This window comes from Bos javanicus, chromosome 11 (assembly GCF_032452875.1).
Source record: "Bos javanicus breed banteng chromosome 11, ARS-OSU_banteng_1.0, whole genome shotgun sequence".
NCBI lineage: Eukaryota > Metazoa > Chordata > Mammalia > Artiodactyla > Bovidae > Bos > Bos javanicus.
The window spans coordinates 5,654,780-5,798,958 of NC_083878.1; the positions used below are offsets into that span (position 1 = coordinate 5,654,780).

Here is a 144,179-nt window from a genome sequence, read left to right on the forward strand (position 1 = left end):
AAGATAGGACACTGAAGATGAACTCCCCAGGTCGGTAGGTGCCCAGTATGCTACTGGAGATCAGTGGAGAAATAACTCTAGAAAGAATGAAGAGACAGAGCCAAAGTAAAAACAACACCCGGTTGTGGATGTGACTGGTGACGGAAGTCAAGTCCAATGCTCTAATGAGCAATATTGTGTAAGTACGTGGAATGTTAGGTCCACGGATCAAGGCCAATTGCAGTAGCGACCAGCTGAGAAGAGAATCCCACATCCAAGGCCAGGAATGGCGGCCGAGTGGAGATACCACACGACCAAGGTCATAAGTGGAATCAAGAGGACATACGCCAGGTCCGAGGTCAGGGACAGAGGCTGGGCTTTGCTGGAGTAGACGTGAAGGGATACCGCAAGTCCAAGGTAAGAAAAACCGCACTAAGGCAGTAGAGGCTGAGAGAGGGCTTCAGAGGGCAGACAGACTGAACCCACAATCACAGCAAAGTAGCCAACCTGATCACATGGACCACAGCCTTGTATAACTCAATGAACCTAAGAGCCATGCCCTATAAGGCCACCAAGACGGACGGGTCATGCTGCAGAGTTCTGACGAAGAGTGGACCACTGCAGATGCTACGCTACGCTCTGCTAAGTCACGTCAGTCATGTCCGACTCTGTGTGACCCCATAGACGGCAGCCCACCAGGCTTCCCCGTCCCTGGGATTCTCCAGGCAAGAACACCGGACTGGGTTGCCATTTCCTTCTCCAATGCGTGAAAGCGAAAAGAGAAAGCGAAGTCGCCCAGTTGTGTCTGACTCTTAGCGACCACGTGGACTGCAGCCCACCAGGCTCCTCCGTCCATGGGATTTTCCAGGCAAGAGTACTGGAGTGGGGTGCCATTGCCTTCTCCTGGACCACTGCAGAAGGGGATGGGAAGCCACTTCAGTATTCTTTCCTTGAGAACCCCATGAACAGTATGAAAAGGAGAACACCAGACTGGGTTGCATTTCCTTCTCGAATGCGTGAAAGTGAAAAGAGAAAGTGAAGTCGCCCAGTTGTGTCCGACTCTTAGCGACCCCATGGACTGCAGCCCACCAGGCTCCTCCGTCCATGGGATTTTCCAAGGAAGAGTACTGGAGTGGGGTGCCATTGCCTTCTCCTGGACCACTGCAGAAGGGGATGGGAAACCACTTCAGTATTCTTTCCTTGAGAACCCCATGAACAGTACGAAAAGGAAAAAGATAGGACGCTGAAAGATGAACTCGCAGATCAGCAGGTGCCCAATATGCTCCTGGAGATCAATGCAGAACTAACTCCAGAAAGAATAAAGAGACGGAGCCAAAGCAAAAACATCAGTTGTGGATGTGACTGGTGATGGAACGAAATTCCAGTGCTGTAAAGAGCAATACTGCATAGGAACCTGGAATTTTATGTACACGAATCAAGGCAAATTGGAGCAGCGAGAGGCCGACAGGAGATACGCCATGTCAAGATCTGAGGGGCGGCCAAGAGGAGATACGCCATGTCCACGGTCAGGAGGGGTGGCCAAGAGGAGGTATGCCACGTCCAAGTTCAGGAGCGGAGCCCGAGAGGAGATATGCCACGTCCAAGGTGAGGAGCAGAGGCCGTGAGGAGATACCTCACATCCAAAGTGAGGAGCAGAACGGTGTTTTGCTCGAATGAGAGATACCCCATGTCCAACGTAACAGAAACCCAAGTAAGAAGGTAAGAGCTCAGAGAGGGCATCAGAGCACAGACAGACTGAAACCACGGTCACAGCAAAGTCAGCCAATCTGACCACACGGACCACAGCCTTGTCTAACGCGATGACTAAGCCATGCCATCTAGAGCCACCCAAAACAGACAGGTTGTGGTGGAGAGGTCTCACAAGATGTGTCCACTGGAGAGGTATATGGAAACTCTTCAGTATTCTTGCCTTGAGACCCCAGGAACAGCATGAAAAGGAAAAAGATAGGACACTGAAAGATGAACTCCCAGGTCAGTAGGTGCCCAATATGCTACTGGAGATCAGTGGAGAACTAACTCAGAAAGAATGAAAGACGAAGCCAAAGCAAAAACAACACCCGGCTGTGGATGTGACTGGTGATGGAAGTAAAGTTCAGTGCTGTAAAGAGCAATTCTGCATAGGTACCTGGCATGTTAGGATGACAATCAAGGCAAACTGAACAGTGAGCAGCCAAGATGAGATACCCCACATCCAAGGTCAGAGCTGCGGCTGAGAGGAATACCCCACCTCCAACGTAAAGAAACCCACGTACGATGGTAGGAGCTGAGAGGGGGCATCAGAGGGCAGACAGACTGAAACCACAATCACAGCAAAGTAGCAATCGGATCACATGGACCACAGCCTTGTCTAACTCAATGAAACTAGAACATGCCGTGTAGGGCCACCCAAGAGGACGGTCACGGTGGAGAAGTCTCACAAAATGTGTCCATGGAGAAGGGAATGGCAACCACTTCCGTATTCCGGCCTTGAGAACCCCATGAAGAGTATGAAAAGGACAAAAGATAGGACACTGAAGATGAACTCCCCAGGTCGGTAGGTGCCCAGTATGCTACTGGAGATCAGTGGAGAAATAACTCTAGAAAGAATGAAGAGACAGAGCCAAAGTAAAAACAACACCCGGTTGTGGATGTGACTGGTGACGGAAGTCAAGTCCAATGCTCTAATGAGCAATATTGTGTAAGTACGTGGAATGTTAGGTCCACGGATCAAGGCCAATTGCAGTAGCGACCAGCTGAGAAGAGAATCCCACATCCAAGGCCAGGAATGGCGGCCGAGTGGAGATACCACACGACCAAGGTCATAAGTGGAATCAAGAGGACATACGCCAGGTCCGAGGTCAGGGACAGAGGCTGGGCTTTGCTGGAGTAGACGTGAAGGGATACCGCAAGTCCAAGGTAAGAAAAACCGCACTAAGGCAGTAGAGGCTGAGAGAGGGCTTCAGAGGGCAGACAGACTGAACCCACAATCACAGCAAAGTAGCCAACCTGATCACATGGACCACAGCCTTGTATAACTCAATGAACCTAAGAGCCATGCCCTATAAGGCCACCAAGATGGACGGGTCATGCTGCAGAGTTCTGACGAAGAGTGGACCACTGCAGATGCTACGCTACGCTCTGCTAAGTCACGTCAGTCATGTCCGACTCTGTGTGACCCCATAGACGGCAGCCCACCAGGCTTCCCCGTCCCTGGGATTCTCCAGGCAAGAACACCGGACTGGGTTGCCATTTCCTTCTCCAATGCGTGAAAGCGAAAAGAGAAAGCGAAGTCGCCCAGTTGTGTCTGACTCTTAGCAACCACGTGGACTGCAGCCCACCAGGCTCCTCCGTCCATGGGATTTTCCAGGCAAGAGTACTGGAGTGGGGTGCCATTGCCTTCTCCTGGACCACTGCAGAAGGGGATGGGAAGCCACTTCAGTATTCCTTCCTTGAGAACCCCATGAACAGTATGAAAAGGAGAACACCAGACTGGGTTGCATTTCCTTCTCGAATGCGTGAAAGTGAAAAGAGAAAGTGAAGTCGCCCAGTTGTGTCTGACTCTTAGCGACCCCATGGACTGCAGCCCACCAGGCTCCTCTGTCCATGGGATTTTCCAAGGAAGAGTACTGGAGTGGGGTGCCATTGCCTTCTCCTGGACCACTGCAGAAGGGGATGGGAAACCACTTCAGTATTCTTTCCTTGAGAACCCCATGAACAGTATGAAAAGGAAAAAGATAGGACACTGAAAGATGAACTCGCAGATCAGCAGGTGCCCAATATGCTCCTGGAGATCAATGCAGAACTAACTCCAGAAAGAATGAAGAGACGGAGCCAAAGCAAAAACAACATCAGTTGTGGATGTGACTGGTGATGGAAGGAAAATCCAATGCTGTAAAGAGCAATATTGTATAGGTACCTGGAGTGTTAGGTCCAGGAATCAAGGCAAATTGGAGCAGCAAGAGGCCAACAGGAGATACACCATGTCCACGGTCAGGATTGGCGGCCAAGAGGAGATACGCCATGTCCACAGTCAGGAGGGGTGGTCAAGTGGAGGTATGTCATGTCCAACATCAGGAGCGGCGCCCGAGAGGAGATATGCCATGTCCAAGGTGAGGAGCAGCGCCCGTGAGGAGAAACCTCACGTCCAAAGTAAGGAGCAGGACGGCGCTTTGCTCGAGCAGCCGTGAAGAGATACCCCACGTCCAATGTAAGAGAAACCCAAGTAAGACGGTAAGTGCGGGGAGCTGCCCGTGAGAACGGGGTCCTTTATCTAAAGGACACAGCCCTGGGAGCTGCCTCAGTCCTTGAGGGTTTGCTTGCAAACATAGGTCTCTGTCCCGCCACCCCAGAGATTAGGCGAGTATTAACTGCAGACACCTGGAGTTCTGGACAAACTTCTCATGCACAAGGAAATGTTATCTGGTGTAAGAAATAATAACAGGGTGCCATTCCCATGCTCTCAAGATTTCTTGTGACTTTTCGTAAGATGTATAGGTCAGCCAAGAAAAATGTTAACTGTCTTGTTTTTCTCTTGCTCTCCTGTATAAATATAAGATTCTGTATAAAGTCGTGGTCAGACCGCTTCCCTTTGTGGAGACGTGTCTGACCCTCTCGATCCCATCTTTGCTGTAGTATTCTTTCTCAGCCACGTCGTGCACGTTCTCGGGACCTGATCGACTTTGCCGGCTGGCACGGGCAGGTGGCGCCCAAACAGGGACTCGAGAATCAGAGTGCAACCATGGCCGCTGCCCGTCAGGATTGAGGTAAGTAACGAGGAATTCCTAATTATTTGAAGTAAGGGGCAAGGAGTGTTATTGTTGAGAGTAATAAATCATGGGACAAGGCAGTAGCTGCCAGTTATTTGTACATATGTTGAAAACTATGTTAAAAGGCAGGGGAATTCATGTAAATAAGTTACAGCTAGAAAAGTTTTTCCTTTTTGTAGAAGAAGTTTGTCCTTGGTTCCCAGAGGAAGGAACAGTTAGTCTGGAAACTTGGAAAAAAGTAGGAAAACAATTGCAGACATATTATTCCTTACATGGTCCCAATCGTATCCCTGTGGATGCTTTTTCTTTGCGGACTCTCATAAGAGACTGTCTGGATCCTGAACATGAGGGACATAAGATTCAAACGGCCCTCCCGGATTCCACAGAACCCGAAGTTGCAGAGCCTTCCGCCCCTCCGCCCTAGCCACTTTATGCCGTGCCTGAGGGAACAGCTTGTAAGGCTGGAAGGAATGATGATGTGTTAAGCTCTGATGAACAGGAAGAGTTAAACGAACAAGCGGCTCAGTACCATAGACAGGATATGCCTTGGGAGATGATGGTTAGCGTGCAACCCCCCTCAGGAAAAGGGGAATTAAAGCATTCAGGGCTTTCCGAAGAACAGCTGGAAAATTTAATTCAGAAAATTGTTATAGCAGTAAAAAAGGATGCACAGGGAGATTCCCACTCCAGCCAGCCTGTGGCTCCAGCATATCCTCCCTCAGTTCTTGCTGGGCTCGACCCACCTCCGCCTTTCGTAGAACCACGAGAGCTTATATCTATCCCTGCTTCTTTGCCTGGTGAAAACATAAAAATTAAAAGTGAGATATTATTATCTCCTCTTCAAGAAGCAATTAAGTGAGCTAATGATGAAGGAGAACATATTCCCGGGTTTTCAAGAATCTATCCAGTATTTGAAAATGCTCAACAGCAGAGGTATTATGAACCTCTACCCTTTAAGCAACTAAAAGAGTTAAAAATGGCTTGTGCACAATACGGCCCGACTGCGACATTTACTCAGGCTATTATAGAGGCTTTAAGAAATCAAAATCTGCCACCTAATGATTGGAAACAGGTTGCTCGGGCTTGTTTATCTGGAGGAGATTATTTACTATGGAAATCTGAGTTTTCTGAGCAGTGTGGGATCACAGCTGATATCAATCAGCGACAGGGACTGAACACCACTTATGAAATGATGGTGGGAGAGGGGGATTATCGAGACACTAATAATCAACTTAATTATTTGCCTGGAGCCTACCCTCAGATTAGTGCTGTGGCTCTACGAGCATGGGAAAAACTTCCAAATTCTGATAAAAAGACTGAAGATTTATCTAAAATTCGTCAGGGGCCAGATGAACCATATCAGGATTTTGTTGCCCGCCTGCTTGAGGCAATTAGTAAAATGATAGGGGATGAGCAGGCGGGAATGGTGTTGGCTAAACAGCTTGCTTATGAAAATGCCAATTCGGCTTGTCAAGCTGCCCTGAGACCTTACAGAAAAAAGGGAGGCTTATCCGATTATGTACGGATTTGTGCCGATATCGGCCCTTCGTACATTCAAGGCATAACTTTGGCCGTGGCATTACAAGAAAAGACAGTCAAAGAAGTACTGTATCAACAATTATTGCCTTAGCGGGTTTTAGTGGACGGCTTGATAATCATTATCCCTCGGATAAAATTTTGCAATTTGCTCACTATCACCAATTTCTCTTTGCAAAAATCGTTGTTTCTCAGCCCCTTGCCGACGCCCTAACTGTATTTACTGATGGCTCTTCTAATGGAATAGCTAGTTTGATGATACAGGACAATACTGCCACCTGGCATACTAATTATAAGTCTGCTCAAGAAGTAGAACTATTTGCCGTTTTTCAGGCTCTATTACAAATCTCTGCTCCATTTAATTTATATTCCGACAGTCAATATATCATAAGAGCCTTCGACACTATTGAGACTGTTCCATTTATCGGTACCCTGAATTCTACTATCCAAACTCTTTTTCGTGATATACAATATTTAATTTGCTCCAGAGTTAATAAATGCTATTTCGGTCATATTCGTGCTCACTCTGGACTTCCTGGACCTTTAGCACGAGGCAATGCTTTGGCTGACGAAGCTACACGTATGATGTTTCCTTCATTGGAACAAATGGCAAAAACTTCCCACAGCTTACACCATCAAAACAGCAACAGCTTAAGACTTCAATTTGGCATTACTCGAGAAGCTGCCAGACAGATTGTTAAGCAATGTCAAACATGTCCTCAATTTTTTAGCATCCCCCATTATGGAGTTAATCCCCGAGGATTGTTGACAAATGACATATGGCAAATGGATATTACCCATATTCCTGAATTTGGTAAACAAAAATTTGTTCATGTTACTATTGACACCTTCTCCGGCTTTTTACATGCCTCTCTACAATCCGGAGAAGCTAGCAAACACTGTATAGCTCATTGTTTTAAATGTTTTGCTGTTATGGGAACCCCTAAGACCATAAAAACAGACAATGGTCCAGGATACACTGGAAAAATTTTTCAACTATTTTGTATGCAATTGTCTATCTCACATAAAACGGGTATCCCTTATAATCCTCAAGGTCAAAGAATCATTGAACGGGCACATCAAACTCTCAAACATCAATTGCAAAAACTAAAGAAGGGGGAATTGTATCTCAATACCCCCTCCAACTCTCTAAACCATGCTTTATTTGTTCTAAATTTTTTACAATTGGATATACGTGGCCGTTCAGCAGCACAGCGATTTTGGAACTTTGATGCGCAAACAATAAGACCTAAAGTCTTTTGGAAAGACCCACTTGTGGGAAAATGGTATGGACCAGATCCTATAATAATTTGGGGACGAGGGCATGTTTGTGTTTTCCCACAGGATGCTGAAGCGCCACGCTGGCTGCCGGAAAGGTTGGTACGCACGGCGGAGACGATCTCTAGTAAACCAGATGAGGAGATTGAAGATTCAAGAGCATGATGAATTACCATCTCGGCAACAACTCCAGGCATTAATGCGAGAGGCACAGAATCATGTTGCTGTGCAGGGCGATCCGATATTGCCTTTAAGCTTCCTGATAACCTTATTAATTATATTAAATCAGATTAACACTGCACATTCTGAAGAATATTCAAATGCTTACTGGACTTATTTTCCCGACCCTCCCCTTCTCCAACTGGTGGGCTGGGAGGGTCGGTCCATTCCCATATACACTAATGATACTGTGGCTTTGGGGGGGTTTTTCAGATAAACATATTATTCCTAATCAAGTTAATTTCTCTTATCATGGCATGTTTGATCGTTTACCTATCTGTCTAGATATTTTAATTCAACAGGATGCCTTTTTGTTGCAGAGTCAGGATATGCTGATTATGACAATGGTTGGAGCCTATATATTCCTGGAGTAACGAAAGAATCTGGAATTCCTCAACGTCGTAATTGAACTGGTCCTTTAGATATCCCTTTCTGCGACTTTGGAACAAGGGGAAGAGTCACTGCTGCGCCATGGAAACTGTGTCGAAATGAGACTGCCACGGTCTATAACATATTTGGGACAAATGAGTCATTGTGGGACTGGTCTCCAGATTCGAACAGAAACCCCGGAGCACAAGATAATAGAAAGTTTGCATCCCATATTTGGAACTTGGGCGGCTCTAAAGTGTTCCAAACAGAAATCTGGAAACTAGCTGCCGCTCTTGCATGTGAGGGTTCCTACCTTCAGGTGGGATCGAAAGTGAGACACGGTTATTTATGGAATCTCACCATGAGATACCCTCGAGCATGTGTACCTCACCCTTATGCTTTATTAGTAGGATCTATAAATATACAACTTGGGTCACGAAATTATAATGTAACTTGTAACAATTGTACTTTGACTAACTGCATCAGGGGAATTACTAATCAAACTAGGGTTCTAGTCTTACGGCAGCCTGCCTTTGTTATGATTCCTGTAAAAATTAATGGGTCTTGCTATGATGAAAAAGGACTTGAGCTTTGGAGAGAAGTAGAGGGTGCTTTAATGTGTTATTGCAGGGGAATAGGGTTAATAATTCTGGGATTTATAGCTTTGGTAACCCTTATCGCCTCCTCGATTACTGCAGCCCTGTCCCTGGCACAATCAGTGCAAACTGCAACTTTTGTTAATAATCTGACACAGAATGTATCCGTTACCCTAGAGACTCAAAAAACAATATTGACAAAAAGCTAGAGGACCAATTAAATGCCCTTTATGATGTTGTAAAATTTTTAGGTAAAGAGGTACAAAGTACAAAGTTAAAATTACGGATACAATGTCATGCTGATTTTCGATGGATCTGTGTTACCCAAAAAAAATATAATGGTAGTATAACTGCTTGGGATAAGGTGAAAGCTTATTTAGAAGGTATTTGGCATACATGAAAATATTTCCTTAGATTTACTGTATCTACATCAAGAAATAATGAATATTGAGAATGCACCTAGACCTGATTTGGATGTTGCAAAAAGAGCTGAGTCTTTTGTTAAAGAACTTTTTCGACATGTACCTACCATCAATAGTATTTGGTACTTGGGAGCAGCCATAGGAGGACTATTCTTAATAATTTTAACTGTTTTATTTCTTGCACCTTGTTTAATTAAAAAGCTGATTGATGATCTATGGATGATAAAGGCTTCCATCTATGGAAATTGTCTGCAGTTAAAGGAACATAAGCATGCGCCTATAGAAAAAGAAAGGGGGAGATGCGGGGAGCTGCCCGTGAGAACGGGGTCCTTTATCTAAAGGATACAGCTCTGGGAGCTGCCTCAGTCCTTGAGGGTTTGCTTGTAAACATAACTCTCTGTCCTGCCACCCCAGAGATTAGGCGAGTATTAACTGCAGACACCTGGAGTTCTGGACAAACTTCTCATGCACAAGGAAATGTTATCTGGTGTAAGAAATAATAACAGGGTGCCATTCCCATGCTCTCAAGATTTCTTGTGACTTTTCGTAAGATGTATAGGTCAACCAAGAAAAAAATCTTAACTGTCTTGTTTTTCTCTTGCTCTCCTGTATAAATATAAGATGCTGAATAAAGTCGTGGTCAGACCGTTTCCCTTTGTGGAGACGTGTCTGACCCTCTCGACCCCATCTTTGCTGTAGTATTTTTTCTCAGCCGCGTCGTGCACATTCTCAGGACCTGATCGACTTTGCCGGCTGGCTCCAGCAGGTAAGAGCTCAGAGAGGGCATCAGAGGACAGACAGACTGAAACCACAGTCACAGCAAAGTAGCCTAACTGATCACATGGACCACAGCCTTGTCTAACGCAATGAAACTAAGCCATGCCATCTAGAGCCACCCAAAATGGACAGGTTGTGGTGGAGAGGTCTCACAAGATGTGTCCACTGGAGAAGTATATGGCAAACTTCGTCAGTATTCTTGCCTTGAGACCCCAGGAACAGTATGAAAAGAAAAAAGTTAGGACACTGAAAGATGAACTCCCCAAGTCGGTAGGTGCCGAATATGCTACTGGAGATCAGTGGAGAACTAACTCCAGAAAGATTGAAGAGACAAAGCCAAAGCAAAAACAACACCCAGCTGTGGATGTGACTGGTGATGGAAGTAAAGTTCAATGCTGTAAAGAGCAATATTGCATAGGTACCTGGAATGTTAGGTCCACGAATCAAGGCAAATTGGAGCAGCGAGCGGCCGAGAGGAGATACCCCATGTCCAAGGTAAGAGAAACCGAAGTAAGATGGCAGGAGCTGGGAGAGGGCATCAGAGAGCAGACAGACTGACAGACAGACTGAAAGCACAATCACAGCAAAGTAGCCAATCTGATCACTTGGACCACAGCCTTGTCTAAGTCATGAATGTAAGCCATGCCGTGTAGGGCCACCCAAGACGGACAGGTCATGGTGGAGAGGTTTCACAAAATGTGTCCACCAGAGAAGGGAAAGGCAAACCACTTCAGTATTCTTGCCTCGAGAACTCCATGAGCAGTATGAAAAGGAGAAAAGATAGGACACTGAAAGAGGAACTCCCCAGGTGGGTAGGTGCCCAATATGCTACGGGACATCAGTGCAAAACGCAGTACTTGGATACAATCTCAAAAATGATACAATGATCTCTGTTCATTTCTAAGGCAAACCATTCAATATCACAGTAATCCAAGTCTATACCCCGACCAGTAACGCTGAAGAAGCTGAAATTGAATGGTTCTATGAAGACCTACAAGACCTCTTAGAACTAACATCCAAAAAAGATATGCTTTTCATTATAGGGGACTGGAATGCAAGAGTAGGAAGTCAAGAAACACCTGGAGTAACAGGCAAATTTGGCCTTGGAGTACAGAATGAAGCAGGGCAAAGGCTAATAGAGTTTTGCCAAGAGAAGGCACTGGTCATAGCAAACACCCTCTTCCAACAACACAAGAGAAGACTCTACACATGGACATCACCAAGTTGCTTCCCCTGCCCTGCCTGGCCTTGCCTGCAGAAACACCAGTACAATGAAGGCCCTGCCCCATGCTTTCCCTTCACTCCTGTGTCTGCCTCCTTGACTCTGCTGCTTCCCCAGGCCAGAGTGTCTCTCATTTCCAGCAAAACTGTGAGTAACAATGAAGTTTTCTTTCAATGGCACTGACCCTCTCTGTGTTGTCACTCAGTCACTGTTACAAATTAAGACCCAGGCACAAATCAGAGCTACTGCTCCCAACATGGCCAAGTACAATGGCAGCACTTTCATTTCATTATTTTATTCTGCTGAAATATCCTAATATTCTAATAGGCAATTTCTGTTGTTCAGTTGCTTAGTTGTGTCTGACTGCTTGCGACCCCATGGGCTGCAGCATGCCAGACTTCCCTGTCTTTTACCATCTCCTGGAGCTTGTTCAAACCCACGTCCATTGAGTCAGTGGTGCCATCCAACCATCTCGTCCTCTGTCTCCCCCTTTTCTTCCTGCCCTCAACCTTTCCCAACATCAGGCTCTTTTCTAATGAGTTGGCTCTTGGCATCTGGTGGCCAAAGTACTGTCTTTTTGATACATACTTAAGATTCACTACTAAAAGCTACTTTATAGGATTCAGCAAATTTTGGTACTTGTTTTTTTTTTTTTTTTTTTTTTCAGCATTAAGTTGAGCAGTAAAAGTCCAGGTAAGGAACTGTAACGGTAAAAAGACCTTCTTCGAGGACACAGAAGTCAATGGCTTAGAATTAGGCATTTAGGCCTAGTGGAGAGGAGGTGATATCTGGCAACATTCAGGGTTCAATCTCACCTGTGTGGCTGGTACAGATGTCCCTACCATTCAAATCTGGCTCAGATGATAAAGAATCCACCTGCCAACGCAGGAGACATGGGTTCAATCCCTACGTCGGGAAGAGCCCCTGTAGAAGAGAATGGCAACCCACTCCAGTATCCTTGCCTGGAGAATTCCATGGACAGAGAAGCCTGGCAGGCTACCATCCATGGGGTCGCAAAGAGTTGGACACGACTGAGCGACTCACACTTTCCTTGGGAATTAGGTGCTGATGAACCACAGAATCAGAACAGGGCCTTTCAGGACGGATGGTGTGCTAAGCACTGAGAGCTTCTTCCTGCAAGCTGCCACTGCTACCCACGTTAAAATGGGAGAAGGGAAACCTCCCTAGCTGACTCCAGGCACAGCTGCGTAAAATGAAACCTGCGCTTCACACAGAAAGAAACCACCCTCATTGATTTTCCTCCTAATGAACCATGTTCATTCTTCTCCATATTTTTTAGATTTCTTTATTATTTCAAAGACAGCATCTAAATTTTAAACAGTAATTTAAGTGGTGGGAGAAAATATAAAGACAGACAAGAAGGAGAAGAAACAAATGAATATTTTTTAAAAAGCAGGTCATAGATCCGAATGCCTTTATGTAATACAGCTAGGTCAGGCAATGGAGTATTTTCATTGTATCAATGGCCAACTTTCAAATAATTTTATGACAAAATGGTAATATCATGGTTCACAGCAATTTTACCATCTATAAATTTGTTCTTTGATGACTGAAAAGCCTTGTCCTAAGACTTGACATATGTTAAGAGTTGAGTTACAACTTACTAAATGTTTTCTTGGCATTTTCTTGGTTTGGGTGAGAGAAGCAGTTTAAACAAAGACATCTAATGGGATCACCCTTCAAAATTTGGCATGTGAATTGGTTAGAACCTATGGTGGTTGCATGGATAAACCTTGAAACTTTAAATTTTTTTTTAATTTGGAACTTTAAAAAAATATTCTTTCAGTTCAGATGACAGGGATACACAGGGAACAAGATAACCCACCCCCCACCCCAGCAAAATCGCCTGGACTTTCAGAATACTGTCAGGGTATCAGCTGCATTTCAAAGACACAGGCAGGGATGGAATTATGAATCAAGTCACTCAGAAGAGTGACTGGAAAAATATCTAACAGAGTGTACTGTGCTTCCAGTGTTAAATTTAAGGAAGAAAAATTAACCCCCAAACTTTTATCACTCTAAGCAGATTCTGTTTTTATTCTGATGTAACTAGAGCATTAGGACCAGAAAGTTTTCAGTGAAGTTAAACTGGAATGCTCTGACTTTGAACAAGGAATTACATTATTTTCTGAGATATCCTTAGACATAACATCTCTATCATAGTAAAAAAAAAAAAAAAAGAGGAAGGAGGAACAGGGAGGCATATGAACCGCTGTTTTAACTAGACTTGTAGCAAACCAGAGTTGGGATTCCTTGAAGTTTGTAAGAGGAAGCTTTCTTCCTAATACAACTTGGGATATTGTTTCTTTCATTCGACTTCATGATAAATAATGTACTCCAAGTGCTCAGGAAGCACCCACCTCCTTCTGTTTTGAATGATGTGGAGGTGTGAGGCTACACAGAGCATGAAGTGACTGCAGTCCATTCCCTTTGGTGTCAAAAAACAAAAACAAACAAACAAAAAAAGCTTTTGACTTAGAAAATGAACTTACGTTTGCCAGGAGAATGGATAATTACGGAGTTAGGGATGGACATGGACACACTGCTCTATTTAAAATGGATAACCAACAAAGACCTACTGTGGGGAATTCTGCTCAATGTTATGTACCAGCCTGGATGGAGCAGGGTTTGGGGGAGAACGGATACATGTATATGTCTGGCTGAGCCCCTTCAATTTTCACCTGAAACTATCACAACATTGTTAATCTGCTCTATCCCAATACAAAATTAAAAGTTCAAAGTTAAAAATAAAGAAAAAATTTCCGCTGCTCTGGGCTGCATCATCACTGCTGACCAGGCTTTTATACGAGAACACTCAGAACAACAATACGGCTCAGAAAGGGGCAGACCGAATGAGGAAGACGTTAACAATGATTCTGGTTAAAGAACTGTGCGAGTTACAACATTTCAAGAGTGAGGCTGAGAAAGCAATAGTATCCAACTGGTACGAGAAAACTCTATACTCTGAGCACAGAAACTTAACTTCAGGACATTTCCTGGAGAAAGGATCACACTGTGGTTATCTGGACACCCCCACACAGAACAGCAATGATAAGGCTTTAAGGTAGAAAAGGATTTTCAAGAAGAGAAAGACCACAGTCAAGGTACACTCACAGTCAAGAACTGCTTCTAACAGAGGTTTCTGGTATACCGCAGTTCTGCTTTCTTTCAGGTGATCAGCTTAGGCTGTAATGCCTGAAAATGGTGACCACTACCGTCAGTGCAGGGGCTGCCCAGGGGGTGCTAGTGGTCAAGAATTCACGTGCCAGTGCAGGAGATGCCTGGGGCAGCAAGATCCCCTGGGGAAGGAAATGGCAACCCACTCCAGTATTCTTGCCTAGAAAATTCCCTGGACAGAGGAGCCTGGCGGGCTACATACAGTCCATGGCATTGCAAAGAGTCAGACATGACTGAGAGATTGGGCACACACATTGTCAACGCATGAATCAATAACAGATTTTAGAAATCACTTGGCCAAATTGCCTTTAAACCATGTTTAAGATGAGATTTGAGATACACAGTATGTAAGGCACTGGAAACAGGGATTAGAAAATACCTTCAAATTTTCTCTTTGTGATTAAGTTAAGTATTTGCTCACTCCATAATGAAACTGAGTTTTAGCCACTGAAACCTCCTACAACTAAAAACAAATATGACTACGAAGTCTTTCTAATAAAAATGCTTGATGGACTGATGAACCAATCACCACTGGTCATCATTAACTGCATTTTTTAAAACTCAAAAATCACATATCTTGAATGAATAATAAAGCAAAACTCAAAGCTGTGATAACTCTCTAGTGTGGTTTTCATCATCTCTTCATTAAAAACATCCACCTCACAGACCAAGAAGCCACCTAAACATACCAGCTGTCGGGCCAGTGACAATGAGTCAGCACATCGTGTTCAAACGGTTATTCCAACTAACATCATCAATATGCACCAGGGGGTTGGAAGTTATACACGGTATTTGAATAGATAACAACTAGTCTGATCATAGTAAAACTTAAAAAAAAAAAATTTTTAGGCTGGGTTTGGAAAAAAAAAAACTTGCTAAATATTTACACCCCATACCCACCTCCCTCTCTTTGTATATTGTCCTGGTGTGCTTTTTTGGGATAAACAGATACGGAATTCATGGCAGCTTTTTAACGTCTTTCAGTGGATGGACAGTGAGCTCAAATTTACTGATGGGTCTAACATCTAACGCCAATCTGAGTAGAAACACAACATTTTCTAAATGCTTCACACCCACTGGATTAATAAGACATTGTGTTTCCAAGGGGTTCTCTGCACTAATTTGGTTGTATTCTTAACATCCCAATATGGGTGGAATTCTAGCTCCCTTTATTCATCCTGTGTTGTGTGGGTGTGCATGGGGGTGTGTATGCACGCACAAATACATATCCTCAAATCAACTACGCTGTTTTCAGGTTTTTCTACATCCAAGGTACACCTTCTTATATTCTGATATTCATTTAGTTAAAATGTGCAATTTACCACGTTGGAACTACTGCAGGACACAAAAACACAGCTCTATTTGGTTCTATACTACTTCCTGGATAAGGACTAAATTCACCCCCCACAATGGACAACGGTTTGATTCTTCCATTTCACACAAAGCCTAATAAGCATGTTTTCAGCTAGTCCGGACTCTGAGAAATATGCTTCCAGATAACAAGACAGTTTCCTTCTTACTACCCACCCACGCAAGCAAGCTGTTCCCGTCTGGAGGAGCAAGACACTTCACTGGGAAGGCAATCTTCTTTCTGGCAAAACCTAAACCACTCATCAATCATCTTTAGTGTACTGAGCACTGGAAGCATCTGTTCCAGAGAGATTTTTTTAGGTTGTTTTCCAACCATGGGATCCATTCAGATTTCAGGCTGACCTTGTACGGAGTCAGATTCCATCTAGAACAGACTTAACTTCTGAGTAGGAGACAACGTCTGCCAAGTGTTCCATTCTGGAACCCTATCAACAAGCATTTTACAAAGCATGATGGATGGATGTTAACTTGTCCGTCCCTGGCACGCCTCATAAAAACTCAAGGCCTTCCAGAAGCCTCGACAGAAATCAACTATTTCTCTCCTTGCTATTAATGAGCTCTTGCCGACTATTCATCTTACGCGTGATGATGACTAATATTCGCCCAATGGCAAGCAGGCGCTCTTTGAGTGAGATCATGCCCAGTGTGGCCAGTTGAGCCTTCTGTGCCAATGGCAACACCGCCAGCATCCACCAGGACCACGCAGGACCACTAGGGTTACTCTGCAAAAGAAAGGAAGACAGAATCAGCAGCTCAAGTAGAAGCCTATTCTCAATGTGGTCTTCTGTCTCATCAACACGACCAAGAATTAAATGCTGCCTTCTCTAAGGTCCACTGCAATGGCACCCCACTCCAGTACTCTTGCCTGGAAAATCCCATGGACGGAGGAGCCTGGTAGGCTGTAGTCCATGGGGTCGCTGAGGGTCGGACACGACTGAGCGACTTCACTTTCGCTTTTCACTTTCATGCATTGGAGAAGGAAATGGCAACCCACTCCAGTGTTCTTGCCTGGAGAATCCCAGGGACGGGGGAGCCTGGTGGGCTGCCGTCTCTGGGGTCACACAGAGTCGGACACGACTGAAGCGACTTAGCAGCAGCAGCAGCAGCACCATTCATTCAGCCCTAAAACACAAAGCTTACTTTTTAAAAAGCTTTTTATAATTTATTTCAGTCCGTGCTGGGTCTTTGCTGGTGCGTGGGCTTTCCTCTAACTGCAGAGATTGGGGGCTACTCTCCAGTTGCAGTGCACAGGTCTCTCATTGCTGTGGCTTTTCTTGTTGCAGAGCAGGGGCTCTAGTGTGCACAGGCTTCAGCACTCGCAGTTTCCAGGCTTTACAGCACAGGCTCAGTACTTGTGGCGCACAGGCTTAGCTGCTCTGTGGCATGTGGGGTCTTCCCGGATTGGGGATCAAACCTGTGTCTCCTGCACCGGCAGGCAGAGTCTCTACCACAGAGCTACCAGGGAAGCCAAGACAAAGCTTACTTGTATGTTACACACTTAAATGGGGGAAATTCACATAAGGAAGAACCTGCCAAGAGACGCATCTTCCACGGAAAACTCTTCATGAATTAGTTGTTCTTAGTCTCTTAAAGCTCTAGTTCATGATTCTCCTGGTGGTTCAGTGACTAAGACTCCAAGCTCCCAATACAGGGGGCCTGGGTTCAATCCCTGGTCAGGGAACTGGATCCACATGCCACAACTAATAAGACCAAACACAGCCAAATTAATAATAATAAAGCTCTAGTTCAAAGTCTATGACCCATTAGAAGAAGCGATCGTAATTTTTATCTCTACTTTCCAATGTTCTGTTATTGTTTTCTAAACATGCTCTACAAAGCAAAATGTTTATAAAGAAACAGTATAGGTACAAATTTGACTGTTACAATTCTTATAATAAAGTCAATGAGACAAATATACATATATATGAAATAGCTATATATATGAGTTACTGTTAAATACATACATGTGCGTGGCATTGTGGTTTAGTTGCTAAGTCGTGTCTGACTCTTGTGACCTCATGGACTGTAACCCACCAGACTCCTCTGTTCATGGACTTTTCCAGATAAGAATACTAGAATGGTTAGCCATTTCCTTCTCAGGGGATCTTCCTGATCCAGGGATCAACCCCAGGTCTCCTGCATTGTAGGTGTATTCTTTTACCAACTGAGCCACCTGGGAACCCCATTTAATGAATTACTATTAAATATATATATGAATTATTATGCCACCTGATAGCCTTTGTTTCATAAGCAAACAGGCACTACTGGATTGAGCTCTGAGCAAAAGGTAACCACAGAGTTGTTTTCAATATTCCTGGAACTGAAACCAAGATACCCAGGTCTCCCTCCTTCTCCTCCATCCCCATTCCAGAAGCAAGCAGAATCCAAACTGGGAACCAGGGAGGGTGGCTCCGGGCTCACCTTAGCTCAGGGTGAGAGATGAAGAATGGCACCAAGGTCAAAGGGCATGGCGCCACCCACGTCACCGTGCAGAAGGCACCCACCTCCCCTCCAAGGGAAGACGGCAGAAGTGTCGGACAAAACGACCTTCTCTATGGTTCATACCCTCTTTTCCTCCTCACTTTACTGAGTAGGGAGACACCGAGTAGCAGGCTTAATGGGAAAGCCTCAGCATAAAGGGGCTTCCCTGGTCGCTCGGACGGTAAAGAATCCGCCTGCAGTGGAAGAGACCCAGGTTCGATCCCTGGGTTGGGAAGATTCCCCTAGAGAAGGGAATGGTTACCCACTCCAGTATTCCTGCCTAGAGAATCCCATGGACAGAGGAGCCTGGCGGGCTACAGTCCATGGGGATGCAAGGAGCTGGACACAACTGAGTAACTAACACTTTTACTTTCAGCATAAAAATACCTCCCACATAGGACCTAAAATCCTCTGCAGTGGGAAGACAGGCGGTCTCCCAAAGGTGTTCACCTTTAGGTTCCCAAAGCCCATGACTATGCAGCTTACACGGCGGCAGGGACCCTGCAGATGCGAGCGAGACAGGGACCTGGAAAGGTGCAGAGATGATGCTGGATTGTTCCTGGCAGGTTCAACCTCATCACAAAGGTCCTTCCAGCAAAGAGCTGCTCTGGGCTGTGGTCAGAGGTGGGTGTGAATTATGGAATAAGGGTCAGAGGTCAACACTGCTAGCCTGGAAGATGGAGGAAGGGGCCAGAGCCAAGGAACACCAGTAGCCTTTCAAGCCCAGAGAAGGGGAGGAAATGGATTCCCCTTTAGAGCCTCCAGCAAGGAATCAAGTCTTGCCAACACTGTGATCACAGCCTGGTGAGACCTGAGAGGGATTTCTAATCCCCAAACTGTACAATAATAAATTTCTGCTGTTTTTAAGCCATGACAATCATGCAATGTGTTACAATTAGAGAAAAATTTGGGTTAATAGCAAAAACACCTAGAAAAAAGGATAATTCATACTGTCATCAAGCTAGCCTAATCACCTTGCTTTCTGAATCTGAGCTACAAAATAGAGGAGGAGCAGAGATTATAATAGAGCGGAGGGTGAGGAATGCCTGAGGGTGACTTTTGACCCAAAGCATTTTCCTGGGTTTGGAAAGACAGAACTCACATGAGAGTAAAAGACACAAGCCACCAAGAGACACAAAAAGAAAGGAAAATTGATGAAAACAATATAAAAGACACTTCACCTGACCCTAAACCTGCCAAGACCTGGCCCTGTCCCCTCCCGTCTCTAGGACACTTGAGTGGGCACAGCAGGAGGAAATATACACTCTCAGTCACAAGCCCGCACCATCCCCTCCTGGGTGCTGCTGCTAAGTCACTTCAGTCATGTCCAACTCTGTGCAACCCCATAAACAGCAGCCCACCAGGCTCCGCCGTCCCTGGGATTCTCCAGGCAGGAACACTGGAGTGGGTTGCCATTTCCTTCTCCAATGCATGAAAGTGAACAGTGAAAGTGAAGTCGCTCAGTGGTGTCCGACCCTCAGCAACCCCATGGACAGCAGCCTACCAGGCTCTTCCATCCATGGGACTTTCCAGGCAAGAGTACTGGAGTAGGTTGCCATTGCCTTCTCCGCCCCTCCTGGCTCCGTGGTCCAAACATGGGGGAGACGAGCCATTTGCACTTAGCAATGCTTCACAGACCTGAAACCTGTTCATCACTGAAATACAACGGAATATTACTCATCCGTAAGAGGAACAAAACTGGGTCCTTTGGAGTGATGTGGATGAACCTAGAGTCTGTCATACAGAGTGAAGTAAGTCAGAAAGAGAAAAACAAATACTGTATATTAACACATGTACATGGAGTCTAGAAAGATGATACTGATGGACCTATTCGTAGGGCAGAAATAGAGGAGCAGACGTAGGGAACAGAATTGTGGACACAGAGGGGGGAGGAGAGGGAGGGACGAATGAGACAGTAGCATTGAAATATACCCACTACTATGTGTAAAAACAGGTAGCTGGTGGGAATGTGCTATATAACACAGGCGCTCAGCTCAGTGATCTGGGATGACCTAGAGGGGTGGGATGCTGGGGGAGAGGAAGGAGGCTGAAGAGGGAGGAGATGTATGTACACATGCGGCTGATTCACTCTGTTGTACAGCAGAAATTAACACAACATTATAAAGCAACTATACTCCAATAAAAACAAAACCCTATGGTAAACCAAAATGGAAAAGAACACTAATAAAAGAATGCATACACAGGTATAACTGAATTCCTTTGCTGTATAACAAATTAACAACACTATAAATCAACTATACTTCAATAAAAATAAATAATAAAAGAAAAAAAAAAGAGCATCACTGAAGCACTCCTGGGAGCAGAGAGAAAGCCCATGAAGATGGGACAGAGGACTAGGAAAGCTTCTAAATTAATGACAGAGAATTTTCTCATTTATTCAATGCCTGTTCATTAGAGGTAAGGCAGGATTAGGTACAAAAAACGGGGTCTATCCTGCTGATGGGACGACAATTACCAAATCTTCTGATGTTGGTGAGAGAAGTACAAAAGAGACAGCCAATCAGAATAAACTGATTTCTGACAGAAAACAAATTACCTTCACGTAGTATTTATCAGAAAGCATTTATCATTTTTGCTCCACAAGGCACATGCTACTCTACCAGGTGTCTCTCTGGGCTGTTGATAAATGAGATGGTTCATAAACGGCCATAACAGAGTAGGCAGCAGAGCAGGTACTGCCAAGCTTCGCTGGAGTGTGATGTGTCTCGACACATGACGGCAGGAATATCAGCACTATGAAATATCGGCACAGCATACCTGAGGCTCAGGTTCTCTGTCTGGCATCGATCCAAAATGGCTTAAAATCTGCTCTTTTGTGGGATCCTAAAGTGACACAAACCAGGACACAGACTGCTGATAAACTACAGCACACAGAGTTCCTCGCACTCTGGGCCTTTCACCTGGTCAAGGAAGAGAGACAGCCTTTTCAGCGATTCATTATCACACTTGTGTGTCCATTACACAGTGAGCAAGGCCACGTCTGCTGAGCAGATCCCTGGCATTTAGCACTTCAGTAGTTCATTAGCATTTCAATAAACGGACAGGTGGCGCTACTGGTAAAGAATCTGCCTGCCAACGCAGGAGATGTGGGTTCCATCCCGGGGTCAGCAAGATCCCCTGGAGAGGGAAATGGCAACCCACTCCACTACTCTTGCCTGGGAAATCCCATGGACAGAGGGGCCTGGCGGGCTGCAGTCCACAGGGTGCAAAGATCGGACAGGACGGAGCGCGCACACACGGGTACACAAGCTCAACGCAGAAATCTGCACTGTTACACAGTGGTGCCCAATCTATCCCATGTCCATCGGTAACACCCAGATGGTTCTCTTACTATCTTAATATAAAAACGCATCTGATATTATTAGGAATCATTTTTAACAGCTACATGCAATCCTACATTTAAAATATACCATAATTTATTCAACAATTCACATAAGATGTATTCTATTAATAAGATAACACAAATAATATTAAGTAATTATGCAAAGTGTTTTTTTCCATATGTGCGTGAGAAGGGGCTGTCATTGCCTCAGGATAGATTCCCAGAAGCAGAATTACAAGTCAAAGAGTTGTTGTTTAGTTGCTTAGTCGTGTCCGACTCTTTGTGACCCATGGATTATAGCCCACCAGGCTCCTCAGTCTATGGGATTTTCCAGGCAAGAATGCTGGAGTGGGTTGCCATTTCCTTCTCCAGGGGATCTTCCCAATCCAGAAATGGAACCCTTGTCTTCTGCACTGGTAGGCGGATTCTTTACCCCTGAGCCACCAGGGAAGTTCAAGTCAAAGAGTTTTAGCAGTTTAAAACCTGTACTCCACGCCACCAAACTGTACTTCAAAAGACATGCTGTACAGCAACAGTGCACTCACGGCCTGAGCCTGATGCCAGGGAGATCCTACGGCTTCAGGAGGACACACCCTGCTGCCTGGGCCCCCTCACTGCCCAGCAAGGCTCCATCCTACGTAGGAACACTGAGCAGAAACAGCTCCAGGGGGCCCAGGTTTGTTCTGGCTTCATCCCTGCCTCTCATGTGGGAATGCTAGCCAGTTGCTCAGTCGCCTTAGGGTAGAACTTCCTCGTCTGTCAAATGGGAGTAAACCACTAAGGTCCTTTCTGACTGCAAGACTATAGCATTTATGAAAAGTGGGGTAGACTCTGGAATTAGATTATAACACACAACCATTCTTAATTTGATTAAAAAGCAAAGATATCATTTTGCCAACGAAGATCCGTATTGTCAAAGTTGTGGTTTTTCCAGTAGTCATGTACAGACGTGAGGTGGATCATAAAGAAGGCTGAGCGCCAAAGAATTGATGCTTTCGAACTGTGGAGTTGGAGAAGACTCTTGAAAGTCCCCTGGACAGCAAGATCCAACAAGTCAACCCTAAAGGAAATCAACCCTGAATACTGTTTGGAAGGACTAATGCTAAAGCTTAAGTTCCAATACTTTGGCCACCTGATGTGAAGAGCCAACTCATCGAAAAAGACCCTGATGCTGGGAAAGACTGAAGGCAGGAGGAGAAGGGGATGACAGACGATGAGACGGTTGGATGGCATCACTGATTCAATGCACATGAACTTGGACGAATTTCAGGAGATGGTGAGGGACACAGAAGACTGGCGTGCTGCAGTCCAAGGGGTTGCAAAGAGTCGGACATGACTTAGCGACTAAATAACAATAGAAGAGGAACCCTGAGAGCCACCACACTCAGTCATCATCTTCCAACCAGTTCCCTGTGCCCCAGACCTTGCCGTTTACCTGGTTGCATTCTGCCCTCTGGCCCGTGAGGCGCGCTGCCCAAAGGTGAGCAGAAAGAGCGGCTGGAGAGGGGACGGAGCTGGCACTGCAGGGGTGACTACTCACCCTTTTATCTTCCAAGTATTCAATGTCTGCCTGTTGTAGCCGTCTCTGTGATGGTGGCTCAAAACCCGGAAGCGGCTGATCCCTACAGCATCAATGATGGAGCCGCCATAGGAGAATGTCCTGATGTCCTTGATTGCCAGCGTGCAGTCGTACTCCGGGATCCTGGCGGGACAAGTGAGAGAGACAGCTGAGAATCGGCAGCTGTGATGTTCAAGGGGAAGGACTGGGAGCCAAGACTAGAATGAAAGGTGGAGTCACAACACAGATGTCCCCAGGCTTATACTTCGATGTGTAACAGGAGCCACTAGAGATTACCAACATCATCTTAAATTGTTCTCCAAGAAAAATGATGCATTTAATTATAAGCCCCCTCCTCTTTTTAATCTTTTGGCTGCACCACACAGCATGTTCACAATTAACAGTGTTAGTCGCTCAGTCCTGTCCAACTCTTTGTGACCCCATGGACTGGACCGCCAGGCTCCTCTGTCCATGGGATTTTCCAGGCAAGAGTACTGGAGTGAGCAGCTGTTCCCCTGTCAAGTGGAATCTTGCCAACCAGGGATCAAAACCAGATCTCCATGTTGCAGGCAGATTATTTACGATTTGAGCCACCAGGGAAGCCCTGCCACTCAGCATGTGGGATCTTGTTTCCCCAACCAGGAATCAAACCCATATCCCCTGCATTGGAAGCGTGAACTCTTACCCTGCGTGCTCAGCAGATAAACACATGCCACTCCGTCTGGTGCCCATTTCCAGGCATCTTCGTATCATAAGCCAATAGCAGGGCTCAAAGACGTGGAGTTGGCAGGGCACGGTGGGGAAGGCCATGGCGCACACAAAGATGGGCACATCTCTGGTCAGACTGCAGGGTAAGAGGAATGTTAATTAGATGTGGGAGCTGTCAGATACGGAAGGGTATGACAACCGTAGTTCTCTTAATGACAAAACCCACGGGTTTGCCTAAGCCTTAGGCGGGAAAAGAAAGTCAACAGTCACAGCGTGAGAAAGCGCTCAGCAAGCCCTCTTATTTAATCTGATGAGAGAATGTGCTTAAGATCACTATGAACACATTCTCATGACCTTGAGGGCACAGTGCTAAGTGACGTAAGTCTGAGAAAGACAGAAACTATATGACCTCATTTGTATATGCATCTAAAAACAAACAAAACCAAGTTCATAGACAGAGGACAGACAGGGTTACCAGCAGAGAGAGAGAGTGTGTGTGTGTGTGTGCGTGTGCGTATGTGTGTGCATCTGCTTGTGTGTGTATCCGTGTGTGCAATGGGTGGAGGGGGTCAAAAAGCACAAAGCTCTAGTTATAAAATAAGTCCTGGAGATGCAACGCACAGCATGGTGACCATAGTTAATAATCCTGTATTGCATATTTAAAAGTTGTTAAGAGAATAAATCTTAAAAAGCTCTTATCACAATAAAAGTATTGTAACTGTCTGGAGACAGATGTCAACTTAGATCTACTACGGTGATCATTTCCCCATATACACAAATATCAACTCACTCCGTTGTACACCTGAAACTAGTATAATGTTAAACGTCGGTTACATCACAAGAAAAATAAATAAGAAAAAATTCTGATGAAAGCAAAAATGACAGATGTCTACTAATAAATAAAAAAGACTAGAAGAATGATAAGATCTCAATCCTTACAGGTCACTACAACACAAAACTTTAATCACTTTAAAAGAAAAAAGAACTGTCAAGCCTATTTTGAGGGGAAAAAAGCCCGTTTTCAAACATCTTTTGTTTTTAATGAACTGTGCCTTTTCACTTCTGAAAAACTCAGTATTGCTTATTTAGATATAAAAAGCAGCCATATAATTGTCAAAACACACTTTTGGAATATTTCTTACAACCTTCTTCAATTAAATTCCATAAACGCTTTGCAATTAATTTTTTTTTTTTTGAGGCCAATTTCTCTGCCAAAGAGGGGGAAAAAAAAACTGAGATAGAGCTGTGAGGTTAGCCAGATTTTCTTCTTGTAACCTCTACTCAGCACGAAGTACCTAGAACACGAGGACTTACTGTGACAGCTCCACCATTTCTTCATCATAGATTCTCTGTCAGACAGCTCATCTGAGAAATACCGAAATATTAATTCTTCGGCAAGAGCAGTCGTATTAAAATTGCTGCTTGCCAACAACTGTAACAAAACAAAGTTAAATAATACTGCTTGGTATTTAATTCTTTTTAAGAATTTGTTTTTGTTTTTTTTTTGACGTGGACTATTTTTAAAGTCTTTATTAAATTTGTAAAAATATTGTTTCTGTTTTACGTTTTGGTTTTTTGTCTGCAAGGCATGTCAGATCTTAGCTCCCCAACCAAGGATGGAACCCACACACTCTGGAGGGGAAGGTTAAGTCTTAACCACTGCACCACCAAAGGAAGTCCCTATGGCAATCAGTTCTTTTTTTTTTTTTTTTTTTTGGTAATCAGTTCTTAAGGAAAAAGAGCTCTCTTTTGTGGGAGCTGGGGTCCTAGAAGACAAAAGGGACTGAGGTGAGAGAGATGGAAGGTCGGCCCTGTGAGGGAGGGGCGGGCTGTCCCTCCCGCAGGAAAGCAGCTCAGGAGACAGGGTTCGCCTGGAGGAAGGAAGAGGCAATCCCATCTTGCTGGTGTCTACACTCTCCATGGAGAATCAGGTCAAGGAGGGGAGACGGAGTGAGTAGCAGGTGGTGGAAGACAAGAAAGTATCAAAGAATCACCTTGGAGAGTGAAAAGCTGAAGCTACCAGAGAGGCATGGTAAAAATGCTAATGGCGTTTCAAGTCTCAGATTTAAGATTATGAATTTCAACTGAAATTTAATCTTCCCTGCTTTGTGGGCTGACTCTAGCTTTGCTCTCTACTTACACAGACACAGACAAAAGCAAAAAGAGCTGACTTTGTCAGGACTGAAAATGGGAGCTAAGGGACCAAGGAATTAAAAGCTGCATGTGAAGGGAGAGGAGGTGGAGGCCAAATTTTAAAAGTGCCTGGATTTGTCATTTCCAGAGAAATACTTACTTCTCAAAGTTTTTCTTTGCACAAGGGACAATGAGGGGTGTGATCCTGGCAGCGCTCGAGGCATTTCAGGCAAAACGTGCGTCCACAGGGCGTAGTCACAGGTTCAAAGAGCAACCTGCAGAAACATCTGGGTTTTCAGCAAGACAGGTCCACAGTAGACTTTCAAAGAATCTATTCATTTTATAAGAACTCTAGAAACCACTTATACCCATTTTCTGTTTTCATCTTCCTTATCCAATTTTTATAAAATAAAGCAATTGTTATTGAAGGTGAAGGTGAAGTCGCTCAGTCGTGTCCGACTCTTTGCAACCCAGTGGACTGTAGCCTACCAGGTTCCTCCATCCATGGGATTCTCCAGGCAGGAATACTGGAGTGGGTTGCCATTTCCTTCTCCAGGGGATCTTCCTGACCCAGGGATAGAACCCAGGTCTCCCTCATTGGAGGCAGATGCTTTAACCTCTGAGCCACCAGGGAAGCACATATTGTTAAGGTTTATGTAATTTCTCTGACAAAAGGAGTTCAGTTCAGTTCAGTCACTCAGTCGTGTCCGACTCTTTGCAACTCCATGAACCGCAGCATGCCAGGCCTCCCTGTCCATCACCAACTCCCGGAGTCACCCAAACCCATGTCCATTGAATCAGTGATGCCATCTAACCATCTCATCCTCTGTCGTCCCCTTCTCCTCCTGCCCTCAATCTTTCCCAGCATCAGGGTCTTTTCCAATGAGTCAGCTCTTCGCATCAGGTGGCCAAAGTACTGGAGTTTCAGCTTTAGCATCAGTCCTTCCAATGAACACCCAGGGCTGATCTCCTTTAGGATGGACTAGTTGGATCTCCTTGCAGTCCAAGGGACTCTCAAGAGTCTTCTCCAACACCACAGTTCAAAAGCATCAATTCTTCGATGCTCAGCTTTCTTTATAGTCCAACGCTCACATCCATACATGACCACTGGAAAAACCATAGCCTTGACTAGACAGACCTTTGTGGACAAAGTAATGTCTCTGCTTTTCAATATGTTGTCTAGGTTGGTCATAACTTTCCTTCCAAGGAGTAAGCGTCTTTTAATTTCTGGAGTAATTTCAAGGAGTAAGCATCTTTTAATTTCTGACAACAGGAGACACAGAGGTAAAGAGCAGACTTTTGGACTCAGTGGGAGAAGGAAAGCGTAGGATGATCTGAGAGAACAGCATTGAAATATACACATTATTGATGTAAAACAGATAACTAGTGGGAATTTGACACATGAAGCAGGACAACCTGGAAGAATGAGGTGGGGAGGGAGTGGGGAGGGGGTTTCAGGATGGAGGGGACACCGGTATACTTATGGCCAACTCATACAGATGGATGGCAAAAACCATCACAATATTGCAATTATCCTCCAATTAAAACAAATAATTTTTTTTAAAGCCCATTATGTTTAGGATACAAAATCAGAAAGGCTGGATTTTTCACAGTGGCGTAGATGCTATGTCACCATATCTCATACAAAGGGCACACTTGAAGTCAGCCACCTCTATGGGGAGCTATTCACTTTCTCCTGTGTTAGAGTTCACATTTCTTTGGGGTAAGGAGTCGGTCTCTGAAAAAATTTAAATGCTATAATTAACACTTGCACATCTGGGTAAGAGAAAGCAATGAAGTGTATTTCCTCTGGCTAAAGTGTGTTACAGGCTTCTCTGGTGGCTCAGATGGTAAAGAATATGCCCCAATGTGGGAGATTCAGGTTCAATCCTTGGGTCAGGAAGATCTGCTAGAGAAGGGAAGAGCTACCCACTATAGTATTCTTGCCTGGATAATTCCCTGGACAGAGGAGCCCGGTGGGCTACAGTCCACTGGGTCACAAAGAGTTGGACACGACTGAAGCGACTGAGCACGCATGCAGGGACACATTTAAATGAGTTTTAAATGTCCTTGACAGTTCCGGGACCCCCAGGGAAGCCAAGATTCCTGATGCTGGATGGAGTCCCTTACAGAAAACAGTGTGGTGTTCGCGTATAACCTAAGCACACCCTCCCACACAGGCACAGCCCAGAGGTATCTCAGGGTCTGTTCCAGTCCACCACAGCAATAAATTGAGTCATACAAACTGTTTTTGGTTTCTCCGTGCATATAAAACTTATATTTGGGCTTCCCTGGTGGCTCAGTGTTAAAGAATCTACCTGTCAATGCAGGAGACATGAGTTTGATCACTGACTTGGGAAGATATCCCACATGCCAAGGAAAAACTAAGCCTGTGCACCGCAACTACTGAGCCTGTGCTCTAGAGCCTGGGAGCTGCAACCACTGAAGCCTGAGCACCCTAGAGCCCGCTCTGCCAGAAGAGAAGCCACTGCAGGAGTCTGAGCACTGCAACTGGAGCAGCCCTCACTCTCTACCACTAGAGGGAGCCCTCGAGCAGCAACAAGGACCCAGCACAGCCAGAAATTACTAAATTCAAAAAAAAACCTTATGTTTACGCTATATTGTATTCCACTAAGTGTGCAGTAGCATTATGCCTAAAAAAACAATGCACATATATTAATTAAAAATAGTGTTAGTCGCTCAGTCGTGTCTGACTCTTTGTGACCCCATGGACAGTAGCCCGCCAGGCTCCTCTGTCCATGGGATGCCCCAGGCAAGAATACTGGAGTGGGGTGCCATTCCCTTCTCAAGGGGATCTTCCGAATCCAGGGATCGAACCTTGGTCTCCCACATTACAGGCAGATTCTTTACCATCTGAGCCACCAGGGAAGCCCTAATTAAAAATAACTTATTGCTAAACAGGCTAACCATTTCCTGACAACACAGGTTTGCCACAAACCTTCAATCTGTCAAAAATAGTAATAATGATAATCTGCAAAGCACAATAAATGAGGCATACCTATACCTTAAATCATCTCCAGATTACTAATAATACTTATAGCAATACATGTAAATGTTATGTAAATAGTTGTTACACAGGGTAAAAGCAACTTTGGCTTTTTGGCACTTTCTGAAAATTTTTTTCCCAAATATTTTTGATCTGTGGTTGGCTGAATTCACATGTACTGAAGCCTGACTGTATACAGGCATTATTTATCTATAAGTCATGAATAAAAGTTAAAGTTATACCTAAATTTCTGTGCTTTTTTTGGCTGTGAAGTCTTTATAGAAGTAACCACTGAAACTGGCCTATAATCTGAAAGGTGATATATTCATTATTCATCTTAAACTGCCTGTATAAAAATTTTTTAAGTGTATTAAGCATCAGCCAACAGTCTATAAGTCTACAGTCACATACTCCAAGATAAACAGCCTACTGACCTTTCTTGGGAATTTTTCCAGGGGCATTCACATCGTGTGCATCCTCTGAGTCATTCGGAAACTGTCTCTTTAAACCAGTGCTGGGCTCCATTGGAAGGATGCCGTCTAACACCTCCTGATCCTCTTCACAGTGTAAGCTCAGTATGAAATGTAAAACTGAGGAACTGTTATTTCTAAACACATCAGGTTTCTCAGATGGATTCTGATAAAGTAGGAAAAAAGAATCCTGAATGTTAAAGACAACATAGCATAAGAAAAAAAGTTCATGCAATAGCCTTTCTTGGGCATCTTTGGAAAAAAAGAAGGCTTACACTCTTCCTTCATAATGGGTTTCATCTATTAACTGCTGAGATGAACTGTACAGTTTTCATGGTAAAATATAAGGATAATTTCTCCCTGAGGGAGCAACTGAATACCAGTATTCATATATTCAAATTATCCCTGTGCTTTCTTTTCTCTAAGACAAAATAATTTCAAGTCTCCTGAGGTTTTGGAATGTTCTAGAAGTTTCTTTCAATCTTCAGTGATTTTCTTTTTAAATATTTTATTTATCTACTCAGCTGCGCCACTCTTAGTTGCATCATATGGAATCTTTAGTTGCAGGATGTGGGACCTAGTTCCCTGACCAGGGATCAAATCCAGGCTCCCTGCATTGCAGGCAGAGTCTTAGCCACTGGACCACTAGGGAAGTCCCATCAATCTTCAGTGATTTTCAGTACTTCCACCAACACCCTTGGAAAGTTTTAACTCTCAAGAGGAGAAGCCAGAACTGGTCTTGAGAAGTACTAGCTAATGGAATGTCAACATCTGAATAACTTATAAATGTCCAAAACTACATTAAGCTTACTAGAGATAACAGTGACTTCCCTGGGGGTTCAGTGGTTAAGAAGCCACCTCTCAATGCAGGTCACGTGGTTCCATTCCTGGTCAGAACTAAGATCCCACATCCCCTGGAGCAGCAAAGCCCAAGAGCCACAACTGGAGAGTCTGTGTGCTGCAACAAGAGACCCTGTGTGCTGCAACTGAGACCTTACGCAGCTCAATTAAAAAAAAAAAGAGAGATAATGTTGACAAATACACGCACTTCCTACCTTAGACCTTCCTGCACTGCCACCTTCCTCCACAGGACCCTGGCTGTTCATATGGCTCTGAAATTGAGCCTTTAATCTCATGTTCAACAGTATACTTTGGGTGGAAGAGGTTAAATTCTAAGGCATGTTTTCTGAAGCAGGGAAAAACACCTCACACAGTACCTACAAAATTACCAAGAGGAAAAAAGCATTTTTTAAAACACTTTTGAAAAATACATAACAAACCTAAAAGATTCAGAGGAAATGTAAAAACAAGAACTCATGGTCACTGGAAATGCTAAGGCTGTGTAACTACCATTTACGAGCTTTTTTTTAACAGGGTAGATCTTTACACCAAGTGTGACTTGATGACCTCTAATAAGATTAGGCTAAAGATCTGCATAAAAGAGTAGATATTTCTGCATCTCATTGGTGAAGCTTTGCTGAAAATTTCAAGTCAACCTATGTAGCTGAATTGATATATTGTACATATGTCTTTTATGTGGCTCCTGCACCAACTCTAACATTTGAATTACAAACTCTAGGATAAATCACCTTGCATCCCCAGCGTCATACATTAACCTTGTCTCACTGATACATGTCATTAGTTCAGCAGAGGTGAGATATATGTGCCCTGCCTCGTGAAATGTGCTGCATTATCCATGGATGAAGGTTATCAAATGCATGAACTCATCATTATCATTGTGCATTTTAAATCACACTGTCATGAATATTCAGAGTTACATTTCTCGCTTATTTTACACAAAGGAGCTACTCAGCATGAACACAAAGGCAGAAAGTAAGACTCAAAGAAGCAAGTCATTGAAAGGGAATCACACCTTCTGGGCTTCTTTCTTCACTGAGTTACATTCAAGATTTAGAGCAAGGCAGTAGAGAAACTCCCTCAACGTCTCCTTACTTCTTCCCAGTCCAGAGAGCGCCTCGGCTTTCACATGATGCCCCTGGATGCATCCAAAGACAAACATTTGAAAAAAACAGTGTGATGATACACTTGTGTACAAACAGCCCTGAAAAAAAATCACTGCAACAGTTTTACTTTCATATTAAATAGAATAAACACAAGCCCACAGAGGATGGCTTCAGATTGACCACTTTATAAATCGGGCAAACGGGAATGTCCCACAAGTATGATCCATGATCAGAACACCAGAGTCCACACTTCGAGTCTGATCCCAAAGCAGATCCAAGGGACCGGCTAAGAGAGAACTGGGCGCCCAGCACCTTTAACTCGCTCAGTGATCAGCGGTCACTACCATGTTCCCGTCTTCAAGGCACATATGGGCTTGTGGGAGCAGACACACATGACAGAAATAACTATAATGAAGTGTCAGCATACAGAGTGCCACAACGAAAATGAACAAAACACAACATGGATCGGTATTTCCCAACAGCATTTGGTTTTTGCTTTATGGAGGCAATATTTTCTCAAACCACCGTATGTATTATGCTTTGTTTGACTAGTTCACGTGTTACATTTCCACTGGAGTCAGTTGTTCCCATCATTTAATCTTTCTCTTCTGCGCTGTTCAATTTTTTTCTTGTTGGTCCTCAGTTGTTTGCTCATATTTAAGAAAAATGAACTGCTTCCAGCAGGTTTCCTCTGACACTGAGTCAGTTAGAGCCTTGGATGACTGGATGGATGGATGACTGGATACTGGATAGATGGATGGATGGATGACTAGATAGATGGATGGATGAATGGATGGATGGATGGATGGATGGATGGATGACTGGGTGGATGACCATATAGATGGGTCAATGGATGACTGGGCAGATGGATGACTGGGTAGATTAATGACTGGGTGGATGACTGGACAGATGGACAGGTGGATGACTGGATAGACGGGTGGATGAATGGATGACTGGATAGATGGATGGATGGATGGGTGACTGGGTGGATGACTGGATAGATGGACAGGTGGATAACTAGATAGATGGATAGATGGATGGATGGATGAATGGATGAGTGGATGGATGGATGGATCGATGGACAGACGAATGGATGGATGAATGAATGACCAGATAAATGGATGACTGGATGGGTGGATGACTGATGGATGGATGACTGGATGGGTGGATGACTGGATAGATGGGTGGATGAATGGATGACTGGATGGATGACTGGCTGGATGAATGAATGACTGGATGGTTGGATAGATGAATAAATGACTGAATGGATGGATGACTGGGTGGATAAAATAAAGGAAAAAGGGAGAACAGGCTACATATTATCTATTAACCTGGGTTACTGTTTCTTCGGTGTTTCTAAAACAAAGATAATTAGAAAGTAATTCAGCAGGAGGAAAAATATCTTAATTATTAAATAGAGAATGCTATAGGTATTCATCTTATCATAAGTTCTTTAAAACTTTAAAATATCTTAAGGGATTTAAAATTCAAAGATTCATGAAAAAAGCTATACCTTTTATTCTTTGGCTTATAAATCTTCTCAAGGACAACTTAAGCTATCATTGTTAGGTCAGCCAACCTCATTTTGTATCACAGAGAGATATTGGAACTTTCCAGCCAAGACACAGAGATTAAAATTATTCCAGAATACATACAAAACTCACCCTTTTACTAAGATTGCTTATATTCACCATGTATATTAGGGCTCAACTGCTAGACATGATTATTATATGATCTTCCTATTTAAACTGTAATCTTAAACATATCTTTTAATTCACAAATTTATAACGTTCTTTTATTTTGTTTACATATTTGTTCAGTGCATAAGGCATATTATTCAGTTAATAATCTACTAAGTTGGAGAAGACTCCTGAGAGTCCCTTGGACTGCAAGGAGATCCAACCAGTCCATTCTGAAGGAGATCAGCCCTGCGTGTTCTTTGGAGGGAATGATGCTAAAGCTGAAGCTCCAGGACTTTGGCCACCTCATGCGAAAAGTTGACTCACTGGAAAAGACTCTGACGCTGGGAGGGATTGGGGGCAGGAGGAGAAGGGGACGACAGAGGATGAGATGGCTGGATGGCATCACCGACTTGATGGACATGGGTGTGAGTGAACTCCGGGAGTTGGTGATGGCCAGGGAGGCCTGGCGTGCTGAGATTCATGGGGTCGCAAAGAGTTGGACACAACTGAGCGACTGAACTGAACTGAAGAGTAATCTAAATTAGTGTTTCTTATCTAGATCCAGTTGGAAACTTGATCTTTTGAACTGTGCTGGATTATTATGAAGTGGTTGCTACATTTATACTACCTATAAACTGAGAGAAATGTACACTGTCTATAGCTGCCTGATCACAATAGTCTTATTTAATAATTTATTAAGAACATTCCATAAATTTACATTTATTATCTCCAAAGCCGACCCATACAAATACCTTAGACAAGAGAGATTCATTCTGACAAACTTCACCAGCAACCTGCAGAGCCTGTTCATAGTTCTTCATGGATAAATACAACTCTGCTCAGAGCAGCAATAATGAATTATCACCAGGAGCTGAAAGACATCAGGGATGGAAATAAACATGACTGCATTTTAAAAAATCATCTTTAAGTGATTAAAAATATTCAATTAGAAAACGAACATAAAGGTAACACTACTTTGTTGGTGGGAATGTAAACTAGAGAATGTGAACAGCCACTATGGAGAACGGTATGGAGATTCCTTAACAAACCAGGAAGAAAACTACCGTGAAAGTGAAAGTCACTCAGTCGTGTCTGACTCTTTGTTACTCCATGGACTATAGAGCCCACGGAATTCTCCAGGCCAGAATACTGGAGTGGGTAGCCTTTCCCTTCTCCAGGGGATCTTCCCAACCCAGGGATAGAACTCAGGTCTCCCGCATTGCAGGTGGATTCTTACCAGCTGAGCCACAAGGAAAGCCCAAGAATAATGGAGTGGGTAGCCTATCCCTTCTCCAGAGGAGCTTCCAAACCCAGGGATCAAACCGGGGTCTCCTGTGTTGCAGGTGGATTCTTTACCAACCGAGCTATCACAGACAATAAGAAAACTACAGTTCATAAAGACATGTGTAGGACCCTGGTGGTCCAGTGCCTAAGACTCCAAGCTCCCAATGCAGGGGGCCCAGGTTTGATCCCTGGCCTGGGAACCAGATCACGCGCCACAACTTAAAGAAAAAAAAAAAGATCCCACAGCCTGCAAGGAAGATCGAAGATCCCACATGCTACAACTGAGACCCAGCACAAATAAATTTTTTAAAAAAGACACAAGTATCCCAATGTTCACTGCAGCACTATTTACAATAGCCAGGACATGGAAGCAACCTAGCTGTCCACTGACAGATGAATGGATAAAGAAGTTGTGGTACATATATACAACGGAATATTACTCAGCCATAAAAAGGAATGGATTTGAGTCAGTTGTAGTGAGGTGGATGAACCTAGAGTCTGTTATACAGAGTAAAGAAAGTCAGAAAGAGAAAAATAAGTATCATATATTAATGCATATATATGGAATCTAGAAAAATAGTACTGATGAACCTACTGACAGAGAAGAAATGGAGATACAGATGTAGAGAACGGACTTGTGGACAGAGCAGGGAAAAGAGGCTAGCAGAAGTTGAGAAAATACATTGACATATATACAAAATCATATGAAAAACAACTAACAGCAAGCTGCTGTATAACACAGGGGCCCAGCCTGGCACTCTGTGATGACCTAGAGGGGTGGGATGGAGGCAGGAGGCTCAAGATGGAGGGAATATTTTTATAATTATGACTGGTTTGCACTGATGTATTGCAAAAACCATCACAACATTGTAAAGCAATTGTCCTCCAATTAAAAAAAAAGGTAAAATAAATAACTTCTCAAATCATATGTAGAGTTTCGTAGTTTGGTAAGTATATTTTACACAGCTTCTCTCAGGCAATCAGAAACGAGAACGAGTGATATCTCAAAATGCATGAAGAAAACAGCCTGCCACACACACAGCAGCTACAACATAATTTCCACTGAATAAATGCTGAGCCATCTTAATGTCATAACTAGGCACGGAAAAATAAAAGATTTAGAGTAATTTTCTTGAAAGTACACAAGGAAATTTGCGCTTAAAAACATAGTAAAGCATAATTTGTTTTTCTGTACAACTGAGTGGGTGCCGATTCATGACCATAATTGTACTCATAATATGTTCTCTTACATGGGAGAAGAAGGGGAAAAAAATATTTTCCCTAGATTCTTCAAACAGAAGAGATCTGGAGAATTACCCATATGCTGCTAAGGACCTAAGTCCAGCTGCACAGAAGCCAAGAGATCTAATGACAGTCTACGGAACTGCTGAGAAGGCAGGGCACCACGGAAGCACGACAAAGCCAGAGCTCAAGAAAGCAGAACCGTTACGACTATTTCTCATGCTGCTGGACATGATTCACTCCACCCATACTCGTGCTAGGATCTCTGAAACAGGGCTGAAGTGTGCCTTTTAGCTGATCGATAAATACTCCAGCCACCTAAGATGTGTTCTCATCTCTCTACTTCACACAGGTTTTCAGCTTGCTCAAAATCCTTGAGCTTGACTTTTTCTCAAAGTAAGTAGTTGGTGCTTTTGAAACCCTACTCTGTATCTTCGTAGTTTACACAGTTAACTGGGAAAACAGGCATAAAAGAACTCATGCAAAAAGATAACTGTGTCAAGACATGATGAGCAGGCACTGCTCATAAATGTGTTATTGCTACAAGTGTATAATACAGAGAAGGGTATGACAGGGGCAAAGGGGAAAGGGACAGCAGGAATGGAAAGCCAAACAAGAAAAAGCTGAATTTTTTAAAAAGACATTGACTAGCTACAACAGAGATCAGCAACTTTTTCTTCTGTAAAAGGCCAGGTATTAAACACTTTAGGCTTTGCAGGACAAAAGGTCAACTCGAGGATATGCAGGTATTTATATAACAAGAAAACAAATTTTTATAACATATTTGCTGACAAAATTCAAAATATTTTTGTAATATAGGTCCATGGGGTCACAAAGAGTCAGACACGACTGAGCACACACATACACTCCACACACACACACAAACAATTAGAAAAATGGAATTCTCTTCCAGAAGGTAAAATTTTCTCAATTCAGGTTCAGACTTAGTGTCCCCTCTCATAAAAATCAACTGAAAATGTTCACCGCCTGATCTATAATGAAATTTTACATATTCATCGAAAATGCTCACAGGTACTATGCGATACTGATGTCAGTCACAAATGTGATTTTAAGATTTTTTTTTGATGTGGACCATCTTTAAAGTCTTCAATGAATTTGTTACCATACTGCTTCTATTTTATGTGGTTTTTTTGGCCACCAAAAAACTACCTGGGTAGTTCCCCCAATAGGTATTGAACTCAAGGCTCCTGAGTTGGAAACGTGGAGTCTTAATCATTGGACCATCAGGGAAGTCCCAAACATGTAATTTTTAGTTGAGTATTTCACTGCCTGGAAGGTGTTCATAGAATTCTATTATATTCGTCTCATGATATTAGCCTCTGTAGTCAATCTACACTGAACATAATTGCAGATTAATCCTTTCCAACCCAATATCAGGTTAAAGTGCCTCAAGGGCACAGTTAAATGCATTTTGAAACACAGAAATTTTTTAGAGATTTTTAGAAATCTAAAACCAAAAACAAAAAAGAGAGAGAGAAAGAAAATGCTGCTGGAAATATATTCTGAGCTTGGGAAATACACCTACTGCAAATCTATGTGAGAATAGACATTTCCATCTTGTTCCCACTTTGCTGCAAGTTGATTCTCTGGAATGCTCTAAATAATCACACCTGATGAAAAAAATAGCTGACTCTTCCATTCTAGTATTTGTACTGTTTCCTTTGATGTTGCAACAACAGCGGTGGTAGTGAACATTTTTCTCTTATTCTTGAATTTAAGAAAAAAAATGTCTAATGTTTTAACATGAAGTATGTTTGCTAAAATCTTCCGAAAGAGAATATTTATCAAATTAGGTTAAACTGCCTCTTATTCCTAGTTTCTTACAAAGGCATTATAACATGTGGGTATGTTACATATAACATGTCTCCCCGCTGGTATTACTGAATGGTTTATCTAATGCTGAATTACCCTTACATTTCAGGGGTAAGCCTTCCCTCTTGACCTTAACTCTTACTACATAGCTGGATTCAAAATACTAAGAAATTTAAAGTTTTGGCATCTATGTAACGTGGTGGTGGTGGTTTAGTCGATAAGTCGCGTCTGACTCTGCGACCCCAGGGTCTGTAGCCCGCCACACTCCTCCTTCCACGGGGTTTTCCAGGCAAAAATACTGGAGTGGGCTGCCATTTCCTCCTCCAGAGGATATATAACCGTCTAAAAAAGCTAATTACACCGTAACAGCACCTAACGGCCTTTGAGAGAGGAGAGAGGTCAGAGCCTGACTGCAGAGTGTTAAGAGCATCCTTCCTGGGTTCACCAGCTGAATCCCCAAAGCAAACCCCGCCCCACCGCAAGGTTCTCTTCTGCGCCCTGCCCCAGAGCGTGAGCCATCTGCATTTTCCTACATGACCACCGAAAACCCTTCACTACACTCCCAAGAGAGGGTGAAAAAGCAGTCTTGGCCTCACAAGACGGTTCAGCAATGCCGCGCAGGTCCTGGAAAAGACCGCCCGCGGGTGGACCTGGCTTCTGCTCTTCGCCTCACCACTTCCAGAAAGTTCTCCCGTCCCGGGCCTGCGGCTCAACAGGTGCGCGGGCAGGCGGCCCTGCGCCCGCGCCCACTTACCCAGGTCCAGGGCTTGGTGACCCCTGGCTAGCGCGGCCTCGGTTCCGCGCCTGGTCCGCCAGCCTGCGCGCCCAGCACTCGCCCGGGAAGGACTTCTCCAGCAGGCCGCTCAGCGCCACGTGACCTGGCGCGCCGGCCCGGCTCGGGGCAGCGCCCGCACACGGTGAGCCCGCACGGCAGCGTCACTGGCTTGTGCAGCAGCCGCCGGCAGCGCGGGCAGCCCAGCAGGTCCCGGGGCGCCTCCCCGGGGGCGCGGCCCGGGCTTTCCCGCCGTTCGCGCGGGCCCAGGGCGCGCGCCAGGCTGACCGTCAGTTCCCCTAGCTCGTCCAGTCGCAGCGCCCCCAGCAGCGCGGCGCCGCGGAGCGCTCCCAGGCACTCGAGGAGGCGGCCAGCGCGGGCCAGCGCGTCCCCCAGCCGCAGGCACAGGCCGCGGTCGGGCTGCGCCAGGCCGGCCAGCGCCGAGCGGTAGAGCTCGGACGCCGTGTCGTACTCGCCCGCGCGGAAGGCCTCGTCGCCCTTGTCCACGCGCCGTGCCGCCGGCTCCCCGCAGTCGCCGCCGCAACAGGGTGGCGGGACCGGCTCGGTGCTCAGGCCGCACTTCCACCCCCCGCGGCGGGCGCAGGGCGCGGCCGGAACCGCGGGCTTCCGGCCGCTGAGACAGCCCCGCCCTGTGCAGGACCGCCCACCACCCCACCCCCACCGCCGGCGGCTCCCGCAGACCCTCCTCTCCTCGCCCCGGGAGACCCCGCGCGCGTCTACGTGCGCGCTCCTCTGCACGCGCCCCCCGCCCGCGCGTTTTCTGCATGCCTTCCGCGTCTTCTAGGGCCCGCAGCCACCTGCGCTCTTGGAACAGGTGCCCTCAGCCTGCCCGGCGCTCAGCTCCGCGTGCTGAGTGCCAGCCTGGCTCCAAGGCCTGGTCAAGACCACCACCTGCGGCTGTGCTTAAAAAGAGAACAGATAAGTACCAAGGGTGTAAGGTGTAACATGGTGACTATGGCTAACGCGGCCGTACCAAGCACAGGAAAGTTGTTAAGAGAGCAAATCCAAGAGTTCTTATCACAAGGAGAAAATTTGTTTTCCCCTTCTTTTCTTTCTTTCTATTGCGTCTATAGGAAAAGATGGAGAAGGGAATGGTTACCCACTCCAATATTATTGCCCAGGAAATCCAAGGACAGCAGTAGCCTAGCGGGCTGCAGTCCATGGGGTCACAAAGAGTCGGACACGACTGAGGCAACTTAGCCCGCACACAAGATCACATTCTGTTTGAGAGGAGCTTAAGGCATCACAGTGGATGCTCCCAATTAGGAGAGGTCACTCAGGTTACACAGCATGAACATAGCCGAGGTCAATGGGCTTGACCCTCCACACAGTCTGAGTGGAGCACTAGTTGAGCACCCTAGGCCCAGATGGGTCATGATGGGTTCCTCAGAAGCCCACCTTCAAGACCATTCTATTGAGTTCCATCACCTCTGCATTGTTTGAGGACCACATGTTGTGGATTATCTATTAATAATGATCAATACATAATTGAGGCTCCAAAGGATCTCTGCTGGTGAGTGCTCAGGGCTAGTCCCAGCTCCTCCCAGAACAGCCTGGGCTGGCTGGGCTTTAGGTCTTACCCCCACCCTCATTCTAATGAACTACTGCCTAACTATCAACCTAATTAAGCCCACCTGCTGGGGAAATGGGGGGTGGGGGGGCGGGGCCCTGTTGCAGGTTCCTGTTGCACTGGTCACAGTTCTTTTGTCCCTAGATGATCAAGGGCTGACTCGGGTTTTCACCATGATGTTTGGTTATCTGTAAATTGGCCTCCACTCAGTCACCTGGATAATTGGGAGTAGACTCTGCTGTGGGGCAGGAGGCACAGCTCCCAGACATTGCTGCTCTAAAGATGCTCTGCCAGCCAGCGGCACTGACATCACCTGGAGTTGATTAGAAAGGAGAGATCTGGGGCCCCACTCAGAATAGGCACTTTAACAAGAGCTGCAAGCGATAGGAGCCACACTGCTCAAGACCCAGCTGTACCCCTCAGAGAGTGGGGGAAAGGGATCCACCTTCGGACATTTACCTCCTCTGGAGTGAAAAGGAGACCAAATGAGCAGCAACCAAATTGGAGGAGTGAAGGGGAATATAGGTACCTGATACTAACTGATAGACTGGTCCCAGCCCCTGATGGACACTGAGTATATTGTTGTTTAGTTGCTCAGTCATATCTGACTCTTTGCAACCCCATTGACTGCAGCTGGCGATGCTCCTCTGTCCATGGGATTTCCCAGGCAAGAATACTGAAGTGGATTGCCATTTTCTTCTCCAGGGGATCTTCCTGACCCAGGGATCGAACCTACAGCTCCTGCACTGGCAGGCGGATTTTTTACCACTGAGCTACCTAGGAAGCCTGGGCACTGAGGATGCTTGTTCCTTATTTTCACAATTATATTCACACTACCATTACATTGAGAAAACATGGTGATGTTCAAGTGAGTGTTGTTCAGTCTGACTCTTTGCAACCCCATGGACTGCATCACTCCAGGCTTACCTGTCCTTCACCAACTCTGGGAGCTTGCTCAAATTCATGTCCATTGAGTCCGTGATGCCATCCAAACAGCTCGCCCTCTGTCATTCCCTTCTCCTGCCATCAATCTTTCCCAGCATCAGTGTCTTTTCTAATGAGTCAGCTCTTTACGTCAGGTGGCCAAAGTATTGGAGCTTCAGCTTCAGTCCTTCCAATGAATATTTAGGGTTGATTTCCTTTAGGATTGACTGGTTGGATCTCCTTGCAGTCCAAGAGATTCTCAGGCGTCTTCTCCAACACCACAGTTCAAAAGCATCATTTCTTCGGTGCTCAGCCTTCTTTATGGTCCAACTCTCACATGCATACATGACTACTAGAAAAGCCATAGCTTTGACTATACTGACCTTCGTTGGCAAAGTAATGTCTCTGCTTTTTAATATGCTGTCTAGGTTTAATATAGCTTTTCTTCCAAGGAGCAAGCATCTTTTAATTTCATGGCTGCAGTCACCATCTGCAGTGATTTTGGTGCCCAAGAAAATAAAGGCTGTCACTGTTTCCCCATCTATTTTCCATGAAGTGACAGGACCGGATACCATGATCTTAGTTTTTTCAACGTTAAGTTTTAAGCCAGCTTTTTCACTCTCCTCTTTCACCTTCATCAAGAGGTTCTTTAGTTCCTCTTCGCTTTCTATCATAAGGGTGGTGTCATCTACCTGTCTGAGGTTATTGGTATTTCTCCCTGCAATCTTGATTCCAGCTCAAATGAGCTGGAGCTAAATGATGGATGAGGAATTCCTTTAGGATGGTGAAGTGAAAATGTAGGAGACATCAGTGTTCCCTGATCCTGTATAATGGCCATGGGCAGACAATTTTTAAACATCAGGCACAGATACTACAGGATTCATGGAGATAAAAATAAACTATGGGAAACGTTCCAGCCGTCTGTGACACAGATGCACAGTGAACAGGCGATGGTGTGCCTTTCTGCAGAAAATGACCACCGTCATTTCTTGAAACTTCTTGCTGAAACTTGTTGCTGGAAGCGGAAACAAGCCATCATTAGTGTTAATGGAGTTACTGGCCGACAGGTAATGAGCTATTGATCGGATAAAAGCTCTGTGGCCTTTTTCCCCCTTGGAACTCCCCGATCCTGAGCATGTGCAGTATTATAATGGAAATTTCTCTCAACAAGTCCTTTCCACTAAGACCCAATAAATCTTCACAAAGTTGTCCTCAAATGTATAACAATTTCATATATCATCTAACTATGGTTTCCACTGTCCAGAAACATCTGGTGAAAAGACAAGCAAGTAGGCTAAAAAGAAACTTAACACATAAAACCATCCTACCCATTCTGCATTATCTGTACTCACAGCTCATTTCTTAGGTTCCCTCACTATCTACCTTCCTGCTCTTCATGCTTGGCTGTGAAAGATTGTACCCACCAAGGTCTCCCCAGTGACTATGTTCACACATGGGTTCCCACCTACATTTTTAATGACATTTTCCATCTATATAGGGAAGGTAGAAACAAGATGCTTTGGCTTCCCTGCACAGGACAATTATCTCAGGTGATATGGGTTGAAGCTTGTCAGGGAAGTATGTACATGATAACAGGGGAAGTTTTTCCAGTAGTCACATACGTATGTGAGAGTCAGACCATAAAGAAGGCTGAGCGCCAAAGAATCGATACCTTCATCAATTGTGGTGCTGGAAAAGACTCCTGAGAGTCCCTTGGACTGTAAGGAGATCCAACCAGTCAACCCTAAGGAAAATCAACCCTGAATATTCATTGGAAGGACTAATGCTGAAGCTGAAGCTCCAATACTTTGGCCACGTGATGCAAAGAGTCGACTCAGTGGAAAAGACCTTGATGCTGGGAAAGATTGAAGGCAGGAGGAGAAGGGGACAACAGAGGACAAGATAGTTAGATAACATCACTGACTCAGTGGACATGAATGTGAGCAAACTCCAGGAGATAGAAGAGGACAGAGGGGCCTGGCATGCTGCAGGCCATGGGGTTGCAGAGAGTCGGACACAATTTAGCGACAACAACAATGGGAATTTCTGGTCAGTCCCAGTGAGGTAACTTCTGTCTCCCACAGGTAGCTTACCTAAGCCCAAAACAATCTACTCTTTCCTTCCATTTGCTTGTAATAGCCTTCCATTTTATACAGCTTCTCAAAGCTCCTCTCTGCTTGCTAGAAGGAATGCTGCCCAGTTCATGAATCATTTAATAAAACCAATTAGACCTTTAAATTTTACTGTTAAATTGTTAACAATATGTGTGTACAGACACACATGCACACACACGTCTGTCGCACCCAAAGTTTTTCCCACATATCTTGATTTTACTGTTTGCTGAATATTAAGCAGGAAAAACTTTCTGTAGAATAATTAATTGACCTGCAAGTTCAAGCAGTTGTGGAATAGAAAACCTCATCATGAAAACGTTATACTCTTGGGTTTTGTTGATGCAGGAAGGGAATAGGGAGGATTTCTTTTTCTGCAACTCCCGCCAAAGCCCTGAGGAGAGTTTAAGGGCCAGGTGGGCTGAGTCCTCCGTGGCACATGGTGGCTGGTGAGGACAGCCCCTGGCGAAGAGAACAGCTGCCCTGGGCTCACAGCAGGTCCCCATTCCCCTCGGAGCTAGAGAGTGAGCTCGAGTGGCTGCCACCATCACTGAGGCAAGTTTCAAGAAAAGGAAAATTGGGTGACATTGTACAAAGACCGGAGCTTCCCCCATGGCTCATCGAGTAAAGAATCTGCCTCCAATGCAGGAGACGCAGGTTCGATCCCTGGGTCGGGAAGATCCCCTTGGAGGAGGAAGTGGAAACCCACTCCAGTATTCTCGCCTGGGAAATCCCATGGAGAGAGGAGCCTGGCGGGTTAATGTCCTAAGGGTCACAAAGAGTCAGACACAACTGAGCGACTAACACATACACACACTCATACAAAGACCAAAACAAGAGGTCCCAGTCTTTTACTAAGAATTATCTTCTGGGAGGGAAGCTTTCTGTTTTAGAGCTTATGACTTAGTAAATTAATAGACAAAATTTCCATGTCCATGGCTCAGAGACTTTTGGCAATCTCTCTGTAGACTTTTTTTGATTTCCTATCTTTTACCTGCTCTTCTGCAGAGAAAAATCTGACCACGTACGTCCTGGACCTAATTTCAGAGGAGTAGTGTTTTGTAACCATCCTTACTGTAGCTTCTAAGCCTACCTTAGTGAGCTTTCCTGTCTACACAAAGGGAACCTGGGTTTAGCGGGTGCTAGAAGACAGTGCCCCCCGCCCCTGGAGGAAGATGGTGAACAAAGCTGGCAGAGAAACTGATGACCCAAGGCACCTTTGATGTCCCAATGTAAACTGGTGAGGATATTCTCACCATCCTCAAGTCATGGGATGTGAAGCGCGGCAAGGAGAAAAGGTGAAAAGGAGAGAAGCAGCAGCTTAGTTCATGACTGGCAGCCCACTGAATGCTGGGAGCTGGGGATGAGGAAGGTTCCATGCTGCTGCAGTGGTGCGGAGTGTACAGCAGATGGGGAGCCACAGGGGTCAGCGGGCGTCCCTGTAGAAAAACACCACGCTCAGAATGGCCCGGCCAGGTCGAGGCAACGTTCACTGAGTATTTGTTCAGGCTCAGGATCTATGGTGATAAATGCAAACTCTTCCTGCTCATGAGGGTCACACGATCTTGGGGATGGGGTCGGGGGTGTGGGGGGGGTTGTGGGAGGACGGGCGTGAGTAGTAGGAGGTGGAGGAGAGTAGGACATATGAGGATACAGATCCATTACAACATTCTTTCCTCAGATCACTGACTTGAGCCATACTTCCTTGTATGGGGAGAAGTTAGGTTTATTTAGTCCAATATTCTGTTGGCCATTATAGCAAGCCCTCAAAGACTTGCAGGAGAAGGGGGCCTCGTTTATCCCCTTTGACATAAATGTTGGAGATGTGTGGAGGCTGTTTTTCCTAGCAACTGAACTTGGCTCTGTAAGTAATTCACTGACGGCTTGTGCTGTGGGAAGAGGACACGTGGATTCAAGGTGAAGAATGAGGGTTCGCTAGATCCTCACCAGTTGTATGATCTTTGTACTTAGAGTGGGTTTACGGCACACAACATGTACCTGGGCCTGTTTTTTTTTTTTAATCCATTCTGTCTTTTAATTAGTGTATTCTGACCATTCACATTTCTTTCCTTTTTAAAAATTGTAATTGCAGGATAACTGCTTTACAGCATTGTTGCTTTCTGCCATACAGCAATGTGGATCAGCCATGAGTACACGTATGTCCCCTCCTTCTTGGATCTCTGTTACGCTGGATTTCCAGCATTTCCTTTTGATTTTTCTTCGTTTCCATCTCTCTGCTCTTACTGCTCATCTGTTCATACATGATGTCTACTTTTTCCTTAAGAGCTCTCCACATATTAATCAGTTATATTAAATTCTCTGCCTGATAATTCCAACATTTGTGTCATACCTGAGTCTGGTTCTGATACACTTCAAATTGTTTTTTCATATCTTTTAGCATGTCTTAAAGTTTTTTTTGTTAAAAACCAGACATACCAGGTAATAGGAGCTGAGGTAAAGGCCTTTTGTGTTATGATGTTAACTGTCGAGGGGCTGGGCTATGTTTAAGGTTTGTTGCAGCCACAGGTTGGAGAAGGCAATGGCACCCCACTCCAGTGTTCTTGCCTGGAGAATCCCATGGACGGAGGAGCCTGGTGGGCCGCAGTCCATGGGGTTGCAGAGAGTCAGACACGACTGAGCGACTTCACTTTCACTTTTCACTTTCACGCATTGGAGAAGGCAATGGCAACCCACTCCAGCGTTCTTGCCTGGAGAATCCCAGGGACGGGGGAGCCTGGTGGGCTTCCGTCTATGGGGTCGCACGGTGTCGGACACGACTGAAGCGACTCAGCAGCAGCAGCAGCCACAGGTGCCTGTCTTTTAATTAGTGTATTTTGACCACGTTTCCCCCGTTTTTGACTGGAGGATAACTGCTTTTAGTTAATTAGCTGGAGACGCTCCAGCTTCCTCCCGTGTCCTTGTTGCTGCCCACTGTTGTCTTTGGGCTTCCCTAGTGACTCCTCCTTAGGCAGAGTCTGCGCTTTGCAACTCTTTCAGCTCTCACTCACTGCTATTACACTTGATTTCTGGTGATGTGGTGGCTAGGTGTGTGGGGGAGGGGCAGCATTCTATAATCGTGTGATTCAATCTCTCAGTCGGCCTATGTCTCTGGGCTGTGACCTGTTTTTTCACCCTTGAGGTGAGACAGAAAGGCTTGAGGGGGTAAATGCCTGTCTCCCATGGCTCTGGTAAAATCTTTCTCTGTAGAGAGTAGCCCATGTTATGGAGGATATTCTGGGCATATTTCAAAATGGTTACCTTTTGCATCTACCTCAAGAGCCAGATTTTTCTTGACTCTTCATAGTAACGATGTCTGGTAGTTCACAGTCAACGTCCAGCAACTTGTCAAAATTACTGTATAAGTGATCCTGCTGCTGCTGCTGCTAAGTCACTTCAGTCGTGTCTGACCCTGTGAGACCCCTGAGATGGCAGCCCACCAGGTTCCGCCATCCCTGGGATTCTCCAGGCAAGAGTACTGGAGTGGGTTGCCATTTCCTCCTCCAATGCATGAAAGTGAAAAGTGAAAGTGAAGTTGCTCAGTCGTGTCTGACTCTCAGCGACCCCATGGACGGCAGCCCACCAGGCTCCTCCGTCCATGGGATTTTCTAGGCAAAAGAGTACTAGAGTGGGGTGCCATTGCCTTCTCCATAAGTGATCCTACTGGTTCATGTATGGCATTTTTGAAATATGCCCAGAACATCCTCTATAACTAAAGGAATTCCCTTGTGGCTCAGAGGGTAAAAGAGTCTGCCCACAATGTGGGAGACCTGAGTTCAATCCCTGGATCAGGAAGATCCCCTGAAGAAAATGGCAACCCACTCCAGTATTCTTGCCTGGAAAATCCCATGGATAGAGGAGCCTGGCGGGCTACAGTCCAGAGGGTCACAGAGTCAGACACAAATGAGAGACTTCACTTTCCCTGGCTCATGGCTCTGGTGACTCTGCTACAGGTAAGCTGACCTCTGCTGAGATTGTGTGTTCACCCATTTCTCAATTCTCTGATGAGTGTAAGGTGTTGGTTTTCAGTTTTTTCAGTGTTTTTGTTAACAACAGGAATGACAACTTCCAGGCTTTTCACACATTGGACCTGAAACCAGAAGTCTAGCTGTATAACCTTGAGCAAGTTAATTCATGTGAAGTCATTTCTCCCTTTATGATACAGTGACCATAAGCCCTTTAGGCCTATTTCATGTCATTATTTAAATTAGATAGTAAAGCACTATACTTCCATAAGGATTATTATCAATTTATCAACGTTCACTGCAAATTTGTGGAGTAGTCACCAAGAAATGTCTATCAAACTAGGAATTGCATTTCCCAGTTCCAGTGAAATTGCTTGGATGTTGTGAAAGACGTGTGTCCCAGTTCCATGACTGGTTTATGATGACGCCCCCAGTGGTCCTCCTTCCTCCTACTCTTCTGGAAGCAGAGGACCATGTGACCGTTGGGCATAATGGAACCACAAGAAGGAAAACTCCCTGCTTATGAGGACCAGACCATTGGGTTATTGTGTGTGCAAGAGATAATCACATTATCGTCTTTAGACACTGAAACTTTGGTTTTTGTTAGGACAGCTGATGTTACCCTTGTTAATAAAGAAACAGTCATCCTGCTATTGGGGCTGCAGTTGTTTTGTGCTAAGTTGCTTCAGTTCTGTCCGACTCTTTGCAACCCTATAGACTGTAGCCCACTGGGCTCCTCTGTCCATGGGATTCTCCAGGCTAGAATACTGGAGTGGGTTGCCATGCCCTCCTCCAGGGGATCTTCTCGACCTGGGGATCTTCTGGACCCAGGGATCGAACCCATGTCTCCTGAGTCTCCTGCACTGCCAAGTGGATTCTTTACCACTGAGTTACCTGGGAAACCCTTTCATTTTTAGGCTGAACTAATACAGGGCTGCAGTTACAAAAACCTAAACTGTGTGTTTTTCATACTTCACATTAAGTGTTTAGGAGCTGGGTGGCTAAAAAAATAGATATGGTAGGCTGCAAAGACTGAGACTCATGCAGTGCCGCAGTGCGGTATTCAGAGACGTCACCTGTGATAACATGAGTGACAGAAAAAACAAGACTGTTGGGGAAAGTGGAGGGAAAGGGGCAAAATGGGAACGTGTACTAACTACTCCTCTCTATATTTCCCAAGTAGAGAGAGAGCTGGAGACGGAGGATTAGCTAGTTGAAATTGGCAAGCACAAACGAAAAGTCCAGAATTTTCTTGTCATAAAAATTGAGAGTTTACAGATTCCAAGCAATAGGGTATAAGACTGAAGAAGGCTCTGTGCAAAGACTTACCAGGTAAACTGACTCGGCCTTGAGGACAGTACACAGTGTGAATATGATGTTGCTGTCCAAGTCTTGGTTTAGACAGTTTCAAGATAACTGCTGTTAACCAGACAGGGAGACTGGCTTGAAGGCAAGGAAACAAACATATTATTCCTTCTGTGTACCAGCCACCCTTCCCAGCCTCTCCTCCTGTGAGAAGAGGGTTCTGCTTAGCTCTGGAACCCCACAACCCTGGGGCAGGGCTTGGCATGTCCAAGAGGCTTGGAAAATGTCCTGTGAAATACATATTTTATGGCAAGACAAGAAAAATTTAAACATAAAACATCTTCTCTGCCATCATCTCTCCCCTCCACTGTGCACTGGGCGTTGACCACACCTCCCCATTTGCAAAAATACCTGCTCAGCCATAAAGAGCAACTTTCTCCCAGCTTCATCAATTATCCTTAAAAAGAGAACATTCCTTCTTAATCTTGCCAGGGGTCACGATGATCCACCACTTTGTACCTGAAGATCTGGATTGTGTAAACTGTCAGTAATACATCATTTAATGTGCAGCCCTCTGTCTCAAAAACTTATGTAACTGTGCTTTGACTTCTAACATGGGGAACAGCTCTGGGAGCTTTTTGAGAGGTTGTTCCCAGGTTATGTCTGATTCCCTGGTGGCTCAGTAGTAAAGAATCTGCCCTGGATCGGGAAGATCCCCTGGAGAAGGAAATGGCAACCCACTCCAGTATTCTTGACGGAGAAATCCCATGGACAGAGGAACCTGGCAGGCTGGTACGTGGGGTTGCAAAAGGGTCAGATACGCCTTAGCAACTCAACAACAATCATTCTGTGCATCAGGCGTGAGACAATTCCAACAAGACTTTGCTAAAACTTGATAGAAAAATGGTGCTGCAGCCTCTGCAGGTGACAGGGCACCTCGTGGTCAGCGCTGCGGGCGGGCGCATGCCCCTCACTGTTGCCAGCCCTCGGGACACAGTCAGGGCGGCACCTCCCTGGGAGCCACACCGCACATCAGGTTGGCACGTGTTTTTTATTTCATGTTACTTTCACATTTACAAACTCAGGAAGTCACACTGAGAAAGGGACAGCGGGGGCTGCCTGGAGGAAGAGTTGGGCTCCAGAGCCCTGTGCGGCCTGGTTGGACACTTGGGACTTTCTGCAGGGAGACCGTCCCAGACCTCGAGGGGCCACACTGTCGGACGGCACAGGAAGTGGTTAGTGTGGCCCGCTGCTCCTCAGTGCCTGGAAGATGCGTTACGTGGGCTGCCTCAGCCCAGGGTTTTATTGCTGGTGAATTTGATTATCCAACTTGGGTCAGGATGATGGCATCATCAGAAGTGGGCCTGGTGGGACACGTTTTGCTGAGATGAAAGGAGACTAAAATGTGTACAGTGCACTGATCTGGCGATGCTGGCATGCTGCCTGTGCCTGCCTTCAGCCCCCAGGGGGGACTGGTCCTGGAGGAGATGGGTGAAGACCTCTGTGCCCACCCACGCGAGTCCATCAGCAACAAGAGGCAGACAGCCACTGGGAAGGATGTGCCCAAGTCCAGGGCGGCCTGACTTCTGGCACCTGGCCAGCCCTGCCTCTCCCCAGGCCACGCTCCCCTTAAGGCCTCCAAAGAGGCTCCCTTCCTCGGTGGGAAGAATGGACACTCCCCTCACTTCCCAAAACTGGATCTCTTGGACTGAATGAGAGAATCATTTGGCAGGTAAAGGTGTGGAAATCTGGCCGAGGAGCACACAGCCTGTATTCTGAAAAGGTGAGCAGCTGAGGAACACCCTTGGGTCATTCCTGAACTTCTCGGGAACTAGAGAGCCATGGAGAGAAGGGTTTGCCTCTGCAATGACAGCGGCGGCTGAGATGAGAGCCAGAAGAGTGACTTTATCACTCAGATCTGATCCTGTCTCCGGCCCTGGGATGTCTGCAGGGTACCGGCTTGTCCACCTCTCTTCAAAGTGCTGGGTGCCATGCCTGCTGTCCCCTGGGGACAGTCAGGACTGCCCTGCCCTGCAGGTGTCTGACAACTGAGGGAGATGATCAAGACCGTCTGATCCCCCCCACTGCTCTGTTTGACTGCAAGTGTTTAATGCTCTCCCCACTACCCTGGGGAGAGCAGAGGCTCGGTGGCACTGGAGGGTGGGGGCCAGGACCCTCCATGCACCTTATATGCAGACTACTTCGTAACTGTCAGGGTCCAGCTTAACTGGGCAAGATGCACCCTGGTCCTCAGGGAGTGGCAGTCTTCAAGAGGAGTGAGATGAAGAAGTCATTTCTGTGCCTGAGCTCCACCTGGTTAGCCTCTGGTCTAACGAAGATATCTGAACTCATGGTCCTACACATTAGTTTAGCAAAAACTCTGGTTTCTGGTACCCAAAGAGCTTAAAGTCCCCCTCAAACCGCGCATACAGGCGCCGGATGTCTCGTTTGCTGATGCCCAGGAAGTACTGCTCGACCTTGGTTCTGTTGTACGCAGTGATGCCCAGGGGGATGGTGGGGTAGGCCACCAGGTGGTCGATGCCCGCCTCTCTGAGGATGTATGGGGCGTCGTCCTCCAGGGTCTCGTGGTGCCCGACAACGCTGTACGTGATCTCACAGGGTGCGCACAGCTCCACGTACGTCACCCAGTGGATGATGTGGTCCCCGAACTGGAGATCCAGCCACCTGTGGTTGGGGTCACCCAGGTAGCGCACAAAATCCTCAAACTGGATGCCCCGGGTCTCCGTCCGGTTCCTCCTGTACTTTCTGATGATGCCGGGGGCGATCTCGTGCCTGTACCAAGGCTCAAAGCGGGGGTTGTGGACAAACTTATCCTTAAACGCAGAGATCAGTCTCTCGAAAGGATCTCTTACGATAAAAAACTTGAAGTATGTTTTCAAGCTAAGGAAAAAAATGGAAGATAAAGAAGAGGTTAACTCAATGCTGCTGGTGGTGCTAGATATGGGTTGTGAGGTGGGGAAGAGTGAAGCGTGATGGCTGGAGCAACGGCAGCCACCAGGCTGGGCCCTGTGCCAAAGACACTGCACACAGTTCTTACTTAATTCATGCAGCCACCCTTGGAGGCAGACCCTCTTGTTAACCTATTACCCCATATTAACTTCAGGAATGTTTTCAAAAGTTTTGTTTTGGGGCAGAAAACCAAAAGAGTAGAAAGCTGCTTGATCAAGTGAGGAACAGCTGAAGCCGGAGGAAGTGAGTGACTCTAAGGGCGCCCCTTTAAAAACTCAATTCAAAATTGCCAGGGGAAGGAAAAATGGGGGGTGGGGGGAGATAAGAGAAAATGGGGAGTCCCCAGGCTCCAGCTGGCAGGAAGAGGGTCTGGGGAGCTGCCAGAGGGGGCGGTGGTGCCCAGGGGTACCTGTGTGAAGAGCCAGTAATGACAATCACAGAGTGACGATGACACTGCTGTGACCCCAGGCACCCCCCAGGCCAGGGACCCTCTCAGCGCTCTCATAAAAGCCCCACAAGACCAATGCTGAGGGGGGTGACAGGACCACCTGCCCCCAGGAAGGTCTCTGATTTGGCATTTGGCATTTCTGAGGCTGTACAAGCTGCAAAGAGTGAACAACCAGAGCCGGAAGCAATGGAAGTGAAGCAGCTGAAAAGCAAGGGAGCTCAAAGACCATTCGGTGCCCTGACACTGGCTGGCATACTGTGCGCTTGTTCCTTTTAAACCTCGTCTTTTGGGGCCATTTCACAGCTCTCAAGAGAACTGTCCAGTCAGCTAAGGAATCTTCCCCATGCCAGTCTCCATCCTGGCTGTGGTCAGCGAGGCTGGTCTCGCTCTACCTCTGCTGGGTCTAGCCCACCCGGCCACTCATCAGGGGACTGCTGCCCCAGAGGCCCACGCAGCACCGCAGGAGAAAATGAGAAACGAACTGGGGTCTACCTGTAAGCCAAACCCCTTTCTTACGAAACGAAGGTCATGCTCAGAAAGAAACCCATAAAACATTACCAAAGCCCCCTCCCCACCCCCCTCCCCACCCTCCCCTCCCCATCCCCCAGCCCCTCCCCACCCTCCTCCTCCCCACCCCTCCCCATCCCCCAGCCCCTCCCCATCCCCCTACCCCTCCCCACCCCTGCCCCACTCCTACCGCTTCTGGATCTCGGCCTCGCTGAAGGAGGAGAGGCGTGGGAGGCCGTTCTTCTCGTGGTCATGCACCACGTTTTCAGGGATCTCCTCAATGGAAGGGAAAGCTCCTGGGAAGCAAACAGGGGGTGGGGTTGGGGGAGGTGTGTTGGTCTGGTCGCCTCTTAAGTTGGCCACTGCTGCCCTTAAAGAGAGATGCCCATCTCAGAATGCAGGTCCACACTCCCCACAAACCATCCCCCTGTATCCATGTTTAGGTCTCAACTCCGAACTTCAACTGCTCCTGTGGCAGGGTGAGACTGAAGAGAAGCTTTTGGTGATCCAGGAGCCAACGGGAGGAAACGGAGGAGTCAGGCAGAGGGAGTTAGGCCTACAGGCAGGAGCACCTGAATGAGGCTCAATCTGCCGTGTACGAAAGCTCACGGCCTGCAAGCAGGATGCCTGAAACCTGAACACTTCCTGTCCTCTGAAACCGCAAACATCAAAGAAGCAGGACCAGGAAGCACCGGCTGATCTGCTCCATCGCTCCCAGCACCAGAGCACCCGGGGCTAAGAGGCTTCTAGGCAACCTCACAGCACCCCAGGCTGGCAAGTGGCCAGCATGTTTGGTGCTGGATCAGTCAGCCTGATGCTCGGCGGGTGAAGTGATACAGATGAAGCAGGGCTCGGGGAGGACAAGGAGCATCAGAGGAGGCAGGGTGGGACCAAGAGCCACAGTGCTGGATGCAGGCTGCCGAATGGAACCCGGGGGGCTCCTCCGAGGGGTGGGGGGTTGGGTAGGTGTTCACTCATTTCTCAACTCAGGCAAATGGAAATAACGTGTTAGTGTGCTGGGGTGCTAGTCAAGGCCTCACCACTCTTCACATCCACCTGTGTGTTAATCCATCCCTGTTAGACTCCGGGTCTGGCAGGGAAGGGTCTCTGCTGGGCCTTCAAAGCAGGGGCTGCAGTCTCTGCAGAATATTTAAGCCCTGATCCAGAACCCCGTGCTAAGCACTGAGAATGGACGGTTGTACACAAGCAGGATGTCCCATCCACTCCCAAGGGGCTGACCTAAGGGCCAGCTCTGAGGATTTGCACCTGGACCTGCTCTGGTACTTGTCGCCTTGCAGGTGCGTCCAGGGACAACAGAAGGCAGCCTCAGGACTGTCGCCTCCTACTCTGCCAAGTCGCTTCAGTCCTGACTCTTTGTGACCCCACGGACTGCAGCCCGCCAGGCTCCTCTGTCCATGGGACTCTCCAGGCAAGAACACTGCAGTGGGTTGCCATGCCCTCCTCCAGGGGATCTTCCCAACCCAGGGATGGAATCCATGTCTCTTCTGTCTCCTGCACTGGCAGGCGGGTTCGTTACCACCGTGCCACTTGGGAAGCCCATACACGCCCTGGCAAACTGCTCCTGTTTGTGTCCTGCTCTCATCAACAGATGCTTCTTCTTCAAAGACAAACGCTTCATACTGTGGCAGCAAATGTGTGAGACTTTGGTACATTTGTTGTTTTAAATCTGATCTGTAACCTCATTCTCCAATGTTAAAAGCCAACGTACTGTCAGATTACTCCAGAAGCACGTGGATGACCACCAGGAGATAAAGCAAGTGTCTGCTCTCCTTCCCCAATCAGCCAGTGAAAAGGTCAAATAACACACCAGCTCTGACCACTGCCTCTGAGAGCAGCAGTAGGCCCAGGGGGCAGGGGGATGCAGACCCCAGGCCCACATCCCATGGGGCTCCACGGTCTGATTCTTGACTCGGGAGTCACACTGCTGTCCATTATGATTATTTTTCTTTTGAAGCTGAATTTAATAGACCCTGTAATTATCGTGGGTCGGTTCAGAGTAACTAGAGTTTAAACAAACAAACACAGCATCTGAAAACAGTGTTAAGGAATCGAAACATGCAGAGCATGAGGGCACTTGCCAGTGATTTAATTTGCTCCCAAGTAAACACTACATTTCCTGAAGCAAGTCAATTAAATTCGCTGAACATGGCTGCTTGTTATAAGATGGGGTTGACTGCGGGTGGGGAGACCCCCAGACCCACTGGCAGGGGTCACCCCACCCGGGGCACTGGCTGTGGGTCCTTCTCTGCACGGGAGAGCAGCTGTGAGGGCAGCTGCCAGGAGACTCGGTGAGTATAGAGCCTTGACCTCCTAAGACAGAGCAAGAGACTCATAAGAATCAATGCGGTGACTCTGAAGGGAAGAAAAGGGATGAACCTGGGAGGCGGGGTGGCAGGCAGAATTGGAGGGAGCCGGAAGGCCCTGATGGTGGGTGTGGACTGCCTGGGTGAACCTGCCGATACATAATGTGAGACAGGAAGAGGAAAAACACCAGGGAACTTCCGGGTGGTCTAGTGGTTAAGAGTGTCTTAACTCTTAACTTAACTTAAGAGGAGTCTTAACTCCTCACTTCCACTGCAGGGGCACGGGTTCAAGGCCTGGTTAGAGAACTGAGATCCCACATGCCGCACAGCGTGGCCATGAAAAGGCAAATCAGCAGCGAGCTGTCTGTGAGTTGCCGGCCCTCCCAGGTCTCCCTGGCTGCCCTCCCCAGCCCCGCCGACCCCCTCCCCTCTGACCCTGAGGTCCGGGTGGGATGGGTCTCACCCAGCGCTGCACACACCATTCAGCACAATGAGCACTTTCTTCCACTGGGTGTTGCCCACTTTGGGGGTCTGGCAGAAGAGAATCTTGTGCTTGTCGCAGACGAAGATCCGGTCGAGGACAAACTTGGAGACGGCGGTGTGCGACAGGTTCCTCAGAGCATCCTCCCTGCACACGTTCCTCATGAGCTCCAGGCGCTGCGCGTACACCAGGGGCTCAACCAGCATCTTCCCCGTCGGCTGCAGGAACAAGGTGGAACGGGCACCAGGGCATCGTGAGTGCCTATGGGAGGAGCCCTGCCCTGCCCTCGTGCCAGGCGTTAACTTGCGGAGGCCGGGGCCGCCCGGCAGAAACAGCTGGACAGCAGGTGCAAGTTTCAGGGGCCCGGGGTTCAGGCTGTGGATGTGCCAGACCGCCGAGCAGCCAGAGGCCACTGACCCCGTCTCTCCTCAACCTCAGCCTGGACAACCCAAGGGGCGGGTGGGCTGTCTGTCCGCCTGGCACTGTGCTGACCGCACGAGGGCCCCTGATGCCCTGGCAAAGGCAGGGTCCTCGTCATTCAGGAATTTTAGGGAGGCCAGCTCTCTCCCTTGCTCCCCACCTCCACGTAACCTGAGTGTGAGCATGTGAGCCACATCTAAGGACCCGCTGTCTACACAGATGGTGGCTGTTTAAGATAATCTGGTACACTGGTGTATCTGGTTTATTAATTTAAGAAAATGCCTTAGGCCACTCAGGATGGGTTTTTCAAAGGCAGGAGCCATCATTCCACCTCCTCAGTGCTGAGCACACAATTTTGCTTCTCTGAAATGCAGCCTGAGACATGTGGAAGGCAATGCCTGGCAGTCGCATCAGGGTACCAGAAGTTTAGCTGCCGTGAGCAGGTAATGGAACTCACAAGCCCTGGTTCTGTTCTAAGGAGTCCAATGATGGGAGACCCCCTTGGGGCTGTAGGGGAGAGCAGATGAGAGGGAGACGCTCTGGGAAGAACGGGCAGGGGGGTCAGTGCCGGGGCCTGGCCATGCTCACCTTCAGCTCCTCAGGGAAGTGTGTCTCTCCTGGCAACCTCCCTGCGTCGGGCACGGCAGTCAGGAAGAGAAACTCCTGCTTGGCGCTATAGGCTAGGAGACAGAGAGGTTAAAACGTCTTCCCGTGCAGGGGCAGACTCACAGAGCAGTGCCACAGCCCAGAGACCCCAGAAACAGCCCCAAACAAACACTTCCAAGCGATGGCTGACAAGGCGACAAGGAGCATCTTCTTAACAATGGATCCAAGGACCTGGACACCCCCAAGCACAAAAGGAGCATCTCCTCAAACCTTGGTCTTTATTCAAGAACAAACTCAAAATGGATCAGCATTTAAACGTGAAACATAAAACTAGAAAAGTTCTTTAAAAAGCATACATGTATATCTTTGGAAAAATTGATAAACTGTACCTCATCAAAACTTAAAACTTCTTCTCTGCAAAAGACCCTGTGAAGAGGATGGAAAGACAAGCTACAGACTGAGAGAAAGTATCTGCAAATCACACATCCGACCGAGCACTGGGATCTAGAATAAAGAAGTCTCAAATCACAGCAAAAAATGCAAACCATCCAATTAGAAAGTGGGCAAAACAGGAACAGACATTTCACGGAAGAGGCTCTGCAATGGTAGATGAACACAGGAGAGGATGTTCAGCGTCACGAGCCATCAGGCAAATGCAAATGCAAACCACAGTGAGACACCGTGACACCTACCAAAATGCCTAAAACAAAAAAGCGAAAACCCAAATGCTAGTGAGGATGCAGAAAAATGCAAAAAGGTGCAGCACCTCTTAAAAACTAAGTCTTCAACCACTGTATGACCCACTCATAGGCATTTATCCCAGAGAAATAAAAAGTTATGTCACAGAAAACCTATACATGGGCCTTCCCTGGTGGTCCAGTGGATAAGAACCGCCTGCCAATGCAGGGGACACAGGTTACATCCCTGGTCGGGGGAGATCCCACGTGAGACGGAGCAAATAAGCCCACGCCCCGCAACTAGTGAGGGCGTGCTCTAGAGCCTGTGAGCCATAACTACTGAAGCCTGGGTGCCTAGAGCCCGTGCTCAGCAATGAGAGAAGCCGCTGCGATGAGAAGCCTGCTCACTGCGACAGAGCAGCCCCTGACCGCAGCAACCAGAGAAAACCTACACGCAGCAACCAAAATCAAGCACGACCAAAACAAAATACTTACATGCACATGTTCACAGCAGTTTTATTTATAACAGCCCCAAACAGAAACAACTCAGCTCTCCTTTAACACCTGAGTGGTTAATCAAAGACTGGTACATCCAAACCATGGAATACTGCTTAGCGCTAAAAAGGAATGAACTACTGATACACACAATAAGCTAGATGAATTTCCAGGTAACCATGGTGAATTAAGTCAATCGCAAAAGGTCGCATATACAACATTCTTGAGAGGACAAGATTATGGACAGGAGAAGAGATTAGTGGTTACCAAGGCCGGGGTGGTGGTGGGGAGAGGGGCTGGGGGTTGGGGACAGAGGAGTGGCTATAAAAGGACAACTAAAGGAATCTTTGTGGTGATGAAGATGCTCTGCATCCTTGTCAATACCCCACCTGTGACTCTGCACTATGGTTTTGCAACGCGTCACCTCCAAGCAAAAGAAAAAAGGGTATAAAGGACCCTCTGTCTTACGTACTTACAACGGTGAGGGACACTAGTGATCTCAAAATTAAAGGTTTAATTAGACAAAATTCAAGTCAGCAGTCAGGTTAGTGCTCACACGTTATTTTTGAAGCTTATGGGAATTGATGATTTCCCTGGTGGCACAGTGGTAAAGAACCTGCCTGCCAATGCAGGAGACATGGGTCCAATCCCTGAATCGGGAAGATCCTCTGGAGAAGGAAATGTCAACCCACTCCAGTATTCTTGCCTGGAAAATCCAACAGAGAAGCCTGGTGGGCTACAGTCCACAGGTTGCAAAGAGTCGGACACGACTGAGTGACTATACAACATGGGAATTGATATTCAACTAGAGGAAGTCTTACGAAATGCTAGAGCACAGTAATCATTTGCAACAAACTGATTTGGGGGAAATCTTTGGGTAGAATTTGAAGAAAATTTTCAAATCTCTACAATCAAAGAAACATTTGTTTTCAAAATTTTGCAAAGCCTAAATACAGAATTAGAATGAAAAAAGTAGTTATCAAAAAAAGCACAGAAATCAGCCTAATAGAGCATAAGCAAAGGCACATTTCACTTTTGTTATAAACATCAAAACCTACTCCTCTTGGGTCATTACCACCAACACTCTGCAGGCTTCACTGCGGTCCCTACTTCAGTCTGGCTGTTTAACTGCACCCCCAACTCTCCGCCTCACCCCCCATTCCCCATCTCCCACTCCCCAGCCAGCCCCACTGAGGACAGGCACCAGCCTGACATCCTCCCTGCCCAGAGGGGAGAAACCCACCCTCCTGGAACCCCACCAATGATAATAACCCATCTCCCACCCCTCACGCCTCTGAGCTCTCCGACTCCAGTAGAAATCTTGGCCACACACCTACGTGAATCCCGAGGAAACTGTTTCTTCCTCTCTCCTGCGTTCGAGTTGAAATGCAGCTCGAACCAGAGCTGTGCACAGGAGCCACTCTGCACCTGCTGTGAGGCCAGGGACGGTATGAAGACAGAGAGGCAGTGCCCTGGGCCACCAGGCTCTGAAAGGCACCCAGAGGGCCAGGAGGCCAGCGTCCGCCCTCCCCATCCTCCTCAGCCTCATCCCCAAGCACCCACGTGCTCAGGGGGACGTCACCTCCCACTCAGGCCCGGTCATCTCACGTGCCCACGTCTGTGGGCCGCACAGCAACGCTCGGCTCTGCCACGGGCCACGTGGGTTCCTAGGAACCTAAGCCTCCTCGGTGACATTCTAGATGTAAGGTGTAGTCTGAATTCTAAACAACTGACTTACTAGTGAATTTCTGAAAAGTGTCTACTTCACACACTCAACAGCATCGAGAATGACCTTGGTAGCTACAGGGCAGCTCACCTGCCAGCCACACACACCAGCCAGCCATCCACCAATTCTTAACAGCTTCTTTTACTGTGAGCTCCTGGTATTTGCTCCCCAACTTTCCTCAAGCCCAATTCAACTAGATTCTAATAAAACCTACAGCACAACTTAATGTCTGGTTCTGCTTTTCAGTTGCTCTGCCCACAACTGTTTATTTTCACTGGATGCCCGCTGTTACCACTGTGGCCAAAGATCACAGCCCTCCCCAACCCTCAGGGGCAAGGCACCAGTGCCAGGCCCAAGGGTGATCAATAGGTATGACCAGGCGTCAGAACATAAGAGCTCACTCTCCTTAGAGGCGTCATCGTATTTGCTTTACAGAACGTCCCGACGTTTGCCGGGTGCAGTGCTGCCTTGTTTTTCTAGATGTGACCAATCCCTTATCCCCTGACCTCTCTGTGTGTCCAGCTGCCCAGGGTACCCGCTGCATCACACGCCGGATAGACGGCATGCCAGACGTCGCGTCATGGGTTCTGCCCTTAAGCGGCTGGCAGCTGAGCTGAGGCAGAAAATTGGAAGAAGCGGCCAAACAGAAGCAAGAAAATCAGCATCTACGCCTACCTGCCAGATTCACACGGATGTCGCTTCTGAGTTCAAGTGTCCACATACCATGCCGTCAATTTTCCACCCTGAATGGGATTTATTTCCCTAGGACAAAGGCTAGTTCTAAACAGCACTGAAGTCTGTTAACCACACTGAGTCACTGCCACAAACGTTACTGTGGCTTCACTGCTGAGCCAAAGAGGGACGCACGCGCGCACACACACATATACACGCGCACATGCACACACACACGCGCACATGCACACACACACACACACACACACACGGCTTTAAACCACAACTCAAGACAAACGTGCTCTTCCTATCCACCGGGTGGTAGGGAAGTCATTAAGAATAGGGAGGTACAGGACTTCCCTGGTGGCGCAGTGGGTAAAAATCTGCCTGCCAGTGCAGGAGACACGGGTTTGACACCCCCCTCCCCCGTCCAGGAAGAGCCCACGTGCCGTGGAGCAACTAAGCCCTTGTGCGACAACCTGTGAAGCCCGCATGCCCTAGAGTAACAAGGGAGACCACCCCAGCAAACGGCAGCCTCTGCTGGCAACTAGAGAAAAACCTGCAAAGCAAGGGAGACCCAGCACAAAACAAACGATTAAAAATAGAACAGGGAAGCCAGAAGCAAGCCCCTTCATCCGCTGACTGGGAAGCTGGGACAAAGCTCACCTCGCAGAGGACAGAGCTGGAAGGAGCCGCCCGTGGAGTCCGAGCACACTGGCTCCCTGAACGCTGGGCCAGGGATCGGCACCCACTTTGCACAGGCGGGCTTCACCGCACAGGACACCCCTGCACGTCAGTGACCCCCTGGTGATGCCAGCTCACAGTGCGCTCCTGGGTCAAGAGCAAAAACACTGAACGCGAGAGAAATAAACTCCAACCCAGGACAGAAACCGCCAGCTGAGAACAGCACTGGGGGCTAATTCCGGTGCCTCCTTCTCTCGCCTGCCCGTCTGCCTTCCCACCTTGCGCCTGTACAGGGAGGATGGAGGCGGGGTAGGGCGTCGGGCAGCCTCTGCACAGTCGGGGCAGCCCAGGGGGGCTCTCCAGGGCGAGCAGGGCCCGGAGCCCGCTGGCCACACTGCCGGCACAGGCTGTGCAGTGCACGGTGGGAATCAGGGAAACAACCATGGGATCTTTTTCTACTTCCCTTCCCTAAGGGCCACACCTGCACGTAGACATGTCAGATCCTGCGTAGAATAAACATACCCTGCAATTCCTGTCAGGCTGCTGTCCCCAGGCCAGTCTACTGCTGCTCATGGGCCCTTCCTGGGGGCCTGGCCTCCCACCATCCATGAAGGAGCTGTCGCCTTGGGGTTCAAATGACCGTCCGCGTAGCTCCTCAGTCACACCCAGCACCTCCTCACAGGTCACTTTCAGGGCCTCACTGTGCTAGGGTTGGGTTTGGAGCTGTCAGAGAAGCAGGACGCTCACTTCGCAGAGAAAAACAGTAAGGCCCATGCAATGGACAAGGGCGTGAACCAGACACAGCTCTTCAAAGACTGGGTTGGGTCCTCTTAACATGTCCTCATCTGACATCGAGTCAACGGGAGTTAAAAATCCCAGCACACATCTATTTACACCAACTTCCTTCTGGAGCCCTGAAGGTGACCTTCAAACACGCCGCCCCCAGCAGGCAGCATCTCACCAGGACACTAAGCAGGGCTGGTCCCCAAACCCGGAGCCTGAGAGAAGGACACCGAAGAACCCTCTAAGGAAAGTGCGTCCCCCTGCCCCTAGGGGAGGGAGGTGACGGGCGAGGACCCCTTCGTCCCTGTCCACCTCCCGTCTCGAGCCTCGGCACATCACTTGGACACAACAACCTCCTTCTGGCGTGAGAGTCCTTTGATTCAATGTTACTGCTCATTCGGGCAGGTACTCAGGAGCAGTATCACTGCAAGGTCTGAATTCACCAAATCCATTCCACGAGGTGGCGCACCTACCGTCAGGATCTTTGAAGGTCAGCGTGATGAACTTGCTGGCCACCATGAACATGAGAATCACCCAAAAGCACGCGGCCAACAGAAGCCACTGGTGGTGCATGTTGTCAAACATCAGCCATTCAGCGATTCTTCCTGGAAAACACAAGCCAAATGGCCCTGCTGCTTACACACAAATCAGTTACGCCAAAGACAATAAAAAGAACAGGCAATTTCAGTTAACAGCCTCGATACAAATGTTTTAAAATTTTTTTCTACTGATACCATGGGTATTTGAACTTGGTAACATTATATTTTTAATTACTAACAATTCATAAAGTTGATGGGTTTCCCAGGTGGTGCTAGCAGTAAAAGATCCGCCTGCCAATGCACGAGACGCAAGAGATACACGTTTGATCCCTGGGTCAGGAAGATCCCCCAAGAAGGACATGGCAACACACTCCAGTATTCCTGCGTGGGAAATCCCATGGACAGAGGAGCCTGGCAGGCTACAGTCCATGACTTTGCAGAGTCGGGTATGATTGTGCAGGCGTGCAATATAAAGTTCATAATAAATCAAATTTTAATGGAAGGAGCCATTTCTATTTGGTTTTAGAACACATGATAAGCCTTTACTCATGCAGTTGAGCCTGCTGACTCTTTCTGGCCCAGGCACCTACCAATGCCTGGAAGCCAGGGCATGAGGGCGCTCACTTTGGCCTGGACTTTTGCTGTAGCCAATTCTAAGAAGGCAGACAACCATCCTGAGGAAATTCCAAGCAGGTTGTGTTTATTTATTTTTGTTTAATTTAAATTTATTAATTTTAATTGGAGGCTAGTTACTTTGTAATATTGTATTGGTTTTGCCATACATCAACATGAATCCGCCACGGATGTACACGTGTTACCCATCCAGAACCCCCCTCCCACCTCCTTCCCCATATCATCCCTCTGGGTCATCCCAGTTGCACCAGCCCCAAACATCCTGTTGACAAACTTCAGCCACACTGACAGAAATGAAGCGTGGTGCATGCATGCTCGGTCATGTCCGACTCTTTTGCGACCCCACAAGGCTCCTGTGTCCATGGGATTTCCCAGACAAGAAAACTGGAGTGGGTTGCCAATCCCTTCTCCAGGGGATCTTCTCGACCCAGGGTTAAACTTGCATCTCCTGCATTGGCAGGTGGATTCTTTATCACTAGTGCCACCTGGGAAACCCTGTAGAGATGTAGAGAATCTCTGGAACCCTAGAAATGAACTCTGGAGCGTCTAGCTCCATGCACTTGCCTGCCAGGGCCTAGGAGGAGCCTTGGGGGTGGGCGTTTCTCATGTTATCGCCACCTGGGAGCGATGTGGGGCACTTGGGTCCTCAGTGGTCACATGAGCCACACGCTGCTGCGGGGGACACAGAAGAACTGGAAGCTGCACTCAATTCTTGGCAAGAGAGACAAAAAAGTCTCTTTATTCACATGTCACCTTTAACACAGGACTTCTTGAAGCCAGACCCAGCCACATAGAGAGACCACACTAGGCTGGGTTAGTTTCCGTCAGCTGACAGGCCCGTTCATCACTCCGGGGCAGCAGGGAGATGTTCTGTTCCACATAGACCGTCTTCCAATCGTAGACGACTTCAGAAAGCCTGTGTGCGCTAGTAGACCGAGCTCACCACGGCCCGGGTGTCAGCTCTCCACCTGTCTCCACGACAGATCCCTGCCTCCTAGACCTCACCGCAACTCTGAATTCCCACCCCCAAGGGCCTCTCCAGCTTATGAGAGGGGCTCCCCCCGGCCACCTGGCCTGCATCTGTACCTTCACCGTCAAGTCCCCACAAAGCAGGTGCATTGTTTTCCTGGAGTCCCCTGGTAGAAACAGAGGGGGGATAATGGAAACAGTGACAGACTTTATTTTCTTGGGCTCCAAAACCACCATGGGTGGTGACTGCAGCCTTGAAATTTAAAAACGCTTGCTCCTTGGGAAAAAAAACTTATGACAAACCTAGACAGCATATAAAAACCAGAAATGTCACTTTGCCTACAGAAGTCCAAATAGTCAAAGCTATGGTTTTTCTAGTAATCATGTATGGATGTGAGAGTCGGACCATAAAGAAGGCTAAGTGCTGAAGAATTGATGCTTTCAAACTGTGGTGCTGGAGAAGACTCTTGAGAGTCCCACGGACAGCAAGGAGATCAAACTAGTCCATCCTAAAGGAAATCAACCCTGAATATTCATTGGAAGGACTGATGCTAAAGCTGAAGCTCCAAAACTTTGGCCACCTGATGTGAAGAGCTGACTCATTAGAAAAGATCCTGATGCTGGGAAAGATTGAGGGCAGGAGGATCAGGGAGCAAACGAGAATGAGATGGTTGGAAGGTATCACCAAATCAATGGACATGAGTTTGGGCAAATTCCCAGAGACAGTGAAGGACAGGGAAGCCTGGCTGCTGCAGTCCATGGGGTCACAAAGAGTCAGACACAACTACACGACTGAACAGCCACTTAGCACAGCTGCCAGGTTAAACAGATAATCACACAAGATGCTCCAGGAAGTTTCAATTTCAGATTAAACACTAAATTTCCAGTTAAACTCCTCTGTCCATAGGATTCTCCAGGCAAGAATACTGGAGTGGGTAGCCCTTCCCTTCTCCAGGGGGATCTTCCCAACCCAGGAATCGAACCCAGGTCTCCTGCATTGCAGGCAGATTCTTTACTATCTGAGCCACCAGGGAAGCCCCAATTTTTCAGTACTTTAGTATAAATATGCCCCTGATATTGCATGGGACACACTTAATACTTTAAAAAGTTACTTGCTGTTTCTCTGAATTTCCAGTTTACCAGGGTGTCCTGCGTTTTCTCTGGCACCACCCAACAAGAGGAACGCGCTCCCTCTCTGACCTCCTCAAGCAGCTGGTCTATCTCCACAGGGTCTTCCTGTCCCCTCCTGCCACTCCTCCTCTGGGACCTCCCAGCACACAGCCCTGGAAGGTCCCACCACTCGCCAGCTCTGGGACTCGCAAGGTCATTCACCCTCCCTAAGCTGTAGCTTCCCATCTCTGAGACAAGGCCCTCCTCCTTCCAGGATGGTCACAAGGATTAGCTAAGAAACTGCACCAAAAGGACCAGCTGCCCAGGAGCAGACCCTCTAAGAACAGAAACTGGCCAGTCCCTCGACATCCTTTGTGACCTTCCTATTTAATTTCCACATATCCAGAAAGGTGGCTCAGTGGTAAAGAACTGCCTGCCAATGCAGGAGACTCGGGTTCAATCCCTGAATCAGGAAGACCCCTGGAGGAAGAAATGGCAATCCACTCCAGTAGTCTTGCCTGGAGAATCCCAGGGGCAGAGGAGCCTGGTGGGCTACAGTCCACGGGGTCACAAAGGGCCGGACACGATGAGGGACTGAACAATAAAGGAGATGCAGACTCGGAGAGCAGACTCTGGGGCAGGGCCAGGGGCAGCGGAGGGTGGGATGAATGGAGCGAGCAGCGTGGAAACACACACACTACCACATGTAAAATAGATAGCCAGGGGGATTTGCCGTATGACTCAGGGAGCTCAAACTGGGGCTCCGTGACAGGCTAGAGGGGTGTGGAGCAGTGGGAGATGGGAGGGGACATATGTATACCTATGGCTAATTCACGTTAACGTATGGTAGAAACTAACAGATTACTGTAAACCAGTTATCCTTCAATTAAAAATAAATAAGTAAAAAAAAAAAGCTACAGCAACGTCCTGGGCCCCAAGAACATCTGAGCCAAGACCATGCAGACCTGTGGCGAAGGATGCAGGCCAACCAGCGAGGACAAACCTGGGCGAACCATCATGTGGGATTCGCAAGCATCTGATGAAGCTCAACGAAGGATTAAAGAGGTTTGCTGTTGTTCAGTCAGTAAGCTGTGTCCGATTCTTTGTGACCACATGGACTGCAGTACCCCAGGCTTCCTTGACCTTCACTGTCTCCCGGAGTTTGCTCAATCCCATGTCCATTGAGTTGGTGATGCCATCCAACCATCTCATCCTCTGTCACCTCCTTCTCCTCTTTCCCTCAATCTTTCCCAGCATCACGGTCTTTTCCAATGAGTCAGCGCTTCACATCAGGTGGCCAATCAGTATTAGTCCTTCTAATGAATATTCCAGGGTTGATTTCCTTTAGGTCTGAGTGGTTTAGTGAAAACAAAGACCTCCATGACATATATACACTACCATGCATAAAACAGATAGCAGCTGTATAGCACAGGGGGCTCAGCTCAGTGCTCTGTGACAATCTAGAAGGGAGGGAGGTCCAAGAGGGAGGGGATATATGTATACGTATGGCTGATTCATGTTGTTTTGCAGCAGAAACCAACACAACATTGTAACACAATTATTCTCCAATTAAAAATAAATAAAAGTGATAAATACCAAAAAAAGACCTCCATCACTCTTCCCATTTACTCCTGTTTTAGCCTTCCCAGCTATAGATAACTAGCCCCTGTAGAATTCTGGGATGACCTTGGACAAATCAGCATAATTTGCCCCATTTTTTTTAAACAAAAAGAAAGTCATTCCAAATTCCCATAGTCCCAGCTCCTCTCGGCCTGCCCACCACCTGCAGTGTTTCCTCGAATGCACAAACTCCCCACGGCTCTGCTTCCTGTCCAAGAGCGATGGGCTCAAGGCTCACCATTTCTGTCTGCAGAGAGGCTGGGGCCTGACCCCACACACAGTCCTCTCCTCGCCCCCGAAGTCAGGGGACAAATGGCCTTTCAAAAGCCGGACACTTTCTGTATTTAACTCTCCTTTGTTCAAGGAGCCAAGACAGCTCCCAAGGCACCTCCTGCAGATAACAGAGGTGAGTTTGAGTGTGCACCCCAGTGAAGGAAGGGGCGGCCCAGCTGTCTGTAGCGCCTCCCTACTTCAGACCATCATGTGGGATTTGCAAGCACCAAGGTGTCAGGCCAGGAGGCCAGCTCTTTGAAAACCCATAGGGCAGAGGTGGAGGATAAAGAATGATGGACAGATGGGGAAAGCAGGGCCAAGGATGCAGGAAGGTCACTAAACATGCAAGAAATATTAACCTGTTTCTCTCTTTCTCAGTGAAGAGGATGCAGGAAGGTCACTAAACATGCAAGAAGTATTAACCTGTTTCTCTCTCTCTCAGTGAAGAGGAACACGTGACACATCCGTAGTAACTAACAATGCCTCTGCGCTATTACCAACTCTGGCGCAAATCCTCCCTGCCTTGCACTTTCAAAAAGATGCTGTCTGAAAGCATCCGTTTTTTCAGCTGCCGGTGGCTCCCCACACACCCCATCTGAGCTGTCATCCAAAAGCAGTCTCTCTGAATTTGTGCTAAAGAATCTGACTCTCCCTTCCTCCTACCATCTAATTCTACTTGTTTTTTTCCTAGTTCTACTTTTACTACACACAATCACTCAACCTGTGGTAAATAAGCCCATTTAACTTTCTAAAACAGTTAAAAATTTTTCAAAAGCTATTGCTCTAGTCAGGGCCGAGTATGCACACAGCAACAGATATATCTCAAAACCACGGTGCAAAGGGAATACAGCAAGAATGGAATGAGATATATGACACAGTGCCATTTACGTAAATTAAAGACACAGGCGCTGAAACCAAAAATACATGTTCTACGAAAACACAGAGAAAGAAAGAAAAGGATGACCTTTCCAGAGATTTCTTATGTGGGTGGGGTAGAGTAAATGAGCTTGAGGAAAGGGAATTAGAAAGGAATCTCCAAGTAAGCAAAATGAGAGAGGGGCCTTGGGGACATCAGAGACAGTAACCCAGGAGTTAGCACCCATTCAACTCCTTGAACGGGAAGGAGACAGAGGGATGGACAACTAGTCAGAGGAAGGAGATGAGGTTTAAAGAGACCACAAAACAGTTTTCCCCCAAATGTCATTCATTCAGTTACATTTACCAAGGGCTTACTCTGAGCCAGAAGCCATTCTAGGCTCTGGGAATCCAGCAACCAACCTACCCTGCTCTCTTGGTACTTTGTTCTAATAGAGGCAGACGGGACATAAACAGAGCCATTAATGTCCAAGATCACATAGGCGCTAAGTGACATGGTTAATAACACAGGAGGGTGAGGGATGAATGGGGACCTGGGAGGAGATTATGTTGAGAAGATGCTCAACAAAGGGAGGGGACCCATCACAGAGCACCTGGCAAGGAGCTCAGTCTGGGTCCAGAATCACCAGAGCAGCAAGGAGTGAACAAGAGGGCAGGGGAGTGGCCCAGATGAAGAGTCCTGTCCAAGGCCCTTTACTGAGATGGAAACTGACTCCTGGACCCTTGCTCCCATCATACGTGTACCCTGAGGAAAGCATTCCCTGTTCGGGGTTCAGTTTTTAAAACACCCATTCAAAACCTATCCAGACACTAAAGGAAATGTCACAAAAAGAATCTGGTCATGCACAATTTCCTGTCTCAGAATGATTGCTCATCCTTAGTGACCCGGAGGGAAACATGCTCTTCTCTCTGGCAGATGGAGAACCAACAAGAGGTGAAGACAGAGTCTCATTAATGATGATGACGAACAGCAAACACGTCTGCAGAGGCGCCGCAGGCCATGCACTGCTTTCTACAGATACTAACCTCATCTAATGCCCTGCCTAAGTTGTGTATATGCATGTGTGCATGCTCAGTTGCTAAGCTGTGTCCCACTCTTTTCAAACCCATGGACTGTAGCCCACCAAGCTCCTCTGTCCTCGGAATTTTCCGGGCAAGAATACTGGAGTGGGTTGCCATTTCCTCCTCCAGAGGATCTTCCCAACACAGGGATTGAAGCGGCGTCTCTTGCACTGGCAGGCAGATTATTCACTACCGTACAACCTGGGAAGCCCCTGCCTAAGAGGGCGCTCCTATTACCATTATGGTTAAGAATACATTTCTAAGAATACATGCACAAACTCCTGTTTACGAGTTTAAGCTTCTGAAAATCTCCATATGAGCAAGAATGGAAAATGCTATTATATGACATGGATTTCAGATAACTGGCGAGGGGTCCATACCTTCTGAGCCTGATCCACATTTCCTTGCAGTATCTGCTTTGCCTGAGGTTCTCGGCTCCTCCTGTAACTGTATGGGACAATTAAAAAAAAAAAAAACAAATAAGCACCATTACAAGTTACAAGATCAACTTGCCTTATACTTGGGAAACAGTTAACCAGTATTAACAGCTAACCACTTAGGTTATTCGAGGATATTTCGCATACCAGGTCTCTTACAGAGAGGGGTTATCTTTGGGGATGGCTTGGTAAATGAATAAATTATTCTAAATGTACCAAAAGAGCTAGCTGTTTAAAATATTCTTCCGTGTAATTTAGTATGAAAAGGAAATCATTTTTGGAGCAAAAATAATAAAACCCTATTATACCACTTTTATATGTTTGATATTGGGTAAAGGATTTCTGTATAAAATGATCAAATCTTTCAATGCAAGATTTTCGCTGGGTTTTGTATTTCTTCAAGCTTTAACGACCTGGCAAATTCTAGGCAAATGTCATAGCACGAATGAATAATTGGGAACAAGCCAAACTCATGCAGTTAGAGAGATTACAGATTTAATAAAGTGAGCTGGTAAAATAAACATCCAACTCACTGAAAACACAAGGCACCCAGCAGTCTGGGATGGTCAGAGAAGTCTAGCTATGCTTTCTCTTATGCTTATGAACTCAATATTAAAATGAAAAGCAATTTCATATTACAAAGATGGAAGGATTGAGCTTTATTGTCTCACATGCAGATTCCTCTAGACCTGTATCAAGACAAACTGCTCTCTTGGCTTCTGTAATCCTTCAGGCCCTTTCCTCTCATCCACCTTTCTCCCTTGTTTCTATTCTATCATATAACCTCAAACATTTGAAAAATGATCTAAATATAACTGAGAATTGCCCAGGATAGTAACGAATTCCTCCCTTTCTTTGTTCAGTTCTGCAAGAAGTCGTTTCCATTCCAGGGAAGAAGAGAATTTCTCTCTCAGGTATTTCTTGGAGATTCTTATTCTTGAGGGTCAAGAGCAAAGATGGAAAGATTTTTTTTTTTTCCATGCTGAAATTCCTATTTCAACCAAGATGAACTATGCCCTAATTATACAGGGGGAAAAAAAGAGAGAAGACCATTTCAGTCTTCGTGTCTCTTCTTAACCCAGCCAATGAAAAGAGTGAATAAGCCTGGAGCAGAGCTGCCTGGTTTTAAGAATATCTGAGATATTCTTCACTCTGACAGTGAAAACTGACCAGTGACCAACTCTTCAGGGCCCAAAGTCCCTTTGGGTGTTTCAGACAAAAAACCCCTTTGTGACGATCCTCGGGCTCAGCTAACCAGAACCTGGCTGTACCGTTTTCCACTCAGTGGCTGGCCCTTTCTCCTGCCTTTCGCAGACTTGGAAAGTAACAAGGCAGCTTTTGGAAGATCTGGTTCATCTTCCGGTCCAGACGTGCAGAAATGTATGCCTCCACCTCCAACTTCTGACAGGCCCCTCTTATGTCCAAATTTGAGCTGAGGGCACCCTGGAGCCTACCTGGCAGGACACACGTATTTCCAACCATCCTTTTCCCTCCTACCTACCAGTGCGAGCGTGCTCAGTCGCATCCGACTCTTTGCGACCCCATGGATTGAAGCCTGGCAGGCTCCTCTGGCCATGGAATTCTCCAAGCAAGAATTCCCTCCTCCAGGTCCACCCACCGCAGACGTGCTTAATTGTGCACTTAGAAAACTGCACATGGTCCTTCTTTCCTGGCCTCTCTCTCATCTCTGCATGCCCCCTGTGCCCAAGTGGAACATTTTCTTCCTCTTTCCGCTCCCAATGACAAATGCAAATTCTCAGGCAAGGATGAAAGAAGTAAACTATGGATCACCAAGGACCGGTGATGCCGCGACTACAGCATCCCCGGCAAAGACGCTGCCTTATTGCATAATTAACGTGTTGAAGGCTCTCCCCTTTCATTCCACGAACGAGGGAGGCCTCAAGTCGCCGAAACACACTGGGATGTCGCTGGCAAAGAGAAGCCGGTTCCCTCCGTTTTTCCGTCCAGCCAGGGTGGGGCGGGGGTCGAGGAACGTGACGCCCGCCACCACCCCCCGCTCTCGCGCGTCCCCGAGCTCACCCTCAGTGGAGCCGGAGCTGTCGCGGTCCTCGGGCCCTTCTGCGGCCTCGGGGGCTTAGTTCGGCTTGGGCCTCGCGGGCCTGGGGGCGAGGCGCGAGGGGCCCAGGCGTCCCGGGAGCGCGGGAACCCGGCCCGGAGGCCTGGGCGCCGCCACCGGCCCTCCCTGCCGGGAATGCGGCGGCGGCGGCGCCGGAAGGAGGAAGGCTTACTCGCGAAGCTCTCTCTGGAGGCGAGGCCGCCGCCGCCCCCGCGCCGGTCAGCGCCGTGCGCGCTCCTGGCCGGCTCTGCGCGCCCCCGCCGTCGTCCCCGCCGTGCGCGCGCCGCCGCGTCGACCAAGGGGAGGTGCAGGGAGGCGGGGCCAGAGACCCCAGTACCCGGCTCCGCGCCTGCCCTTGCGGCCGAGTTCCAGTCCCACACCAGCCCCCTCCCCAAAAGTCCACCAGAGTGTATCCCAGGAAATGACAGAGGGACGTGTGGCCAAACCTTATCCCACCAGGTCACCATCCATAAAACAGGTTGGGTGTTTGAGAACGAAAAAAAAAACCCCCAAAACTTGGAAAAATGAAAAAGAAAAAAAATCCAAAAGTGGAAAAAGGTAGAAGTGCTTGAGTTTGGGGTGCCTCCCAGCATTCCTAATCAGCCTGCCTGGTTAAAAAAGAAAGAAAAGGAAAAACACAGCCATCAACAGGACCTTTTCAACAGCCCTCCCCGCCCCCCCCCCTTGACTAACGGTCTGGAGGATGTCACCCCCTTGTCAAGGCATGCAAAAAAGTGAAAGTGTTAGTTGCTCAGTCGTGGCCCACTATTTGCTACCCCATGGACTGTAACCCACCAGGCTCCTCTGTCCATGGGATTCTCCAGGCAAGAATACTGGAGTGGGTAGCCATACCCTCCTCCAGGGTATCTTCCCGACCCAGTATAGGGGTTCATAAACAAGGCATAAAGACCAGGTCAGATTGCAGTCCGGTAGAGCTGTAACTTCTTAACCTGAGGAATGTGGTAAGGCTTGAGGTTTTAGGGAAATCCTTTTTAAGACTTTTGGTGAAGTAAGCCCCAAAGGTGATGAGAGTTTTATTGCACTAGAAAATGTAAAGCAGTTTTGTTTTGCTAAAACCTACTTGTATGTTAACTACCTAAATATATATATCTATTTAGTAAACAGGATAATATAGATATGTGTGTACACACATGCATGCACTTGGACACATAAACTTTTGTCAAGCTTTTCAGGAACCAGGTTTTTTGTTGTTAATTTTTTATTTACCCTGTTGATGTCTTCCTTAATGACTTAAATATTGATGGGGCTCAGTATTATCGAATTTCACTTTTAATGTGATCACTAACCACCCATGACTTAAAGATGGCAAGGGGGTTTAAGGGTGACTTGCTAGGTTTTTTTGACCACTTGTTCAGATATTTATTAAGCCCTTTCTTGGGGCAGTACGTTGACAAGAGACATTTGCTTTCTCCTTGAGGATTTGAATGGAAGCACATGCATGACAGAACCACAATAAATGAATTTGGAGCTTAGACATTACATTGAATAATATGCAGGGTTAAGGATCCAAGCTCTGGGAGTTAGAGTTTGTGGGTTCGAGTCTTTATTTCACCACAGAAAGCTCATGACCCTGTCAAGTTCTTCTGTCTCTCTGTGCTCCTCATTTCCTCATCTACAAAATGGGAATATTATCTAGTATTTACCCTGGAGTTTGATAGTAAAGAATAATAGAAATAAATGCATTTCAAGTACACAGCACATTTCTCCCCAGTAATAAACATTACAGTAGACATAAACTTTCATTATTTTGTTTACTTTTTATTGCATACCTAAGATGCTGTTCAAATAGTAAAAGATACAGTTCTTTCAAGAGGCTTATGCATTGGTGACTAAGGTAGCTGAATATTTTTGTTGGGGTTTTCTCAAATTATTCTAGTTCTTCTTTTTGTATCTATAAATGAACTTAAGGAAAGTATTAATTAGTATTCATTCTTTATAACAGCAGGGTATTTCCTAAAATAGCAATTCTCAGAATGTGATCTGTGGACCCCTGAAAGTCTCCAAGGTCCTTTTCGGGGATCTGCAATATCAAAACTACTTTCAAAATAATATGAGAACACTAGATGTCTTCACTATTTTTTTTAACATTTTCAAAACTGAAGTATAGTTCATTTATAAGGTTGTGTTAGTTTCAGGTGTATGGAAGAGTGATTCTGTTATATATGTATACCTGAATATATATATATGTGTATATATATATATATATATATATATATATACGTTCTTTTTCAGATTCTTTTCCATTACAGGTTATTATATGATATTGAATGTAGTTCTCTGTGCTATGCAGTAGATCCCTGTTATTTATCTATTTTATATATGTGCTCAGTTGCTCAGTCATGTGTGACTCTTTTGCTATCCCATGGACTGTAGCTGGCCAGGCTCCTCTGTCCATTGGATTTTCCAGGCAAGAATACTGGCATTCCCTCCTCCATTTTATGTATAGTAGTTTGTTAATCCCAATTTCCTAATTTATGCCTCCACTGCTATCCCCTTTGATAACCAGAAGTTTGTTTTCTATGTCTGTGAGTCTATTCCTGTTTTTTAAAATTTTATATCAGAGTATAGTTGATTAACAATATTGTGTTAGTTCAGGTGTACAGCAAAGTGATTCAGTTATACATATATATGTATCTATTCTTTTTCAAATTATTTTCCCATTTGGATTGTTACATAATATTGTTAGCAGAATTAACAGCAGAGTTCCCTGTGCTATACAGCAGGTCCTTGCTGGCTATCCATTTTAAATATAGCAGTGTGTACATGTCGATTTCAAACTCCCTATCTCTTGCCACCACCCTTCCTCCTACCATAAGTTCCTTCTCTAAGTCTGTGAGTTTATTTCTGCTTTGTAAATAAGTTCATTTATATCATTTTTTAAGACTCCACATCTAAGTGATATGTGTTTGTCTTTTTCTGACTTACTTCACTTAATATGATAATCTCTACGTCTACCCATGTCACTGGAAATGGCATTATTTTATTCTTTTATATGGCTGAGTAATATTCCATTGTATATACATATGTGTGTGTATATCACATCATCTTTATCCATTCATCTATTGATCGACATTTATGTTGCTTCTGTATCTAGCTGTCTTCACTGTTTAGACATTTGCTCTGATGGCACAAAAGGAATGGTGGGTAAAACTGATGATACATAGCATGAATCCAGGCAGTGGTACAAAGCTGAGTTGTTAGTCATTGTGTTCATCACCATCATGCAACTGCAGTAAAAACAAACATACAAACAAAAAGTGCCACTGGAGAGCGAAGCAGCTCTCCTTTTGGGGATGCTATGGTAAGTGCACAGGAGCACTCCTAGGTATGGTGATTGTCTGGAACCAAAGCTCTGGGGCCATGATTTGCAGTTGAGAACACTGAGCTGCTTTTTTTCATCGAACACCATTTTTACTTGAAGGAAGAACTGCCAGACAAACTATCATTTCACAGGCTTGAGGATTTGGCACGCATTTTCTCTGAAATGAATGAAATGAACCTGTCACTTCAAGGAAAATAACTAATAGTATTTGTTGCCAATGACAAAATTCAGGCTTTCAAGTGAAAATTCAAACTTTGGGAAAACCTGTATCTGCCACTATGAGTTTGACAGCCTCCCAATACTTGAAGATTTTTCTGATGAAATCAGTGGTGATGTTGATGGCCATTATTATTATTTTTGTACTGTAGACTAATAGACCAGTTATGGCACAATAGGAAATGTATATTTGGCCTTTCCCCTGGTTCTTGACAGAGATTCTAAGACCTTTGAAATTTCTCAAATAATAGGGGTGATAAAGCATCTTTTTTTCTAATATATGGCCTTTGCTCTTCGTTCTTGACACAAATATCTTAAATCCTTTGAAGTTTCCTGGTTGATTGTTGTTGTTGAGTCGCTAAGTCATGTCCAACTCTTTGCTACCCCGTGCACTACAGTATGCCAGGCTCCCTTGTCCTTCATTATCTCCTGAAGTGTGCTCAGATTCATGTCCATTGAGTTGGTGATATTATTTAACCATCTCATCCTCTGCTGCCTTCTTCCCCTTTTGCCTTCAGTCTTTCCCAGCATCAGGGTCTTTCCCAGCATCAGGGTCTTTTCCAGTGATTTGGCCCTTCAGATGAAGTGGCCAAAGTATTGGAGCTTCAGCTTCAGCATCAGTCCTTCCAATAAATATTCAGGGTTTATTTCCTTTAGGATTGACTGCAGTGTTCTTGCCTGGAGAATCCCAGGGATGGGGGAGCCTGGTAGACTGCCATCTATGGGGTCATACAGAGTCAGACACGACTGAAGCGACTTAGCAGTAGCAGCAGCAGCAGCAGCAGTGGGAGTAGCTTTGTTAAACCTGTGGAGTCTGATGGTAACTCTGGGTGGCATCAGAATAGAATTGTAGAACATTCAATTGGTGTCTGGAGAATCTAAGAGTTAGTGGTTGGAAAACACGCCAAGGCTGATGAATTTTAATGTAAGAGAACAAAAAGTCATTGATAGGAACTTGAGTTCTATGTTGTACCAAACTTTAAGAAACTACCACTTGCTGAATTGGGGTGTAGTATTAAAGGAAATGGAGAAGGCGATGGCACCCCACTCCAGTACTCTTGCCTGGAAAACCCCATGGATGAAGGAGCCTGGTGGGCTGCAGTCCATGGGGTCACTAAGAGTCGGACATGACTGAGTGACTTCACTTTCACTTTTCAGTTTCAGGCATTGGAGAAGGAAATGGCAACCCACTCCAGTATTGTTGCCTAGAGAATCCCAGGGACGGCGGAGCCTGGTGGGTTGCCATCTATGGGGTCAACAGAGTCAGACACGACTGAAGCTACTTAGCAGCAGCAGCATTAAAGGAAAATGCCAAAAAATATCTAAAAAGATGATTGAACTACTTCCTCCTTTTCTACTTATCTGCATGAGGAAGGATTTTCTTCATATTCTTTGGCCAAAATAACATTGCAACAGGTTGACTGCAGCAGTATATGAACCCAGTTGTCTTCTATTAAGTACTATGTTAAAGAGATTTGCAAAAAGGAGACACCTATATGCAGGTCAGGAAGCAACAGTTAGAACTGGACATGGAACAACTGACTGGTTCCAAATAGGAAAAGGAGTACATCAAAGCTGTATATTGTCACCCTGCTTATTTAACTTATATACAGAGTACATCATGTGAACCGCTGGCCTGGATGAAGCACAAGCTGGAATCAAGATTGCTGGGAGAAATATCAATAACCTCAGATATGCAGATGACACCACCTTTATGCCAGAAAGTGAAGAGGAACTAAAGAGCCTCTTGATGAAAGTGAAAGAGGAGAGTGAAAAAGTTGGCTTAAAGCTCAACATTCAGAAAATGAAGATCATGGCATTTGGTCCCACCACTTCATGGGAAATAGATGGGGAAACAGTGGAAACAGTGTCAGACTTTATTTGGGGGGGGGGGCTCCAAAATCACTGCAGATGGTGACTGCAGCCATGAAATTAAAAGACATTTACTCCTTGGAAGGAAAGTTATGACCAACCTATATAGCATATTAAACAGCAGAGACATTACTTTGCCAACAAAGGTCCATCTAGTCAAGGCTATGGTGTTTCCAGTGGTCACGTATGGATGTGAGAGTTGGACTGTGAAGAAAGCTGAGCACCGAAGAAATTGATGCTTTTGAACTGTGGTGTTGGAGAAGACTCTTGAGAGTCCCTTGGACTGCAAGGAGATCCAACCAGTCCATCCTAAAGGAGATCAGTCCTGGGATTTCTTTGGAAGGAATGATGCTAAAGCTGAAACTCCAGTACTTTGGCCACCTCATGTGAAGAGTTGACTCACTGGAAAAGACTCTGATGCTGGGAGGGATTCGGGGCAGGAGGAGAAGGGGACGACAGAGGATGAGACGGTTGGATGGCATCACTGACTCGATGGACGTGAGTTTGAGTGAGCTCCGGGAGTTGGTGATGGACAGGGAGGCCTGGCGTGCTGCAATTCATGGAGTCTCGAAGAGTCGGACACGACTGAGTGACTGAACTGAACTGAACTGAAACAATGCTAAAGTTTTCTTTTGGAAAATGCAGTCATTTTTCCTTAAAAATATGTTACTATGGTAACATACAATGCTAATATCATTATTTTCAAATCAATTAATAAGAAAATGTTTTAAATTGGTCAGTTTCAATTACTAATACTGTCTGTGTGTATGCAAGTGTGTGAAGTTGCTTCAGTCATGTCCGACTCTGTGCGACCCTATGGAGCCTGCCAGGCTCCTCTGTCCTTGGGATTCTCTAGGCAAGAATACTGGAGTGGGTTGCTATTTCCTTTACAGTTCAGGTTGACAAAAGCTCTTTGTATTTCTTGATCATTTTAAGAGTACAAATGGATCCTTGGACCAAAATGTTTGAGAACTGCCATTCTAAAAGAAACCCTCATTCTTAAGAGAAAAGCATACCTCTTACCCTCCATAGTCGCCAGGTGTGCATCATTCAAGTGAAGGCTGGAGGAATGCCAGAATTTAACCATTGGCCAAAACCTATTTCTATCTGTTTGAACCAAACTAGTGGAATAATCAAATAGATACATTTGGAGAAAACTAGATGCCTCTTACAGGGGGTATGGGTTATATGGAGACCCATCATCCTGTAAGAGTAGGAATTTGCCAGTTCCTCTAAAGCATTCTGTGGTATGGAGATTTCATAAATTTCTCTCCAGTTCTTCATTTTTGGCAGGCATGTACGGACCTGGAGTTCTTCAGTGCTGGGTGCCAGAAGTTGACATTGCTTTCTTTCTTGCCTCTTTCCCACTCCTAACTATGGCACAGAGAGGCCCCTGCATTCCCCATGTTAGCCAGGGCAGGAGACTGTTCTCACGTTACTGCCCTCCTCTTTCTGACCTCAGTATATACAGTGGACACCAGCCCCTAATGGACACCAGCCCCTCGCGGGCTTCCTTAGAGTTTCTTTAAAATAAAGTGGGTTTGGGGCTTCCCTGGTGGCTCAGTAGTAAAGAATCCGCCTGCCAATGCAAGAGATGTGTGTTCTATCTCTGGGTGGGGAAGATCCCTTGGAGGAGGAAATGGCAACCCGCTCCAGTATTCTTACCTGGGAAATCCCAAGGACAGAGGAGCTGGTGGGCTACAGTCCACAGGGTCACAAAGACTTGGACACAACTGAATGACCAAAGACGTACCACGAACACAACCCGAAGCCTTTTTAAACGGATTCAGGACCTAGATGTATACCTTCTGATAAGTATAGTGGTGTCAGATATCATGGCTGGGTAGTTGTAACTGCAATAATTCTGTGGCTGTCTCACAGTAGAAAACTGAGTCACTCCATGAACTTTTCAAAAAGAAAATTACTCAGATGAGAAGAGAAGGAATAAATATGTAGTTCCAGCCCTGTTTTACTTCCAGTGAACCAATTGCTTTCTCCGTAGTGTCCCTATGCCTCAGTGCTCCCATGGTATCATGATGGATAATAAAAACACAGACTCCTGCAGAGGAGCACCGCTCCATGGTATTAAAATATGGCCTTGGGATGAAAAGAAATGAGCTTGTGACATCTGACTAATAGGGAGATGAAGCGCTATGAGAATTATTCATAGTGGGTCATAAAATGGAAAGGTTAGGATGCCCACGGAGCAGGGCAGCCAGCAGTGCTCGGGGGCTGTTTGCATTCTGCTTCTCGAAATGACAAATTCTAGTCATCTGAGCCTTCTCGAAACTTCCCATCCACTAGGCTTGGTTAGGTTAGTGCACACATGATTTTTTTACACACGCGGGTGGCTGTGCACAGATCATGCAGATGCTAGCAGCTACGATGGAGCCAGACCGGGGCACAGATCACTTGAGACATTCCATGTGGTTTCCAGGGAGTCCTGTATTATCTGTTTATTTTTGGTATAAGATTTGTCTTTGTACTTTTACAGAATCAATATAACAATATCTTTGTGTGTCCTGAATCCAAAATGGGCTGTGAATGAGCTACTAAGTAAACAAAAGAAATCATCTACTTAAAAATTTTTAAAATTTACTTTATGTATTAGTTTTTGGGGGGATAGAGGTTTCCTTGATGGCTCAGATAGTAAAGAATCTCCCTGCAATGTGGGAGACCCAGATTCAATCCCTGGGTCAGGAAGATCCCCTGGAGGAGTGAATGACTTCCCACTTCAGTATTCTTGCCCAGAGAATCCCACGGATGGAGAAACCTGGTGGGCTGCAGTCCATGGGGTTGCAAAGAGTCGGACATGACTGAAATGACTTCAGTTCAGTCTCTCAGTCATGTCCGACTCTTTGCGACCCCATGAACCGCAGCACGCCAGGCCTTCCTGTCCATCACCAACTCCCGGAGTCCACCCAAACCCATGTCCATTGAGTCAGTGACACCATCCAACCATCTCATCCTCTGCTGTGCCTTCTCCTCCTGCCGTCAATCTTTCCCCGCATCAGGGTCTTTTCCAATGAGTCAGCTTTTCACATCAGGTGGCCAAAGTATTGGAGTTTCAGCTTCAACATCAGTCCTTCCAATGAACACCCAGGACTGATCTCCTTTAGGATAGACTGATTGGATCTCCTTGCAGTCCAAGGGACTCTCAAGAGTCTATTCCAACATCACAGTTCAAAAGCATCAATTCTTCGGCGCTCAGCTTTCTTCACAGTCCAACTCTCACATCCATACGTGACTACTGGAAAAACCATAGCCTTGACTAGACAGATCTTTATTGGCAAAATAATGTCTCTGCTTTTTCATAGGCTGTCTAGGTTAGTCATAACTTTCCTTCCAAGGAGCAAGCGTCTTTTAATTTCATTGCTGCACTCACCATCTGCAGTGACTTTGCAGATGACTTAGCGTGCACTTATTTTTTTGGTTGCACTTGCAGGCTTTCTCTAGTTTTGGTGAGCAAGGACTATTCTCTAGTTGCTGTGTGTGGGATTTTCGTTGTGGTGGCTTTTCTTGTTGCAGAGCACAGGCTGTAGGGCATGGGGGCTCATTTGCTGCTTGGCATGTGAGATTTTACTGGACCGTGGATCGAATCTGTGTCCCCTATATTGCAAGGCAGATTCTTAACCACTAGACCACCAAGGAAGTCTCAGAAATCATCTACGTTTGTTTGAACTGAGGTTCTCAACCTGTGGCCCCTGAACCCATAGGAAGAGCATCTCAAACTCAGAGGGCAGCAGGGGCCCATGAGAAGCGGGTTTTCAGTGTCGAGTCCTATGTGCCACAGCTGGCAATCCTGATTCTCAGGGTCCAGAACAGGGCCCATGAACCTGCATTTTTCATGCGCACCCTGGGTGTTTCTGAAGCATATGGTCTGGGGGCTGCCTTCAGAGGAATCCTCTCCCGAGGGTGGGCGGGTGGGCGTGGTGAGGATTCATGAAAAAGACTGTAGAAGACATAGAAAACAAAGTGTGGTTACCACAGGGGAAAAGGTGGGGATAAATTGGGAATTTGAAATTAACAGATATAAAGTACTGTATAGAAAAGAGATAAACAAGGTCCTACTATATAGCACGGGGAACTATATTCAATATCCAGTGATAAATCACAATGGAAAAAAAAGGAATAAGAACATACACACACACACACACACATATATATATGTATATATAACTGAATCACTCTGTTGCATACCTGAAGCACTGTAAACCAACTATACTTCAATTAAAAAAATAAAATAAATGGATAACAAATTGTGCTAGGTCCACATAAAGGAATGGTGGTGGTTTAGTCACTAAGTTGTGTCTGACTGTTTGTGTCCCCGTGGACTGTAGACTGCCAGACTCCTCTGCCATGAGATTTCCCAGGCAAGAATACTGGAGTGGGTCACCATTTCCTTCTCACAACATAAAGGAATACTGTTCAGCAGTAAAAAGGAATGAACCCCTGATACACGCAACAACATAACGCTAAACAGAAGTCAGACGCAAATAGTATGTGAAGTATGATTCCATTTCTGTGAAATTCTAGATTGGATAGAACTAATTTACAGTGACTGACAGATCAGCGGTTTCCTAGGGCTTGGACTTGGTGTGGGGACCCACTGCAAAGTCATATCAGGAAAATTTTGGGGGTGATGAAAATGTTTCAGATTTTGATTTTAATGCTGGCTATTTGGGTGTGTTTAGTTGCTCAAAATTCCTGGAAGGATACATTTAATATGGGTGCGTTTTATTATATGTAAATTTTAACTTGATAAAGATAAAGGGTAATGATATTAGCATTGTATGTTACCATAGTAACATATTTTTAAGGGGAAATGACTGCATTTTCCAAAAGAAAACTTTAGCATTGTTTCAGTTCAGTTCAGTTCAGTTCAGTCACTCAGTCATGTCCGACTCTTCGAGACTCCATGAATTGCAGCACGCCAGGCCCCCCGTCCATTACCAACTCCCGGAGCTCACTCAAACTCACGTCCATCGAGTCAGTGATGCCATCCAACCGTCTCATCCTCTGTCGTCCCCTTCTCCTGCTGCCCCGAATCCCTCCCAGCATCACAGTGACATGTACCTTGAGTCCAAATCCCTGGTTTGCATCCTTGATGGCTTAGTGATCTTGGCAAGTTCCTTACTCTTTCCCAGCCTCAATTTCTCCATTCATAAAATTAGGAAAGAAACACATTCCTAATGGGTTTCCTGCAAGACTGCATAAAATAACCTATATGATATTCTAAATGAAATCTCAATAGATGAAGTAATTTTGCTATTATTATTAAACACTGTCATAATTTCTTTAATACTGATTTAATTTGAAATACTTTACTTGTTCATAGAAATGAATCTGGAGAAACCTTAAGAAGTCTAATTTCCAACCATACTTAATTTTTGAAAAACCCTAATTGAACTTCTGAGTTACTTGTAAGGTTATATCCAGGACTACAAATTTTGTTCACAGATGCACCAAAGATTATAAAACATCCTTTGTTAGTGGTGGAAAATAAACAGCTTCTTACAAAATAAGACTTCATCCTTCAAGAGTTTATAGATTTATGCCCAGTGCTTTGATTTTAAAAAAAGAGAAAAAGCCTTTTTTTTTTTTGAGTCAGAAATGTTTCTCAAACCACTATAGAATAGCAATTATGACTCTCCACTTTTTATTTTTATTGCTGGTTTGAAAAGATGACTCTACAATGCCTACAATACACCAGGAAGATATTATTCTACAAATAAAGGCCCAGCATGACATTTATGAGAAAGCCATTCCTCCTGCGCAAAGCTGATTTGTGCTCAGCCCATGCGTTCCAAGGCATTGCAAATAAAGGTACCTTCTCCACCCGGCTGGTCAGACACAAGGTGAAGGGTTGTCTGTGACGGTGGAATTTCAGGAAATGCTCAGCTCCTGTCCCAGCAGAACACATCTGTGGCCAGCAAAAAGAATCTGGACTTTGAAGATGAAATATCTTGCCCAGTTCCCATCCATCTTGGCCATCTATTGCTTCTGTCTGCTACAAATTCCTTCCTCAGGTAAGGGGGCCCCCTTCCAGGAGACCCCAGCTGGTCTGAGCTCTAAGGAAGACTGGGACAGACCTTGATCCTTCAAGGCACTTCTGGAAGGAGTCTAGCTTGATTTCCTCACCCACCCTCTAGAAATGGCTTCCATCAGAGAGGAGGGACAAAGCTAGATGTCACAGCCTTTTAGGAGGTTACTTTCCCATGTGGAACTGCCTTTAAACAGCTCTTGCCCTGGGGCTGGCCCCAGGATGTGCCACTGAAACTGTGAGGAATATGAGTCAGGGGGCAACTCCAACATGTTAGTCATATGTGGTAATATGTGACCATATATAGAACTTCAGAGTTCTATATGCGGTCTTAGAACTCTGAAGACATGAGAGCAGAGATGGTAATAATTCTGAGCTTACAGTCCCAAAGACTGAAGATTGAGGGACCGTTGGAGAGGGGCAGTGTAGAAGTGAACACAGGAAAAAGGAATCTTTTCATAGTCTTTCCTCTGGATTGGACAAGGATGTTGGGAGGGGTGGTGGTGGGGAAGTGGGGTGGGGGCAGTGTCCCAAGAAGCTCCTGTCTTCCAAGGCTTGGGCGCTGTCCGAGGTGCTGACGGGACTCGGGCGGTCGCATCAACAACTGAGAATCAGTGCGTTTGTAGGGAACAGAGGTTAGGCATGGGGTTCGTAGTCAAAATTTCTTACCCATCTCCAGGTAACTCGCTATATGATACAGGAAGTAGTGGAAGCTCCTGTTGGAAACATAGTTATTTCAAAATTTTAGATTTTTCCATTAGAATTTTGGTTTAAGGAGTAGAATATCTGTGAAAACATATTTGACCAGAAAATACACTTCAAATAGCATATTTGTTTTTCCGTGTTCTGCGGTGTAATCACAAAGCTTGGGTGTTGCAAGGAACCATGGAATTTATCTAGTTTAGCCTCTCAAAAGAGCAGGGATCACCTCTATGGTTTCCTTATTTGATTACTTTCAGTGACACTCAGCTCACTACCAGACCAAGTCAGCCAGTATCTGCCTCCCCTGGTTTCCAAAAGCATCTTATTAATATTACAATGTCTTATTACCTTTTATTTACCTGCTTACATATTTATATCCACCTCCCTCTTTTTAAAATTTAATTTTCTGTTCCCTGAGGATGGGGTCCTTATGATCTTTATCATCGTATTGTTAACACAGAAACTCTTAATAAATCCTTAGGGGATTGTTTTGAATTACTTTGCATTTTTGAATACCTCCAGTCATCAAAAACTTTTTTACATCAAGCTGCAATATGATCACATGTACTTTCTAACCATTAGCCTTAGTTCTGCCCTTTGGGGATATACAGAATAAGACTAATATTTCTTATGACAGTTCTCAAAATAGTTGGAGGCAGTTAACACACGCTTCATAATTTTTCTCTTGGTGAAGGAAACCTACACTCAGTTCCATCAGCTCACCACATATCCTATCATTTCAGGTAGGACTATTACCTTTCAAGGTTGGGACAGTGTTATTTGCATATAGTATTATTTTCTTGGCTTATAGCCAGATGGCAGAGAGCAGAATATCACTGAATATTAAAAAATAAAATATTACTTTTCAGCCAGATATTTCCTGTTTCAGATTTTAAAAATTTGAATTGGGCATCTCATATTTATCCCATTTAATTTCATCTTGTTAGTTTTGATCTATCCTGCAGCTGATTCTTTCAGTTGCAGTATTAACTATTTTTTCAAGTGTTGTGTTGTATGCAAATGAGATGTAGACTTCATTTAGGTCAGATAAAAATCGACAGGCAGAGGGTTCAGGTACATGCCAGTAGCAACTTTCCCCATAATCCTACCCCTGAAGTGTCTGATGAGGCAGAGAGACAAATGGCCATATTTCTTTAAAGTTTCAGGACCAACTCTGTTGCACAATGACTGCATTTTATTAATATAATTAGGAGAAAGATAAAAAATGAAGTAGAAGTGTATTGTAGTGGTAAATACAAAGTTTTGAGGAGGTTGCTTTTGAAATTCATTTTTATTGGAGTGTAGCTGATTTACAGTGTTGTGTTAGTTTCTGCTGTACAGCAAAGTGAATCGGCTGTATGTAGACGTATTTCTCCTCTTATTGACACCAATTCTTGATATCCTGTCCCTACACATGCCATGTAAATACAAATTGAGCTATCACCTAGGTGCTTTTTCTCTTCTTTCCTAACTTGCTAACTCTTGGTAAATATGAAAAACCATGCAATTTTAAGTTAATTTTGGCACAAGCCTGAGATTTGCTAGTGGTAGGTAGAAGTGTGTTTTCTTTGTCAGTCCTTTTAACAACACCATATTAATAGAATCACTGTATGTTTTTCATGGTAAAGATTGAAAAGTTGATGCTACTACCTCTTCTGTCCTAATGGAGGTTTTTATGATTTCTCACAATAGGATTTCCTCGACCTTTAGCTGATGCTTCAGATGGCCTGGATATTGTGAAGTTTGAGGTACATCATTGTTCAGTAATGTGAGATTTTTATTTAGTCTTAACCTTGAAAATATCATGTGGACAATGTTCACTTAAAATTATTTTCAGATCAAACTATTTTCAGATCAGATTCTTGGCTACAGCAGAAACACATTGTTGTCATTTTCATGGCCTCATTTAAATTATCTTGGGAGCTGTGTTGAAATTCATGGCCGCTGTGGGAGAAGATAATGCAAGGTTCATAAAGGAAACAATTTTAGAATTTAATTTTAATTCTATTGATTAAGGAATTTGTACTTATCTTTGATTTGTTTTCCTCATTTTTTTAGCAGATGGCATATTGGGCAAGTCTTTCTAGACAACCTAAGGTAAAAAAAAATTGATGTACGTAAGATAATTCTTACAGTGCACCCGTTTATGCTGTAATCAATATCTGTAAATAAGCACTCTTTTGTAACCTACAGAATTCTGTGTGTATGCATTGTGTGTATAAAAATACAGTTTTAGGAAATAACAAGTGAATCTCCTAAATAGAAATGACCATAAAATATTGGTAGTTCATCTGCATTCTTACAATTATCATAGTTGTATATACATATCATATACATAATCACATGCTGAGCTGTGCTTAGTCGCTCAGTCATGTCCTACTTTGTGACCCCATGGACTGTAGCCCGCCAGGCTCCTCTGTCCATGGGATTCTCTAGGCAAGAATACTGGAGTGGGTTGCCATCCCCTCCTCCAGGGGATCATTCCAACCCAGGAATCAAACCCAGGTCTCCCACATTGCAGGTAGATTTTTTACCATCTGAGCCACCAAGGAAGCTGAAGAATACTGGAGTGGGTAGCCTATCCCTTCTCCCGGGGATCTTCCCGACCCAGGAATTGAACCAGGGTCTCCTGCATTGCAGGTGGATTCTTCACCAGCTGAGCTGCCTGGGAAGCCCACATAATCACATATACACATATAATTGCATACTATGCGGGGTTACAGTACTGATCCAAATGGACAGAATTACTTGCTTTCATGGAACTTATATTCTAGTTGGGGAAACAGTCTACAAGATAGATAACTAAAATTTTAAAAAACATTTTTTTCTCTAAAAAGAAAAAAATAAAGCAAGGAAAGTGCATATGATCTTGAGGGTTGGCGTTCATCACCTAGAAAATCATCTTCAAATTTTTTTTTTACTTGGAAAGTAATGGTATAAAGTTGATAAACATGGTAACAAAAATATTGTTTACCTGATATGTGTCCAGAACATGCACACACACACACACACATACACCACACATACGCAACACACACACACTTCTTGAACAGATGCTCACAAAGAGACCAGGAGTTGTAAAAGTAGTAAATACTTCTGGCTGATTTAGAAATGGTGATGGTAAGGAAGTAGAGAGTTAATGTGCATTGAGCCTCTGCTGTTCATAGTTTAGGTTCGTTTGTGTGTGTGTGTCCATATGCATGTGTGTATGTGTACATGCATAGCACAGATAGAAAGAGAGAATTATGTAAGTATTGGTTACTGAAGAAACTCTCCACAAAGTTTGTAGGAAGATCTACGCACAGCAACAAAATCAAAGTGTTTCTGACAGCTTTCATTTCTGTCTTGATTGAAGTTTGAGCTGATTCAACAATGTTTATAAATGAGATGAGATCAGTCAGTATTATAAATGAAATGAGACCAATAGTAACCAGATATTTGCAGGATCATTCACAGTACATCTTCGAGTAGGATATGCTGCCGGTACAGCTTTTCCTGGGCTGTCATTCATGCAGACAGAACAAAGTGATGCTCTAACAAGGATTTACAAATTAAAAGCTGGGTTTTCTGAAAACAAAAAAAACAAAAAAACAGTGAAGATTCATGTAGAGAGATTTTAGCAGGGGAAATTGGGCTATATGAACCAACCCTCAAAACACTGAATTCTAGCATATGCCCAGGAGCAAATTAAAAGTTGCAACCATTATTTTATCCCACCTCTTAGTCAGATGGCCATCTGGGAATTGATTAGGGTATTGCTTCAACGAATTATAGAGTGTTTTCCCTGAAGATCGAGAGGGTAAAATAAGATTAAGTTTTAAGGTAATGTTATTGCTGGCAAATTTCCTTTTTGCAAGATTCCACATCAACTACAGCCTTATTAAGGTGGTAAAATGATTTCCTTTTAGACTGCCAATGTATTTCGTAATATTCAGGTAAGTCAAGAAGGTATCTGCTGTAATTTCTACTGGAAACCTGCCCTAGTAAAATTATATGTGACATCCTCACTATTCTCTTTTCAGGATAATCAAGACATATACAAAAGGGTGAGTACTACCAGCCCAGCAACAAAGTATGCAATTACTACACTTTTGGCAAGTGACACTTAGAATTAAAATCAATCTTTTTTCCCCTCTTATTTAGTTTTTATTTCACTACTCCAGAACTCAGGAGCCGGCGCATCCAGTTAAAACAGGGGTCAGTATTTTATCATAATCATCTTTCTGTAAAAGTCACTTTCCTCTGCCTGCCTTTGTCCCTTCTCATTTAATATAGGCAGATAGGGACTTCCCTGGTGGTCTTGTGGTTAAGACGTCGCCTATCAATGTAGGGGGTGCAGGTTCGACCCCTGGTCAGGGAACTATGATCCCACGTGCCTCGGGGCCAAAAAACCCAAAACCCAAAACAGAAGCAATACTGTAACAAATTCAATAAAGACTTTAAAAAATGGTTCACATCAAAAAAATCTTTAATATATGCAGATAAATAGAAAAGCAGGGGACTTACACTCTTGGTGCTTTTTTCCGAGGACTACAAGGATCATTTCTCTCCCTCTGTGAGGAAGGGGCCAGGGAGGTCGACAGATCTGAAAAGCTAGAGAACACATTACAGAGCAGGAAAAACTAGCGAGAAATCACTTTTTATTATGCAGTTAAACACAGGGACAAGAAGAGCCTGGTAAAGACTGAACTCTGTTTACATTGCTCATTATTACCTTTTGTTTCTAAATTTTGGAAAACTACTTTGTTAAGTGTAAAGTGCCATATTCCCAACAGTAATCCATGGATGTCTTCTGTCACTGCCACAGTGTAATATGTGCTGTGGGAATTAAAAGCACCACCTCTAGTTTTCTTATTATAAATTTGAATTATCCTCAGGGAGAGATTGTTGAATTTCTACAGGGTATGATTTGGAGAATACTGGGAAGATCATAGAATAGAATTTTTACTAGAATTTCAATGCAGTCACAGTGATTGAAATTATACTATTAGAAAGTTGCTTATTTAATCAAGACTTTCCAAGTCTTCAGGAAGATCCTTAAAAACAAGCACACAAACAAACATACAAATACCAAGCAAAATGTTTTTTTCCTCAAAGGCAAAGACTCAAGAGTAGTATAGATTCAGTCATGGGGATCAGGTAAAGAGGGGATATCGTCAAGACAGGCCATGGGCGCTGCACGTGGAGCAATGTCAGTAGTGGAAGGGGGCTTCCCTGCAGTCCAGTGGTTAAGACTTTGCCTTCCAATGCAAGGGGTGCAAGTTCAATCCCTGGATGGGGAGCTAAGATCCTACATGCCTCACAGCCAAAAAACCAAAGCATAAGACAGGAGCAATATTGTAACAAATTCAATAAGGACTTTAAAAATGGTTCACATCAAAAAATCTTTAAGAAATAAAAATGGGAGGGAAAAGATACATTCCACGCCTATGATGCAAGTTAACTTTTGTTGTTGTTGTTCAGTCACTACGTCGTGTCTGACTCTTCTCTTTTGCGACCCCATGGTCTGTAGGCTCCTCTGTCCACGGGACTTCCCAGGCAAGAGTACTGGAATGGGTTGCCATTTTCTTCTTCAGGGGATCTTCCCAACCCAGAGGTCAAACCCATGTCTCCTGCATTGACAGGTGGATTCTTTACCACTGTGCCACCAGGGAAATAAAAATTAAGTTTTACTTTGAGCCAAAATACCTGGGGAGAATTCACAGGACTAGATAAGGTAGGGTGTGTATGTCTGAGTGTGTGCTGGGCAGTCACAGAAGAGACGTTCAGGGAAATAAGATGCATTGGGTGGTGGTGATGAATGGCACCTTTTACCCTTGTCCCCTAGAGGAGGGGAGCACACCCGGAGAGCAGAGAGCATCTTCACAGAGATGCTTCTGTGAGATGAAGTGTTCCACTCTAGGACAAATGCTTGGGGTTAACACAGATACAAGTCTGATTTCCCCTAAGGGAATGTTTTTAAGTGATGTGTTGGAATGAAATGTGTGAGCCAGGCAAGCGATTCTTTATTGATATCATAAAACTTCAGGCTTAGGCTTGGAAACAGATTTTACTCTGAAAATTAAACCCATTTGTAAGAGGGTGAGCAGACAGGATTGCGCATAGCCCTGGGCTCTGTCCTGGCACCATCTGACCCTCACCGCCTCTTTGCCAGTTTCCTCCCGTGCACCCTCTAATGCGTCTGGCAGCCAAGCTTGCTGATCGAAGGATGAAGACGTTTTGGCGGCGCGTATGTACCTTTTCCTTCCACCATACTGTTAATACCGCTAAAAGTTCACTTCGCTGTGATGAATGCCTTTTGTCGCCTTGGGTGGTGCTCGCTGGCATTTCCTCCTTGTACAAGCTTCACACCGTGGCTGCAGGGCTGGGGTGGGGGAGGGGCTGTGGTCCAGCTTCCTGACCATCTTCTCCTCATCGGTGATCTTCATCCTTTTCCATTTTAGTTTTTGTGCCATTTTTTTCACTTTCTCTGCCCCTTCTTATTCTTCCTCATTACATAGACACCTGCCCTGGTCATACACACTGCTTCCCATTGTCCCACCTGCTCCTTTATTCTTATCTCAGAGATTTGTTTCTTTTTTAATATTTTTAATTATTTATATTTGGCTGCTCTGGGTCTTAGGTGCAACATCAGAGCTTTGTTTCTTAAAAAAAAACTCTAATACTAACACAATGTTGTAAATCAGCTATGTACTAATATTAAATAAAAATTAAATTTTAAAAATGAATCATTTTGATTAAAATTTTTTAAAGTTTAGCTATGACTGGTTTCAGTAATGGGCTTCCCAGGTGGCACTAGTGGTAAAGAAGCCACCTGCCAATGCAGAAGACGCAAGAGACATGGGTTTGATCCCTGGGTCGGGAAGATTCCCTGGAGAAGGGAATGGCAACCCACTCCAGTATTTTTCCCTGGAGAATCCCATGGACAGAGGAATCTGGTGGGCTATAGTCCATAGAGTCGCAAAGAGTCAGACATGACTGAAGCGTCTTAGCATTGCATTGCAGTTTCAGTAATAGCTGAACCTGTTGAAAAAGGTCCATCAAGGTTTTGTTGCATGACACCAAAACAAAGAAACACAATTTTTGGACGATGTGAGTCCAAGTAAGATGACCAACTCATTGCAGTTGGCCCAGAACATGCTTAGATTTAGCTCTGAAAATGCCAAGACCCCAGAAAATTGCTCACTTCCTGAGAAGCCAGTTGGTCACCCCGAGCACAGGCCATCACATTGTATCTGCTCAGATGCTGACAGCAGGCTTCCAGCTTGAGTCAGCCTCCACTACGGGCCAGATTTACTGGCAAAGATGAGCTGAAAAAACTGAAATCATTTACCCTTGAAAAATATGCCTAAGCCAGGAGTCAATTTCAAGTGGAAGCTGTTGGGAAGAACAAGCAAGTTTAACATTGTCCTAGACCTTAAGGCAACTCAAGAAAACATCCTCACCTTCCAGAATATGAAATTGTAATTGTCTCCAAGGCTAGCTGTCTCCTTGAATGACTTTTTTTGCATCTGACTTCTGGTTATCTTAGAATGGAACCAGGGAGGGGCCAGGTCACAGCACCACTGCAAGCCAGGGAGCAGGGGGTGAGTTTCCTATGAAATGAACCCGGTCCTCATTCCTTTACAGGATTCCAGGGCCACTGCAGCAGATTTTACCAAAAAGGTAGGTAAACCTTACCGTGAATGCCACCCCCAAAAAGAAAGATCTGCATCTCCTAGAGATGGGGGAATGCTTGCAGGCTCTTTGGACCACTTCTGCAAAGAACTGGCCTCATACTATGCTCTGGAATTCTCTGAGGCTGAGCATCTAACTTGGGGTTTCCCTGGGCTTGTCCTGGAGCAGAAAGGAACCAAGGAGCCATGCCCCTGGATGGTAGTATTTTGTGTCAGTTCTTACAGATGAGTCACGTGGGGCCATCTGCTCCTGGAGATATGTGTTCTGGCTCAGGGGCCCACAGGCCAGTTGTGCAAATCTAGGGAGGGATCCTGCAGGTGTCATGAGCCCCATGTATCAATACCTGTGCTTTTTTAAGTTGACCATGAACCATAAGAACCTGGGACCTTGTTAAAATTCAAATGGCTGGGCCCCAACCCCAGAGAATCAGTGGGCACCTGAGGTTTTGCATTTCTAACAAGTTCCTGGGTGTCGTTGATGTTTTGTGTCTGGGGACCACACTTTGAAAACTACTGCCATAGACATCTTTGAAAGACCTTTGGCACAGCCTGACTGGGTAACAGTTTGTGTTTTTATCTTGCAGGATTACACTGCCACCTTGGGAAGACCGTTTTTCCTTTTCAGGGTAAAGCATGTTTCTTCTTTTCTTTTTTTCACCCTGATTCTGTTCTACCTCCCCCATTATGGAGTTATTACTGAATGAGCCCGGCCAGGGCCCCCTGGTGAGTCACTGAGGGAACTTTCTCCCCCTTAGGGCGTGAGTCATCATTTGGAAAGGCAAAGGTCCAGCGGGACACAGGCTGAGCACAGGAGGCTCCGGGAGGAGCTCAGGGGTGGGAGGCAGGAGCTACGTTGATGGACAGATGAGGGGACCAACCATAGCTGGAGTCCGTTTTCCCTAGCGTGAAGGTCCAGAAAACTTGGCCCTCTCCCGGGAATAGGAGTCTACTGGTCCTTCTCCCGATGGGACTCGAAGCCTCTTGCAAAAGTCACATATGGTCTTTTAGTTCTTGGTGTACCACTCACTAGCTGTTTCACCCCTTGGATCTTCAGTGTTTGCATCAGAAAAACGTGTGAGTCAGACTAAGCGTATGTTCCTCCATCTTCATTCTGTGGTCGCTGGTGCTAAGAGATGCTCTGCAAAGATCAAATACGGTCAAAACCACTGCACCTGACACCCCAGAGTTTACAGAGCACACTTCCATGTCCTCAGGAAACAAGCTCTTTAATGTGGCTCAATCATACATTTCCAAACTTACTTAACCACAGAAATTCTTCCCACCTCCCCGACACCCCAAGTACACCTTTTAAACCTGCATGCCCTGTTGGTGGTTGTTGTCTGGAAAGTGCTTGCAGAAACAGTTGGTCTGGGTGTCCATGGTGTCTTTAGGGTGAGAAATCTCATGATGAATGGTTTGGGGATGGTCCTGCCGTATAAACAGAGGCTGAGGGATGGAGTGGTGGGGTGGGGGACAGTGTCAGGGCTGTAGGAGCAGCAGGGGTCCCGGAGCACTGTCCAGAGGACCCACAGACCCACTACCAAGCTGAGCACCCAAGAAGCTGCTAACATCCCAGTTAGGAGAACAGAAACTTAGGGTCGTAGAGAAAGAGTCTGGAACCAAGAATCAGATTCCAGGCAGTGTGGTCTCAGCACTATAAGTGGCTCCTTTTTGTTTGTTTGTTTGTTTTCCAGCCAAGGAATGGAAGAAACCTTGACTTTGACACCTGGTAGGATTGTCCAAGGTCAGCCTCTCTGCAACTCTTCTCCAAATAAATGTTTTATGTCAGACATGGGGGAGTGACAGGCAGCCAGAGGGGTGATAGTTTCAAAAAGTGAGGACCATGTGGAACCCCTAAGGACCTCTGCTCCCTCCCTTTCATGCTCTCAGCATCACAGAGACCCCACTGCAGCCTGGCATTGTCCCAAATAAGGCAGTCTTTGCAGGTGCGCTGTCTCCAGCAGCCACTGTGAGGAGGCAGAAGCTTTTGTGACTTCTCACTGGGCCCTTGTGATGAGGCAAATCCACCTATCTGGGATGCTCGGTGGGGAGGAGTTTTCTACAGTGGGAGCATTTCTGACTATAGCCAAGCCAGACTATTCCCTCCATTCAGTTATGCTCAGAGACCCCGAGGTGAAATCTCCGGGGATTTCTCGGCTTCTGGCCTGTGATGGTGTTGGGGGAGTCTGAATGAAGGCAACTCTGGACCTTCTCTGTCTCTTACAATGATGTGGTTCCAGGAACATGAGGCTGCTGTCCTTCAGGGGCGCCCCAGCCTCCCAGCTGGAGCACAACCTGGACCAGCCAGCAGTGGCTGAGGCTCTGGCAGGCCAGAGTGTCTGAGAGCTCTGTCCAGATGCTGGGGAGCACACTACCCCAGCTGTACAGAGGGAGCTGGTCCCTGAGGCCATCCCCCTCATGCAGACCTAATGGCCTGATCAGTTACAGCAATAGCATATCTCATGAGTCCTGATTATGGGCCTTTATGCCATGTCAAGTGAGGCATTTTTAAATATGTTGTGTAATAACATGACCCTCTGCTTCATCTCCATTCCGATAATGATTCCATCTGACCTGTACATTTTTCCTTTTTCTTTTTAGAATTCAATGGCAAAAGGAGTCTGGATCAGGCAATCGAGCAATTGTTTTGAACAAACGTCAAATTTCTTTCTGTGAATACTATTTAAAGACGATTCTCTTGCTCTCTCTATTCACTAGAATATTCAATTATGTAAAAAAATAAAGTAGCATTGACCTGACATTTTCATTTCTTATTGGAAAATGTTGGGGGAGGGATTGGATATATTTTTAAAGTGTATGTGTGTTAGTTGCTCAGTCGTGTCCAACTCTTTGTGACCCCATGAACTGTAGCCAACCAGGCTCCTCTGCCCATGGGATTTTTTCAGGCAAGAATGCTGGAGTGAGTTGCCATTACCTTCTCCAGGGGAATTCTTCCTGACCCAGGAATCGAACTTGGGTCTCCTGCATTGCAGACAGATTCTTTACTGTCTGAGCCACCAGGAAAGCCTTAAGATACATATGTTTAAAATGTGCTGGATTTGGTATTATTTTAGTATGTCTTGACGACCTTGTTATTATTGAGAGTTGAGAGCACAGGCTTGGGAGTGTCTGGCTGGCTTCAGATCCTGACTCCACCTTTTAGTTGGAGGACTGTGGGTTGGTCACTTTCATGATAAAACAGGGCTGGTAATAAGAGCATCTTCACATCATTTTTGTGATGACTGAGTAGATAGTCCATATAAGGGGCTTAGAGTGGTGGTACCCAGTGAGCACTCAGGGGGTGTTGGCTCTAGTTACACTTTGGAGATGAGTTTTGTTATACAAATGGTTCCAAAGGGACTTGCCCTAATGACAGCTGCTCCTATATTGCTGACCAGGGGCTCAAAGTTACAGCATCAAGTTAACACATACTCACTCCAATATGATCCAATAATCCCACTTCTGGGCATTTGTTCTTGTTCAGTCACTCAGTCGTGTCCAACTCTTTGTGATCATATGGCATATATCCAGACAAAACTATAATCTGAAAAGATACGTGCACCTCTATGCTCATGGCAGCCCTATTTACAACAGCCAAGACATGGAGACAATCTAAATATCCACTGAGAGATGAATGGATGAAGAGGATGTTGTGTACATACACAAAGGAATATTACTCAGCCATAAAAATAACAATGAAATAATGCCACTTGCAGCAACATCGATAGACCTAGAAATTATTACACTAAGCGAAATAAGTCAGAAAGAGAAAGATAAGAACCATATGCTATCACTTATGTGTGAGATCTAAACTATGCCACAAATGAACTTGTCTATGAAACAGAAGCAGACTCACAGACATAGAGAAAGATTTGTGACTGCCAAGGCGTGGGAGAGGAACAGGCTGGGAGTTTGGGGTTAGCAAATGCAAACTATTCTATATAGAATGGCCTTCTCCAGTGCGTGAAAGTGAAAAGGGAAAGCGAAGTCGCTCAGTCATGTTCGACTCTTCCCGACCCCATGGACTGCAGCCTACCAGGCTCCTCCACCCATGGGATTTTCCAGGCAAGAGGACTGGAGTGGGGTGCCATTGCCTTCTCCAGATAAACCACAAGGACCTATTGTATAGCACAGAGAATTATATTCAATATCCTGTGATAAACCATAATGGAAAAGAATATGAAAAGAAGTATATATGTGTATAACTGAATCATTCTGCTGTACAGCAGAAATTAATACCACAATGATATGTCAATAAAATTAAAAAACAAACCAAAAAAACTCATAAAATCCCACAAAGCAACTCTAGACTCTTCAAGAAGCAGTGAGCATCTGGCCTTTACCTTCTCAGGCACCTCCTCTGTAAATGACATTCGAGGGGCCCCAGTGATACACGTCGTGAACATAAACTGCACTCAACCTTCTGTCTTTGAAGTCTCTCAAGCTTCTCATCATATTTAAGAGTCGTCCTTTTAAAATGTCATTTTGCCATCACACTTCTAGGATTCAGTTTTTAGTTTTTTTTATTTTATAATAAAGGTTATTTTCACTTTCATAAGCTTTTGCAATAAGTCTCAATCTTATTTTCTCCTAAAGAATATTTTAAGACCTATCTGTAGACCCTGCCACGCAGGATGAGTTGAGCAAGTCTACTTCCACGAGATGTTGAGCTGTGTCACTAAATGGCAGAGTCAGAATTCAAACCCAGGTTGAAACGACTCCAATACCTACAGCTCTTTACCATCACAAGCCACTTCCCAGAGACATGGAATTAGCCGTTGGGCGGGTCAAGACAGATGATTTTCCTCACTTGATATTTTAAAGGCATTGTGTCCTCACAGTAAGAGTTACACAACCACACATGGTATTGTTTACATCGGGCCTTTTGTTTGAAACTTTGGACCTTTAAGAGAATATGGTTAAAGTAGAAAGAAAGAAAACAACTTTCAACTCAATGATAAAAGATGAAAGACCAACAGTAAATGAACTAAATAAGTTTAGTTCAGTTCAGTTCAGTTCAGTCACTCAGTCATGTCCGACTCCATGTGACCCCATGAACCGCAGCACACCAGACCTCCCTATCCATCACCAACTCCCAGAGTGCATCCAAACCCATGTCCAAAAGTTGGTGATGCCATCCAACCATCTCATCCTCTGTCGTCCCCTTCTCCTCTTGCCCTCAATCTTTCCCAGCATCAGGGTCTTTTCAAATGAGTCAGCTCTTCACATCAGGTGGCCAAAGTATTGGAGTTTCAGCTTCAACATCAGTTCTTCCAATGAACAAAGGACTGATCTCACTTAGGATGGACTGGTTGGATCTCCTTGCAGTCCAAGGGACTCTCAAGAGTCTTCTCCAACACCACAGTTCAAAAGCATCAATTCTTCAGTGTTCAGCTTTCTTCATAGTCCAACTCTCACTTTCACACATGACTACTGGAAACACCATAGCCTTGACTAGATGGACTTTGTTGGCAAAGTAATGTCTCTGCTTTTGAATATGCTATCTAGGTTGGTCATAACTTTCTTTCCAAGGAGTAAGCGTCTTTTAATTTCATGGCTGCAGTCACTATCTGCAGTGATTTTGGAGCCCCCAAAAATAAAGTCTGACACTGTTTCCACTGCTTCCCCATCTATTTGCCATGAAGTGATGGGACCGGATGCCATGATCTTAGTTTTCTGAACGTTGAGTTTTAAGCCAACCTTTTCACTCTTCTCCTTCACTTTCATCAAGAGGCTTTTTAGTTCCTCTTCACTTTCTGCCATAAGGGTGGTGTCACCTGTGTATCTGAGGTTATCGATATTTCTCCTGGCAATCTTGATTCCAGCTTGTGCTTCTTCCAGCCCAGCGGTTCTCATGATGTCCTCTGCATATAAGTTAAATAAACAGGGTGACAATATACAGCCTTGACGTACTCCTTTTCATTTGGAACCAGTCGTTGTTCCATGTCCAGTTCTAGCTGTTGCTTCCTGACTTGCATACAGGTTTCTCAAGAGGCAGGTCAGGTGGTCTGGTATTCCCATCTCTCTCAGAATTTTCCACAGTTTATTGTGATCCACATAGTCAAAGGCTTTGGCATAGTCAATAAAGCAGAAATAGATGTTTTTCTGGAACTCTCTTGCTTTTCCCATGATCCAACGGATGTTGCCAATGTGATCTCTGGTTCCTCTGCCTTTTCTAAATCCAGCTCGAACATCTGGAAGTTCACAGTTCACGTATTGCTGAAGCCTGGCTTGGAGAATTTTAAGCTTCACTTTAACTAGCGTGTGAAATGAGTGCAATTGTGTGGTAGCATTCTTTGGCATTGCCTTTCTTTGGGATTGGAATGAAAACTGACCTTTTCCAGTCCTTTGGCCACTGCTGAGTTTTCCAAATTTGCTGGCATATGGAGTGCAGCATTTTCACAGCATCATCTTTTAGGATTTGAAATAGCTCAACTGGAATTCCATCACCTCACTAGTTTTGTTCGTAGTGATGCTTTCTAAGGCCCACTTGACTTCACATTCCAGGAGGTCTGGCTCTAGGTCAGTGATCACACCATCGTGATTATCTGGGTCATGAAGATCTTTTTTGTACAGTTCTTCTGTGTATTCTTGCCACCTCTTCTTAATATTTACTGCTTCTGTTAGGTCCATACCACTTCTGTCCTTTATTGAGCCCATCTTTGCATAAATGTTCCCTTGGTATCTCTAATTTTCTTGAAGAGATCTCTAGTCTTTCCCATCCTACTGTTTTCCTCTATTTCTTTGCATTGATTGCTGAGGAAGGCTTTCTTATGTCTCCTTGCTATTCTTTGGAACTCTGCATTCAAATGGGTATATCTTTCCTTTTCTCCTTTGCTTTGCTCTTCTCTTCTTTTCACAGCTATTTGTAAGGCTTCCTCAGACAGCCATTTGCTTTTTTTCCATTTCTTTTTCTAAACTGGACAACTAAGTAATTTTCAGGTGTAATAAGAAGAGTGTCTAAACTGCCTTAAAAATATCCTGAGTAGGACTTCCCCAGTGACACAATGGATGAGAATCTGCATGCTAATGCGGAGGACATGGGTTTGATCCCTGGGGCAGCTAAGCCCATGTGCCACAGCTACTGAAGCCCGCACACTCTAGAGCCTGTGCTCCACAAGAGAAGCCACCACAGTAAGAGCCCCTGCCCTACAAGGAAGAATAGCCTTCCCTCTCTGCAACCAGAGAAAGCCTGCACAAAGCAACGAAGACCCAGCACAGCCATCCTGAGTAGGATTTATTTCTGAAATTTAAAAACCATACTTTAAGGGCTTCCCAGGCAGTGCTAGTGGTAAAGCACCCGTGTGCCAATGCAGGAGTCATAAGAGATGCAGGTTTGATCCCTGGGTCTGGACGGCCCCTGGGAGAGGCCGTGGCAACCCACTCCCGTATTCTTTATGGGAGAATCTCATGGACAAAGGAGCCTGGTGGGCTACAGTTCACAAAGTCGAAAAGAGTTGGACATGGCTGAAGAACACATGCTTTAATACATATTTGAAGGGATTAAAATCATCAGGTCATAATGCAATATCAAGACATGATCTAGTTAATAAGACATTTCCCACTAGACCTTATTCAGGCCTTCCATACACTGATGGCTCTGTTTATGATCAGATCACGTCTTCTATCCAGAGTCCCTCCATCTAGAATATCTTGTCATTATTATGTTTTCCTCTAGTACTGAGACAGTCAATGTCTGTGAATGTTTGTTAAAAGACTGATACATCTTTATTAAAGTTAGACTGAAATGAAAAAATAGGAGATGAAATGCGGGTGTAAGGTCGAGTCGCACATGAAGTTGCAGACCTGCAACCCTGCCACCTCAGCCCTTGACTCAGGTGAGGATGGTGTTCCCGGTGCGAGCACAAGGTGAATCGGGAGTTCACCTCTGGGACTTCCCTGGTGGTCCAGTGGCTAAGACTCCCCACTCCCAATGCAGGGGGCCCGGGTTTGATCCCTGGTCAGGGAACTAGATCCCACATGCTGCAACTAAGACCTGGTGCAGCCAAATAAGTCAATTAAAAAAAGAAAAAGAGTTCGCCATGGCCAGGCCATACCTGATTTGAGACCAAAAAGCGATATGGATTAATTAGGAGAGACTAAGCAGGGACCCTCCCCCACCTCTCCCAGGAGATAGGAGATTCAGATGCTTTTCCAATTCAACATGTTTAGACTCTCTGGCTTTCTTAATTTTTATAAAGTTATTCATCTTGTGTCTCTCAATACCTGAAAGAAACATTTTCCTGGCCCAAATAAACTACATCCAAAGACGCTGGAAAAATTCCACTTTGGGAAAGGGTTATTTTTTTGCTCAATTCTCTAATCTCTTTGCTGACTCTTGGTATTTCAGTTTAATATTAAAACCATCAATTTGTCTCAAGAGTTTAAGCCACAATCAATAGAAACCATGAAGGAGAGGCGGTAGGAGTTATTTTATTTATACCCTTAGTCTTTGTCTTCCAGACATCAGTGAAACAGAACTTGGTGGATGACTGTGATAAAGCAGAGCCCAGGGGAAGAGGCTTCCCTTCACAACAGCTGCGGAGATGCTAGGGTGCAGGACAGCCAGCTGGTAGACCATATGTCCACACACTTGGAGGCATGGTCCAGGGAGGAGCTATCGTTTGTCACCCTCCCGGGGAAAACTCACCTTGACCTGAAAACAGGCGAAGAAGAGTGAGGGGTGTCTGTGGGGAAGAAAGCACACACTGCCAGCTGCCTTGGTGTCCACTGATGAAGCAACAGGTGCTTACTGCCCTGAAGCCTGCCGGTCTAGCTGCCTTCCACTGCCTCCCTCTCCTCCAGCGCACCCCTCTCTGGACTCTCTGAATCGGGCTAATACCCCTCTTTATCCATCATCTCTTCCCTGGATGCTGTACCTCTCTTCCTTTCTCTTCCCTGATGACCTGGGAAGTGGTGGGAGTGGAGGCTGGGAGGCTGCTCAGTGTCCAGAGCACCAGGGATTCTGGGACACCTTGGATAAGGGGTTGTCTTCACAACCTTGATAGTCCAGGTCAGTCGTCCTCCATCCTCCCCAGAGAGGCCACACATCTTGGCAGCTCATTTCTTCTGGCTAAGACATCTCATCCCTTCTCCGTCCTGTTAGCCACATCTACACTACACCCCCCAGCTTCTCTTGAGGGATGTGGCAATTAGTCCAGGGTCCTTCTCTCTGCCTTGTCTCCTGTTCTCCTGCCTCAAAGCCCCTGTGAATATCTGTGTGACACGCTGGGCCTAGAGTTCTTGACCTCCTTATCCACAGAGCTCTTCCTCTCTTCTCCTTGGCTGCCCCCTGGGTCCCTCTCCATGTCAGCATAAGCTTCCTGATGGCAGGAGCCATGCCTCATTCATTTTTAAGTTCTGAGGCCTAACACAGCTCTTAGCTTAAAGTAGACTCTCCAAAAACGTTTGTGCAAATGAACGGACAAGTGATCATGTAAAGGGTAAGTACCAGGTTCACATCGGGCATCATTTCATTCTCTTTATGACTGAGTAGCGTAGTCCATTGTGTATATGTGACATGTCTTCTTTATCCATATCTTTGTCAATGAAGGTTTAGGTTGCTTCAGTGTTCTGGCTATCATAAACAGTTCTGCTATGAACACTGGGGTGTATGTATCTTTCCAAATTAGTGTTTTCATCTTTTTAAGATATATGTCCAGGAATGGGATTGCAGGATCATATGTCAACTCTATTTTTTAATTTGTTAAGGAACTGCTATACTATTTTCCATAGCGGCTTCACCAATTCACATCCCTATGTTTATTCTCTGTACTATCTACACAACTCTACTATTCATCTACAACTGTTCTGCAATAAAAAAGTTATTTTTAAGTATACACACACACACACCCCTTCACTAAAAGAAAAGAAAAAAATATTCTCAGACGGAATTTCAGAATGTGGGAAAAGCCGCCTCTGGTAAGGAGACACATAAAGAGGATTCAAGGAGATACATTTAGTGCCAGAATTAAGAATTTTATCAAGCTCACTTTTTCTTTTACAAAGGAAAAGGAAGAAAAACACAACTCCTCCAACTATAGAGACTCTTCAAGTACCTGAAGCAGGAGACATTCAACTGGACTCATTAAAGAGAAGTGGATGAGTTAAAAACTAGGTAACCATTACATTATCAAACTCTACATTTCATAATAAAAAATCTTAAGTAATATTAATTAGTGTAAATAAAAGTTCCACCATTTAAATTTTTATGGTAAAGTTAGAGTTTCAGTATATCAAGGGGAAGAGAAAAGGAGTCCAGGGGTGTAAGCTAAATATCCCTTGGAAGGGCATTCCTGGTTACTTTACGCTCAAGCATCAGGAAAAGAATGAACACAGCTTGGGCTTATTAAGTAAATTTAGAAACATAACGAAGTCCCTGGTGGCTCTGATGGTAAAGCGTCTGCCTGCAGTGTAGGGGACCCAGGTTCGATCCCTGGGTTGGGAAGAAACATAACAGGGCTTCCTTGGTGGCTCAGATGGTAAAGAATCCACCTGTGATACAGGAGACATGGGTTCGAAACCTGGTTCAGGAAGATCCCCTTAGAATAATAAATGGAAACTCACTCCAGTGTTCTTGCCTGGGAAATCTCATGGATAGAGGAACCTGGTGGGCTACAGCCCATGGGATCACAAAGAGTTGGACATGACTGAGGGATTAACATTTTCACCTTTTTCTTTTTCATAGCCTATTAATAATGTTGTGATAGCTTTAGGTGGACAGTAAAGGGACTCATCCATCCACATACATGTATCTATTCTCCTCCAAAGTCCCCTCCATCCAGGCTGCCACATAACACTGAGCAAAAAGTTCTATATGCTGTATAGTAGGTCCTCGTTGGTTTTCCCTGGTGGCTAAGATGGTAAAGCGTCCACCTACAATGCGGGAGACCTGGGTTCGATCCCTGGGTCAGGAATATCCCCTGGAGAAGGAAATGGCAACCCACTCCAGTATTCTTGCCTGGAAAATCCCATGGACAGAGGAGCCCGGTGGGCTACTGTCCACAGGATCACAAAGATTTGGACACGACCGAGCAACTTCACTTTCACTTTCACTTTGTTGGTTATCCAAATACCGTCTTCTTATAAGGATGCTTGTCATATAGGATTGGGCTTCCCAGGTAGCACAATGATAAAGAATCTACCTGCCAATGATAAACAAACCAGGAGACATTGGTCTGATCCCTGAGTCAGGAAGATCCCCTGGAGGAGGAAATGGCAACCCACTCCAGTATTCTTGCCTGGAGAATCCCATGGACAGAGAGCCTGGTGGGCTACAGTGCATGAGGTTGAAAAGAGCTGGACACAACTGAGCACACAAGCACACATATACATGTGCGTGTGTGCTCTTAATTACACCCTCAAGTACTGTCACGTTCTGAGGTACTGGGGATTATGACTCAACATATGAATATGGCGGGGGATACAGTGCAGCCCATAATCCCTTCCTGCGCCCAGTGCAGGAGTGAGGAGGTACACTGGGAAGCGAGGCAGGGAGCCCACTGCCAGGCTATTACCCTTCCTCCCTAACAGCACCTCACCCCTTCTGTGTTGGGTTTGGCAATGACAGTGGAGGATAGAGGGCAAACAATTTTTTTGGTGTCTGCTGCTTTTCTTGCCCCAATGGCCTGGTCTAGGTCTCTTCAGGAAAGCCCCCCCACCCCCCACAGTGAGCTCCTCAGAGGTCTGTGGTGAGCAGCGTTCCCTGGGAGCCAATCTCTTCACCTCGGCAGAAGCCTCAGTGCCTCTCAAGTGCCAGAGATCCCTCACCGGACACCCAGCCATCTCTGAAAGCATCAGGAACAAGGGCCCGTGCTTGGCTATTTCTAGACTTCTGGAAAAACGTGTTTCCTTGGCAACCAAAGGATGGCAAGGCAGGCTGCTCCAATTCCCTACTCAGGGTGGCATGGGGGCAAACTGCTTGTCATCAGCAGACAGCTACCTAGTTAATAAAATGCAAATGTAGGTATTTCTGTGTGTGTGTGCTCAGTGGTGTCCAGCTCTTTTGCGACCCCACGGACTGTAGCCTGCCAGGCTCCTCTGCCCACAGGATTTCTCAGGTAAGAATACTGGGTTGTCATGCCCTCCTTCTGGGGATCTTTCTGACCCTCAGATAGAACTGGTATCTCTTGCACTTCCTGCATTGGCAGGCAGATTCTTTACCACTGTGCCACCTGTGAAGCCCAAAGACAGATCACCTACATCTCAGAAAGTCAAAGGGAGGGGTCTGAGCCCAATTGACAAGCTTTTTAGAACAAGAGGCGCTTACTTCCCTCTGGCCTTCTCTGCACTTGAAGCATCAATCCCTAAACTGTAGAAACAGGACTACCCCCCTGCCACCAGCATGACCGATGCCCAGGGAGCAGTCAGGACACAGCGCTGCTTATTCATCCCCAAGGACTGTGAGTCCCTGGGAGTCCAGAAAGTGAAAGTGAAAGTGTCAGCCGCTCGGTTGCATCCAACTCTTTGTGACCCCATGGACTGTAGCCCACCAGGCTCCTCTGTCCATGGGATTTCCCAGGCAAGAATACTGCAGTGGGTCGCCATTTCCTTCTCCAGGAGATCTTCCTGGACCAGGTATCGACTCTGTGTCTCCTGAACTGGCAGCTGGATTATTTACAGCTGAGTCACCAGGGAAGCCTTGGGAATCCAGAGGGGTCAGTTAATAAGGGATCAGTGCTGGGGAGGAGGAGTTAAATATGGGAAAATCTGAACCATATTTTGAGACTGACTTACAATAATGATTTCTGAATCTCTACCTTCTTTTCCTCCATCCTACCATGACTCATCTTGATATTTTAAGTCACTCATTTCTCAGGGCTCAATAATGGACTTGAATGCATTTGTGAGGCTTCAAAAAGCGTTTGACATGACAAAGGAGCCTGTGTTCATTATTATAAAGTGGATTCTAGATTCCCCCCAACATAAAAAACTCAGACAAACCTTGCCTCTTTTCTTATATAAATGTGAGCCAATAACAGATTTCATGGATAATTTCAGTGACAGAACCACTGCTAAGAATAACCCTGGACTTGGTTTCAGGAGACCTTGATGTATTCCTCCCAACCCCCAACTGTGAGACACTGAGCAGTAACCCAATAAAAGGAAAATATCTACTATTTCACATGGCTGCTATTACATGATTAGTTGGTAAAATGCATTATTTGGTACATGAGAAAGAAAAGACGTCCATTCCAGTGATTCCTGTCATGGTTCTCCATTCAAATTCGAGCTATATTTAAATCTGTGTCTCTGAAATTTTCTCAGACACCAAAAACTGTGTTCAGTACCCTTCAACTGATAGGTTATGAAGCACAAAGTCAAAATATTCGATAATTTAGAAAGTACAATGAAATCAATTTTATTATGTCAAGTGTCTGTATGTGTCTTGGAGAATGGCTAATTTAATCCTATAAATTAGAAAAAAAAAAAAAAGGAAGAAGCAAAGTAGGGTGGAGGTTAGGGCTTCCCTGGTGGCTCAGTGATAAAGATTCTGTCTGCAATGCAGGAGTTGCAGGAGATGCAGGTTCAATCCTTAGGTCAGAAAGATCCCCTGGAGGGGGCATGGCAACCCACCCCAGTCTTCTTGCCTGAAGAATTCCATGGACAGAGGAGCCTGGTAGGCTACAGTCCATCAGGTCACAAAAAGTCAGACACGACTGAAGTGACTTAGCATGTACACGGCAGGGTGGAGATTAAGCATATGCGCTGTGGAGCCTATCACAGCTAGGCTACTTACTAGCTGTGATACCTTTAGCAAGTGACTGAATATCTCTGTGCCTCTGTTTTCTCATCTGTAGAATGCGCTGATAGAATCTTTGCCTATTGTGAGGATTGAATAAATTAGCACACAGGAAACACCCATGGTACGTCAAACTCAATCAGTATTAACTACTGTTATCAAAGGCAGATACTCCTGGAGGAAGGGATGATGGATCAGTTTCCAGTTTAAAGAAAGTCCACAAGATCATTCCTGAATATAAGTTTGAAGGGAATGAAAGTAGAGACCCTGGACATGTGGGTGTATGTGCTCAGTTGTGTTTGACTCTTTGAGATCCCCATGAACTATAGCCTGCCAAGTTCCTTTGTCCAGGGAATTTTTCAGGCAAGAATACTGTAACGAGTTGCCATTTCCTACCCCCAGGAAGCTTCCCTACCTAGGGATCGAACTTGAGCATTGGCAGGCAGATTCTTTACCACTGAGCCACCTGGGAAGCCCCAGAGGCCCTGGACTTATGATGTGTCCAGGATCCCCTGGTGGGCTGGTTAAAATACTGGTTTCTGAGACTGCTCTGAGGGCTTGGAATTTGCATTTCAAACAAGTTCTCAGGTGGCACTGATGACGCTGTTTGGGGATTGTTCTTTGAAAGCCTACAGCCATCTTCCTCATAGGGTTTGGCGGCTGCACTGGATTTGTCAGAAAGGTATATAAGTCCCTGTGGCAAACACCCCAGAAAGAGAGATCTCAAAGGGAAGGACAGGGAAGTGCTTGGGGCCAGGCTGCCCTGCAGCCCTTTTAGACTACCTCTGGAAAGAATTGGTCTTTTCTGGAAAGAACTGGTCTCTCCGCATGATCCTGAAAAATCTCTGAGGCTGAGCATGACATCTCATGTTTCCCTGGACTTGTCCTGGGGAAAAAAAGAATCACCGGCCTGTTACTGTTACTGTGCTATTACTGTGCTACTAGCCTACAAGTGCTAACATATAACATACAACACTTGATCAAACTCAGTCATTTACATGACTGCCTATTCAAGAGCAAGCACCTTAGAAGTGGACATGCTGTTTTATTCATCTTTGGACATTTAGCATCTTCCACTGAACAGAACATGGTAGAAACTTGCTGAATGTTGAGTTCAATAAATTTTCATTATGTTTCTAAATGAATATCGAAATGTTCTAATCAATTAGCTATTGATTAGATGATTTGTTATACAAAGATGAAATACAGCATACAATGCTTCTGCTTTTATCCTACATTTCCAGATTTTGTTTTCTACAAAAGATCTAAAGATCTGTGGGGAAATGACCCCATTACGAGCTTGGTTATGTCTGTCTATTCTGTTCCGCCACACTTGTACCATATCTTTGGGTGTTTCCAGGTCATTGTCCAAGGACATCACAGAAAAATCTGCTGCTGTCATTGGAGTATTGACTCAGGAAGGACAGTCTTTCTTCCTTCCTTCAAATCACTGGATCCTTCCTTGGTATCAACTCCCCTGAGTTCACACACCCTTTGACTGATGCCACTGACCTTGGCTCAGACTCCACCATTCCACAGAGCACTACTGCTGTCCGCTGCCCTCTGCCTGTGTACACGGACCAGAGAGTGGACTAGAGGCAACAAGTTTCAACACTTGACTCAGGCTCTGCTTGCATCAGACCCCTGGCCGCTGGACACAAATGTTCAGGATAGAGACATGGAGCATCCCTAATCTGGCTCCCTTAACTTCACTTAGGCCTTCCCTCATGGCTCAGATGGTAAAGAATCTGCCTGCAATGAGGGAGACCGGGGTTTGATCCCTGGGTTGGGAAGATCCCCTGGAGGAGGGCATGGCAACCCACTCTAGTATTCTTGCCTAGAGAAACCCCACAGACAGAGGAGCCTGGGGGTGGCTACAGTCCCTGGGGTTGCAAAGCGTCGGACACGACTAAGATGGACAAAGTGGCCACTAAGCACAGCCAACTTCACTTGAGAAGTTAGAGGTGACAAATTTTTGTTTTGAGAATGAGCAAATTTTATCTTAATCTCCTAGACTAACTTTATTTTGAGAAGCACAGAAATTAGCTTTAAGAATATTGAGAACAATTTCAAATGTTGATGTGCTTAGTTCGCTTCCTTCCTTCACAAAGGTAACTAAACACTTTTCCTTAGTGAATATGCACAAGTGCTAGGACAAACAGAGACATTCAAGTAATTTCCCAGTAAAATGGAATTGCAAAGCAAAACAAGGAACATGGTTTATTGTAAGTGCCTGCAGAATTCCATCAGTTTAAAAGCCGCATCTGAGATGACTGACACAGGGGGAAACAGCTAGGTTACCTTCATCTTTATCTTGAACAGTGGATGCATTCAGTTCAGTTCAGTCACTCAGTCATGTCCAACTCTTCTGACCCCATGGACCGCAGCACACCAGGCCTCCCTGTCCATCACCAACTTCTGGAGTTTACTCAAACTCATGTCCATTGAGTCGGTGATGCCATCCAACCATCTCATCTTCTGTCGTCCCCTTCTCCTCCTGCCTTCAATCTTTCCCAGCATCAGGGTATTTTCAAATGAGTCAGCTCTTCCCATCAGGTGGCCAAAGTATTGGAGTTTCAGCTTCAATGTCAGTCCTTCCAATGAACACTCAGGACTGATCTCCTTTAGGATGGACTGATTGGATCTCCTTGCAGTCCAAGGGACTCTCAAGAGTCTTCTCCAACACCACACTTCAAAAGCATCAATTCTTTGGCACTCAGCTTTCTTTATAATCCAACTCTCGCATCCATACATGACTACTGGAAAAACAATAGCCTTGACTAGATGGGACTTTGTTGGCAAAGTGATGTCTCTGCTTTTTAATATGCTGTCTAGGTTGGTCATAACTTTCCTTCCAAGGAGTAAGTGTCTTGTAATTTCATGGCTGCAGTCACTATCTGCAGTGATTTTGGAGCCCCCCAAAATAAAGTTAGCCACTGTTTCCACTGTTTCCCCATCTATTTCCCATGAAGTGATGGGACCAGATGCCATGATCTTAGTTTTCTGAACGTTGAATTTTAAGCCAACTTTTTCACTCTCCTCTTTCACTTTCATCAAGAAGCTCTTTAGTTCTTCTTCACTTTCTGCCATAAGGGTGGTGTCATCTGCATATCTGAGGTTATTGATATTTCTTCTGGCAATCTTGATTCCAGCTTGTGCTTCATCCAGCCCAGCGTTTCTCATGATGTACTCTGCATGTAAGTTAAATAAGCAGGGTGACAATATACAGACTTGACATACTCCTTTTCCTATTTGGAACCAGTCTGTTGTTCCATGTCCACTTCTAACTGTTGTTTCCTGACCTGCATACAGATTTCTCAAGAGGCAGGTCAGGTGGTTTGGTATTCCCATCTGTCTCAGAATTTTCCACAGTTTATTGTGATCCACACAATCAAAGGCTTTGGGATAGTCAATAAAGCAGAGATAGATGTTTTTCTGGAACTCTCTTGCTTTTTCCATGATCCAGAGGATGTTGCCAATTGATCTCTGGTTCCTCTGCCTTTTCTAAATCCAGCTCGAACATCTGGAAGTTCACAGTTCACGTATTGCTGAAGCCTGGCTTGGAGAATTTGAGCATTACTTTACTAGTGTGTGAGATGAGTGCAATTGTGTGGTAGTTTGAGCATTCTTTGGCATTGCCTTTCTTTGGGATTGGAATGAAAACTGACCTTTTCTAGTCCTGTGGCCATTGCTGAGTTTTCCAAATTCGCTGGCATATTGAGTGCAGCACTTTCACAGCATCATCTTTTAGGATTTGAAATAGCTCAATTGGAATTCCATCACCTCCACTTGCTTTGTTCATAGTGATGCTTTCTAAGGCCCACTTGACTTCACATTCCAGGATGTCTGGCTCTAGGTGAGTGATTACACCTTCGTGATTATCTGGGTCATGAAGATCTTTTTTGTACAGTTCTTCTGTGTATTCTTGCCACCTCTTCTTAATATCTGCTGCTTCTGTTAGGTCCATACCACTTCTGTCCTTTATTGAGCCCATCTTTGCATGAAATGTTCCCTTGGTATGTCTCATTTTCTTGAAGAGATCTCTAGTTTTTCCCAATCTTTGTTTTCCTCCATTTCTTTCCACTGATCACTGAGGAAGGCTTTCTTATCTCTCCTTGCTCTTCTTTGGAACTCCACATTCAAGTGTGTATATCTTTCATTTCCTCTTTGCTTTTTACTTCTCTTATTTTCACAGCTATTTGTAAGGCCTCCTCAGACAGGCCATTTTGCTTTTTTGCATTTCTTTTTCTTGGGGATGGTCTTGATACCTGCCTCCTGTACAATGTCACAAACCTCTGTCCATAGTTCATCAGGCACTCTGTCTATCAGATCTAGTCCCTTAAATCTATTTCTCACTTCCACTGTATAATCATAAGGGATTTGATTTAGGTCATACCTGAATGGTCTAGTGGTTTTCCCTACTCTCTTCAGTTTAAGTCTGAATTTGGCAATAAGGAGTTCATGATCTGAGCCACAGTCAGCTCCTGGTCTTGTTTCTGCTGACTGAATAGAGCTTCTCCATCTTTAGCTGCAAAGAATATAATGCATTCTTATATTAAGTGGATGCATTGCTGCTGCTGCTAAGTCACTTCAGTCATGTCCAACTCTTTAATAGTTAACTGCCTCTTCCTCAGTTCCTATGCTCACCCACCAGAGATATCTGTCTTCCTTGGCACAAATGCTTTGTATGTTCCTATCTCTCAAGTTGCCTTAGTCTGCAATTTCTCATTTTCTTATTTTCTATCGTATTGTGTTGAGCATATCTTCGAAATCTACCTTTGGAGAATGAAAGGTAAAAATCCATCCAAATAATAATGATAGCAGCTAATACTTACAGAGTTAAGCACTGAGGACTGTCCTAAGCATTCACTCAATACTCAACAGTGCCCTTATGAGGCAGCTACTATTATTATTGTACTTATTTTGTGGATGAGGAGCCAGAGAAGCTAAGCAGCTCACCCAAGTTTACTCTGGGAGTGAGCATTCGAGCTGGAACAGTTCCCTAGGTGTTCTGGCTCCAGACAGGGGATAGAATTGCATAGATGCATACGCATCAAGGAGGGAAGGATGCTGGATAGGTGAGGATCCCTGGGTTTCTAAGAGAACCTCAGTTACCCACATTGTTGTTATGTGAAGGAAGCCTTAAGGTGTGTGTGTGGGTGTGTTAGGATACATGCGTGTGTATTTGTTATGATATATTTTTAAAATTGGGGTAGAGTTACTTTTCAATGTTGTGTTAGTTTCTGCTGTACAACAAAGTGAGTCAGTTATATATGCACGTATGCCCCCTCCCTCTTGGACCTTCCTCCCACCCCACCACATCCTCCCCCTCTAGGTCACCACAGAGCCCTGAGCTGAGCTCCCTACACTGTACAGCAGGTCTGGACAGCTACATGTAAAAGAATGAATTTAGAGCACTCTCTAACATCATTGTTGTTTAGTCGCTCAGTCATGTCCAACTCTTTGTGACACCAAGGACTGTAGACTGCCAGGTTCCTCTGTCCATGGGAATTCCCAGGCAAAAATACTGGGGTGGGTAGCCATTTCCTTCTCCAGGGGATCTTCCCACCCCAGGAACTGAACCTGCATCTGCTGTGTTGGCAGGTAGGTTCTTTACCACTGAGCCACCTGGAAAGCCCTCTCTAACACCATACACAAAAATAAACTCAAAATAGATTAAGGACCTAAATGTAACACTGGACACTATGAAACTCTTAGAGGAAAACATAGGAAGAACATTCTTTGACATAAATCACAGCAAGATTTCTTGAACCCACCTCTTAGAGTAATGAAAAGCAAAAATAAACAAATAGGGCCTAATGTTACAATATTTAAGCAAGATGCCATTGGGTTGAGGTGGCTCTATGCAAACAACCGGAAACCCAGGAGTGCTGAAGACTGTTCTTGGTGTCCAGATGCAGCACTGTGATGGAACAGGACCGCGTGGTCCTTGCCGCCCCACCCCACCCCCCGCCCCGCCAACTTTCTCTGCCTGCCTTTTGCCTGTGGAAAACTTTAGTCAAAGAATAAGTTTAATCAGAGAAGTGAGAAATGCTGAAACAAAGGAAAACAGTCAAGGGAGACTAAATAATAATAATGTAGTCATTAACCACAGTCAAGGACCTTTAGTTCTTTCTCAAGGTCTGTAAGTAATATTTTGAGCCATATCTTGTGAGCTGTCTTATAGATACTAAAACCCCAGGTGGAGAAGTTAACTGTACCTAGGACTTGAGCTGCCACAGTTCCGAGAATTGACCACAAAGAAAAGAAAGCAAATGGACCCTGGAGCTAAAGATTAGCTGCACCTAAAATAACCAAGATGATGCTAGTCTGACCACTGATGACCAATTTGAAGATGACGGTTAGAGATGACTGTACTGTTTCTGCTTGTACCCCACCCCCTCACCCAACTTTGTCTATAAAAGTTCTCACCCTCTGCTTGTCAGGGGCTTCCCTGGTGGCTCAGAGGGTAAAGCGTCTGCCTGCACTGCGGGAGACCTGGGTTTGATCCCTGGGTCGGGGAGATTCCCTGGAGAAGGAAATGGCAATCCACTTCACTATTCTTGCCTGGAGAATCCCATGGACAGAGGAACCTGGTAGGCTACAGTCCAGAGGGTCGCAAAGAGTCAGACACGATTGAACAACTTCACTTTCTTTCTTTCTTTCCTGCTTGTCAAGGGCGAGTCGGCCTTTGGACAGATATCCACCACCCTACATGCACCCCCCTCAGTTGCCAGCATCTGAAATAAAGCATACTTTCCTTTCCACCAACCCAGCCTGCTTACTGGCTCTGGAGCAGTGAGCAGCCGGGCCCCCCACGCATACCTTTGTAACAGCAGGGCTGAGGGCTGCCTGCTGAGATCCCAGAAAATAGCTCTGTGGGGTTGGAAGCAGCTGTGAAGCTTCAGGTTTCACTGGTCTGTGGTTAATTTGGGGACCTCTCTGCCAGGCATCAGCACCTGTCCCACAGGGAGGGCCAGGTCACCAGCAAGGACCATGATGACCACTGTGGCCTGTGGGTGGGGACCCCGGCTGCCCTCTGTGCTTCTGGAAAATTCCAAGGATTCTCCTCCAACCTGAGGAGGGCAAATGCAGGAAAGGGGTCGAAGTCCCTCTAGCCAGAAGTCAGAGTAAATTTGACCTGGAAAATTGAATTAGGTGTCATTTCTTCCACTGATTTAAAAGAGAAAAGAAAAAGAAACAACACAAATGGACTGTTTGGGATGGACATGTCCACACTGCTGTATTCAAGATGCGCAACCAACAAGGTCTACTGTAGAACACAGGGAACTCTGCCCAATGTCATGTGGCAGCCTGGATGGGACGCCGGACTTTCGGGGAGAATGGTTACATAGAAATGTGTGGCTGAGTCCCTTTGCTGTCCATCTGAAGCTATCACAGCATTGTTAGCCAGCTATACCCCAACACAAAATAAAAGTTAAAAAAATAAAGAATGCCTGTTAATACCAAAAAGAGAAAGAGGAAAAGAATGGCTATTTTGGGGGTTTCTTTATTTTTACTGAATTCATAAATACAACTTAATTAGACTTAGATGAAAAACTAATTAAATTAGATGAATTGGCCCTAAAAACCTAGCCTGTGCCACCAAATCAGGAGAAGGGAGAAGGAGAACCTCCTCTCTCTCTTGAAGGGGTTTCAGAACCAGCAGGCGATGTAGGGGTGGGATTTTCAGACTTTGATCTGCTTAGAAGGCAGAGGAGAGGCTCCTGGGGCTTTCCCAGAGAGTGAGGCAGGACCCCAGGCTCAGATGGGGAGAAGAGACTCTTCTGAGTCTGGAGAAGGCTGAGCCAAGGGTCTCTCCACAGCACATTCAACCTGTATGGGCGAGGGGACAAAGTCTTCCATGTTACAACCAAGCCTGAAAGCTGCTGTCACTTTAAATTCCCATCCTCCAAAAGCATGATGTGCCAAGTACCGCTCTTGGCTTCAGGGACACAGCTTCAGTAAACAGGCTCATAATTAGCAAGAGAATGATAAAACACAGTGGCCGGTAAGTTCTATGAAGGCAAGTAAGAGGGTCAGAGTGACATGGAGTGGGGAGGCTTCTTCTTTAGAAGGAGCCATGAAGAAGGCTTCTCCAGGGAGCTAGCTGAGTGGAGAACCCAAGGACATGAGACGTGACCCCCACAGAGATCTGGGGCCAGGTTTCCAAGCAGAGGAAACAGCAGATGTAGATGCCCAGGCAGGATCATGCTTGGCATGCTGGCAGAGCAGCAAGAGGACAGTGTGGCTGGAGCAGGAGAGGAGGAGAGCAACTGGGAAGCCAGGGAGGGACCTGAATGCATGGAAACTCTGGAGTCTAGTCTACATCACGACGTGGAGCCACAGTAAGGTTGACAGAAATAACATGATCTGACATCCTCATTGGACAGGAGCTTTGATTCTCTGGGGAGAACTGACAATGGAGTGGGAAGTGGAGTAGGGAGGTCTATGAGGCCATTGCTGCATCTGGCAGAGCATGACGGTGGCTTGATGGGAGCGGGAGGGGATGACAGAATGTAACACTGGATTCCATGCCAGGTATCAGGGAAGTGGATGCATTGGGGCAGGGCCCAGTGATACCTGGATAAGAACACTGGAGTGTGTGTGGGGGGTGGGGGTGTGGGGTTGGGGGAGACTTCCCTGGTGGGCCAGTGGCTAAGACCCTGTGCTCCCAATGCAGGGGAACCAGGTTCGATCCCTGGTCAGGGAACTAGATCCCGCATGCTGCAACTAAAGATCCTGTATGCCACAGCAAAGACCTAATGCAGTCAAACAAAAAACCAAAAATACTGGAGGGAAAGATTGGGGCTGGGGTAGCCAGAGCTCTGGGCTAGTTTGTGTTAGCTTTGAGAATCCAGACCACAGGTCCATGAATTTAGGAAAGAATCAAAGGGGGGAAGTTTTGTTTCTAAAACCTTCACCGTACATACGGCGTTTGTCTTATAACCATGACCCCTGCTGAGATCACTCAAGAAGAGAGTGTAGAGAAGAGAACTGGGAACCGAGTCCTGGTGAAAGCCAAAGCTTTGAATTTAGGAAGAGAAGAAGGATCCAGTGAAAGGACTGAAAGGAAGCAGCCAGTGCCGGGGGAGGGGGCCGGGGGAGCATCGGGAGAGCATGGGGTCAGGGAGCCAAGCCAAGAAGGGGTTTCCAGAAGCAGGGAACAAGCAATCCATCAAATCCACTGAGAAGCACACAGAGAATGAGCTGTTAGATTTCCCAATTGGGGTCAAGGATGACCTCAACAAAAGCCTATTGAAGGAGTGAACAAAAGCCTGACTGAATTGAGTTGAACCTAGTGGGAGGGAGCAGGTGGAGACAATGAACACAGCCCTCCAGAAGCTGGAAAGAGGCTCTGAAGAAGGTTTCTGTAGCCAGAGGGGAATAGGGGGTCACGGAAAGGTCTTTGTCTTTGGCAATGGAAGTATGTCAGCATGTCACATGTTGATGAGAATGCTGCACTGTGGAGGGAGAAGTTTACAATGGGAGCAAGAATGATGGCTGGAACAGTGTCCAACTGTGGACAAAAGACGGCAGGGACTCCACGCATGGCGGGGTATTTCCTTTTCTCAGGGGCTTGGACAGAATCTCAAGCAGAAAGATGAGTCTACATGCATGTGGACAGGTGGAGCCGGTGGTGGGAGCCCGGGAGATTCTCTTTTTGTTGTTTTTCTTGGTGTAATAAATGCAACATCATTTCCTCAGGGTGTGGGGAGGGAGAAAGCATTGGGATTTTGAGAAGAGAGAAGGTGGGAAATGTTCTTTAGGATAGAGGAAGCATGAACAGCAGGGAAATGTAGTATTGAAAGCCCACTGGGTATGTATGGTCATACATTAAAAAAAAATTTTTTTAATTGGAGTGTGACGGAGAAGGCAATGGCACCCCACTCCAGTACTCTTGCCTGGAAAATCCCATGGACGGAGGAGCCTGGTAGGCTACAGTCCATGGGGTTGCGAAGAGTCGTACACGACTGCACGACTTCACTTCCACTTTTCACTTTCATGCATTGGAGAAGGAAATGGCAACCCACTCCAGTGTTCTTGCCTGGAGAATCCCAGGGATGGTGGAGGCTGGTGGGCTACAGTCCATGGGGTTGTGAAGAGTTGTACACGACTGCACGACTTCACTTCCATTTTTCACTTTCATGCATTGGAGAAGGAAATGGCAACCCACTCCAGTGTTCTTACCTGGAGAATCCCAGGGACGGGGGAGCCTGGTGGGCTGCCGTCTATGGGGTCGCACAGAGTCGGACACGACTGAAGTGACTTAGCAGCAGCAGCAGCAGTACAAGTGAACTTATTTGCAAAGCAGAAATAGAGACACAGATGTAGAGAACAAATTTATGGATACGGGGAGCGGGGATGAATTGGGAGATTGGAACTGACATATAGACACTCTTGATACTATGTATAAAATAGGTCAGTAATCCGGATCAACTGTATAGCACAGGGAACTCTATTCAGTGCTCTGTGGGGACCTAAGTGGGAAGGAAATCTAAAAATGAGGGGATATATGTATATGTATAGCTAATTCATTTTGCCATACAGCTTGAAGTAAGACACGGATTGGTTGTGTGTGTTTCTATAGCCATTTGCCTGCTCAGGTCGAGGGCCGATGTGGACCAGGTGTGGGCTGTAACTAGTACTGGTACGTGGCGTGCGAGTCTGATGGAAGAGCAGGGGGGCCAGAGGAATCAGAATGAAGGGTCGTGAAGCCATTCACTTCCCCCTTCCAGTCTGAGCAGCTCGAGAAACAGGAGGCAGGTTGATGGGTCAGAAATGGTTGGCCTGGAGACCCTAGAGGGAAGATGTGAGTGGGGCTGAGGGAGAGGAGCTCTTGGGCTATCTTAGGTCTTGCTTGAGTTTGGGGTGGGGTGTGGGTGAGGGGGCACCTTATCTGGAGCAGGTGACTCTAGACGGACCCTTCAGGCCTGTCGGACAAGGGGAGGCCAAGAACATTCTATGAGTTGTTGCACTTTGAGTTTGAGAAGAACTCTGTTTATTTTATGGTAACATAAGTACTGCAACACGGCATCACAGAGACGGTCCACACAGAACCCTCACCACATGCTGGCTTCACTGTTCTGAGATTACATGCCTTAAATCATTGACTCTTTTTTTTTTAAGGTTCTTTCTGATATAGGCCATCACAGAGTATTGAGTAGAGTTCTCTGTGCTATACAGTAGGTCCTTATTAGTTAGTAGGTTCTCATTAGTTATCTGTTTTATATATAGTAGTGTGTATGCATGCATGCATGCTAAGCTGCTTCAGTCATGTTCGACTCTGCAACCCCAAGGACTGTAGCCCACCAGGCTCCTCTGCTCATGGGATACTAGAGTGAGTTGCCATGCTCTTCTCCAGGGAATCTTCCTGAGCCAGGGGTGGAACCCACATCTTTCACATCTCCTGCATTGGCAGGCAGGTTCTTTACCACTAGCGCCATCTGGGAAGCCCAGCAGTGTGTATACGTCAATCCTAATCTCCCAATTTATTCCTCTCCCCCACCTTATCCCCTGGTAACCATAAACTTGTTTTCTGTATCCATGACTCTATTCTGTTTTGTAAATAAGTTCATTTGCATCTTTTTTTTTTTTTTACACTGTTGGTGGGAATGTAAATTGGTACAGCTGCTATGGAGAACAATATGGAAATTTCTTAAAAACTAAAAACAGAGCTACCATATGACCCAGCAATCCCACCCCTGGAGAAAACCATAATCTAAAAAGATACCTGTCCCCCAGTGTTCATTGCAGAACTATTTACAATAGCCAAGACACGGAAGCAACTTAATGTCCATTAAAAGAGGAATGGATAAAGAAGATGTGGTATGTATATACAATGGAATATTACTCAGCAATAAAAAAGAAAAAATAAGGCTTAAATAAGGGCTTTAAATCATGGACTCTTTACAAAATCCTTAGGAGTCATGGTCTCCATTTTACAGAGGAGAAAACTGGTGAAAGAGATGACCTGCCCTTTCCTGGCAGTTGAAAGTGAAAGTGAAGTTGCTCAGTCGTGTCTGACTCTTTGCGACCCCATGGACTGTAGCCTACCAGGCTCCTCCCTCCATGGGATTCTCCAGGCAAGAGTACTGGAGTGGGTTGCCATTTCCTTCTCCAGGGGATCTTCCCAACCCAGGGATCGAACCCTGGTCTCCCGCATTCCAGGCAGACGCTTTAACCTCTGAACCACCATAAGCCATGATCATTGTTTGTTTGAAGTAGTTTGATAAAAATGACACAGCACAAAGCTGTTTCTCTGTGGAGAGGGGAAAGGGGCTCCTGAAAGGGGGAGGCCATTTATTTGGGGGAAAATTATACCAAGGACATAAAGATGCTATGTTTTAGAAAATACATCTTTCTTTGTATTTTCATACATTTTAAGAAATGTTCTTTTTGTTGACCATAGGATTGGTGATTGATTTTGAATTTATCAGAATAACAAAGAAATAGTTTCCAAGGAGGGCAGGGACAGCTCCTGGGTGATATCTCAGAAGTGAGTCAGAATTGTTTTTGTCACTTCGATGATTAGATGGGATGAGGAATCTAGGTGGCACTCATGGGTGGAGCTGAAGAATCTAGGACTTTCATGTAAAATCTGCTTAAATTAAAGCATACATTTTTCTCCAGTTTGAAGTGAATTTTTCTAGGACTACTGCAAATTTTCTTTTCTTTTATTGGAGTATAGCTGCTTTACAATGTTGTGTTAGTTTCTGCTGTACAACAAAGTGAATCATCCACATGTATACATACATCTCCTCTTCCTTGGATTTCCTTCCCATTTAGGTCACCACAGATCACTGAGTAGAGTTCCCTGTACATGAGTAGGTTCTCATTGCATGCATGCTCACTCATGTCCAACTCTTTGTAACCCTACAGACTGTAGCCCAGCAGGCTCCACTGTTCATGGGATTGTCCTGGCAAGAATACTGGAGTGGGCTGCCATTTCCTCCTCCAGGGGATCGTCCCCACCCAGGGATCAAACCTGCATCTCTTTCTTTTCCTGCGTTGCAGGCAGATTCTTTACTTCTCAGTCACTGGGGAAGCCCAGGTTCTCAGTGGTTATCTATTTTATACATACCCCACTCCAGTACCCTTGCCTGGAAAACCCCATGGATGGAGGCCTGGTAGGCTGCAGTCCATGGGGTCGCTAAGAGTCAGACACGACAGAGTGACTTCACTTTCTCTTTTGACCTTCATGCATTGGAGAAGGAAATGGAAACCCACTCCAGTGTTCTTGCCTGGAGAATCCTAGGGACGGGGAGCCTGGTGGGCTGCCATCTATGGGGTCGCACAGAGTCGGACACGACTGAAGCGACTTAGCAGTATCAGCAGCAGTATTTATATGTCGATCCCAATCTCCTAACTCATCCTACCCTCTCTTTCTACCTTGGTGTCCATTTGGTTGTTCTCTACTGTGTCTGTTTCTGCTTTGCAAATCAGTTCACCTGTCCCATTTTTCTCGATTTCACATATGTATGTTAATATATGGTGTTTGTTTTTCTCTCTCTGACTTTCTTCAGTCTGTATGACAGTCTCTAGGTAGGACTACAACAAATTTTCTAGAAGATCAATTCTCTTTAAAATGGAGGGAAGATTGTACTTTATTTTGATTGGAATTTTACCGAGTTGTTCACCATTTTAGAAAACCATCACTCTGCCCATAATATCTCAGTTACCATGGCAACATACCTATTAGCTGACATTAGTAGCTGTGTAATCACAGTGATCTTACTTGAGTATAGACAAATATATTTATTTAGCTCTTATTTTTAAATGTTAGAAATAAAGAAAAAGGAATGCTTTTTATTACAATTGGTAAATTACCTGACTACTTGATTTTATATTCTAGTGTGGTCAAACTGAAGGATTCACGTATCAAAAATGCATTATTCTACTTTATAGTTAAAGCACTGTGCTGACTTTTAAAATGATTGTAGTTATGTTGTCTTTCCACTGAATTTCAGAATAAGAAAAAGAATATACATAATATTTGTTACCTAAGGGATATGGGATCTGGCACGGTTGAGAACTGTGGCTATGGTAGTAGCCAAAGTGTATAAACGACATGAATGTATGTCAACTTGTGAATCAATAAACGAGAGGTTATATATCTATATGATGGAATTTTATTCAGCCTTGAAAAGGAATGAAGTGGTGATACATGCTATGACACGGATGAACCTTGAAACAGTACATGTTAAGTGAAAGAACCTAGACATAAAAAGCTACATACCTATGATTCCATTTACATAAAATGTCCAGAATAGGCAAGTCCACTAAGACAAAAAGTAGATTAATGGTTTCCAGGGTCTGAGAAAAAGGATGGGTGGGGAATGAGTGCTAACAGGTGTGGGGTTTTCTGGGGAGACAGAAATGTTCTGGAACTGGATGGTGGTGATAGTTACACAACATTATAAATATACTAAAAACTTCGGGGTTGATGTCCCTTAAGATTGACTGGTTTAATCTGCTTGCTGTCCAAGGGACTTTCAAGAGTCTGCTCCACCTCCACAGCTTGAAGGCATAATTTCTTAGCAGCTCTGCCTTCTTTATGGTCCAGCTCTCACAACTGAATGTGAACACCGGGAAGAATGTGAACACTGGGTCAAGGTTGTTCTTGACCTTTGTCTGCAGAGTAATGACTTTCCTTTCAACACCCTGTCTAGATTGGTCAGAGCTTTCTGGCCAAGAAGCAAATGTTTTCTGATTTCATGGCTGCAGTCACCATCCGCAGTGATTTTAGAGCCCAAGAAGAGGAAATATGTCACCACTTCCACCTTTCTCCCCTCTATTTGCCAGTGATCAATGCAAAGAAATAGAGGAAAACAACAGAATGGGAAAGACTAGATATCTCTTCAAGAAAACTAGAGATATCAAGGGAACATTTCATGCAAAGATGGGCTCGATAAAGGACAGAAATGGTATGGACCTAACAGAAGCAGAAGATATTAAGAAGAGGTGGCAAGAATACACAGAAGAACTGTACAAAAAAGATCTTCATGACCAAGATAATCACGATGGTGTGATCACTAGAGCCAGACAGCCTGGAATGTGAAGTCAAGTGGGCCTTAGAAACCATCACTACGAACAAAGAAAATGGAAGTGATGGAATTCCAGTTGCACTATTTCAAATCCTGAAAGATGATGCTGTGAAAGTGCTGCACTCAATATGCCAGCAAATTGGGAAAACTCAGCAGTGGCCAAAGGACTGGAAAAGGTCAGTTTTCATTCTAATCCAAAAGAAAGGCAATGCCATAGAATGCTCAAACTACCGCACAATTGTACTCATATCACATGCTAGTAAAGTAATGCTCAAAATTCTCCAAGCCAGGCTTCAACAATACATGAACCGTGAACTTCCTGATGTTCAAGCTGGTTTTAGAAAGGCAGAGGAACCAGAGATCAAATGGCCAACATCCACTAGATCATGGAAAAAGCAAGAGAGTTCCAGAAAAACATCTATTTCTGCTTTATTGACTATGCCAAAGCCTTTGACTGTGTGGATCACAACAAACTGTGGAAAATTTTGAAAGAGATGGGAATACCAAACCACCTGACCTGCCTCTTGAGAAATCTGTATGCAGGTCAGGAAGCAACAGTTAGAACTGGACATGGAACAGCAGACTGGTTCCAAATAGGAAAAGGAGTACGGCAAGGCTGTATAACATCACCCTGCTTATTTAACTTATATGCAGAGTACATCATGAGAAACGCTGGCCTGGATGAAGCACAAGCTGGAATCAAGATTGCCGGGAGAAATATCAATCACCTCAGATATGCAGATGACACCACCCTTATGGCAGAAAGTGAAGAGGAACTAAAAAGCCTCTTGATGAAAGTGAAAGAGGAGAATGAAAAAGTTGGCTTAAAGCTCAACATTCAGAAAACTAAGATCATGGCATCTGGTCCCATCACTTCATGGGAAATAGATGGAGAAACAATGGAAACAGTGTCAGACTTTATATTTTTGGGCTCCAAAATCACTGCAGATGGTGACTGCAGTCATGAAATTAAAAGACACTTACTCCTTGGAAGGAAAGTTATGACCAACCTAGATAGCATATTCAAAAGCAGAGACATTACTTTGCCAACAAACGTCCATCTAGTCAAGGCTATGGTTTTTCCAGTGGTCATGTATGGATGTGAAAGTTGGACTGTGAAGAAGGCTGAGCACCGAAGAATTGATGCTTTTGAACTGTGGTGTTGGAGAAGACTCTTGAGAGTCCCTTGGACTGCAGGGAGATCCAACCAGTCCATTCTGAAGGGGATCAGCCCTGGAAGGAATGATGCTAAGGCTGAAACTCCAGTACTCTGGCCACCTCATGTGAAGAGTTGACTCATTGGAGGGGACTCTGATGCTGGGAGGGATTGGAGGCAGGAGGAGAAGGGGATGACAGAGGATGAGATGGCTGGATGGCATCACTGGCTCAATGGACGTGAGTCTGAGTGGACTCCGGGAGTTGGTGATGGACAGGGAGGCCTGGCGTGCTGTGATTCATGGGGTCGAAAAGAGTCAGCACGACTGAGCGACTGAACTGAACTGAACTGAATGGGTCCAGATATCATGATCTTAGTCTTTTTAATATTTAGTTTTAGCCAGCTCTTTTACTCTCCCCCTTCGCCCTCATCAAGTGGCTCTTTAGTTCCTCTTTGCTTTCTGCCATTAGAGTGGTATGATCTGCACATCTGAGATTGTTGATGTTTCTCCCACCTATCTTGATTCTAGCTTTTATAACTCATCCAGCCTGGCATTTTTGTATTGTGCTCAGCATACAGATTAAACAAACAGGGTGATAGCAGATAGCCCAGTTGTACTCCTTTTTCAATCTTGAACCAATTAGTTGTTCCATAGAATTCTAACTGTTGCTTCTTGACCCACATACTGGTTTCTCAGGAGACAGGTAATGGTCTGGTATTCACATCTCTTTAAGAATTTCCCACAATTTATTATGATCTACACAGTCTGTCATAAATTCAGTTCAGTCACTCAGTCGTGTCAGACTCTTTGAGACCCCATGGACTGCAGCACACCAGGCTTCCCTGTCCATCACCAACTCCTGGGGCTTGCTCAGACTCATGTCCATTGAGTCGGAGATGCCATCTAACCATCTCATCCTCTGTAGTCCCCTTCTCCTCCTGCCTTCAATCTTCCCCAGCATCAGGGTCTTTTCAAATGAGTCAGTTCTTCGCATCAGCTGGCCAAAGTACTGGAGTTTCAGCTTCACCCTGACAGTCTTTCCAATGAATATTCAGGGTTGATTTCCTCTAGGATTGACTGGTTGGATCTCCTTGCAGTCCAAGAGACTCTCAAGAGTCTTCTCCAACACCACACTTCAAAAGCATCAATTCTTCGGTGCTCAGCTTTCTTCACAGTCCAACTCTTACATCCATACCTGACTGCTGAAAAAACCATAGCTTTGACTAGATGGACCTTTGTTGGCAAAGTGATGTCTCTGCTTTTTAATATGCCATTTAGGTTGGTCATAACTTTTCTTCCAAAGATCAAGTGTTTTTGAATTTCATGGCTGTAGTAACCACCTGCAGTGATTTTGGAGCCCCCCAAAATAAAGTCTGTCACTGTTTCCATTGTTTCCCCATCTATTTACCATGAAGTGATGGACGGGATGCCATGATCTTAATTTTTTGAAAGTTGAGTTTTAAGCCAACTTTTTTACTCTCCTCTTTCACTTTCAAGAGGCTCTTCAGTTCTTCTTTGATTTCTGCCATGAGGGTGGTGTCATCTGTGTATCTGAGGTTATTGATATTTCTCCCATCAATCTTGATTCCAGCTTGTGCTTCATCCAGCCTGGCACTATGTACTCTGCATATAAAGTAAAGTCTATCTTAAATTATGTAAGTGCTTATGATCATCATCATGACTGTCATTCTTCAAGGCCATGTAGAACTCCAATGAAACACTGAAGTCAGATGTCACAAAATGTGATCTAAGGACGATCATCTGAAAGAGTTATCCAAAAGGCAGATTGTTGATCTCTACTCCACACCTACAGAACCAGAATCTCTGAGCGTGGAACTTGGAATATGCATTTTTCACACTCTCCATGGACTTTTTATTTATACCAAGATTAGTGAACACTCCTTATGAAACCTGAAGCTGAAATATTAAGCTCTATCCAAAACTATTCTATGTCAATTTCAATCTCCCAATTTATCCCTCCCCATCTTACCCCTTGGTAACCATAAGTTTCTTTTTTACATCTGTAACTAATTCTGTTTCATAGATAAGTTCAATGGTACCCTTTTTTTATATTTCACATATAACAATATCAGATGATATTTGTTTGTCTGACTTATTTCACTCAGGGTGATAATCTCTAGGTCCATTCATGTTGCTGTAATGTCATTATTTCATTCTTTTTAATGGATGAGTAATATTCCACTGTATATATGTACGGCATCTTCTTTATCCATTCCTCTGGGACATTTAGGTTGCTTCTAAGTTCTGGCTATCGTACATAGTGCTGCAATGAACACTGAGGTGCATGTATATTTACCAAGTATGGTTTTCTCTGGATATATGCCCAGGAATGGGATTGCTGGATCATATGGTAGCTCTGTTTTTAGTTTTCAAAGGAACTTCCGTACAGTTCTCCATAGTGGCTGTTACCAATTTACATTCCTACCAACAGTGAAGGAGGGTTCCCTTTTTTCCACACCCTCTCTAGCATTTATTGTTTGTAGATTTTTTGATGATGGCCATTCTGGCTGGCCTGAGGTGATACATTATTGTAGTTTTGATTTGTATTTCTCTGATAATGAATGATTTTTCAAAAAGCTGTTCTAGCTCTGCATTTTGCGCCTTTCTCTAGAAAACTGTTCCTGAAAATGAATAGCTATAGCTTTCTGGGAAAACAGCTCTCCCCATGATCATGGTCATGGTTACCAGGATTTCCCCCAAAAGTTTCTTTCACAATATATACCTGATTGTGGTCAACAATCCTCAAGGTTCCAAAAACTCCTAAATGTTTTCACTGTAGACATCATCTCAGCACCTAGTTTTTCCTGTGTGTACCATCTCTTAATTATCTGACCTTCCGACCAATCTCACGACTGACAGAAGCTGGCAGCTATGCAATCATCTCCTCCAGTCATTTTCCTTCCTTTTTTTTTTTTTTTAAGAAAAAGAATGGCTTCCTACCTGGCTCAGTGGTAAAGAAGCCGCCTGTCAATGCAGGAGACGCTGGAGATGCAGGTTTGACCCCTGGGTCAGGAAGATCTGCTGGAAAAGGGAATGGCAACTCACTTCGGTACTCTTGCCTGGAGAATCCTGTGGACAGAGGAGCCTGGAGGGTTACAGTTGGGAGACCGGGGGGAGGGTCGCAAAGAGTTGGATGTGCCTTAGTACTCTTGTCCTGGAAAATCCCATGGATGGAGGAGCCTGGTAGGCTGCAGTCCATGGGGTCATGGGGTCGCACAGAGTCGGACACGACTGAGTGACTTCACTTTCACTTTTCACTTTCATGCATTGGAGAAGGAAATGGCAACCCACTCCAGTGTTCTTGCCTGGAGAATCCCGGGGACGGGGAGCCTGGTGGGCTGCCTCTATGGGGTCGCACAGAGTCAGCCACAACTGAAGCGATTTAGCAGCAGCAGCAGCAGTAGTGACTAGCACACAGCACACATAAGCAGAAAATGAGAGGCAATGAATAAAAGGGGAAATGAGTGCAGTTTTCCACTGAGAAATCACACACAAGCCAGTCTTGGGATGATGGCTGCCTGAAGATCAAATGACAATTACGTTTGGAAGATGAAATTTCAGATTATTTGGCAGTAGCTGTGGAGTCCCAGTTTTAATGATAGGTCATTGAAATTGCTTTTTTTTTTTTTTGCTTGCTGGATTCTAACCACTCAGCTGAATCTTCATATGCGGGCCTTTGTCTTCAAAAAAGAGGAAATTTTGAGATTATCTAATGATGTGAATCTATTCATTTTTTTCTTCTAGGATGAGAAAGAAAAACGGACTAAAGATATCATTCCTATATCCCGGGTCCTATAAGGCAAAAACTCACAGTCACCATGTTTTGATGCCAAGTGCAGCTTTTGCAGCAGTTTGAGCAGGAGTCATTCATACCAGGCATTTTGCTCAGAAAATACCTGTACCAAGGAATGGTAATATCCTTTGTGGTCACATACTACAGGATAATCCTATGTGAAGTATGTTTAGGTATGAGTCACATTTTTTCTTAAATGCAGATTCTTGGTATATTTCAATCCATTGGCATTCGGGCTACATGGTGGAAGGGACTTTTCTAGTACTCACCTGTTAGGAAATCCATATGATACATTTCATTTTAGAATTGGTCTCTCTGTTTTATTAAGTCTGTTCATCATTTATCAAGGGGTCAGGAAGGTCCCCTGGAGAAGAAAATGGCAATCCACTCCAGTATTCTTGCCTGAGAAATCCCATGGACAGAGGATCCTGATAGGCTCCAGTCCATGGCGTTGCAAAAGAGTCAGACACAACTTAGTGACTAAAATGTCATGCCGTGTATAAAACAGATAACAAATAAGGACAAATATACCACGGGGACTTCTAATACTCTGTAATGGGTCATATGGGAAAAGAATCTATAAACAGTGAATATATGCGTAACTGATTCACTTTGCTTTATAGCAGAAAGCAAACAACATTATAAATGAACTATACTGCAATAAAAATTTTAAAAAGAAAAAAAGAAAATATCAGTTCCAGGTCCATTGGCTAGAAATTTAATTTGGGGATGGGACCCCAGGGTAGCGGCAGTTTTAAAGGCTCACAGATAGTGAAGGACAGGGAAGCCTGGCCTGCTGCAGTCCATGGGGCTGCAAAGAGCAGGACACGACTGAGTGACTGGACAACAGGTGTTTCTAATGTAGCCAAAGTTGGGAGTCCGTCTACCCTACATATGTGTTGGTCTGCGTTCTCTGTGTCTGCTACTTCACCACCTAGCTCAGGTGTCCACGGAGGGGCATTGCTTTAACTCAAATTCGGAATGCTGCATACACAGAAGCCTGAAGGGCTGTATTTTTCAGAAGCCCCTGTATTTTTCAATTTAGCCTTGCATATTTCTACTCAGTGCCTCCCGTGCGCTCCGCAAAGGGCTAAGCACTTTTGCGAATATGAAACGCCTGAGGCTCAACCAGGTGAAGAGATGTTCACGTTTCTGGTTTCGTTTGTTGCGATTCCCGCCGCGTCCGCAGAGCCTAGAATAGTGTTTGGTACGTAGTAGGCGAACTGCTTTATGCGACACTTGAAGGACAGTGACTGAATTCCAGGTAATCCTGCCTCCTTTTGAATCATAACAACGAATCAGTGAAACGGGTTTCTATCTCTGACTTCTCGGGCCGAGACCTCCGACACCATTGGATCCGTGCCTGGAGATGACACCTAGCCGCCGGGTACCTCCTCGATTCGGTCCCACCGTTCGGCGGCCGAAAACGTGTCCTAATAAGGTTCAGTTCAGCAGCGGCCGGGATTAGCTCGGAGTCACACGAGTGGGCGTGTCCACCCTCTCGCCTGGGCGCAGCCTCGGAGGAGAACTCACCTCCCCCCGGCCCCGCCCTATTCTCTCCCGGAGGGCGGGGCGAAGGGCAGGCTGGGAGAGGAGGCGAGTGGCGCCTGCGCGTGCGCGGTAGAGAGCTCACGGGCCGGGTGGCTGTGGCCGGCAGGGCCCTAGCGATTTGACAGAAAATGCAGGTGAGCAAGCCGGGGTTGGGGTAGGGGGCTCGATGCCTGGAGGCTGCGGCCGCTCGTTTTGCCCCTCTCGGTCCATGCGGGCGGCTGCCTGTCCTTGCCGGGCCTGTGGGAAGTGCCGGGCGCCTCAGGTTCGGAGTGGCCACGCGAGTGGAGGCCAGCGCAGGCGCAGTGCTGACGGGCGGGCGTGGTTCCGCGGGTACGCGGGCTGGGCGTGCCCGCTCCCCTCCGTGTGTCCCACCCCCGAATCTCATCTTTGAGGGTAGTTCTCCGTGAGGTCGGCTACCCTGGGCCTGTGCAGGCCTCCGGATCTTACCTGACAGAGTTACTTCCTCCTTGTTAACTTTCATAGCGAGCACCTGAATGGGTGCGTTATGAACCCCCTTCACGGATGCGGAAGCTGAGGCTCGGACAGTTGGAGGGCTGAGCAGGTCGCATAACATAACCTGTGTTCTTGACCCTGCCTAGAGCTGAGTGAGGGGTTTCAACATCCTTCCCTCTCTGCCATCCAATGCTGGTGTACAGGTCGAGGTGCGTCCACTGTGGACCCTAGAGTCCAGCCTGAGGGTCCTTCTGCCCAGTTATTAATACTTTCCCTTTTAAAATGGATAAAACCAAATCCCTCAGTTTTGTTCTTTTATTGTATCAGGAATTTACTAATGCAATTTGACTAAAACCCGTGGTTCAGTTCAGTTGTTCAGTCGTGTCCGACTCTTTGCGACCCCATGGACCACAGCACGCCAGGCCTCCCCGTCCATCACCAACTCCCGGAGTCCACCCAAACCCATGTCCATTGGGTCGGTGATGCCATACAACCATCTCATCCTCTGTTGTCCCCTTCTCCTTCTGCCCTCAATCTTTCCCAGCATCAGGGTCTTTTCAAATGAGTCAGCTCTTCCCATCAGGTGGCCAAAGTATTGGAGTTTCAGCTTCAGCATCAGTCCTTCCAATGAATATTCAGGACTGATTTCCTTTAAGATGGACTGGTTGGATCTCCTTGCAGTCCAAGGGACTCTCAAGAGTCTTCTCCAACACCACAGTTCAAAAGCATCAATTCTTTGGTGGTCAGCTTTCTTTATAGTCCAATTCTCACATCCATACATGACCACTGGAAAAACCATAGCCTTGACTAGACAGACCTTTGTTGACAAAGTAATGTCTCTGCTTTTCAATATGCTGTCTAGGTTGGTCATAACTTTCCTTCCAAGGAGTAAGCGTCTTTTAATTTCATGGCTGCAGTCACCATTGGCAGTGATGGAAAAGTGAAAAAAAAAAAAGATACCATGAAAATGGATGCTTTTATGAGAAAATCTCTGACGACTCAGTTTGGTTACTGTTAAAGGACCCTCCTCCAAAGGTCATTCTGCTCTCTCCTAGATCTCCCTGTGGTCTGGAATCCTGATGAACTCATCTCTGACTCAGTGGCAGAAGGGAAATGGAGTTAGTGTGGGTTTGATTGGGGTTGGAGAGGTTTGTTGTTGTTCAGTCTCTCAGTTGTGTTGGACTCTTTGTGACCCCATGGACTGCAGCAGGCCGGGCTCCCCAGTCCTTCACCACCTCTTGAAGGTTGCTCAAACTCATGTCCACTGAGTTAATGCCATACAACCATCTCATCCTCTATTGTCCCCTTCTCCTCCTGCCTTCAGTCTTTCCCAGCATCAGGGTCTTTTCCAGTGAGTCGGCTCTTCGCATCAGGTGGCCAAAGGATTGAAGCTTCAACTTCATCATCAATCCTTCCAATGAATATTCAGGGCTGGAGAGGATGATCATCTCCAAATACAGTGTGTCTGATGAAGAGGAAATTCAGGGCTGCCCTGGCCTCCTTTGTGTTCTCTGTCCTTCAGGCTCCTGCTCAAAAATGTCGTGTCTTAAGAGGCCTTCCTGACCACCCAGTGGAAGGGATTCTGTTTGTTTCTCTTTGATATATTTCAGCAGGACTGGCTAGGGAACTGGGGGTAGAGCCTGGTTATCCCAGTGCCCTTTCCATAGCTTCCTGGTTTCATATTCCAGACCTGCCAAGACATGCCAAACCAGGGTTTGGGCAGCCGTGTTCTGGAGCTAGGAGCCCACCTTGGCATTTCTTTTTCTGATAGTTGATCCTGGTAAGTTTGACTTGTTCCATCCTGCCAGTGTCTTCCTTAATGCCATGGCTCTCCCAAGTTTGTGAGGATTAACTAGGTAGGTACAGGTCAAGAACTTTGTGGTGTCCCCAGCATGTAGGATCATCATGCTGATCAGTAAGCATCAGCTATTGACACTTCTCCATGGTGTCTCAGCTCTTCCTCTTAGCCTTGGCCTTCAGGGAATCAGTCAGGCTGTCTTCCTTCTGATTTTCTTGCAGCCACTCAGGACTTTGGAATACTCTATATCTTGTACACGGGCCCTTTGCACAGGCCCTTCTGCCTGGAAAGTAATTTCCAAAATTTTCACTCCTCTGGTTCCCTCTCACCCTCCATTCACAGTTAAATGTTGCCTCGTCTGAGAGAACGTCTTTACCCATCCTGTGGACTGCACGCCCCCTGAAAGTCTAGCTCAGCAGCCTGGTCAGTGCATTTGTCATAACGTATAATCTATTTCTTTGTATATTTAATTACTCACTGACTATTTCTTTCTCTCACCTGTAAAACTGGTGACTTTGGCATTCCTCGTGCTTCCCTACCATCTAGTACAATCATTACGTATAGTAGGTACTTAATAAATATCTGTTGAACAAATCACTGAGTCATTAATGAAAATTGACCAGAAGCCAGGTCAGAGCCTTGCCATCAGCATGGATGTCAGTCTTGACGTCATAGCATGATTTTTACCCTAAGACAAGAAGATTGGAACAGGGGTTGTATGTCTTTTGACACATTCCCAGAAATAGACCTCAGAATAATTGGTGTGAAATCCCCTTCTTACCACTTTCCCATTTGGACCCTGTCCAACATCGCCCTCCACAGTGGCCTTGGCCCTCACAGTACCCTTGGTCCACCTCCTCTAGGACCCCAACGCAGACACCGAGTGGAATGACATCTTACGCAAAAAAGGCATCTTGCCTTCAAAGGAAGATTTGAAAGATCTGGAGAAGGAGGCAGAAGAAGAGGAGCAGCGGATCCTCCAGCAGTCCATTGGTGAGCTTACCTGTGTTTGTGATTCTGTGTCTGTCTGCTTAGGAAACCCTTGGCAAGCCTCTAACTGCTTCAGTAGAAGGATCCTCTGAGCGAGAGTTGGGAGCAGGGATTGAAGTGCTGGGCTGGACACTGCCTCTGGGCCCTCCAGCAGGGCATCTCTGGCTTCATCTTCCTGGGCCATAGAACTGGGGGCACTTCAGAGGCTCCCTCCATCTCCACAGTTCCTACTCTGTGTCTTTCTTCAGGGTTATCAGCACATGATAACTCTGAAGAAAATATTTCTGAGTCTCCACCTTTTGGTCAGTGATGCAGATTAGTTAATGTCATGGAAATCTGCCCAGAAGTTTTTACTGTTTGTAGTCTCCCGAGAAAGCAAAAAAGTGAGGTCACTCAGTCGTATCTGACTCTTTGCAACCCCATGGACTGTAGCCCACCAGGGTCCTCCTTCCTTGGGATTTTCCAAGCAAGAATACTGGAGTGGATTGCCATTTCCTTCTCCAGGAGATCTTCCCAACCCAGGGATTGAACCCGGGTCTCCCGCATCGTAGGCAGATGCTTTACCGTCTGAGCCACCAGGGAAGTCATAGTCTCCTGAGTGTATGCTTTATCTTTGTGGTTGGATTGGGAATATGAAAATAACTTGATTCGGGGAAACATAAGATGCTTGTGGTGCATGCGGTCTAAGGTCTTTGTCACAGGTAGGTATACCAATTGAATTGGAATCCCTTGCGGTGCTTGTCAAAAAAACAAGCAAACAAACAAAACACAACAGCGCACAGTCCCTACTGAATCAGAATCTCTGGGGGAAGGCCAGGAATGTGCATATTAAGCCAGTGCCTCAGAGAGTTTCTGATTCACACCAAAGTTTGAGAACCGTTGATCACAGGAGCTAGGACTTCTGTCCCATGTTGACATGTTAGGGCTGATTTAGAGGAGAATTGATTACACAGCGTTTATCCAGCAAGTGTAATAAATTCTATCCAGTTACTGAAGGACTGCTGTGCGCTGTGTGTTTTCTAGGCACTGGGGCTTTATCTGTGTGTGGGCCAGCCAAAACACCCTATCCTCTTGGAGCTTATGTTCCAATGGAGGAGACAGACAGTAAATGATACATGAGTGAAATATAGGAAAATAAGGCAGGAAGGGGTTGGAGGAGAAAGTGAAAGTCGCTCAGTTGTGTCCAACTCTTTGTGACCCCATGAAATGTAGTCTGCCAGGCTCCTCTGTCCATAGAATTGTCCAGGCAAAATACTGGAGTGGGTAGCCGTTCCCTTCTCCAGAGGATCTTCCCAACCCAGTGATCGAACCCAGGTCTCCCTCATTGCAAGTGGATTCTTTACCATCTGAGCCACCAGAAAAGCCCTGGTGGGTATAAGGTTGGAGGAGGGGTGGGTATAATTCTAGAGGGTCAGAGAGGGCCTCATTGGGAGTGACATTTGAGTAGACCTGAGGGAGGCAAATGAGCAAGTGGGAAGCATGTTGGAGGATATGCCAGGAGGCCAGGGGGACTGGGAGACAGAAACAGGAGATTCAGAACAGGCAGGGGTCAGACATTTAGGACATTCTAGCTTCTAGTGTGGACCTTGGCTGCGATGTCTAATGAGGTGGGCATCATTGGAGGTTTGAACAGAGGAGGGACGTGCCCTCTGTGTTGACAGCACCTTCCTGTTGTTGTCTTACTGAGTGTGGACTGTCGGGGCAGGGCAGGAGGTGGGGACCCCAGGTGAAACGACGGTAGTGGTGCCCTTGGCAAGTGATGCCGTTGGCTTGGACCAGAGTAGTGGGTGGAAGTGGCCAGATCTGGGTGTATTTTGAAGGTAGGACTGACGGGATTTGCTTATGGATCCTGTGATGGGTGTGAGAGCAAGTAAGGCAAAGATGACTGCAAGGCTCTGGGCTTGAGTGGCCAGAAGGATGGAGTCACCACCTGAGATGAGCAGGGCTTGGGCAGGAGCAGGTTTGGAGGTGAAGATCAGGAACTCGATTTAAGACGTAGTCACTTTGAGATTTCTTATTAGACAAATACAGATGGTAGGTGAGCAGTTGGGAATGTTTTCTTAAATCAGAAATAAGGGTTAGAGGCATACATTTGGGAGTTGTCAGCATGTCAGTGGGTTTTAAAGCTGTGAGATACAGTCACCAAGGGAGCGGGTACAGGTGAGGAAGGAAAGGAGTCCAGTCAACAGAGGGACCAGGGGAGGGGCCAGGAGGGAGGAGAAAAAGAGGCCAGAGGAAGATGGACTTTCAGAGAGGAGGCAGTGATGGATTAGGCCAAATATGCTCATCGGTTGAGAAAAGAGGTCATTACTGACTTTGGTAAGAGCAGGTTTGGGTCATGTTAGGGTGGGAGTCAGGGGACAAAAACCTGATTGGATGTCAAGAAGCAAGAGTCTTTATGGCAATAAAAACAAAATACAGATTTTTACAGCCATTGATAAAAAAGAGAAGCGAGAGCTGCCTACCACTCACAAGAGAAGACCAGGTGATAATCCCTTTACCTCTAGCAAAGGTGTGCTGGGGAGGACCCCAGAGGGTATCCCACCTTCTTGGAGGCATGAGAACTGTTACGTACCTGTCCCTGAGCATCAGGGACTTGCAGATCAGGCCACTTGAGCTCAGGCTAATACACCTCTCTCCTTTTATAAATTTGGGAAACTTTCCTGTTTGTATCCTTCTCGTTGTGTTAATGTAAGAGAGCCAGGCTGGCTGATCTTTTAAACATGCTCTCCCATTCTTAGTTACCGTGTAACACCTTGGATGTGTGCCTGCGTTCTAAGTCGCTTTAGTCGTGTCCGACTGTTGGTGACCCCACGGACTGTAGCCCACCAGGCTCCTCTGTTCATGGGGTTCTCCAGGCAGGAATACTGGACTGGGTTGCCGTGCCCTTCTCCAGGGGGTCTTCCCGACCCAGGGATTGAACTCACATCTCTAAACATTCTGCTTTGGCAGATGAGTTCTTTACTGGTAGTGTAACACCTTAACTACTTTTTATTTTGGTTTTGATGGGCTAGGGGCCTTTTGGTATTGCATGCACTCCTTTAGGAGAAAAGTGAAGGAGAAAAGACCCAAAATGCATCTTCATTCATCTTTTACATTTTTGGTTTTTCGCCAACTCAATGACATTCAGTGAAAACATATGAAGACATGACTTTGGAAGAACTGGAGGATAATGAAGACGAATTTAATGAGGAAGACGAACGTGCAATTGAAATGTACAGGTTAGTGCCACCCAGAGGGACTGCTTGGTTTTTCATGAGGCACTGTAATGTGCGTCCTCTGAAATAAACCTGGCACATAAGTAAGTAAACCTGGACCTTTACGGTTTGCCGTGTGACAGGGGTGTGTGCGAGCGCGTGTGTGTAAGATGTCTCTCTCCTCCTCCTGTCGTGCAGGCAGCAAAGGCTGGCCGAATGGAAAGCGACCCAACTGAAGAACAAATTTGGAGAGGTTTTGGAAATCTCTGGAAAGGATTATGTTCAAGAAGTTACCAAAGCTGGTGAGGGCTTGTGGGTCATCCTGCACCTTTACAAACAAGGGTGAGCTGATCTGATGTGTGTGTGTGTGCGTGCTCAGTCTCTCAGTCATGTCTGATTCTCTGTGACCCCACGGACTGTAGCCTGCCAGGCTTCTCTGTCCATGGGATTTCCCAGGCAAGAATACTGCAGTGAGCTGCCATTTCCTTCTCCAGGGGAATCTTCCTGACCCAGGGATCAAACCTGCAAGTCCCGTGTCTCCTGCTTTGTCAGGGGGTGTTCTTTACTTCTGAGCCACCTGGGAAGCCCTGATGCCTGTCTTTAAATATTAATTTGAATTTATGTCTTGAACATCTCAGGCTTACTTCACACCAGAGGGTTTTTTTAACTAATGTTTTATGTGTTTTTGCAGATTTGCCCAAATGTTATTGTCTAATTTTTGTCTTAGGACTTTCAGATTAATATATGTGACTAATACAAGTGGCTTTATTAAATTGTAGCAGAACAGACTTTTTTTTAAATTGTGAATGAATTCCTCAATCACTCGTCCCTCTGAGAAAACTCCAGCGTCTCACGACTCCGTGTCGTGAGTCACTCTCCTCGATGGCGCGGGTGACCTTTGTGAGCATTGTCCATGGCAAGTGGTGCAGAGAGCCCCTAGCGCCTCACCTTCAGTTTTGCTCCCTCCGTGTGGAGTCCAGTGCTTGTGTAGGAGTTCCTTTCAAGCAAGAAGTGCGTCCTGAATCACACATTCTAAGCCTTGGATGGTCTCTCCTTTAGAAAAGCAAGACAATTATCTTTTACAGTGGAGCTGCTTTTCTGACTTACTCGGTCAAATTAAATTGCACTTTGGCTTTTGAACACTTTGCCCAAACCTATTAGAAAATTTTTAAACACCGTCTGTTCATCTTGGCTGGAGTAGCAGAAGCACTTGTGAAGTTGTCATGAGGTTTTCTATGGGGCATTAGGGCGGCTGAGGTTTACTGTACGCAGACGCAAACTCACAGTTGCTCCTCTTTATTTCACAGGATTCCCCTCTGTGCCCTGATAAATCAGCACTTGAGTGCACTCGCCAGGAAGTTTCCTGATGTCAAGTTTATCAAAGCCATTTCAACCACCTGCATACCCAATTACCCTGATAGGAATCTGCCCACGGTATTTGTGTACCTTGAAGGTGACATCAAGGCTCAGTTTATCGGACCTCTGGTGTTTGGTGGCATGAACCTGACTTTGGACGGTAAGGACTCTTCCACACGTGAGGGATGGGGAGGGAGTGCATCTGCTGTTAAGGGTGCCTGTTTCCTAGACGCGGTGGGATGACTTGTCATAGAGTCACCTTTGTCCCGTGTGAGTGATTGTGAAAAGGGAAGAACATTGAATCTGTCATCTTAGATGAGTCATTGGGAGCAATTACAACTGGACTCTCAGTTAAAAGAGGGCACAGTGGATTTTAAAATATTTAATATTATTGTCTGTGCTGTTTTACTTGTCCCTATAGTTGAATATGTTTGTTTTTTAGTTATAACTCAAGAGCACATCATTCATTTCTTATTTAATTCACCCACATTTATTAGTGACAGATGTTTATATGTAAATATACATAAATATATGTAAATTTATACATATATAAGTCTCTATAAAAATATTTTTTTCAGTTGAAAGGAAGCTTTTAAATGAAAAGTTTATTTAATTCTGCCTCTTAACTCCTAAAGGATATATCTTTTATTTTTTTCTACTTGTGAAAAAGGAGGTATTAAAATACATATGCACACATAATATGTGGGAGAGAAGCTGAGGCCTATGAGCTTCCTACTAGGTCAGATTCTTTATCTCTTTAGTGCAGTGATATGTCCAACTATGCTTTAGTTAGTAGCCTTTAAAAACATATATTAAAATATGACTTTATATTCTACTTTATATAACTATATAAGATATTCAACTGGGAAACGTGTGAACAGATACATAGATGCATATATATATCAGTTTTGCTTTATTCCAATGTTCAAAGGTGTATGATATTTCAAACTAAGTATGTGTTTTGCCTCTTATTTTGATCTTTGAACATAGCATTAGGGGAGAGAGATAGGTATACAATAATAATTATAGTCTTTGTTTCTAGAAAAAGTCTCATTTGTAGGCCAGGCTCCATGGAATTCTCCAGGCAAAAATACTGGAGTGGGTTGCCATTCCCTGCTCCAGGGGATCTTCGCAACTCAGGGCTTGAACCTGGGTCTCCTGCATTGCTGGCAGATTCTTTACTGTCTGTCTGAGCCACCAGGAAAGCCCCATATAAATGAACATTAACATTAAATACAATCACTTATGCACACGCATGTACGTGTGAATCTAAATACATCCTTAAGAATCAGAAATCCTAAGAATTTTTTTTTGAGAAATTTATTGAATTTTTTTGTCATTGAATGAAGATACCTAGAGCTGAAAATACTGATGCTGTTCATCTCCGTGGAACACTGAATTAATGTGATTTCAGTAAAATTGGTTTTCAGATTTTTAAAAAAATATGTTGGGCTGCACTGGATCTTAGTTGTAGCATTCAAGGTCTAGTTCACTGATTGGGGATCGAACCCAGGCCCCTTGCATTGGGAGCATGGAGTCTTAACCACTAGACCATCAGGGAAGTCCCTGGTTTTCAGATTTTAATAGAAGTTTCCTAATTAGTAGAGCATCAGTTTAAACCAGACTGTTTGGTGTAGAATCTTTCTGACAGTCTCTCACTCCTGCCTGGGTAGAAAAATATATCACTTGATTTTGCTTCACAGTGTCTCACACCAATGTGGATTTTCACTGATTATAAGAGGGTCAAATATAGGATACTTTTGCCACCTGATGCGAAGAGCTGACTCATTGGAAAAGACCCTGATGCTGGGAAAGATTGAGGGCAGGAAGAGAAGGGGACCACAGAGGATGAGATGGTTGGATGGCATCACCGACTCAATGGACGTGGGTTTGGGCGGACTCTGGGAGTTGGTGATGGACAGGGAGGCCTGGTGTGCTGCGGTTCATGGGGTCACAAAGAATCGGACATGACTGAGCGACTGAACTTAACTAAACTGAAAATATAGGAGCTAAGCCTTTAATCACTGATTCTTTTTTTTCTGACACTTTTAAGAATTATTACTACTTGGAACAAATGTATCAATCCTAGCATGTCATCATACATTGAGCCTTTGACTCTAATAGGTTGAGATATTGGACATTAGGTTTAAGAATTTCCTTTTGCTAAATAAAATTGGATTTAATAATTACATTGCCAGCAAGACTGTGAAAAGTATTTTCTTAATATATTTCATGCTGATTTCTTTCCTGGGACATTGTGTAAGCCAAGAAGCTAGCTGTGAGAAGATGGGTTTAGTCCTTGGGTTTTTATTAGTTATCCTGGAGGTTCAAATGTATGTAATATTTCATCTCATTTTATGAAAAGTTTCTGCAGGTGTTTTTTTTTTTCCTTCTTAAGGGTCTGATTTTTTTTTCCCCTTTCTTCCAGGTACCTTATAATTATGACCCTCAAATTGTCATCAAGTGTGGATGGTCATAGTTTCTGCTTAGAAAAACACTGTGGCTTGAGGTTCCCACTCAGGCTGAGTCTTAGGCAATTTGCTTTTTCTTTATCATGCAGAGTTGGAGTGGAAGTTGTCTGAGTCTGGAGCCATCAAGACGAGCCTGGAGGAGAACCCCAAGAAGCCCGTGGAAGACGTGCTGCTGTCTGCGGTGCGGTGCTCTGTCCCTGCCAAGAGGGACAGCGATTCTGAGGATGACTGAGGCCGTGGCCCTGGTAACCTGCTGAACTTTCCCAATGGGATACAGCATCTGAACTTTTTTTAAAAAAGGAAAAAGTAGGAACGTATACTGTGTTTTTTTTAGTCCTTTATATTACATTCTGAATCTCATAGATCTCAGAAATAATCATTGCTGGGAATCCTTTTAAATTTCTGGGGACTGTCTTTTTAAATTAATAGTATTTCCTTAAGAAAAAAATAAAAGCCAGATATTAGTTTGGCAGATGTCTATGTTTTCCTCGCTTGTATTTTAGGTCAGCTGTAAGACTATTCACTATTCGTTCACATAAAACTATTAAAAAAGAAAGAGAGATTTTTTTTTAAATAATGTGAGTAAATTATATGGTGGAAAATGGCAAGCTAAGCTTTGCATTTATATTATTATTTGTTTTTATTTTTTTATAGGGCTAGCAATAAGATTATTAACTCAAAGTAATGTTGCTAGCAAGAAGTATTAATATTTATCCTGCTTAGAAGAAATAGCCAATAATTTTTTGAAATACTGTCTTATCAAAGTCTAAAAGATTAGGCTTATCAAACTAAAAGATTCCAATTTACTGCCATTTGGGGTTAAATAGTTTTTCTAGTTAAGATAATTTTTTGTTTTCAGGCTGTTGAGATGTGAGCTAATCTCAATTACTGTAAAAGGTGTCACCTGAGACTCTTTTTTGGAAATAAATAGATATAAGCACACACAGAGATAGCCAAAGTGTCTCTCAATCAGTCAGTAAAAAACAGAACAGAGTGTTTTCTGAACCAGAATCCTCTTAGCATTTACCACTTCTCGTCAAATTGACATTAACAGAATAATCAGGGGGACTGTTGTTCCCTTATACTTGTGTTGAGTAATGTTGTGCTCACTACACCACACATAGCAAAGACTCCTGGTTTGAATCTTTAAAAAATATGGATCAGCGAGGACACAGAGTTCCTTCAGATTATTGTTTTTTTTTTTTTTTGTGCTATCATTCAGAAAGAAACAAGCAGCTGTGACCCATGTGATCTGTCAGAAGTATCTGCATTACTGACTTTATTTTTATATACATGTGAGAGCCAACACTTCTGATGGAAACTTCAAGAAATCCTTGAAGGATTTCTCATGGAATTTTAATTGCAAGGTGGAAATAAGCTTGGTCAGGCCTGTCACTCATCTGCTGGTCCCATGGCTTAGATTTTCTGTTGTCAGCAGAGTGAAGTGCAGTGGGGAAGGTGTGACTGCCATGTTGGTCAAGAGGTGCGGTGCGTACTCTTTCCCCAGGGGACAGGTGTGTATGAACGCGGCAGGCCTCATTCCGCTGAGGAGCCCATTCAGGGTGTCATTCTCAACATACGCTATACCACTTTGATCTTTGTTCCTGTGACATCTTTCGTTCATGCCAGACTAAGGTGTTGAGTTTGTGCTCAAAGGCTCAGGTGACTTGGTTCATGCTCCCTGTCTGGACATACAGCTCCCAGACCCCAGAAAGCTGTTTAGTCGTGCTGACTGAACTTGACTTAAAAATGCAGAGAAAGAACAGCATCTTTGTCCTAATATTAGAATTGTAATTTTGAACCTAACCTGCAAATTTCTACAGGTTGGTTAGTTCTGGGAGACTTCCCCGTATTCCTTACCATTAACTCCTGTTTCATTTGGAGCGTTTGTGATGTGATGGAGATGATACAGCTTGGTTCTGAAGCACTGAGTTTGTCTCAGTCCACAGCAGAAACACACAGTGACCAGGGAAAACCGGCAAGAAAGATCTCGACAGTCTGTCTTCTGGTGTTGGGAGGGAACAGTTATGGGGAAGGGGTGTTGAGCAGGTGCTAGGTCACCCTTTCTATAGTGATATTGGTGAGAAATGTTTTCAGGAAGTTGGGGTGGTAAGTAGTTTGGGAGAAGTAACTTAATAAGACTGTAGACTCACCCCTTGGTATCCGTGATAGTTGGCTCCAGGGCCCCATGGGGCGTCTGCAGATGCTCAGGTCCTTGCAGCCGGCTCTCCATGTCATCAGTCCATGGTTTGTTGGACCTGCAGATGTGGAACCAGCAGACACAAATCCGCTGCTGTGCTGTGCTGTGCTGAGTTGTGTTCGACTCTGTTACCCATGGACTATAGCCCACCAGGCTGTTCTGTCCACTGGAGTGGGTTGCCATTTCCTCCTCCGGGGATCTTTCCAGCCCAGCGATCCAACCCATGTGTCGTGTCTGCGCTGCATTGGCAGATGGGTTCTTTACTGCTGAGCCACCTGAGAAGCTGACTGTAATCAAATACAGTTGATTTTTCCTAGTTTTCCTTATTTTGTAGAGAAGAAAAAGGATAGAGTTAGGATGTACACAACTACCTCATTGCAAACCTAAATTTATAGCCCCCTGTCCTGACATTGCCACAACAGTGGCTTCCTGGGGCGTCTTCTTTCCAAAGTGCCTCAGAGAACTCGTCTTGCATGCAGCAGACACTTTGTGAGAGACAGAAAGGGCTTAGAAGGGGGTCCTTCATCCCTAATGCCTCAGTTTTTCACCATTTATTGCCTCCAGCTTTAAATTTACTTTTCTTATATCACAAGCCCCGATTTTGCCAATGCAGTTCTCAAGCACAGCGGGCCGTGTGTGTTGTGACTGGGCTGCCTGTTTTAGAAACATGTTCTGTGAGAGTGCTCTTGTCCTCCTTGTGAAACCAGCTGTTACTCATAAACAAACACAACCTTTTAAACAGGTGGGTTTCGCCTGTCGCCTTCCTGATGTGTATATTCACTTGAGCCTAGGGTCCCGGCTTTCCGCCCTCTGCACGCTGCCCCAGCTCGCTGACTGCACAAGGGACCTGTCACTTGCGTGCTGCTAGGAGTTCCCCAGGGTCCATTCTCACCGCCCATCCCTGCAGCAGCCTCGTCTTTGTGCATTCAGTGTCCAGTGAAGATGGGTCTGCCTTCCACGGCCAAGCTGTCCTTCTATACTTTTGACCCTATTTTCTCCCACATTCTTTCAAGACTTTATTCCAGTAAATTATTGCCTTATCTCGGTCTCTCCCTTGATGTGGGGCCTCAGGCTATAAGTGTTGGGATTGGTAATAGAGACTGCTCCCTGCCTGTCAAGGACCAGGATTCTCCAACTCTGCTCCAGCAGCTAAAGGATTAAACTCCCAGCCTCCGTTGGAGCTGCGGGTTGCCAGAGGCAGGTGGGCAGAAGTTGGCTGGGAGTCCTGGGCACACTTCTTGGGCAGGGGAGCTGCTGTAGATGTGACTGCAGCCTACCTGTGCTGTAGGGTCTGCATACAGAGCCAGAGCATTGAGGGTGGTATTTTTGATGATGTTGTGGAGCCTCTGTAGCCCGGCTCCCACCTGCCCTCCCTGGACTCTTTAATGGGAAAGAAGTAGCTTTCACCGTGGCCTCTTTTAGAAGCAGTTTATGCATCTCCTGCTAAAGCCCCCTGCCCATTGTCTGTCAAAACCACAACTGTCCTAGCTTTCTGCTCCCCGCTTTCAGGTTGCTAAACAAAGCAGAGCATTGTGTTCCCGGCCTCTGTGTCATCATCATCATCGCCCTTCGGAACTTCATGAGCCAGACCAGGACTTCCACTTTCGCCTGAGAAAGACCAGATACTCTGAACAGCTACCACCCACCTGGCAGTAACTCAAAATTGTTTCTTTAATGTTCATAAATGTATGGCTGAGCTGTCAAGAAAGGAATCCATTCTCTGAGGCAAAAAACGATGTGAAAACAAAACTGAAGAAAGACAAGCGAGCCCTCATCTCATGTACCCCCCGGAGCACCTACCAAGTCTTGGTGACACTGAGCACCTATGAGATTGAACTTGGGGGGTTAGCAGGAGGTAAGCCTTCAGGGAGGCCCCCTTGTAAACAGCTGGACTTCAGTCTTGTGGGGAGCTGGCACTAGTTGGAAAGGAAAACAGTCCCCCTCTGAAGTCACTTACACACCTTCCCTCCTGTGGATTTGAGTTCTCATGGTACCTGTGGTCTAAGCATTTCCCACGTGAAATTCTTAAACAGGTCCCGTTGTAATGGCCCTGAGACCAAGGTCAGAGCAACTGTATATGCACATGAGAACTCGGCTTTAATTTAGCACTCGACACTCTCCACAGGAACATGAGCTGAGAGTCATAAATCACAGGATGCCTCAAATAAGGCATCTCATATGAAACCCAGCAGAAAAGAGTGCAATCTTCCTGCAAGGAGTTAAGAGTAGTAGAATTTTCAAGACCAAAATATGAGCACATTTAATAGTTGTAAATAAGTAAAAGAGTAAAGAAGGGTTGCTTATATAAGTCCCTTATAAAAATAACTAATGGAAGAAAGAATTAATAAACTGGAAAGTAGTACCAAATAATTACCCATAGGCAGCACACAGAGACAAGTAGGTGGAAATAGACGTTAGATTAAGCGACGTGGAGGAGTGGTGAGAGTGTCTAACACGTCACTTGCAGTTTTAAAAAGCATATTAGAAATAAGTAACATTTGGAAAGATGAAGGTAGAATTTCCAGAAGTGATGAAAGGCATCAACCTTCAGATGCAGAAAGCTATACAAATTTCAACTGAGTTAAATGAAGTAAATCCACACCTCCATGTGTGTAATGAAACTAGAATATGGGAAAAATTTGTAACACAGTTGGAAAAGTCAGATTACCTGTAACAAACAGCAACAGTAAGGCTCACTATCTTCTCAGCAGTACATCGGTGAGAGCCAGAAGACTGTAATAGTATCTGTGGGCTACAAGGACGCAGCAACAAAAACTATCAACTAAATTGTTAACACCCAGTGAGGCTCTATTTTTTAAAGTATTTTATATTGGAGTATAGCCAATTAACAATGTTATGATAGTTTCATGTGGACAGAAAAGGGACTCAGCCATACATATGCATGTGTCCATTCTCCCCTAAATTCCCCTTCCATCCAGGTTGCCACATAACTTAATGAGGCACTATTTTAGGAGTGAAGATGTCATCAAAAGACTTCATTAAAGGAAATTTAGAGGATTTACTTTGTGCAGAAAGACAGGGATGAAAGCTCTGAGATTCAGGAAAGCATAGTGACCAAAAAAACACTTACGGTTAAATCTGAATGAGCATTAACTTTACAGAACAATACAAATGATGTCTTGTTTATGACATTAAGATGAACTGAAAAAATAGGACAAATTAGCACAGAAGTTGAAGGGGGCTTCATTGGAGTGTAAATGTTCTTAGATCCTTAAAAAGTATTCAAGAGGTTGGCAAAAATATGGTTAAAAACATTCAAATAACAGTAAAAATTTTTACATAATTTTAAAGTAGTGTGTCTGAGGGTGCTCAGTTAATTCAGTAAAAAGACTAGATTGAAGAATGAAAAGAAAAGGTAGAACCATAGAAAGTCCAAAGGTGCTAGAATCTAAACAGTGAGCACAATAAACGTAAATGGTGATGCTAACAGTGCTTGTCACCATATGACCTGCGGTCATGCTCTCAGGTGTTTCCCCAACTCACGGAAACTTATGTCCATACGAAAACACAAGTGTTTACGGCAGCTGTGTTTATAATGGCCAAAACTCACAACCACCAAAGTGTCTATCCGTAAATAAATGTGTAAACAAATTGTAATTGATAAAATGGAATGTAATTCAGCGATGAAATGAGCTACCAAGCCACAAAATCCACGGGTGCTAACTGAAATAAGCCAGTCTGAAAAGACTGTCGATTTTATGATTCTAATTATAAGACACTCTAGAGAAAGCAAAACTGGAGATGTTAAGAAAATCCATGGGGAAGAGGAGGGAAAGGTAGGGAGTGTGGGATTGACATGTACTCACCTCTGTGTTTAAGAGGTGGTCCCGTGGTGAAGACTTTCCCTTCCAAAGCAGGGGGTGCAGGTTTGATCCCTGGTCGGGCAGCTAAGATCCCACATGCCCCATGACCAAAAAAACCAAAACATAAAACAGAAGCAATATTGTGAGGAATTCAATAAAGACTTTAAAAAATGGTCCCCATCAAAAACAATCAATAAAATGGATAACCGACAAACCCACTGTATAAAATAGGGAATTCTACTCAATGTTATGTAACCACCTAAATAGGAAAAGAATTTGAAAAAGAATAATACGTTTTTATATATAACTGAATCATTTTGCTGTACACCTGAAACTATCACAGCATTGTTAACTATGCTCCAATATAAAATTAAAGAAAAAGGTCAAAGAAAAAAAAAAATCAGTGGTTCCAGGGGCTCAAGGGAATGGTGGTGGGTTGAATAGGTAAAATGCAGGATTTCTAGGACAGCGAAACTGTTCAGAGGGTGGGGGTGTGATGATACACATTTGTCAAAATCCATAGGGCTTTGCAGCACAAAGAGTGAATCTTTATGCAAGTTAAAAACAATCACATCAGGAGCTGGAATACATGGATGGAACACCGAACGACAAAACAACCTCGTGGAGGGAACTGGGGGAAGATAACCTTGGAAATGAGTAACCTTGGACCTAAGTAACCTTGGAAATGAGTGGAGTCTGTAAGATGAAGCCCAAGAGAAACTGCATGAGGACTGGGCTGCAGTTGATAAATTTCTCACACTGGTGCCTGTTAACAATTGTGATCCTGCTCTAATGTACTAGATTTAAACAAATGGAACCAGATGGTGGGAGCCAGGCTCCTCACTGTTATTTAGAGTGTGAGGTTACAGATAAGCCTAGAGTGATGCACCTAGAGTAATGGATTAGAGTTGGACCTTCCGTATGAACTCATACAGGCACAGCTAGTTACATATTTAGGTGGTGTGTATACACAGGTTTATCAGGGCTTCCCTGATAGCTCAGTTGGTAATCCACCTGTAATGCAGGAGACCCGGTTCTATTCCTGGGTCAGGAAGATCTGCTGGAGAAGGAATAGGCTACCTACTCTAGTACTCTTGGGCTTTCCTTGTGGCTCAGCTGGTAAAGAATCTGCCCACAATGCTGTACCTGGGTTGGAAAGATCCCCTGGAGAAGGGAAAGGCTACTCACTCCAGTATTATGGCCTGGAGAATTTCATGGACTATATAGTCTATGGGGCTGCAAAGTCTATGGGGTCGCAAAGGTCAGACACAACTGAGTGACTTTCACCTTCACATACACAGGTTAATAAACACATTTCCTTGTTCTGTCAGTTGAAGGGGCTTAAAAGCAATGACTCTCCGATTTCAAAGACCACACCTACTATTCAGGTACTGGTTTCTAATACCATTTCCTAAAAAAGAAACCAAAACTACATACGTGGCTGATTCTACCACAGGAGTAGAAAATCGACAAGACCAGCCTGGATCATCTTGTAGTGCCAGAAAGTGAAGATGTGCTCAAAACAAAACCAAAAATCACAATGATAGCAGTGTGTTCAAGGAATGCAGGAGTTTCCTAATGACTGGACAGTTTGAACAACAAAATAAATACTGGATTACAACCTAAGTGTAAAATACATATTCATGAGTCTGTATAGATAAATGATGGAACAGGTACACAGATTGAAGAGACCATTCCCTGCGCAGAATTTGGAATGATTTATGTAGATACTCCGTCCACATTTAAGATGTTCCACTCTTCAAATGTGGGCTACACGCGGTGATGTCCTTCCTAAGTGAGCAGCGTGGAAAGGGGTCAGGGTGGGGAGTAGCTTTACAGAAAGCTGCCAAGCTCTGCCACCCGGGTGGCCAAGGCCAGAACCACTAGCTGTGAGGGATGTTGTTAATAATAGTATGGCCCCTGGGTATTGATGGGGTGGAAATGATACAAGGCAAACTCTTTGATCTTCCTCCTCAAAACCCAGACCTGTACACAAACATCTGACAAATCCCAATTGAGGGGTCTTCTATGAAACAATTGATCAGAAATCTTCAAAACTGTAAAGGTTACCAAAAACAAAGGAAATTTGAGAAACTGACCCAGCCCTGCAAAGGGATCCCCAAGGAGATGTGACGACGTAATGTAAGACAGTGTCCTTCCTGGGATTCTAAAACAAAATGAAAGAATTCTCAATAAAGTGTGGATTTCAGTTAATAATCATGTATCAATATTGTAT

General features: G+C 45.3%; 4 protein-coding genes and 1 pseudogene across 5 annotated transcripts; 3 read left to right on the top strand and 2 right to left on the bottom strand.

The window, feature by feature from the left end:
* The first annotated feature begins 4,748 nt into the window (after window positions 1–4,748).
* Window positions 4,749–9,381, top strand: LOC133256734 (endogenous retrovirus group K member 10 Gag polyprotein-like; annotated as a pseudogene).
* A 2,422-nt stretch (window positions 9,382–11,803) lies between these two features.
* Window positions 11,804–43,905, bottom strand: LONRF2 (LON peptidase N-terminal domain and ring finger 2). The gene is given in 18 exon segments (XM_061431320.1): window positions 11,804–16,455; window positions 20,993–21,099; window positions 21,102–21,135; window positions 23,098–23,129; window positions 23,132–23,259; window positions 23,801–23,959; window positions 25,138–25,174; window positions 25,177–25,255; window positions 26,117–26,231; window positions 27,568–27,694; window positions 29,398–29,599; window positions 30,489–30,650; window positions 31,307–31,429; window positions 33,832–33,950; window positions 38,193–38,233; window positions 38,235–38,314; window positions 38,316–39,011; window positions 43,831–43,905. Coding segments are annotated over 18 exon segments (2,511 nt in total). The 3' UTR covers window positions 11,804–16,260.
* A 5,230-nt stretch (window positions 43,906–49,135) lies between these two features.
* On the bottom strand, window positions 49,136–70,737 carry CHST10 (carbohydrate sulfotransferase 10). Of its 2 annotated transcripts, none has more exons than XM_061431671.1 (7): window positions 70,456–70,737; window positions 68,359–68,425; window positions 61,370–61,501; window positions 55,842–55,933; window positions 54,832–55,051; window positions 52,219–52,324; window positions 49,136–51,004 (listed from the first exon to the last, which is right to left on the bottom strand). In XM_061431671.1, exons 3-7 carry the CDS (start codon window positions 61,479–61,481, stop codon window positions 50,467–50,469), a joined length of 1,068 nt encoding a protein of 355 aa, XP_061287655.1. In that variant the 5' UTR covers window positions 61,482–61,501; window positions 68,359–68,425; window positions 70,456–70,737; the 3' UTR covers window positions 49,136–50,466. The 2 variants fall into 2 exon arrangements, with proteins under 2 accessions (XP_061287655.1, XP_061287656.1); XM_061431672.1 differs by lacking the exon at window positions 70,456–70,737 and adding an exon at window positions 62,633–62,740.
* Window positions 70,738–81,802: 11,065 nt separating this feature from the next.
* On the top strand, window positions 81,803–92,687 carry NMS (neuromedin S). Its single transcript, XM_061431321.1, has 10 exons — window positions 81,803–81,952; window positions 84,361–84,416; window positions 84,727–84,765; window positions 86,691–86,714; window positions 86,812–86,865; window positions 88,823–88,897; window positions 90,298–90,333; window positions 90,929–90,970; window positions 92,039–92,073; window positions 92,585–92,687. Exons 1-10 carry the CDS (start codon window positions 81,817–81,819, stop codon window positions 92,685–92,687), a joined length of 600 nt encoding a protein of 199 aa, XP_061287305.1. The 5' UTR covers window positions 81,803–81,816.
* A 32,991-nt stretch (window positions 92,688–125,678) lies between these two features.
* On the top strand, window positions 125,679–136,393 carry PDCL3 (phosducin like 3). The gene is made up of 6 exons (XM_061431674.1): window positions 125,679–125,788; window positions 128,769–128,898; window positions 132,026–132,116; window positions 132,291–132,434; window positions 133,400–133,608; window positions 136,009–136,393. Exons 1-6 carry the CDS (start codon window positions 125,783–125,785, stop codon window positions 136,149–136,151), a joined length of 723 nt encoding a protein of 240 aa, XP_061287658.1. The 5' UTR covers window positions 125,679–125,782; the 3' UTR covers window positions 136,152–136,393.
* Window positions 136,394–144,179: the final 7,786 nt, after the last annotated feature.

Coding starts and splice junctions, on each gene's coding strand:
- CHST10 (XM_061431671.1), bottom strand. CDS start 61,481: ATGTTTGACAACATGCACCACCAGTGGCTTCTGTTGGCCGCGTGCTTT. Junction 55,934..61,369: donor GACCTTCAAAGATCCTGACG/GTAGGTGCGCCA, acceptor TCTGTCTCCTAG/CCTATAGCGCCAAGCAGGAG. Junction 52,325..54,831: donor AGTGCTCATTGTGCTGAATG/GTGTGTGCAGCG, acceptor TTTGCTTCCCAG/GAGCTTTCCCTTCCATTGAG.
- NMS (XM_061431321.1), top strand. CDS start 81,817: ATGCTCAGCTCCTGTCCCAGCAGAACACATCTGTGGCCAGCAAAAAGA. Junction 86,866..88,822: donor CGCATCCAGTTAAAACAGGG/GTCAGTATTTTA, acceptor CCTCTTTGCCAG/TTTCCTCCCGTGCACCCTCT. Junction 90,334..90,928: donor CAGCAGATTTTACCAAAAAG/GTAGGTAAACCT, acceptor TTTATCTTGCAG/GATTACACTGCCACCTTGGG.
- PDCL3 (XM_061431674.1), top strand. Junction 132,117..132,290: donor CGTGCAATTGAAATGTACAG/GTTAGTGCCACC, acceptor CCTGTCGTGCAG/GCAGCAAAGGCTGGCCGAAT. Junction 133,609..136,008: donor CATGAACCTGACTTTGGACG/GTAAGGACTCTT, acceptor TTTATCATGCAG/AGTTGGAGTGGAAGTTGTCT.